This window comes from Sphaerodactylus townsendi, linkage group LG14 (genome assembly GCF_021028975.2).
Source record: "Sphaerodactylus townsendi isolate TG3544 linkage group LG14, MPM_Stown_v2.3, whole genome shotgun sequence".
Taxonomy (NCBI): Eukaryota; Metazoa; Chordata; class Lepidosauria; order Squamata; family Sphaerodactylidae; genus Sphaerodactylus; species Sphaerodactylus townsendi.
Window position 1 is genome coordinate 31,352,754 of NC_059438.1, and position 144,179 is coordinate 31,496,932.

General features: G+C 45.6%; 1 protein-coding gene and 1 pseudogene across 1 annotated transcript; both read right to left on the reverse strand.

Moving 5' to 3' along the window:
* Positions 1-4,924: 4,924 nt before the first annotated feature.
* ETV6 (ETS variant transcription factor 6) lies at positions 4,925-102,993 on the reverse strand. The gene is made up of 7 exons (XM_048515722.1): positions 102,864-102,993; positions 38,208-38,372; positions 36,547-36,681; positions 29,956-30,501; positions 14,771-14,913; positions 12,923-13,023; positions 4,925-9,178 (listed from the first exon to the last, which is right to left on the reverse strand). Exons 1-7 carry the CDS (start codon positions 102,898-102,900, stop codon positions 9,073-9,075), a joined length of 1,233 nt encoding a protein of 410 aa, XP_048371679.1. The 5' UTR covers positions 102,901-102,993; the 3' UTR covers positions 4,925-9,072.
* LOC125443918 lies at positions 54,942-55,039 on the reverse strand (annotated as a pseudogene).
* Positions 102,994-144,179: the final 41,186 nt, after the last annotated feature.

Below are 144,179 nucleotides of genomic sequence, written 5' to 3' on the forward strand. Positions count from 1 at the left end.
TTACCAATGGTGTGGGTTAACACCCTGTCTGTTGCCTTAGGGAGGGGCAAATACAGCATTTGCTTCTACCCACACAGACTGCAGTGCTGACTGGGCTCCCAGGGGTGCAAGCAAAACACATACTCATGAGCCAAACAAACAGCACTAGAAAAGCTCTGGCAAGCAGAAATGACTGCTCCTAAGGAACTTCAGTCCTTTCTAAGTCTGTGATTTCTGTAAGCAACATCTTGGAAAGACCAGCCTATAAGAACAACCCTGCTTAGCGGCAGAATCTGTGCAATGCTGCTACTGCAGCGCCATCCCTGTCAGCTACATCATCTGCCCATTTCTTCAGTTTTCTTTTGACCATCACAGAATAGATATGTCATTATTTTCTAAATTTATTCTTGGCATGGCAAGGTTGTTGGGGATGTGGAACTGTAGAGTACAGCTTGATCTCATCAGAAGCTAAGTTGGGTCGGTTCTTGGAAGGGAGACCTCCAAAGAACACCGCAGAAGAAGGCAGTGGCAAACTACCTCTACTTCTCACTTGCCTTGAGAACCCTACCAGGGGTCGCTATAGTTGTGACTCAGTGGCACTTTACAAACACAAATAATAAGGTTGTAAATGAAAATGACCTACTATTGCTCATATCTTCAAATATGTAAGGGCTAAAAGATGGCTTTTAGGAAAAGACCAGAATGTGGGTTGTTGCACTCAGGTGTGCGCTGGGTAATGCAGAAAACACCTGCATGAGGATTCACATTTTCTATATGCCTACAGCTCTCGATCCAGATGTGGGTAAAAGGTGTCCTTCTGCATGTGTGTCTCCCCTGGATCAGAACATCTATATTCCATATGTTCTCCAGAACTGTGACATACAAGCCTTTTTCAGATGTATTGTCGAAGGCTTTCATGGCCAGAATCACTACGGTGTTGTGAGTTTTCCGGGTTGTATGGCCGTGTTCCAGTAATGTTTTCTCCTGACATTTCGCCTGCATCTGTAGCTGGCATGCAGGCGAAACATCAGGAGAAAATACTACTGGAACACGGCCATACAACCCGGAAAACTCACAACATCCTCTCTCCATCATACTGGGAATACTCTGGAGCATGTGCGGAGAATCCTGCATACAGATAATTGTGTAGGTTCCATGCAGTCCTGCCAATGAGTAGACCTGAATTCAAATCTCCCCAGTAAGACAAAACTCACTGCCTCTCAGTCGCACAAGCCTTATAGCGTTACAGTGAGGATAAAACAAGGGAAGGGCAGGATAAAAATCTGATAGTTGAAATTAGTATGAGCTAGAAGCAGTAGCGTACCGCCCATTGGGCAAAGTGGGCAGTTGTCCAAGGTGCAGAAATTTTTAGTCATGTGAGGCGCCTGATTTCCAAGCACCGCCCACTCTGGCTAAGCTACAGTGGCCCACAAGCCACCAGAAGCAGAGCAGGAGGACGGGGGAGCTCCGTCTCTGGTGAACTTGGGCTGCTGGGGCCTTCCGGGAAGGGGGTGTGCCACAGCTGGGCTGCTCCGCTCATGGGGGGGGCATAAAACTCAGGTTTTGCCCAGGGCTCCACTTTGCCTAGGTACGCCACTGGCTAGAAGTTATTTCATGCTCTTTCCATTAGCAAATAAATTACAAGATATGAAAATTAAAACATATTACAAAGTAAACCATAATATTTATGCTGAGCAGGCTGTTCAAAATGCTTCCAAGTACCAATAGGAGAGAAAATGCCTCTCATGGCCAGAATACATAAAAAATAGAGAATCTCCCCACAGCCCGGTTTCAAGATTCATGACCATCTGCATTTCTTTTTTTCCTGTGCCAAGATCTTTTATTGCACAAGGTAAATCACGCATTTAAATTGTCTGGGTTACAAAGAGACTGAAGTAACACCATGAATACTAACAATTCATAACTGTTTATTGTTGCAGGTTAAACCTTATTAACAATCTAATTTTGCTTTCAAAGTTTGTTTGCATCTAGACAGCTGTGGCAATGTGGTCTGCAGAGGACATTTCCAAAATACCGTAACGGAAGTTGGCGCAACACAGATTCTCACCTTCGCTATGTTGTCAAATTGGTGTCTAGTCCAGTAACCAAAGTATAAGCTAGAATTTAGGCTTCACACCTAGTTGCTGAGTTTAAGGGATCAAGTATCTCCCTTTCCCTGTTACAGTGGAAATAAGAAAGAAAATATGCTGGCTAGCATTAAACAACTCATTGTCAGTAAAACTGACATTCCACAAAGACACATGATTTTTGCCGATTTTCTGTCTAGATCTGTTGAGACACTCTAGTACAGTGATGGCGAACCTTTTCGAGATTGAGTGCCCAAATTGCAACCCAAAACCCACTTATTTATTGCAAAGTGCCAACACGGCAATTTAATACTGAGGTTTTAGTTTAGAAAAAACGGTTGGCTCCGAGGCGTGCGTTACTCAGGAGTAAGCTTGGTGGTAGTCAGTGGCTTTGCTTTGAAGCAACCGTGCAACTCTTCCAATGGGTGAATCACGACCCTAGGAGGGTTTACTCAGAAGCAAGCCCCATTGACAGCAACCAAGCTTACTCCCAGGTAAAGGATCGTGCTTTAGTTCTTCACATGAAAATCAGTGGGGTTTAACAGCGCTTAACAGGGTTACCTACACTGCTTCCCCAAAACTAGGTCTTAGGTTTAATGCTAACAATCAATCCCAACATTGAGCCAACCCTAGATGTGTGGGGGGGGCACTCTGCAGCGTGCCCACGGAGAGGGGCTCTAGAGTGCACCGCTTCTGGCACCAGTGCCATGGAGTTGCATCCACCACTTCCCCACCCCCCCCCCCCCCCCCCCCCCCCCCCCCCCCCCCCCCCACCCCCACTCCCCCCCCCCGCCCCCCCCTCCCCCCCCCCCCCCCCCCCCCCCCCCCTCCCCCCCCTCCCCCCTCCCCCCCCCCCCACCTCCCCCCCCCCCCCCTCGCCCCACCCCCCCCCCCACCCCCCACCCCCCCCACCCCCCCCCCCCCCCCCCCCCCCCCACCCCCACCCCCCCCCCCCCCCCCCCCCCCCCCCCAACCCCCCCCCCCCCCCAGCTCCCCCCCCCCCCAGCCCCCCCTCCCCCTCACCCTCCACCCCCATCCCTCCACCCCCCCACCCGCCCCCCCCCCCCCCCACCCACCCCCCCCCCCCCCCCCCCCCCCCCCCCCCCACCCCCCCCCCCGCCCCCCCCCCCCCCAATGCTGGCAGGGGCTGATGGGAATTGTAGTCCATACCATCTGGAGTGCCAAAGGTTCGCCACCACAGATCTAGATGAACAGGCTTGGATGTGTGTGTTTTTACCATCAAGTCACAGCTGTCCCCAATCCAAGTAATGACCTTGATTAGCTTCCAACATCTGACAAGATCAGGCTACACCATGCCACCTTCCTTCCCATTTGTTGCACAAGATTTCAAATATCAGAAGCGTACCTGATATTTGATGGCTTTGATCCAGCAGCAATCAAAAGTTTTGGTACCAGAATCAATATGCAATGAATTTACCAGTCAGTCAAAACATTTATTGCTTATGGACATCCGGCTTGGTACTGAAACTAACTGCACATCCTCTGCGATAGTTGAGGAACCCAGCAGGGGGTTCCTAGGGTTGGGGGCTACCCCAGACCTGACTTGTCAGCTCCAGATAAAGGAGAGTGACTCAAGATTACTCATTGAGCTCCAGGAAGGTAAGTCCTCGAGGAGATGGCGCCTATTATTTATTTATAATTTTATTCTATTTGTGCTCTATTTGTCCGTTTACTTTGTTGTTCACCGCCCAGAGCCCCTTGGGCAGGGGTAGGGAACCTGCGGCTCTCCAGATGTTCAGGAACTACAATTCCCATCAGCCTCTGTCAGCATGGCCAATTGGCCATGCTGGTAGGGGCTGATGGGAATTGTAGTTCCTTCCCACCCCCCCCCCCCTCCCCCCCCCCCCCCCCCCCCCCCCCCCCCCCCCACTTCCCCCCCCCGCCCCCCCCCACTCTCCCCTGCCCACCCCCCCCCCCCCCCACAATTGGCCATGCTGGCAGAGGCTGATGGGAATTGTAGTCCATACCATCTGGAGTGCCAAAGGTTCGCCACCACTGATCTAGATTAATTAACTCCTGAGTTTAGGAACCACGTCCCTCAACACACACCTGGCCCTGGATGTTGTTTTCAAGCTGATAAATCATTGCTTTCTGCCCCATCTGCTCTTCTACTTAAGAAGAAGAAGAGTTTTGGATTTATACCCCACCTTTCTGTCCTGTAAGAAGACTCAAGGTGACTTACAAGCTCCTTTCCCTCTTCCCACAACAGACACCTTGTGAGGTTGGTGGGGCTGAGAGAGTTCCGAGGAACTGTGCCTAGCCCAAGGTCACCCAGTAGGAATGCAGGAGTGCGGAAACGCATTTGGTTCACCAGATAAGCCTCTGCCACTCAGGTGGAGGAGTGAGGAATCAAACCCGGTTCTCCAGGTTAGAATCCACCTGCTCTTAACCGCTACACCACGCTGGCCCTCTGAGGAAGATTTTTTAAATGGTCAATGTAGTCATCTGTAGAAAGTGTATCCGTATCAGTACGCTATATAACTAGGGTGGGAAGGGGTGGACAATAAAACATACAATGTCTCGCCTAAGGTCACAGCCGATATTCCTGGGAGTAGGATCAGCAGTTTCCCAAGACTTTAACCAAGGCAGTTTTCTTGCTGAAGGTAAGGCCTGAAGGTAGGACCTAGCCCACAACTGTGAATTAAGTGCTGCATGAATTGGTGTGTAGCGTGTATACACATGAGCAAAGACAGGGAAGGGAAGTTGGGTACTTTGGGGCAGAGGGCTGGCTACAAATATGTCTGTGTGTGGGATGTCGAGAAGGCACTTGGTATGCAATGAAAGAAAACACTGGATTGTGATTGCAGACACACATTTTTTTAAAAAACACACGCATCTTTTTATATTAAAAAAAAATTTATTGAGATGATGTAATTACAAGCATTTAAAAATTATTTGCAACTCACTGGCCCTGAGAAAGGCATTCTGGTTTGCTTTGTTACATTCATTCAATTCAATCCCTTAACCCCACACCTCAAAGAAGAAAGAAAGCCGTCATGATCATCAACTAGAATTTACTCAGGAAAATAAAAGGATTAACATTTTTTTTAAAAAAATCATTGCGTTTGTAATTTGCATATGACTGCAGCCATTTGATGAGAAACAATCAAGGACTGTGGTGTGTGTGTGTGCGTTAGGGTTGCCTGTAACACTAAGTGCTTATGGGCGATTCCAAGGTGTGTTCTTATGGTCAGAATGTAGATCTGTAGTTTTTAAGAGCAGGTTTCCTGTTAGTTCTGGAGCTCCTGTTCTGGCTTTCATGTGTGTGGGGGGGTGGGGGGGTGGGGGGGAAGAGTTATTTTAGGACAACACAAACCAACATCCTGGGGATGCTCTAACAAGTTGCTTAGGCTAATTCCGCACGGGCCAAAAACAGCGGTGTGAAAATGGTGTAAAAAGGTTTATACTGTTTTCACACCGTTTTCACACGGCTGTTTTTGGCCCATGCGGAATCAGCCTTAGTTTATCTTGCTCTAAAGGAAAAGCCTTTCTCCAAGAGATCTGATCATCTGCTATATCAGAGCCTTCTTTCGTGGAGAGATATTACAATTTGCATTGACCAAATGAGCATTCAGTGCAATTGAACGTAGAGGGTTCTCGTTGTTACATCTGCTGTGACTGTCACTGTACTTGGAAATGTATGGTGGCTTCTCTGATGCTCACCCTCCACCTTCCATCTGGCCAGTCTGCCTGGTGAGGTTGCTCTCCGAAGGCCGGCCTCCTCCATTAGAAGATTTCTCCTCATTTGGTTCTCCTAACTTTCTCATTATAGCATGAAAATAATACCCAGCCCTTTCGGAAGTGCCCTTTCGTGGTGCGTGAAATGTGATCTTAGTAAAAGACGACTTTGCATGAACTTCGACCAGGAAGAGAACAATTCATGTGTGAATGGCCGCAAATAGCCTGTGTGTTGAGGATGTAACTATTCTATGTGATCACCTCCCAGTTTATCAAATGTATTTATTAAATCATTCAGACCCCCACTTTTCCTCGTGGTTCCAGGTTCCTGTGAAGGCTCAGGAAGTTTCAGTAGTTCAGAATATCTTTGGGGAGCAATATAATTGTTATTATATGAGCAGAATCTTTGTTGTGACTTCCTAGGTTATATGGGATTTGACTTCAGTTTCTACGTACCTGTAACTATAGCTCACCAGCTGTTTGCTTTAGTTTCCTATACTAATATGAATGTTGTTATCGCAATCTATTAAAACAGATTCACTTTTCGGACTTGTGCGAATTAACTGAGCTTGGGCATCCAATCAGGCCTGGCTGAGTATCCTGGATTTCTTAGGCTTGGGAGGCAGTTACAGGATAGTAGTGGGGGCTTCTCAGAAGTCACTCCTTTTCCGTTTAAACAGGAGGCTGACCGATTGAATTCTTCTGGCTTTTAGGAGGATGTCCACACATTTGTAGTCTGCAATACCTCTAGGGAGATAATCACCTCTGAATGTCTCTCGCCTTGAAATCCCTTTGTAGTCGTCATAAGTCAAGTGTGACGTGATGAGCACTTTCCAGCACCTCCATAAATACATCAGTTTATCCACAAACCTGTTGGTCAGGACAGCAGAGATGGTGCTTTGACTAAGCTTCATGAGACCTCTCTCCTAGGGTCAGGAGGAATAAACCAATTCTCTTACATATAACCCTCTCACAAGCCAAGCTAGCCAAGATGCGGAAGTTTCAGATTTGAATGAACTGGAATTTACCCATTACCTCTAGGGCTGAGTCACCTGCAGGTTTCCCTCAGCTATCTGAATTACCTCAAAGTTTCACCTAAGTAGGCACCTAACACTTCAGTTACATAACAGATGACTACGTGGAAATGTCTGCCAATCTAAAATTTCCTGCATGCATCAGATTTCAGAAATGAGGAATCGCTGGCAGTGGGTGATGGCCCCTTCCCTTGAAAAATGCTGGTTTGGTTCTTTGCAGAAAAGGTCAGATGCACCATTATTGCTGTGTCACATCTATTAACAGAACGCAGTGAACATTTCATTCGGTGGCTTTTGATAAATGAGATATAATTCCAGCCGTTCTAGTGTTTTTCACATTCAGGAAATGAACTGGAGTTCTTGCTGTCTTCGGACGTTACAAGAAATGAACAGATGCTGCCGAAAGTGGTGACTATGTGTCTAGTTTGTAACACCTACTAGAACTTCCTCATGTCCTCACATCCGGACATCTTAAAGAACAAGATTTGAATCCAGTAGCACCTTAAAGGTCTACAAGATTCCCAGGGAATAAGCTTTTGAGATTCAAAGCTCCCTCCTTTAGATACCCTTTGAATCCACCTTTTGTTGGGTTTTGACTCTTGAAACTTTGTACGCTAGAAATCTTGCTGCTCTGTAAGGTTCAATGGAACTCAAATCTTATTCTTCTACTACAGACAAACATGGCTACTCATCTGAAACTATTCTGGAAAATATTTTTTCTATCACACCAGCCAATGATTTGAGGAAGAAGAAATGAGCCTCACACAGAAGTAAAACATCACGCACGAACATTCTATGAGGCAGACACACGGCTTCCATTTTGGGCAGTAGACACGTGTTTATCGTAACAGTTTAATGAAAGGAACCAAGAACTCAGGTTTCATTCCTGAATATGATAACTACCCTATTTTGTTATAAGGTTAATGTCATTCTTTGAGATCATTTTTTCCCTAGTTCGCATGATCACAGAAATTATTTCTAGACAGAGCCATGACTACTTGTTCGATATGTTCCATTCATCCACCCAAAGGTATCTGGTATCATGACCATGCATGTGTGCTATTCGACCCTAGAGGAACATACCTCCAATTTCAGTGGAGATAATCCACCTATTAGAAAAAGGCCTTTCCTTATAGAGCCAAGATCAACTGACAACGGAGCATCCAAAACTGATCTCATCCCAATGGCTGCAAAACCAAACTGGAATCTCCAGAAACAAAACCATTTCAACGTTAACAGGGCAAGAACGCAGTTCTGTTGTTATGGATCAAGAAATAGGTCAAGAGGCCAGATAACTGTGATGATGTACTTTGGGAGGGGAGAGGGACCACGAAAAAGATCAGCCCGACAATTGGACTGGTGGCTTTCCCAACACCTGTGATTTTGCTGACAGTCTCTCAAAGATGTGGAGATCCCTTCTAGGGATGCTTCTGGAAGGCTAAGGGGTCTTTTCTTCTCCTTTTGTGAGCAAGCACTTAACTCATAAAGCAGTTGGAACAGAGACTAGCCCCCTCTTGCCACTGCAAATATTCCAAACTTGATGGCTCAACAGTTGGGCCAAAAGTCCATCCTACCAACATGGAGTTAATTTATCCCTTCCTTCAATTAGAAAAGACTGGCCAAAAGCTTGGAAGGGGTCTTTTTATCCCTGTGGTACTCAGGTGTGTGGATACGGCCCATGAGTGTTTGGGATCCGTTGACGCTTCCAGGCTTCAAGGCTCGCTCAAGATACCACAATCAGATGTCTGAGACCTAAAGCAAGAAGTTCTCATGCCCTGAACAGAAGACTGCAGCCTAAGCTACTTTTGGGGCAAGGAAAGTGGAGATACTTTCTGACGCCTGCTGTGATATTTGTCATTGTTCCTATATTGGGATAATGTGAGACTAGTGCAGAAGACACTTGCACTACATTTCCAGAGGGAAGCCTTTGGAATAAGCAAAACACCAACATTTTGCCCTACAAAAGTCACTTTAACAAGGCAAAATGGCATGTTAAATAGAAAAGAAAAGCCCAAACCAACCAACCATAAAACCCCTAACCCAGAGTAGGGGAGACTCTAAAGGACCAATGAAGCAGTGCTCTGTGTTTCTTGCTCTTTCCCCCAAATCTTTGGGGCCAACACTGTCCTTGCCTGGTTTTGCTAAGGTGCTTGGGGGGTCCTACACAGTCACCATGGTCAAGGCAAAGTCCTGGGGTTTCACTTCCTGTCCCAAACGTGCCTCCACGCCGACTGTGCTCCACAGACCAAACTGAAGCAGGGGAGTTGGATCCTTCAGCAATCCTCTTCCTGGTATATTTGCTCATCCAGTTCCTGAGATTCAAGATGTTCCAAGCGATCAGTGCGGCCACTCATGATCTCATCTGGGGTTTTCATGAACCTGCAAAACAACAGCAAAAATGCAATATACATACACAGTGGCACCTCGGTTTTCGTTGATAATTCGTCCGAATAGAATCAACGAAAACCGAAACGGACGAGAACCGAGGCGAACTTTTCCATAGGAATCAATGTAAATCCAATTAGTTCGTCCTGACACTCTAAAAAACATGCAACGTTAAAGCTAATGCTAACACACAATCACAAAACGCGTTGCATCCACCGCTTTTTATGTGCTTAAAAGGTGCATAAACAATAAAGTGCATATGTACAAATCAAACCAAGTGCAACAATGCTATACAGCAGTGATGGCGAACCTTTTCGAGTGCCCAAATTGCAACCCAAAACCCACTTATTTATCGCAAAGTGCCAACATGGCAATTTAACCTGAATACTAAGGATTTAGTTTAGAAAAAAAAGTTGGCTCCAAGGCGCAAGTTACTCAAGAATAAGCTTGGTGAAGCAACCGTGCAACACTTCGAATGAGTGAATCACGACCCTAGGAGGGTTTACTCAGAAGCAAGCCCCATTGCCAGCAACTGGGATTACTCCCGGGTAAAGGATCGTGCCCATGCCAGCCTAGATGTGTGTGTGTGGGAGGGTGATTTTGCACCCCCACATGATGAACTCTGTGTGCGTGCATGCCCACAGAGAGGGCTCTGAGTGCCACCTCTGGCACCCGTGCCATAGGTTCACCACCACTGCTATACAGCAAGGCTCTATACACTCAACAGCTTCCGAGACACAGTTCCCAGCTGCAACAAGTCTCAGCTGAAAAGTATCCGTGTTCATATGCAGTGTTACCAGTTCGTTATCTGTATTGACAATGATAGCATTGTTGCACTTGGTTTGATTTGTATATATGCACTTTATTGTTTATGCACCTTTTAAGCACATAGCAAGCGGTGGATGCAACACGTTTTGTGATTGTGTATTAGCATTAACTCTAAAAAACATGCCATACACTCTTTGGGACCAGAGATAAATGTGCACTCCAACAAACCTTTGTTGTGAAGGTTGCGCCAAAAATGTTAAGAATTCCAAAAGTCAAAATTGTATACGAAAAGTCAGCTTTGGGCTTTCTTTCCTTGCATGTGCCTGGTCTCCGGAGTAGCATCCTCTGGAGTGAAATGGAGCTGTACAGCTCAGAAATCTTATGCAACCAAGTGACAGGACAGGTGCCTTGATTGTGGGTGTAATCGCCAGGAAGTTCAACCACACTGGAAACCCCAAACTAGTTTAGATTGGGTTTTTCCAGAATAAATTTAAACCTAAAGTATGTTAGTTAGAGCCACTAAGCTCCCAAGGCAGGAAACCCTTTCTAAATCAGTGGTTTGATAAGAGATGCAGCAGGCAAAAGAGAGGATACATCCCAAAAATCAGTCGAGGAAGAGAAGGAGGAGAAAATAACAGAGAAGACGACAGGGTTCTGTGGTTAGAAGGTCTTCCATCGCCTTGTCCCAAGCAAAACTGCTTCTCTCAGTTGACAGCCGTGGTTGTCAGATCTGGACCAGGAGAACCTGAATTTGAGGCCTCACTGGTGACCTTGGGCTAGTCACACCCTCTCAGCCACACACACAAGGTTGGTTTTGGGGATAAGATGGAAGTGCGAAGAACGATGTATTCCACTCTGAGAAATTATCAGGGAAGAGGGTGGAGGAGCAAAAAAGCGATGAAAGGGGGTGTGTGTGACAAATTTAATGAAACCTGTGAGGTAATTTGGAATCTCTAAATAATTATATTCTTAATAGAAGTAGTAGTAGCTCCAGTTTCCTGTGTAAGGGGCAGCAGTAAGAGGCTGGAAGAATTGGTTTCAAAGCTGGGAATGAGAAACAGAATGTGAACTGACTGTGGTTGATTCCTGTTAAGTGATATTTTTACTGCAATAACTACCTCAGTTGCCTCTTTCTTATCTGAAGTTTGTAAGACTGGATCTGGTGAACCAGATGTACTCCTACATTCCTCCTGGGTGACCTTGGGCTAATCACAGTTCTTTGGAGCTCTCTCAGCCCCACCTACCTCACAGGGTGTTTGTTAGGGAGGGAGGGAAAAGGAGGGAGGTAAAGGAGATTGTAAGCCCCTTTGAGTCTCCTTACAGGAGAGAAAGGGGGGATATAAATCCAACTCTTCTTCTTCTTGGTCATATTTCACTGGGAATTAAGCTCCACTGAATAGGCCTGACTAGGATTCTGAGTAGACCTGGTTAGGACCAGTCGCGTAGTTCCTGAACAAGATTACCCAGAATGCATCTTGGGTGCATTATCTGCGAGGGACTGTGAAGTGTCTCAGAATTCACATAAAAATGTCCTGTGCTATATTATCCCACCAGTGAAAAGATCCAATCTCTCCCCCCATTAACTTCATCGAAGGCTGCCAGGCTCCAGTTCTTCTTCACGCTTTCTTGAAATTGGTTGAATTTCACTATTTGAGGGCGGCCAGACACCAATAATCCTTCATATTTATAAATTAAGAATCACTGTAGCAAGTCATAAAGAGGGCTCTGCCATTCTTCAGCAAGGGTCCTCTAGCATTTAACTCAGGACCTCTACAAAGGAAGCAACTATCTGATAGATGACCAAAGAGATTGCCAAGGAAACTGGCCTATTTAGAAAACTGGTTCCGTTTTGTATGGGTTTTTAAAAACACGCTACTTTGGTTTCTGATTGAAATCTTTAAAAAATGCTTCCATCAGCGGTTCAGCCACCAGTTTTGAAAGCTCGCGTTTATTTCATGCGTATATAAAGGTTACCAACCCAATTGCTCTGGCCCACCAAACGCCTGAAGCCTCTCTGTACAGTCCCACTCTGGGACATGGACAATATATACCCCAAACATTCCCTTCTCACTGGACACAGTGTGTAACAGACTTCTCTCTGCGATACACCTCTGAAGCTGCCAGCCACAGATGCAGGTGAAACGTTAGGAACAAGATCCACCAGACCATGGCCACACAGCCTGGAAAGCCCACCAGAACCAGTTGAATCTGGCCGTGAAAGCCTTCGACAATAAACTGATTTTGGGTTTGGTAGCTAACAAAGTAAGACTTGGGCATGGTTAGCCATGCTCTGATAACATCCAGGCCCTTTAAACAACAAGAGAAGAAATCCTGAGGCCTGAGAGGCTGGAAAATGGAAACAGAATTATTTGCTGTTGGGAAAGGACAAAAGAGTTTCCCGTGATGCAGCCCGGTTTTGTGGTTTAGTGAACAAATACAGGAGAACAGGTGGACAGGAGACCCTTAATTCCTACAGAGGGATGTTAAAATAAGTGTTAATTTATATTTTAACTTGCTAATCTCTTCGTTTATAAATAATTTGGAATTTGGCTTTTTATGAATTATTGTTTTACTGGTTGTTAACCATAAATAAACAAACTGCAAACTGAGAAGGGGAACTGAAACATGAACTCGACTCCTTCCATTGGCCAGTGTGAAGTAGCTGTGACCTTTTGGGGAAAGGTATTGTTCCTCTCTCTCAGTGCCACCTTGCAATTGCAGGTGAGTAGGTATTTCATGCAGGTAACCACCTCAGCAGCAAACTGTCTGGCTGAACGGCCACGACTAGGGGATCTTGATATTGACCCAACCCTCTCAGATTCCGGAAGGTTCACATTTCAGCCAGGTTCTCTTCACAACTATTGGGCGAGCCATTCCATTTCATAACTTCCTCCAAACCTTTCCCTAAGTAAATTTAGAAAAAAAGAAAAAAAACCCAAAGAACAAGGAAGAACAAGGAGGAAGTCTTACCTGAACAAAAGCCTCTGTCCTGGTTCCTTTCTGATAATATTTAGTTTATAATAGTGGCGCAGGGCTCGAGACATTTTCTCATACGTCATATTTGTTCTGTTCTGTTCATTTCAAAGCAAAAAGGAAAGAAGAAAGAATTGAAAAATAACAATAAAAATAAAATGATACAAAGGACATATTCACTTTTTCCCCTTGGGCCCTTCTTCCTTCCCCACCAGTATCTTGAAAGGCACCTCACCAAAAACTCTTTTTCCTTAAAATAGTTTTTATTATTTTTCAAATTGGACATAAGAAGGAAAGACAAAAGATATCAAACAATAACAAAAGCAAAACAAAACAAAAAAATAGAAAGTTATACATACAATAAACAATTACACATACATAGACACGGTCTACTACTACAATTACTAACAAATAACCTACATGATCCCCTAAGTGGCGATACTTCTAATTCAAAGCAGTTACTTCACTTATAACACTTTCTTAATTTTCCATAGTTTAACTTGTTTTAAAATTAACTAATCTGTAATATATGTTACTTCACATACATTGTATTTTAAACTATAAAGGTTCTTTTACATTACATTTATTCTCTGTGACTATCTATCTGTAACCTGTCCAGTGAATAACATTGTCCTAGTAACCAACTGTGAATTTGATCATTTCAGTTTTTAACATAACTGCTAAATCATAATTATATAGGACTTCCCCTAACAAGCAACGAAGCCTAGAATAATAATTTCATGATTCAAGGTGTACATCTATTCTTGTCGTGTAACTTTTTTGTTAGTTTAACTTATTGTTATGTAAGTTCAAATACGATTTCATATTATGTTATTTTTCAATTGTTTTAGTATCGGAACTCTTGTCCAGAAATAAAATAAATTTGTCCGATGTCTTTCAGAATTCAGATCCAAAGACTCTTTGAAGGGATGTCACGGCGAAGAGGGAGCAAGCTTGTTTTCTGCTGCCTCAGAGACTAGGACACGGAGTGATGGATTCAAGGTGAAGGAAAAGAGATTCCACCTAAACATTAGGAAGAACTTCCTGACCACCAGGGCTGTCCGACAGTGGAATTCACTGCCTCTGAGAGTGGTGGAGCCTCCTTCTTTGGAGGTTTTTAAACAGAGGCTGGATGAGCATATGTCGGGAGTGCTTTGATTGTGTGTTCCTGCATTGCAGAGGGTTGGACTTGATGGCCCTTGGGGTCTCTTCCAACTCTATGATTCTTTGAAATTATCAGGAAAGGGATTCAAAATAAAATGGCCAACACCGCAATGTTTCTGCATTGGTTGTGGTGGGTTTTCTGGGCTGTGTGGCCGTGGTCTGGTAGATATTGTTCCTAATGTTTCGCCTGCATCTGTGGCTGGCAACTTCAGAGGTGTATCACAGAGGGAAGTCTGTTACACATACACATAAGTGTGTTACACACAGTGTGTGTTACACACTTTTCTCTGTGATACACACAGCCACAACAACCAGTTGAATCTGGCCATGAAAGCCTTCGACAATACATTGTTTTCTGCATAGTTTGTATGCTCTCAGGAGTTTTTTATGTCTCCAAACTAGTCCTGCAAAACACTACTGCATTTGGCCAGTCCTGACTTCTTACAGACCATTCCATCGCCATTACTCTGAGAGGGTGAGAGTATTAGGTCATCAAAATGGCTACGGTTATCCATATTATGCGAGGAGGGCTAGTACCTGGAGGAACTCCAAGAGAAAGGAGACTGTTCTTTGTATAAGAAGGTCTTCCCTGAACATGCTTCTCTCTCTTTGCTTCACACAGCTGGCAAACACTGTAACTCAGTTAACACTTGAAAGCACCAAGGCGAGGTTGTTCTTTACCTTGTGGTTCCCCCAGAGCCGGGCCAGCCCATTAGGATCCACTATCCGAAATATCTTGGATTCCCTGTCCTCCCATCGGATGAAGTTTTCGTACCGGCTGTCGGACAGGAGCTGGTAGACATAATCCCAAAGGAGCCTGCAGTCTGCAAAGAGAAGCACAAAAACACTCTTGACCCGGAGCAGTTGGGCAGTTTGTTAGGATTCAGTCGCCCCAAGGGAACGATACCAACAATTTTGGGTTGCACTCGACATCCACAAGAATGATTTGGTGGGATCAGATTAAGATCCATCGAGCCCAACAACCTGTTTCCAACGATTTCCAGATGCCCCAGGGAACATAGGTGTCATGAGGGGGGCCCAGGGGGCTCGAGCTCCTGGCACAACTTGAGGGAATCACATAGAGAGGGACATGTCCAGCCACCCCAACTTCCATTCCCCTGTTCAGGAGAGAGGAGATGGAGTGTTTGCTTTGCCTGCCACCACCTCCTCCTGTGCCTCCTCGCCAGCCGCTGCCTCCCACCTCCTGAGGTTGCACCATTGAGGCTGCCAGCTGCTCACATGCCAGTGCTGCTGCCAGCCACCTGCCTCCACTCAGTCTCCTTTGGGGCAGGTGGAGCAGCTTCACGTGGCAGCCGGGGAGAAGCCAGAGATTCCGTCTCCATGGAGAAAGAAGCTGGAGGCGCATTTGCACTGCCTGCACCGCCTCCTCCCCCTGTGCCTCCCCCCACCCCGCTTCCTCAAGATGCCCACTGAGCAGAGGCACGCCTCCCCTGCTCAGCCTGGGAGGTGAGTGGGCATGTCTTCCTCTGGGGCTTCCTTCTCCATGGAGGAGACCTCCCAGGGATTCCCCTATCTTCAAGGCTAAGGGGGGCCAAGTCAGAGGGGAGAGAGGCTAGGGACTCCCCACCTCCAGAAGCAGGAAGGGTGTTTTGCAAGAGTTCCTTCCTTCCTTCCTTCCTTCCTTCCTTCCTTCCTTCCTTCCTTCCTTCCTTCCTTCCTTCCTTCCTTCCTTCCTTCCTTCCTTCCTTCCTTCCTCCTTCCTTCCTTCCTTCCTTCCTTCCTTCCTTCCTTCCTTCCTTCCTTCCTTCCTTCCTTCCTTCCTTCCTTCCTTCCTTCCTTCCTTCCTTCCTTCCTTCCTGTAAACACAGCTAGGTTGCCTCAGCACCCCCCCCCCCGTGCCCCGCACCCAGACTCCACTGCCCCACTGGGGAGGCTGTGCTGGGGCAGTGGAATCTGGGGGCGGGGCACATTCAGTGCTTGGCCTGGGTGCCATTTTCTCGTAGCTACAACCCTCTCTGGGACGCCCACAAAAAAGCATCAGGTGTCCCCTACTGAATGTCCCCAAGGTTTAGTACTCAGAAGATTTGAACACATGAAGTGGCTTCATATGAAGTCAGACTATCAATCTATCAGGGTATTATTTTCTGCTCTCAGAGGCCACAGTTCTCCAGCGTCTCAAGGGGAGGTCTCTTACATCACCTGCCAGCTGATCCCTTTACCTGCAGTTCCTGGGGATTGAACCTGAAACGTTTCGAATGCCAAGAAGATGCTCCACCACTGAGACATAGAACTATATTCCCTCCAGACCATTATGGCTACGAGCCGTTGAGATCCGCTTTGTATTTTCATGCACGACAGGTGTATTATAGAGGAATTCACCAAAAGGTCAAGAACTCATTTTGTTTATAAATCACCTGACCTTAATGTTGCTAAGTTGATTCTTTTGGGGTCGTCCAAACACAAAATACTGTTAAGCAGTGGATATATATTTTGTTACAGCTTTGTAAAAGGCACAACCAGAAGGCTAAAGGTTCCAATATGCATAAATATATTTGGAAATAAACGGTCTTTGCAATTCATCTATTAATGGATCTCACTTTTGCAGCCAGTGCACAAAAGAGTAAATGAATGGCTGTTGGGAAAAGCCTCTGGTACTGTGTAATAACGGACAAGCTCAAACAGGTTTCCCACAGTGATTCTTCAAAACAAGAGTGTTACAACAGTGTCCTTGCTGCCATCCATAAAACACTGCAGGGCGTGAAGGAATGGACTTGTGAGCCCCTGTTCTGTCAAGTCCCTGGCAGGTTGGAAAGATCTGTGGCTGTCACACGTCTCCACCCAACATCTCTATCACATCCCTTACTCCAAGTAAAGAGCTAAAGGTAAAGTTTCCCCTTCAGTCGTGTTCGACCCTGGGTTACCACTGCAAGCAGTGGTTTCATAGGCAAGCCGTTTTTGTGGGGTAGTTTGCCATTGCTTTCCCCGGCTATACTCTACCCCCTAGCTGTGTGCTAGGTACTCATTTAATGACCAAGGAATGGATGGATGGTTGAGTTGACCATGAGCCAACTGCCAGGATATCTGACCCACAAGGGGATCGAACTCCTGACCGTGTGAGTGGCAGTGCAAGCACTTAACCACTCCTGTGGTAACCAGCACCGCGAGTTAATGTCTAAAGCATCTCCTGCTGATAGATTTGCACATTAGTGCGCTTTCACTCCATTGCTGTTTTAAGACTTTGCCTTTTTATTGCATCTCCCACTAACTACTGTGGGGAGAAAATCATGCACTCACATACTTCAGGGATGAAGCATCTACTACCACCCCCTCCCCTTATTTCTCTTGGGTAAACTTGAACAAACTTAGACATGGTGCAGTGGAAAGCACACAGGCACGGTCTCTAGGCACCGATACTGAGCAAAGACTAAGAGAAGTTGCTGTAAACGCATCCTCTTTCCCTGTTCTAGACATACCCTACCACAGGTGTCAAACTCACAGCCCTCCAGATGTTGTGGACTACAGTTTCCATCATCCCCTGCCAGCATGATGCTGGCAGGGGATGATGGGAACTGTAGTCCATACCATCTGGAGGGCTGTGAGTTTGACACCTATGCATGATAGTTAAATTAGATCTTGAAGTCACAGCATTTCGAAATGATCCATTCCTTTGGAGCACAGGTCCCCAACATGGTGGTTGAGTTGCCATGGCACCCACCAACACCTTTTCTGGCTCCTGCCAAGTGCTTTTAGGAAGCGGGTAAAGGCAGGTAGGGCTTTTGCCCAGCAAGGATTCAGATTGGCTGTTGGAGATATGATTGGCTGCACAATTTTTTAAAATGTTGCTCTGGCAGCAGCCGCGGCCAAAGCACAAGGATCTTCACTATATGACTGAAGTTCAGTTGCGGCCCCGCCCCCTGCAGCAGCCATTTTGTTATGCCCAGCACATCATGTCAGAATCCCAAAGTGGCCCACAAAAAGGTTGGACTCCTGCCTTAGGAGTCTTTATTTGGAGTTGTCTGCTTGTCGTTCAGAAGGTTATGGCAACAGTCACCATCAAGGAAGAACTCAGGTGTAAAATTACAGAAGAGGAGTTTGGATTTATGTACCACCTTTCTCTCCCGCAAGGAGACTCAAGGTGGCTTACAAACTCCTTACTTTCCTCTCCCCACAATTTGTGAAGTAGGTGGGGCTGAGAGGGTTCTGAGAGAACTGTGACTAGCCCAAGGTCACCCAGCAGGCTTCATGTGGAGGAGAAGGGCAGCAAATCCAGTTCGCCAGATCAGAGTCCACCGCTGCTCACGTGGAGAGTGAGGAATCAAACCTGTCTTGATTAGAATTCACTGCTCTTAACCACGACACCAAGCGGGAAAATGTCCAAAATGGGGTCCCTTTCTCCCTGGGGTCTTGAGTTTAAATAACCTCTGTTCTTCTTCCTCTCCCGTTGGGATGACTTTCCTGTCCTTTCCTGCGCCGAAGGAAGAGTTCACTTCCTGTCACTTTAGTTTTCCCAGCTTTGTGTTTCTAGATGTGACACTTAGTTGGTCTTCTAGCTGGGGTCCATCTGCATTTCTATAGGACTGGCTTCCTCTTGTGACTCACTTCCCTCTCCTGCATTTCCTCTGTACCTGTTTCAAACTATGTACCCGTTTCCTCTGTGTACCTGTTTCAAACTGCAGGACACGTTTCCTCTCTGGCCCTGAATTTACAGCAGACCAAAATTAATATAACCTTGCTATGTATTATGATGGGAAAGGCATTTCACCACACTGTCAAAGATATCGTGACGAATCACATATCAAAGATAGCGTGACGAAGCAGCAACATTTAGAATCCATTGCCATGAAGATCTATACATTTCTGGCCAGACTTGATGGCAAACCAAAATCTGTGGCTGCCATAACGACAACTGAGTTATGAGGTGGTGTCGTATCGCTAATGGGGTCTAGAGTTGGTGTGGTATAGCCATCAGAGGGTTGGTCTAGTCCAGGGGTCTGCAACCTGCAGCTCTCCAGATGGCCCTGCTGGCAGGGGCTGATGGGAATTGTAGTCCATGAACATCTGGAGAGCCGCAGGTTGCAGACCCCTGGACTAGGCCTTGAGGAACCCAGGTTCGAATCCCCAGTTGCCTTGAAACTTCCTGGGTGACCATGGGTCTCTCTCTCTCTCAAGCTATCCTACTTTACAAGGCTGTTGGAAGGATAAAACAATGAAGAAGCAGAGTTTGGATTTATATTCCCCCTTTCTCTCCTGTAGGAGACTCAAAGGGGCTTACAATCTCCTTGCCCTTCCCCCCTCACAACAAACACCCTGTGAGGTAGGTGGGGCTGAGAGAGCTCCATAGATCTGTGACTAGCCCAAGGTCACCCAGCTGGCATGTGTGGGAGTGCGCAGGCTAATCTGAATTCCCCAGATAAACCTCCACAGCTCAAGCGGCAGAGTGGGGAATCAAACCTGGTTCCTCCAGATTAGAATGCACCTGCTTTCTAGCAGTGGCATAGGAGGTTAAGAGCTCGTGTATCTAATCTGGAGGAACCGGGTTTGATTCTCCGCTCTGCCACCTGAGCTGTGGAGATTTATCTGGGGAATTCAGATTAGCCTGTACACTCCCACACACGCCAGCTAGGTGACCTTCGGCTAGTCACAGTTCTTCTGAGCTCTCTCAGGCCCACCTACCTCATAGAGTGTTTGTTGTGAGGGGGGAACGGCAAGGAGATTGTAAGCTCCTTTGAGTCTCCTACAGGAGAGAAAGCGGGGATATAAATCCAAACTCTTCTTCTTCTCTTAACCACTACGCCACACGAGTGCTGACCTGATCTCCTTGGAGAATGGGCAGGATAAAAAGACATCAAACAAACGAGTAATGAACATGAGACCCTATTTCTTCCTCAGGTCAGGGGGATTATGGGAGATCGTCCCTACAAGTTCAGTGCCTCCAAGACATGAAGCATCACCCCAGGAAAGGTCCTTCTCATCTCTCTACACTTGCCAGAGCAATAAGGGACACTCGCCATGACAAAAAAGTTTCTGGCACTTCCGGCAGTGTCATGCTTTGGCGTGATCTGAATACAGGGCTTGATCGAACACTGTAACAGAAGGGGAAATGAAATACCTTTGAACCTTACATCTGTTCCCTTCATGGCGCAGTGCTACACACCAGAGAGAGAAAGACAGGCTATAAATTCAGGAGTCCTGAGCCATGTGGAAGGAAACCGTGCTCGGATGCTTACCCGTTTCGGCACTCCTCCAGTTTTGGGGAGGAACCACACAATCGGGCAGACAATTAGGGTGAGATCTTGTGGTTGCCTCATCGCTCTACAGTTAGAAATCTGCCTCAGGGATAGACTGGACCACGGGAGGGGGGCAGGGGCAGAAATGTGAAAACCTCAGTTTCACTCAGCCAGGTATCTGTTTATAACACTAACTGCAAGTAGGTTTGCTGGAATGTACCGGTGTGAATGTGTGCCTCTGAACATATGCAAAATGTTCTTTAATCACTCGTGAATAACCACCAGCAAGACACGGTGGGCACCTCCCCCAGAATCTGGGATGTGGGCTAAAGACCAAAAAGGTCCAGGTCGGGCAGGTATAAATTCCACCCAGAATTTTTCACAACATAAAAAGGAACCCTTCAAAGGGCTGTAGGGGCATCAAATCTATGCAGGCCCACCACTTCTCACGAAAGAAAAATAAGGTCTACAAGGAAATCTAAATAAATGTCAGCCAAGAAACACATCTTTTCTTAATGCTAAGGCTGCATATACTCTGCACATACACAGAGTGCTTTCCCATCACTACATAGCTACCAAACATATTCATCTGCCTAGTCTTAGGGAATAATTTCTAGGTTGGAGGGAGCAATTTGCAGGCAGATAACACTCCAGAATCTCCCCTTTTCTTACAGAAGGCGCTGCTTAATTGCCATCTTTCCTCCACACATACCAGTTTTCCCAATGCAGTTTTGAGTTTTAACCCAAATACTCTCGTGTCTCGTTAACGCCTCTTTAGAATATAGCTACTCTGCACTAATGAAGCCATCAAAAGACTCCCTGCGTATGATAATAAGCAACTCACGTCTCCCTGGATAGCAGAACGTTTGCCGGGCTGCAGATCTAGGGCTTCCCATATGGCCTCCACACATGTCTGCCCAGAGAAAACTACTGCAGTTATACACTGGAGATGAGAGCAATAACTGGCAGCAAAAGCAACATACTGTATTTAGTGCATTGCTGACTTCCAGGTTATCTTTCAGCCCTGTTATTTAACCACTGTTGTTCACTGTGACATCGCCAGGTCCCAACCTAGGGCTGATTCCGCATTGGCCAAAAACAGCAGTGTGAAAACAGTATAAACCCTTTTACACCATTTTAAACCCTTTTACACCATTTCCACACCATTTTCACACTGCTGTTTTTGGCCCATGTGGAATCAGCCTAGGTTAAATCTACGTAAATCTACGTAAGGACTCTCTGGGTTTGAAAGGATGGGGACATGGCAAACCTGGCCCTCCCCTGCCCATTTACACCCCCCCCCCCAAATATCACATAATTCCTTGGTATTCCAGAGGAAGAGTGCATTTCCTCAGCCTCCCAGCCAAGGAAAGAATACAGAAACTTACAATGCAACTGGGTTCCGTTGCAAGATACATGAAACTGGTCTTTTGTATAGCAGCAATCTCTCTATGTTAATTGCCTGCCCACATTGGTGAAGGCAAGTCTCGCAATTTAATTGCATGCCTATCCAAGCCTACATGCAACAGTATTATCCACTGTAGGCTGTCACTCTTGACCTGTGAACACAAAGATGTGTCTGCGTCTACATTCAAGGCCATTAATAGGCCGCTGTGCTTCAATATCGGCATAAAACTGTAGGGACTCCCTCCTCACTAGGCCCCTCCCGTACATTTAGAATAATGCACTTTCAATCCACTTTGCTTGTTACAGTGAAACCAAACAGAAGTCCTATGCAAACCCATCCCCGCTTCTGAGTCAGAACTCAGTTCAGCAGATGCATGGAGCGTGCATCAATAAGAGATGTATTTATACTGAAAGTTACAAGCAACAGAAGAGTGGGCGTGGAGAGATGTTACAAGGAGGCTAAAGGGAAACACACCCATTCTGAGTGGGTGAGGACCATTCCCAAGTGTAGAGCCAAGTAGGGTGAACATATATTGATGGTGTGCCATCAATATGCTGATGACACTCAGCTCGTTCTGTCGATGGAGGGGGGAGCGGTCACCGCCCCTGCAGCTCTACAGCATTGTTTGGAGGCGGTTGCTGGTTGGTTGAAGCAGAGCAGGTTAAAACTGAATCCAACGAAGACGGAGATCCTCTGGCTAGGCTGCGGGGGGGAGGCAGGGGTTTTTCAGCCGCCGGTGTGGGAGGGGGTCTCATTGGCACCGACCCCCTCAGTCCGCAGCCTGGGGGTCCACCTGGATTTGTCTCTTTCAATGGAGACCCAGGTGGCCTATGTAACCCGGGTTGCGTTTTTCCATCTCCGTCAGGCCCGGCGACTGGCCCCCTTCCTCTCCCAGGCGGACCTGGCCACTGTGATCCATGCAACGGTCACCTCCAAATTGGACTATTGCAACTCGCTCTACGCGGGCCTTCCCTTGTGGCTGATCCGGAAATTGAAATTGGTCCAGCATGCAGTGGCTCGTTTGCTCACGGGAGGTGCCATCAGAGATCACATCATGCCCGTGTTGCATCGCTTGCACTGGCTCCCAATTGAGTTCCGAATCGTCTTCAAGGTGCTGGTATTAACCTTTAAGGCCTTACGCGGTCTGGGACCCTAGTACCTATGAGACTGTCTGGCCCCATATGTCCCACGTCGGTCTCTGCGTTCAGCAGAGGCCAATTTGCTGGTGATCCCCGCCCCCTCCATGATGCGGCTGGCCTCCACTAGGGCCAGGGCTTTCACGGCCCTGGCTCCTGCCTGGTGGAATGCTCTCCCTCCAGCTGTCCGGGCCCTGTGGGACCTTAATGAATTCCGCAGGGCCTGTAAGACTGAGCTATTCCACCAGGCCTATGGGGAGGTCAGCTGCTGATATTCGTGCCCTCATGGATTGTTAACATCTATTAAGGCCCGCTGTTCTCCTCTTAGAGGGGTTTAGAAGTCGGACGCCATCTGTGTTTAAACTGGTTGTGATAATTTGAGCGCTGCTTTTTAACTTATTACCTTTTAACTTGTATGATTTTATTTATCCACTTGTTTGTTGTTAATGTTGTGAACCGCCCTGAGCCCGCCGGGGGAGGGCGGTATATAAGTGGAACAATAAATAAATAAATAAATAAAAAATATATGAGACCTAGTCAAGGAAGATGCAGAGGGAGCTGTGATAAGCGGAACTACTTAAGGGTGGGATATGCTTCAGTTCATCCTTTATCTGTACTGCTCATGAGGAGGAACCAGAGCTGACATGAGGTTTCAGAACCCCTGTGCCCCCCCCCCCCCCGCCCTCCCGTTAAAAGGATCTTGAGTAACAGGACAGGGAAAGTCCTTGGCAGAACACTGTGAGTCAGAGCAGACTGAACGACGGGAAATCCTTGGCCTATTTCAGCGTTCAGCAGCTATACTCTGTCTCGGGAAAATATATCAGTACGGTCAGTGGAGGTGCAGCACAAGAACACAGTCCCAAATGGATATGAGAATAATAATTCATTTTTACATGGTGTCTCTGCAAAACTATCATTTTGTGCATTACTGAACGTGGTACTTTGACACATTACATAAAAAAACTCTTGGCCATAAATACCCAAGTCGAAGACAGTACCCAAAATAATTAGATAAAACCAGAAAATCCATAAAATCAGCAATCAATAGATTACAGTGTCAAGACATTGTGGATTTTTATTTTTTTCCCTTGATATTAACGATGTTGTACCCCTGCCCTGAGTCTGCACAAGGAAAGGTGGTCTGTAATACAATTTTTTTTAAATTAAAAAAATAGTTATGCAGTCCTCTACCAACCCTGCAGAGGGAGCAAGGGAGGAGGGGCTGCTATCATTCTCCGTGGATCCTTCAACTTCTGCGGCTTCTGGAACTACAGCTGGTTCCTTATTATGCTCCTTACACTCGGTCTTTTGCTTCTTTACTGGCCACCTAGTTCCCCTGTGGGTGAATTAGCAGAGGTGCTCTCAGACAAAAATCACAAGTCTAATTATTGCTCAGTCTCTAATCTGCCCTTTCTAGGCAAACCGATGAAGAGACCAGAAGCAAACCAACTCTATGTCTTTGATAATTCATTGGCCCTGGTCCCTTTTCAGCCTCGTTTCAGGCTGGACTATGAGAGAGACAGCTTGTTGATGACCTCCACTGGAATGTAGACAAAGACCATGTTTCTTGGACCTATCTGCAGCCTTTGATCCAGTAGATCAAGCTATCCTACCAAAGTATTTGGAGGTAGATGTAAATACCAGAGGACGTGCTTTGGACTGGCTTAAATTGTTCCTCATGGACTGGACTCAATAAGTACTCATTGCACGTCTTCAGTATGAGGTTTGTCTTGTGGGGTTCCAGAAGGTAAAAACCTATCCCTCGTGTTATTCAACCTCTACATAAAACCTCTGGAGAAACCATTTGTAGCTTCGAAACTTGATGTCATCAAAATGCAGATTGTAAAAACAAACTGTTATCATACAAAGTGCAAACAAACCCAGTACACTGTAACCATTTCTGAATGTCCTGATAACAAACAAATCGCAAACAGTCCCAGCAAAGTATAACAATTTCTGAATGTCCTGATACTTTACTGGAATTTGTTATCAGGATATTCAGAAACTTTATTGGGATTGTTGGCACTACATATAATAACAATTCGATTTGACACAGTTAAGAAAATTTGGTCTTTTTCCCCTTTTCTTTCTGTGGCCTCTGGTACTCAGTGCCTTTTGAGGTTTCTAATAGACATCTCTCTTCTTTTTCACTCTTTATCAATGCCCAGGTTTCTGCCTATCCAAATCCCCTGGTGATGCGGTGGAGGTCTTCAGCTGCTACCTGACTGCTGTGGTCAAATGGATGAACGCAAATATGTTGAAGCAGCACCCGGACAAGACAGAAGCGATGCTGTTTCAGAAAGACGATATCTTGATGCACCCACTTGAATCTCAGTGAGAAAAGTGGACCATAAATAGTGTAAATAAACTCAGAAATTTGGTTTCCTGGGTCTTTTTCTTTATTGTTCTAACGTCTTGATTTCTAAATTGCACAAGAAAACCATGGAGAAGGACTCCAGCTCTTGAAACGTCTGATATTCTCTCAATCCTATAGACCACAGGCGTCAAACTCGTGGCCCTCCAGATGTTATGGACTACAGTTCCCATCATCCCCTGCCAGTATGACACCCCCTTTATTCTCCTGTGCTCCCTTTACTCTCCTGTGCTCGGGGTCCCTCTACCATCTAAGGGACCCACCCTTCTTTTCCCCCCTCTTTGGGAGGGTTTTAATAAGGGTTCTATTGCTGGACGCTGTTTTATTATATCGACCGCTGTGTTTTAATTTAATGGGTTTTTAGCTGTATGTGTTGTAAAGTTATGTTATGCACTGCCCAGAGGCCTCCAGGTATACAAAACCCAATAATTAATTAATTAATTAATTACAAACAAACAAACAAACAAACATCTGGAGGGCCGCGAGTTTGACACCTATGCTATAGACTTATGGCTGTTTCCAGAGTATTAGAAGTCCTCAGCAGAATAGCTGGAGATGAAACTGGAGGTGGTGATAGTAGACATGGGCCACAACTGAAAATGGCAGCCTGGTGCCAGTTTTACCCACTTCTCTTGATTGATTGATTGATTGATTGATTGATTGATTGATTGATTGATTGATTGATTGATTGATTGATTGATTCCCTGCCCTATATGGAGGTCTCAGGTCAGCTTACAAAATTAGAAGCAACAGTAAAAACATCATCTTATAAAACAATCCTAAAAGTCATGCAAGGGAGGGGAGTGAGTGAGGGGTGGCATGCAAGGGAGGGGAGGGGAGGAAAGGGGAGGGGGCCCACATTCCCTCTCCCCATCCCAGACTGGCAGCCTTCAGAGGGGGCATCAAGGGAGTCAAAGGCCAAAGGCCTAGGTTAATAGGAAGTACTTTGCCAGATGCCGAAACCCATAAAAGGGGTGGCATCTGGCGAATTTCCATGGGATGTTCCATAGTCTGGGGCTGGTCACAGAGAAACCCCTCCCATGTACTCTCTCCCCCTGCACCTTGGCAGGTGAAGGGACCACCAGGAAAGCCCCCCGCTCCAGCTTGACCTTAGTGGTGATGAATTGTGAAACTTGCCCATGTCTGTCTGTTGTCTGTTGCCGCCCCCTCTGTGCATATGCGTTACAGAGACGCTCGGTACAATGATGCCAGCTTAAATACCCATCCTTTCACCGCAAAGTCTATAATTTTATGTGCTGTGGTACTGAAGGGATAACGGCAGTCTTCAAACTGCCACTCAATCTGGAGGCCCACGCAAGAGCTCTGGGAGGACTTTGGTCCTAGGAAACACACTGCTGCCCGGACTGAACTGGGCAACCTGCAGTGATTGGTTGCAGGATGTGCGCGAACCCCAAACTCGTGCGCAGTTGCAACCATGGCTTGGGATGAGGTCATGGCTCAGCGGAACAGCCTCTGCTTGGCACATGTAAGCCACCAGATTCAATCTCCAGCATTTTTAGTTTAAAAGTTCATGATATAGGACAGTGCTGGGGAACCTTTGGGACTCCAGATGTTATGGACTACAATTCCCATCAGCCCCTGCCAGCATGGCCAATTGGCCATGCTGGGGGGGCTGATGGGAATTGTAGTCCATAACATCTGGAGTGCCAAAGGTTCCCCACCACTGATATAGGTGATGTGAAAGCCCTCTCTGCCGGAGACCCTGGATAGCTGCTGCCAGTCAGAATAGACAATATGGACCTTGACAGACTGAGGGTCTAACTCGGTATGAGGCAGCTTCATGTGACTTCATTTCAGTACAATTCACATGCAATTTTCGAAGCAGCAGCAGCGTCGTTTGGATTTATATCCCCCTTTCCCTCCTGTAAGGAGACTCAAAGGGGCTTGCAATCTCCTTTCCCTTCCCCCACCACAACAAACACCCTGTGAGGTTGGTGGGGCTGAGAGAGCTCTGAAGAAATGTGACTAGCCCAAGGTCACCCAGCTGGCATGTGTTGGAGTGCACAAGCTAATCTGGTTCACCCGATAAGCCTCCACAGCTCAAGTGGTGGAGTAGGGAATCAAACCCGGTTCTCCAGATTAGAGTGCACCTGCTCTTAACCACTACACCACACTGGCTCTCGCCGAACTAAACAAGCAACATGTTCTAGAGCAGTGGTGGCGAACCTATGGCACGGGTGCCAGAGGTGGCACTCAGAACCCTATCTTTGGGCACTCGCTCACAGAGTTCATCATGTGGGAGGAGGATGGAAAATCACACACACCCACACACACACACATATCTAGGCTGGCCTGGGCATGATCCTTTACCTGGGAGTAAGCTCGGTTGCTGGCAATGGGGCTTGCTTCTGAGTAAACCCTCCTAGGATCATGATTCACCCATTTGAAGCGTTGCATGGTTGCTTCACTAAGTTTACTCTTGAGTAACACGTGCCTCGGAGCCAACTGTTTTTTCTAAACTAAAACCTCAGTATTCATGTTGGCACTTTGCGATAAATAAGTGGGTTTTGGGTTGCAATTTGGGCACTCGGTCTCGAAAAGGTTTGCCATCACTGTTCTAGAGTAAGACCCCCCCATCCCTTTTACAAGTACATTTAAAGAGTGGCCCAGAAGTCTGCCCATGTGATTTTTCCAAAGCACGGTGTACCCAGATGTTGTGGAACACAGTGACACTCATGCCAGGATAGTTATGAGCGAGCTGGGAAAAGCATAGCTTTGAATTTCTCCTCAGCCATTATTCACACACAAGGTCACCTAGGAGAGCCATTCGCTATGAGCCTCAGTCCCCTACTATCACAAGGTAACTGCCCATCTTGCAGGGTAGTTGTAAGAACTATTGACATAATGTCCGTGACGCACTGTGCACATTATAATTCATTATGATCATTATTATTATTAAGAGAAAGACAGAACTGGAATGATGGAATGAGATCAGCCTAGAATCAGCTTCAGGGTTACCTGGGAGAAGATAAATAGGCAATTTCACAGTTGCATAAGGACTCTGGAAGCATGGGAACTGAAACTCACAACTCTGAGGCATCAAAGATGAGAGATGCCACAGAGTTGTCAAGGCCTTTTTGTTCTTCACAGCTTGCCTTTGTTTGGCTCCAGCAAAGGTGTTCCTATCTTGCTCTGCACCCTGAAGCCAAAAACAGCAAACAAGGAGCAGCTTCCCACAGCAAACCAGTATTTCCAGTCCAGGATTCCTGGGCCATCCCAGATCCTCCTCCTCTGTGTCCTCTCGTGACTGCACTGAAGCAGACTCCCTTCCACAAACCCAGACAAGCCTGAAATAAAATAACTAAGAACGTAAGAAAGAGCCTGCTGGGTCAGACCATCTAGTCCAGCACTCTGCTACTCGCAGTGGCCCACCAGGTGCCTTTGGGAGCTCACAGGCAGGATGTGAAAGCAATGGCTTCTGCTGCTACTGCTGCTCCTGAGCCCCTGGTCTGCTTAGGCATTTGCAATCTCAGATCAAGGAGGATCAAGATTGGTAGCCATAGATCGACTTCTCCTCCATAAATCTGTCCAAGCCCTTTTTAAAGCTATCCAGGTTATTGGCAATCACCACCTCCTGTGGCAGCATATTCCAAACACCAATAACACGTTGCGTGAATAAGTGTTTCCTTTTATTAGTCCTAATTCTTCCCCCCCAGCATTTTCAATGAATGCCCCCTGGTTTTAGAATTGTGAGAAAGAGAGAAAAAATTTCTCTCTGTCAATATTTTCTACCCCATGCATAATTTTATAGACTTCAATCATATCCTACATGCACAGAATCTGAGTATTAAGCCGTGTCTACATGCACCGGCACATATGGAAGTATTTGTCCAACGTTTTCTCTTTGAGCATTTAGGATTCGGCTCACTACAGACATGATCTGTGCCCTAAAGCGTTTTAAAGCCCGGTTGATTTAAATGAGAAAATAAATGGTACTCTGAAAAGCTGAACTTGATGTAGATGAAATCTTGAGTCCTTAGGTTAAGTGTACTTTCTTACTATTTCTGATCTTTTTCTTTTCTTTTTGTAAGCATTTCAAGCACTAATGAAATTTGACATCATCATCACCATTAAAAAAAAAGCTAAACTGTAAAAGGGCTCCTTCCGCACATGCAGAATAACACACTTTCAATCCACTTTCACAATTGTTTGCAAGCGGATTTTGCTATTTTGTACAATAAAATCTGGCTGCAAAGTGCAATGAAAGTGGATTGAAAGTGCGTTATTAATTAATAGTGAGAGTGAGACAAAGGAAAATAGAATCACACTGAATTCTCACATAGAAGAAGCCATAAAAGAAGCCAATGAATCTTACAGAAGAAGCCACAGACTTCATGATATTACAAAAGACCGTGCTTTTACATATTTTATAAGTATCAAACAAAATGGTCCTTGATGACCTTCCACTGTTTGCTCAGCCGAGTAACTCAGCTGTGGCATAGTGGTTAAGAGCAGGTGTACTCTAATCTGGAGGAACTGGTTTGATTCCCCGCTCTGCCACTTGAGCTGTGGAGGCTTATCTGGGGAATTCAGATTAGCCTGTGCACTCCCACACATGCCAGCTGGGTGACCTTGGGCTAGTCACAGTTCTTCTGAGCTCTCTCAGCCACCTCTCTCAGCTAGGTAATTCTGTATATTCATCCCAAATAACTTTAAAAACAAAACAGTCCTGTTCAGTGTTCACATCTGCTCTGGAAAACATGAGGCAGATCCCAAACAAGCCCACGTATCCCACTAACCTGCTATCCTTCCAATAGGCATCGCGTGCTCTTCGGGAGGGGAGACCGATACCATAATGTGGTTCATGTACGCCAGCTCTTCCCGGTGGGACAGGTTGATGGGCTTCACCTCTCTGTGCAGCCCATCCTCGGACAACCTGGAGGCTTTGAAATCTACAGAGTGCCTGGGGTTGAGTATCAAAGGGTGCATGATCGGGCTGGGCATCAGCTGGATCACCCGGGTGTTCTCCTGGCGGGGGGAGGAAGGCTTCTGGAGTACTTCTGAAGGGGTTGGGCAGTGGTTGTTCTCCACAGGAGACACCGAGAGAGGGTAAGATTCTTGGTGGTTGTTCTCCTGGTGGTGTCTCGTCCCTGAGAGCCGGTCTGCTGGTGAGAGGCGACGGATAGTGTTCTCTAGCGGGGATTTCAATGACCGCTGCTCAGGCTCCGGAGAAGGCCTGTGGTTGGAATTGATGGGCGATCTGGACCGATGCAAGAGTTCAATAGTGGGCAGGTTATGATGGGCTGTGTCTGTTGATTGTCTTGACGATCGATGGATGAAACTGTCTATGGAGGAAAAAGGGGGGGAAAAACTAAATTGTATTTTGTATGATAGGGTCATCAAAATGAACTTCTGGTCTAGAATATTGGGGAAGGCTTTTTCTTTGACTCCTCCTGGTCTAGCCAAGTTTTAAGCAAGGACAGATGAATATTTGCTACTAGCCAAGGCTAGCCTGATCTTGTCAGATCTTGGAAGCTAAGCAGGGTCTGTCCTGGTTAGTATTTGAATGGGAAACCATAAAGAAAGTCCAAAGCTGCTACACAGAGGCAGGCAATGGGAAACCATCCATCCATCCATCCATCCATCCATCCATCCATCCATCCATCCATCCATCCATCCATCCATCTCTTGCCTTGAAAACCATCTCTATAAGTCAGCTGCGACTTCATGGCACCAAAAGAAAAAAAGAAAAAGAAAAGGCTTTGGAAACACTGGCAGAGGAAGAGGTATTTCATATCACAATACAATATTTCTGTTTAAGTTATGCTCCACCTATGTCTGACACTAGGCCCTTCCAGATAGGTTACACTGCCTGTATTATAGAGTTTTAATTCTGAATCTACGCATTTTAAAAATCCCAAAATCTTTGACCTGTAAAGAGTAGTCAACTTGGACAGATATGCAAATTCCCCCTGACTTTGCATTATTTATTCTGCAATCTTTGTTCTTTTGCAAAAAATATATTCACGTTTCGTGGATGCTTAGATGCAGATGTCTCCGCTGAAAATCTTGTTCATCCCACTCTGTAGCTTCCAAAGGGTTAATGTGAATTGCCCTCTTTCAAGGTTTTGTTTTTTAAGTAGGGGATGGAAACATGCAGGAAATTAAAGTCTGCACCAGCTACAACACTCTGAACTGCCTGGCACACACAAAGCCCTGCATTATTATAGATGCATGAGGAAATCATATTGAACTGCAAAATATACAGCGGGCTCTGGAGTATTGAGCAGAGAAAAAAATGGACCCTCAGAATATAGAAGTTGGTCATTTGTGTTTTAGGTTAATAGATGCCTTGCACACTTCTAGAGGGAGGAACTCTGTTCAATACAGTTGGAGACTGGCACTATATACATAGTTAAAAAACTGAAATAACCCTCCCTTGCTTTATTTAACATGCAGCTAATGCTAAACTTGTTTCCTCAAAGAGAAAGATGAATCAGCATATTTTATCTGATCTTGAATTGGCACAGGTTTTTCTTCCTATAGAACACTGAATAGGCTGCATATTAAATGTGGGAACAAAGGTTGTTAAACTTTAAAGTGCCTTTGGCCTTCTGTTATATTTTATTCATTTTATTTATTTTTTTAATTAACATGCCACCCTTAGCAATGGCGGCCTCGGGGCGGCTCACAGAAAACCCAGTGACATTGTTAATGCTTTATAGCACCTAAAATTACACTCTAGTTGGGAAAATTAAGGGAAATAAAAAGACAAAAAAAGAGAAAAGGGAAAGGGAAATGAAAGAGAAATAGGGAGAGGAACAGGGTGGCCATCACTGTCTTTAACTAAAGGCTCAATGCAATAGCTCCATCTTACAGACTGTGTGGAACTCAGACAGGGACATGGTGTCATTTCACAGAACATAGGATCACAGATGAGAACAATATGGCCGCGGTAAATATTATTCTGCTACAATATTAATTTTTTAAAAATTAAAAACATTATTAGGATCATCTAGACCAGGGGTAGGGAACCTGCGGCTCTCCAGATGTTCAGGAACTACAATTCCCATCAGCCCCTTCCTGCATGGCCAATTGGCAGGTTCCCTACCCCTGATCTAGACAAAGACATATGTTCAAGCCCCACTAAAATCAACAGGAAATAATTAGATCCATGCCTGACTCTAATAATGTGGTTGAAAAAATTCTGACATCAGAAAAGAAAAACCAAAACGATGCTCTGCCTATTGATGAAAGGCATCCCTTCTGTTCCAAAACTGGAAGGAAAGTGACGAGAGGGGAGCGCACTTGATATCAGGGCAGGGTTGCTAGGGCTGGATTGGGAAATACCTGGAAATTTTGGAGCTGGAGGAAGGCGGGGTTTTCGGAGTTCAGAGAGCAAAGAATGGTCTCTTTGTTCGATGCACTGATAACAGGCTGCAGACCTGAAGGGGGAAGAAAGCCGCCTTCTCTGGAGGAAATGGGATTCCTCCAGCATTTGCAGCGCGACCTTGGGCTGACTCCAGGCCCACTTGCCGGACTGCCCATGGGCAAAACCATCTTGCCAGCAACCACCAGCTTCCGTGTTCAGACTGAGGAGGAAGCAGCATCTGTGCAGATGGTATGATTCACATGCCCAGAGTCATCAACAAGAAAAGCCTGTCTTTGTTCAACTGTTTTTAGGTCAGTTTTAGCCAAACGGGCAGCAGGCAGTGAAAATCCAGAGCCAGCCCAGCCCCTCCCCTTGCTTGTGGTGGACAAATACCAACATTGCAAACCTGAATTTAGAAAAAGAAAAATTTAGGTGTATTTCAGGCCCATGTGTGGCTGCTGATGTGAAACACAATCCTTCCTACCGGCCTGCTAAAAAAATCCAGAACCGTGAAGATAAACAGTTCATGAGATCTTTTATCTTTTGCCCAAACAGGCAAAAAAAAGAAGAAGGTAGAAATAAAGACATCGGTCTCACTGTGAAGTGAACACCTGTCTGGGACATGCCACTTCAGACTGCAGGGGTGAAGACTCCCGGAGAGCCCTTCTGCACATACAAAATAATGCATTTTGGGAACAAAATAATGCATTTTGGGAACACTTTCAATGCACTCTGCATGGAATAGCAAAATCCACTTGCAAACAACTGTGAAAGTGGATTGAAAGTGCATTATTCTGCATGTGTGGAAGGGGACAGAGACTTTAATCTGGGAATTTATTCAACTCTAAGATCAGTGGTGACCCTGGGCACTTCTTCTCAGTCTAACCTACCTTACAGGGGAGTTGTGAAGGAAAAATGGGATGACTCAAGGTGTGCCACCACAAGATCTTTTGAAGAAAAGTGGAGCTACAAATGTCCCTAATTTAGAAAAAAAAAGTATGCTGAGCTGGGTACAGCACAGATGGCCACGGAAGTCACTAGGGCTCCTTCCGCACATGCAGAATAATGCACTTTGAATCCACTTTCAATGAACTTGAAGAAGAAGAAGAAGAAGGAGGAGGAGGAGGAGGAGGAGGAGGAGGAGGAGGAGGAGGAAGAGGAGGAGGAGGAGGAGGAGGAGGGGGAGGGGGAGGAGGAGGAGAAGGAGAAGGAGAAGGAGAAGGAGAAGGAGAAGGAGAAGGAGAAGGAGAAGGAGAAGGAGGTGGTGAAGGAGAAGGAGAAGGAGAAGGAGAAGGAGAAGGAGAAGGAGAAGGAGAAGGAGAAGGAGAAGAAGAAGAAGAAGAAGAAGAAGAAGAAGAAGAAGAAGAAGAAGAAGAAGAAGAAGAAGAAGAAGAAGAAGAAGAAGAAGAAGAAGAAGAAGAAGAAGAAGAAGAAGAAGAAGAAGCCCAAGGTCATCCAGCTGGCGTGTGTGGGAGTGTACAGGCTAATCTGAATTCCCCAGATAAGCCTCCACAGCTCAGGCGGCAGAGCTGGGAATCAAACCCGGTTCCTCCAGATTAGATACACGAGCTCTTAACCTCCTACGCCACTGGATTTTACAGTGCGGAATAGCAAATCCACTTGCAAACAACAGTGAAAGTGGATTGAAAGTGCATTATTCTGCATGTGTGGAAGGGGCCTAGCTCTTGGTTAAGATTGGTATATTTGAAAAAGCAATGGCATTTGGACCCTGCTGTTGCTTGCGCTTCCTGTTGACAAAGGCTGGGTCAGACAACAATGAGAGACAGCGGGAGGCACCTGACATCAGTCCGTCACTCGCTGAGAAATGTTTCATGCGCTGAAAGGACGTGACCAAAAGTAGAAGGGGAGGGGGCTGTGAAGATGCTTTTTATTTTAGAATACATGAGAGCTGTTTGAATATAGTTTCCAAAAGTTTGACTGTGCTTACCACAACTTGCAAACAGATTGTAAACCCAATCACTGCATGGTTAAGCATTAGTGAACACGGACCCCGCATTTGCAGACAGGCTCCGTAATAACGTGCCTGCTGCTAGATGAAAGCCCTCTCCAGCTATGAGTAAAACAAGGCAAGGCCAGAGCACTGAATCATGCAGAGAGGCAGCTGGAAGCCTCCTTTATGGAGAAACCTTGAATTACTCATCGAATTTATTCCTCACAGCGTACTAACCCTTCTCTTTGGCACAGTAGTGTACACTGACACACCGCTCGGGAGCTATTGCTCAGGGAAAACAGATGATTTTAAGAATCACAGAAAATGTTGGAGAAAAAGAATCCTTTCTGTGAAAGACTCAGGATTATTACATAAAGTCATCTGATAACGAACTTTCAGACCCATTCCTCAGAGCTGCTCTCAGCACCTCAAAAAGCCCCCTGAAGAATTAAGAAAACAAACCCCAAGAGGCAGTGAGGGGGGGACTATTTTTAGCTGTGCAAGTTCCTGCAGCGGGTAGCGGATCAGGAAAGACGCAGCGCCAGTGAGTCAAAGTACACACGGAGGGCTCATTACCTGCCTGTGAATACTTGGCACAATGGGGCTCCCTCACTGCCCAGAGTTTGTGGCTGGACGCCAGCCATAATTAAAACAAAATACTCCTCCTTAGCTTTTAATTTCTAACCAAGAAAGACTTTTTTAAAAAAGCGTAACTAAAAGCTCTAATTGTAGTGGTTGGAAGCAAATCTGAGGGAAATGGATCAAAGGCCCATGTTTATTCGCCCCATGTATGGAGAAGCATAAGAAAGCTGGGTTCAGTCGGACTACAGGAGGCCGGACTCACCATTGCATGTTAGATGTGAAAATACCTCAAGTCAAATGTGAAAAAGACAGCCAGAGAGGGGGAGCTCCCCACTTCCCAGGGCTACCGGTTTCACTGCTGAACAACTTTCCACCAGGCCTTTCCCCGTAATCCACCATGTGCTAAGTTACGACCCATTCTAGCTCCCCCGAAAGAGACACACTGAATCCCCAGAGCTCCCTTGTCAGGGAGAGTCATCTGTCTCCCTCTATCTCTGGCCGATTCCACACAGCAAATGTGTAACGGGTTGTAGTCGTGATGAAGGAGCCATTCTTTTGTTTTCCCGCTCACGTGCGTTCCGTGCAGGCAGCAACTGGAGGCCATGGAAACAATCTGGGCGGCTGTCACGCCTCCGCATGGAGACGCTTCTCTCTCTTCTTTTTAATTACCTGCAACACATGCGTAGCTACGCAGCCATGCTGATGTCCCACAATATGACCAGCTGCAGCTGTGCAGCTACGCAGATGCAGCCCACAAAAAGAGGAAAGGAAAACGGGCCTCCCTGAAACAGCAGGGCAATGGCAGCCAGCTTCTCCCTGACAGCGCAGAAGAGAGGGAAATAAAGCGCCTCCTGTCTGGCAGTTCACTCCAGATCGGCTCCAACCCGAGATTCAAAAAACCCGGCTTGGGAGCTTAAACGCAGCCCTGACTCATTTTGGAGGTAGGACTTGTGCAATGTCCCCTGTCCCCCACAAACGGGTTACACAATGCCCTATACCCATGTTTGTTGGCCCGTGCAGAATTGGCCTGTGTCTCTTGCCAAAAAGATTACTTTTTGTCTGCTTGTTTTACTCAGTGTCCTCTCATTAATCCTCCTCCCTGTCTGTGTCTGTTTTTATAGGTTTTATTTAGTTGTTTGAAATCTCTCTCTCCCTCCCTCCCTCCCTCCCCCTCCTTCTCTCCCAATATTTTAACACAGTTTTGATTATTTGCTGTCCTATGTTGGCCGGAAAGGTGGCATAAAATGTTTTAAACGATAAATAAAGCAGTCCTACCCACTCCCCTGCTTCATGGCCTCAGCCTGCCTCAGCAGATATGAAAGCCCTATCTATACGACAGAGATGCCAACTTCCTGAGCCAGATGTGTCGCGGAGGGTTTCCTTCCCTTCCTTTCATCAACTGTCCTCGTTCCTTCCCTCAGCCTGTCGCCCCCTCTGCTTGTGTGACGCTGTCTCCCATAACAAAGAGCTGTTGTCCCTCATTACCTTCATCGTGGTTCTGATGTAACATGACATCTGCCTGGGCGTGGATTGAATTTCCAGGGTGGAAGAAAGGGGATAACAGGACATGAGAATTCCTCTGCTTCAAGAGATGCTGGAGAAGCTCGTATAACACATCCCCTGAAAGAAAAACAGCAGCTCAAGGGAAGGAAAAGTGTAGCAGAGTTGGATAAATACAAAGGAAGCAAATGGCTACCCGGGCTGGGACTCTTTTAGGCCAGGGGTGGAAGGAGGGGTGGCTCCATGCGCAGAATTCCCCTTGCACAGAAAATTATCAGCTGACTACATTTGTGATCTATCTAACATGACAAGAAATGCTTAAGTGAAGATTTTTTTTTTACATGGGTGAACTGTCAGATCCCTCCTCCCGCTGCAAGAAGCATACCTAGGATGGAGACCTAACTTGGTCTGACCTAGGAAATCTTGATTGGATCTCTGGGGGGTGGTGGTGGTGGTGGTTTTTTACTTGAAAAGACCAGTAAGTTTGATGGGAAAACCAACAGTGGCTGACCAGGTCAATAATTTGTCTTCCCTCCGCTGCTTCTCTGATCGAAGGCGTCTCAAACTAAATTCCCCCTCTCCCCCCAGCTGGCATTAGCCCCTATAAAGAGGGAACTCAGGAACCGCATGGATCACAACTCTCCTGAGTCACCTTCAGTTTAGCTCTGACAACTTGACCCAAATTTCTAATGTAGACATGTGTGACCTCCTAGAATTTACACTGAGTCTCCAAATGCCCGAATGTCGAAAGAGGCAATATGGTGCCTTTGCTGGAGCAGTCCCTGTCATGCAGCAAACTTGGCAAACACAGCCAGATGCAGAGCTACAAGGAGGACGGGGGGGCGTGTTGCACCGGGCGTGTGCCGGGGAAGGGGGGGCAGCAAAAATTTCAGGTTTGTTTTTTGTATTTTTTAGTGTTTTGCAGTTTTTGGCCTGCAGGGGGCACAGTTTTTAGGCTAGCAGCACCAAGATTTCAGGGAGTTTTCGGGGGAGTCTCCTGATGATACCACCCAAGTTAGGTGAGGTTTGGTTCAGGGGGTCCAAAGTTATAAACTCCCAAAGGGGGTGAGTGGGACGTGCAAAAGTTCTGAAGCTTGGCAAAAAAGATCTCCATCCCAAATCTTGCTGTGCCCTCACCTGCAGAAGGAAGGTGAACAAGGACTTCTCGGTAGTGGCTCCCCAGCTATAGAATGCTCTCCTTAATGTTCATCTGCTACCTTCCTTGTGGGAATCAGGTGAAGACGTAGGATTTCAGACACCTTTCAACCAGCTTTTGATATTAAGCTCCTTTGTGCCCTTGAAATACTTTTACTAATTTTGATTATTGTTTCATTGCTCAGAATCTTATTATTAGACTTGTATCAACTGATTTTAAGTGAACTGTTTGATTATGTTAATTTTGTTGTTAGCCACTTCATATAAGGCTTTTGGAGAGGTGGGACAGAAATAGTCTAAAATTAATAAACAGCACAGCACTACATAAACAGATAAGATCGTTGCTCCAACCAGTTGGCATTCTACACAGTACAAATTGTTGCAGAGCCTTCCCAAATCAAATGCCCTCCTTCCTTGCAAGGCTCTGGATCCCTGCCCTACTGGATCCCTGCATCCCCCCCCCCCCCAAGAAAACCCTGCATACTTCTCACCTGAATGGGGAGACCTGTATCTAAAATCTTCTTTGGTCAGGAGCAGGAGTGCTTTCCCATTCATCTCAAAAGTGTTGCTATCAATGGGCCGCAGTGAGAACTCCTTTTCAGCCCACTTCAGCCACTGGGCCACGTCGTCCCTGCTCCAGTAAATGGGCTGTAAGCCTGTAAAGGAAACAGTACATCATTGTCAGGTCAAAGAACTGAAGTTCCTATCCAGATGTTCTGGACAGGACCAGGTAACCTTTGGAGGCAACAGCTGGATCCACCTGGTCAGAGATGCCATGCAAAATTATATTGGGGGGGGGGGGCTGCAATAATCCCCATCTCAAAGAGAGTATCTCTTTCTTACGCTAGAGCACAGGTGTCGAACTCGTGGCCCTCCAGATGTTATGGACTACAGTTTCCATCATCCCCTGCCAGCATGATGGTTACAGGGAATGATGGGAACTGTAGTCCATAACATCTAGAGGGCCGCGAGTTTGACACCTGTGCGCTAGGGGATAGGATGAAATCACTTTGCTCCATCATTTCAGAGGGTACAGAAATGACTTTCAAGGGGAAAAATGGTGGTGGGGGTTTTTTTTTGCCCTTGTGGGGAAAGTTTTTTAAATTTTTAATTAAATATAAATGTTTTCAAGGAATAAAAATACTTTATCTTACAACAAAGAATAAAATAAGTACAGTGATATAACTTCTGTCCATCGGCTTTTAAGATCTCGAGGACCCTTTGCATTTTATAATACATGCAAAGGTAAACTTACAAGTGTAGACTTGTGATATTTTAATTTGAATAGTTTGGTCCTATTTAGTTCTGTACGGCCTCTACTTTTTATGCTACAAATTAAGTAGTTTATTATACTTATATATACCTTGAATTCAGCAAGCATCATTCCTAGGACCACAAGGTCTATAGCGAGAGGTACGCCATGGGGTACCTAACAGAGAGCTGGATTGTAATACTTGGATGTATGTTTTAATGATTAAGTCTTTTTTTAAAAAAAAAAAACACTCTTTATCTGATTAAGAAGAAGAATAGGTTTTTATACCCTCTTTTTCTCTCCCTTAAGGAGTCTCAAAGAGGCTTAAAATTATAATCCTTTCCTCTCTGCACAAAAAACACCTTATAAGGTAGGTGGGGTCGAGAGAACTGTGACTGGCCCAAGATCACCCAGCAGGCTTCATGTGCAGGAGTGACTGGAAACGAGTCTCTTCGGAAGGCATTTGAGCTCGACTGAGGACAGCACACGGTCTGCACATTTAGTTAAAGCAAGCTTGGGTGTTTTATTGACTTTATGGATTATTATTGCTTTTTACGTCAACTTGAGTATTTGGCCGAGAAAGAAAGGTGGTTTCAAATAACAGACTAAGTTTTCGAAAATTAAAAACATTCTAAACATTTGAAAAAAGACCACACAAACTTTTGTGGCTTACGTTACTTCAAAGAAGCGGCTGTATTGAGATATTGGCAATTAGCAAACGTTTAACTTGACGCATTAATCATATCAAAGGCAGGCAACTGCTCAGAAAAATTTCATTGGTTGCCAGCCCTAACCGGGTTTCCTGCCATTCAACACTTTGTGTCTATGCAAGCTTTCATTCAACTCCCAAGCCTGGCACAAACATAATATTCCCAAGCTTCTAGCCATTGTCCAGAGATCAGGAACTCACCACGGACTTGTGTGTGGGCTCCCTTCTCCCTCCTTTCTGGCTAATTCCTGCCTCCTTTTCCTTTTCAGAACCAACCACTATGCAGCGCTGCTTCAATATCAACGTTAGCACCGTTCTGCCCAAGCCAATTTCTGACCCTGCTTGCAAACTACAGGTTGAAGCTAACCAGGGTTAGCGTTGATGTTAGAACGGAAGGCAGGCAGGCAGGTTTGCAACAGAGGGAAAGAAGCACGACGGAGGGCAGGCCTGTTAGGTGATCCTAATTGCCTAAACCAAGGCTGAGAGATTATGCTACACAGGTGGTGTTTGTTACATTCGGAGAGGATGAGGAAAGCAAAGGGAACGGTGTGGCACAGCCTGCTTTTCCAGGTCTCTTTGCCACCCTACTTCTCAACCTAGGCAAGGTTTTCCTCCAAAGCCCAGAAGGCATCAATCGCTTCTGGAAGCTTCTTGGCACTGCGCAAAGGGGGAGTCCGCCTAAAGAATGCCAGTCCTGCTCAGCAGACCTAAACCAATGATATCGCTATGCTTTGAAGCCAAGTCTAAAACAGCAGCTCAGGCCTGAATAGGCTGGGATTGGGGCCTGCGCAAACTTAAATACTGACTGTTCAGTGACAGCCGATATGGAGTAGGCATTGTTCTGTTATTCTACGGGTTCAAATACCCACTCTGCCATAAAGGTTCCCGGGGGATCTTGGGGTAGCTACTCTCTCCCACCCAAGTCTAGCCTACTTCACAGGGTTGTTGTGAGGATAAACTGACAAGAGGCAATAGTCATGTTGACAGATCTCAGCTCTGGAGGAAGGACGGGATGAAACTGCACTCATCAAACAAATTACAAATTACAAGTCCCCACAGCAGAAGTAAAAAAAAAAAGTGGGAACTCTCCGGTACAGGGTACGGCCTAAACTTTGAAAGTGGGATTGTGAACACTGCTGAGGAAGGGAGCAAGAGGCTCGGCCCTGTATGGCTGCTGAGTCATTTGCCTTGGGAAAAGGCTGTGTTGCCTCAGTGGGAAGGGAAAGGCATTTTGCACATGCTCAGAGGTACTGTCGTCGTATCTTTGAAAAGGGGGGCATGGTTACTAGTGGGGGGGAGAGGGGATCTAAACATCCAGGTCCTGTGGAGTTTATCTCAGTTCCGCAGGGCCCAGAAGACAGAGTTGTTTCGCCGGATTTTTTCTATCAGGCTGGCGGGGCATCCCTTTTCTTAAAATCATCTTCTGGCCTCCAGCTGGGTGCGACACACATGCTTTTTCACGCCTTTTGCCATCTTGTTTAAACTGGTTTTGATATTTCTATATTTTTGTACTGTTTTTAAACGATTGTATTAAGTTTTAATCGTTTTGAAAGCCACCTCAAGTTCTTTTGGGGGACTGGCGGGATAAAAATGGAATAAGTAAATATGGCTCGAGGAGGACAAAGAGGGACTATGAGGCCACAGACCAGGAGTCCCCAAGTTTTTTTGATCCCACAGGCACAGCCGGAATTCCGACACGGCGTGGTGGCCGTGGTCACAAAATGGCTGCCACAAAATGGTTGCCAAAGGAGGCGGAGTCAGCTACAAAATATCTGCAACAGCCTAGCTCAGTGGTGGCGAACCTATGGCACGGGTGCCAGAGGTGGCACTCAGAGCCCTTTCTGTGGGCACACGTGAACAGAGTTCGTCACGTGGGGGGGGGGGGGAAATCACACACACACCACACACATATCTAGGCTGGCCTGGGCATATCTAGGCTGTCCTGGGCCTAGGAGTAAGCTCGGTTGCTGGCAATGGGGCTTGCTTCTGAGTAAACCCTCCTAGGGTCGTGATTCACCCATTCGAAGTGTTGCACGGTTGCTTCACCAAGCTTACTCCCGAGTAACACACACCTCAAAGCCAAGTTAAATTGCCGTGTTGGCACTTTGCGATAAATAAGTGGTTTTTGGGTTGCAATTTGGCCACTCAGTCTCGAAAAGGTTTGCCATCACTGGCCTAGCTTAAGTAACACAGTGCAGATCCTCATGCTGTGGTGGTAGCTGTTGCCGAAGCAACATTTTAAAAAACTTGCACAGTCAATCAAAAGTCAATCAAAAGTCCTGCTGGGGAAAAGCCCAATCTTGCCCCCCTCCTTCCTAAAAATACTTGGCAGGCACCATAGTTGGGGATTCCTTCCATAATAGACCACTGGTTCTTGCAAGAGTTCCCCACCACTACGAATAAACATATGAACTACTGCTCTTCCATCCCGTACGACTTTTTAAAATGTAATAGACATGGAGCAAAGGAAGGAAATTAACTGATGGCTTGAAGTTCAGAGAGCGGGAAACAAACAAAACTTTGCTTGGAATATTTCCCTGTGCGCGGAGGGCGGGTGTGTGTGTGTGGAATCTGTTTGTAGTGGGCAAGAGAAGGAAGAGCTAGTTGGGAACCCAGAACACCCCCCAAGGCAAGTCCTGCACATCGTAAAGAGAAGGAGAAAAAAAAAGCACCCTTCTCTAATTACACCATCAGAACTCTGCCCGGCCACGCAGTCCTGGCAAAAACACAGCAGCTTTGAAATCCAAGCCAAGAAGGAAGGGCAGAGGGCATTTCGGAACAGAAGATCAGATCAGAAGGAAGGAAGGAGAGTGGGCCGTCAACCACAGACCTTCAAAAGGACAAATCCAAACCCTCCAAGCCTCAAAAACCATGGATCACGACCCAAAAATTGAGCACAAACAGGCATGTGCGTATGTGCGTGTTTCATTGCGCTTCAGAACCTTCAGGCCAAACAAATCACAGATGCATTTTAAAGATTTTAAAGGTCATCATGAGGACTAGAAACGTCTCTACAATAACGTTTCACCAAAACTGATATTCCAGTTTGGGAGATGCAAGGTCACAGACCATTTCAGGTTTTTTCATTTGAGGACGTCAAGGTGAGTTGAATAATGACATTTCATATTTTTTTTTACACATAAACTCAATCCATGTTGTGCCATTAGGTTCTCCCCGAGTTGCCCATCCATCCAGCACAGAATTCTTCTTATGGTCATAAGAACAAGCCAGTTGGATCAGACCATCTAGCCCAGCACTCTGCTACTTGCAGCAGCCCACCAGGTGCCTTTGGGAGCTCACATGCAGGATGCGAAAGCAATGGCCTTCTGCTGCTGATGCTCCCTTGCTATTTCCTCCAGAATCCAGATTCTACGTGTAGACCTACACACCTCCCAGCAGATTCCATTTGGCATCACCCCAAACTCAGCCAATGCTGCCCTGCCATCACCCCTCATTCACCGAGTTGCCTTTGCCTCGAAGAAGAAGAAGAAGAAGAAGAAGAAGAAGAAGAAGAAGAAGAAGAAGAAGAAGAAGAAGAAGAAGAAGAAGAAGAAGGAGGAGGAGGAGGAGGAGGAGGAGGAGGAGGAGGAGGAGGAGTTTGGATTTATACCTCTCCTTTCTCTCCTGTAAGGAGACTCAAGGTGGCCTACAAACTCCTTTCCCTTCCCCCCTCACAACAAACACTCTGTGAGGTAGGTGGGGCTGAGAGAGCTCCAAAGAACTGTGACTAGCCCAAGGTCACCCAGCTGGCATGTAGGAGTGTGGAAATGAATGGGCTTAGATCGGAGTAACTCTCTTTAAGATTGCACTGTTAATCTTGCAGCCTTTTCCCTTTCTTTATTCGCAACTTCTCCCCTATTTGGCCACACCCCTTTCCCAAAGGAACAGATACCAAATATTTTACCATGAGTAAAACAAACCTCTGAGCTCTGACCACGTACAAAGCCATTTCCCCCCCCCCCCCCCCGCTGTGGTTTTCCCTTCACGGAAAGGCCTGAGTCCCTGCACCTCTTGAAAGTTAGGCAATGCCATCACCTTCTTTGGCAGGACTCTGAGATACAGCCTCTGGGATTTGCACAGCGCTCCGCTTACCCTCCTGGGTATGCAGTTCTTACTTGCTCTGGTTTCTATGAGCAAAGGACATAACACCCTTCTTATAACCAATTTCTTTTTTCCCCACCAGACGTGCTGCTCATTTTGACGCCTTACAAATTCCAGTCATGTTGCTTCCCAGGACGGTGAGATAATAAATAAAAACAGCAATAAATAAGTACAATTTTCTCTCTCTCTCTCTCTCTCTCTTTTAAAAAACAGGCTCCTTTGGAAAACCTGAGAAAAGCTTATTGATTGAAAGACTCTCGCTCAGGCTCCCAGAGCCGTCCTTACAAGGAAATAAATCTTCTAAATCCCCAGCAGCGGAGCCAAGACTGTTTCCTGGAAGCCTGACGGCCCCTTTCTGGAACTGAGCATCCCATGTTCCAGCCGCCCTCCCGACCTGCTGACATCAGACCCGGCTTTGCATTTTGCAGATCAAGTGTTCGAGCGAGATGCCAAATTAGCTTGTTAGGCAGGGATCGCCTGCTGATTAATGGGGGCAGGCCACAGCGCCCGTCCGAATTGGGAGAAAAAAAAGAGTTGGATGGCGAAAAAAATCCCCAAATCTCTCTTGCTTTTAACCCACGCTCCCTGAAACTCATAAAACAATGGCAACGTTTGTGCTTTGTTCTGCAGATAAACGTTCCTTTACGAGGTCACGCCTGACAGTGGAGAGAACCCATCTTTTCCCCAAATTACTGCAATAATATGTAATCCCATGGGAAAACTGCCACCAAAAGTGAGCAAAAACAGTGATACGTTGCAGACATGGAATGGGGGCAGAAGGGACGGACCGAACAGCCAACTGAAGATCTCTCCGCTGTTTTTAATGTTACAAAGCAGCCATCCTGCAACACAAAAGGAAGAGGGTTGAATGAGGGTTGACATTTTTGGGTGGAGTGATTTTAACCCCCTTCCGTAGTGGTTAAGAGCAGGTGCACTCTAATCTGGAGGAACCAGGTTTGATTCCCCGCTCTGCCGCCTGAGCTGTGGAGGCTTATCTGGGGAATTCGGATTAGCCTGTGCACTCCCACACGCGACAGCTGGGTGACCTTGGACTAGTCACAGTTCTTCTGAGCTCTCTCAGCCCTGCCCACCTCACAGGGTGTTTGTTGTGAGGGGGGGAGGGAAAGGAGATTGCAAGCCCCTTTGAGTCTCCTTACAGGAGAGAAAGGGGAAAATTAAATCAAAACTCCTACTCCTCCTTCTTCCTCTTCTTCTTCCCTATACCTCCAGACCAGAGGTGGGATCCAGCAGGTTCTCACAGGTTCCCGAGAGTAGGTTACTAATTTTTTGTGTGTGCCGAGAGGGGGTTACTAATTGGTGATTTTGCCACGTGATTTTTGCCTTAGTTACGCCCCTCCTCTCAGCAGAAGCGCGCAGAACTTGAAGCAGTCTAGCAGGAGGTGCACCGGCATGCGTGGCAGCCTGCGCCTGTGTGCATTCGTTTCCCGCCCAAGGAGCGGCACAGCAGCTGCGTCCTTGCCACAGCCCTGCACAGGAATGTCCCACCCCTGGAATGCTTGGCCACGCCCCCATCGTGCCCCGCTCAGCCCCATTGGCGCTACGCCACAGTTTGAATCCCACCACCATGGGAACCTGTTGCTAAAATTTTTGGATCCCACCACTGCTCCAGACATTATGAGTCTCTGCACTGGTGGTGGGGAGACAGATATAACATGTGTATTTTCCTTGCTGGAGTTGACAGCTTTGCAGGGAACGTTTCTACCAGTCAAACAGGACGAGGCAAAACTGCCTGCTTCTCTCATATTAGAAAGTCTCATCATTAGCTCTCCCACACAACGTATCCTATCATATCGTTGGACCCTTTTATACAGCGCAGCAAAAACATCATAGTTCCGAGGCATTGTGAAGACAGTCAAATTAATTGTGACACCAGTTTCATACACAAGAACCCGTTTCACCAGCTGCATGAAGTGTCATTTCCAGGCCAAAACAGACAGACTGCAGCGTAATCCCTGCCCAACAGCCATCTGCTGTCATTTTCTAAGACCAAACCAAAGCACCACAACAAAGTGTGCAAGTTTAGGAGTTCCGCAGAACTCTTTGTTAGGCATATTGAAAAACCAAACACAGAAGGGAGAGAAAACAGTGCTTTTGGCCCAGACCCTGTCCTTTGCATTTTGTGTAGGATGCAGACCTGATTGGCACAGACCAGAGTCCTTCAACATGGCACCCATATTCCTCCTCACCCTTCTTGGCTATTTTGTTTTCTTCAATATCAAACCTGAAAAAAAAGTTCTGGAGATTTCAAAAGTGTGGGTGCTATTTTGGATGTTCCTAATAAAAGGCATTCTCAGACCAAAATAGGCCAAGAAAAGTCCAGAGATGGAATCTGTGGCAGCTTCTGTTCCATGAGCAGAGGCGTACCAGGGGTAAACAGGGCCCGGAGACAAATTGTCTCCAGGATGCCCCCAGGCTCCACCCCCCACCCCAGCTCCACCCCTGATGCCCCAGGCTCCACCCCCCACTGCCCTCAACCCTGCCCATGTCACCATGGACATGGGCAAGGTCTAGGGTGCCTACCTCCCCCTCCAGACTTCCTCTGCCGGCTGGGCTCCCAGGGTGGGAATGAGGGCACTTGGAGGCAACAGGAAGTCCTGCTGCCTCGTTTTTGCACGCCTTGACTGGCAGGGAAAGGGTCGAAGCACGTGAAAATGATGAGGCAACAGGACTTCCTGGTCATGTGGGGGGCCGATTCTGCACCCCCCAGGTGACCAGAAGAGTGGCGCCCGGGGACAAGGGGTACCCCTTGTCCCTAGGTAGATACACCACTGTCCATGAGGTACAGTAAGGCAGTCAGACTCATAGGGCCGACTCTGAGGGCAGGAAATTGTCCATTAGAATTTTGATTATTATATTCTACCACCCTGGAGGATTGTAATTCTCTGTATGGATTTTCTGCCTCAGGCACCAAAAACTCTTTCTGGCTAAGATTTAAAGTTCTGGGTGTCTGCAGGGTCTTCAAATTGAATTGTGGTGTTGAACACTGGACCCCTATTCAGGCTACCAAGCAAATGGCGCTTGAAGCTGGGCTAAGGGTTTAAAAACAGCTTGCCATATCACAGCTGCGAAAGAAAAAAAAAGTGTTTTGAGAATCTCATTAAAATAGCACAAGACCTCAGACCTAAAGAAGCTCTCTGGATTGCAGTCTAGGTCAGGAGCTTTCGAGCTGGTTCAGACATGCCGTCAGCTCCTGCAAATAACCGTGCACCTCAGTTGTCTACTTGGGTGAGCCATGTAATCACTGGGAAAGACCGGTCATAAGTGGTTGCTTCCATGAACGAAGAATGGCTGAGACGTAGTGGTTTCTGCTCACAAAAGAAGTAATTTGCAGGAACTAACTAGATAACAGAACACACTACCCAAGTAACAACAATGGCACTGTTCAGTTGTAATTGCAAACTAAGGTTTGTGACCACATGAATTCACCCATAGCAAACTACGGTTTGCGACCACATGAATTCACCTGTGGCTTCCTTGCACGTTCCCTCGGGCTTTTCTATGGAAGCAGCTAATTTAATTATTGCTGCTTCTGAGGTAAAACACTGTTTGCCATTATGTCAGAACCGCATGATATCCTTGGTACTTTGGCCTGCAAACTAGGACTCCAAACAGTGGTTTAATTCAAGGGTTAGCATACTCCAACATGTTCCTACTGCGGCCTGACAGGACCTTCTCTGTGGTGGTGATCTGCTTGTGGAACTCTCCTCTAGAAGAGGTGTGCCTGGTGCAGAAGCCTAAAACATTCATTCATTCATTCATTTATTTAATTTGGGTATAAAACTGTTGATTTTTATGAGTGTTCTTATTGATGTGATTTTAAATATACATTTTTTAGTCTTTATTTCATTTTCCCTTTACATAACTGTGAGCCCTCTACTCAGTTGACAGTAAGGGTTGAAGTATGGGACATAAATGTTTAGAACAAATAAAAAACTTTTTAGAACAAATGAATGAATGGAGATACCCTTCTAAATACAGAGGCAATGGTTTTTATTCACTTTTAAAAACCTTACTGATCAGAGATTTTATGACAACCAGAAATTGAATGAATCACATACAGTCTTATACCCCATAATTATTTATCTGATTTCGACAGTTCCTCAGTGTTTGAACAGCACAAGAGAAAACCAATCGGCAGAACAGAGAGGTAACTAACTCTCAAACAGCACACAGTCGGCCCCACAAGAAAGATTCTCATTAATGCATATGGGGTGGAGGGAAATTTCAGTGAGTGTGCCAGGGAGAACTGGGGGGGGGGGGGGGAAATGACTACCCAATTGACCTCATTTAATTCCTCCATGTCCCCCTGACTTCAACTTATTCTGCGGCTTCTACTCTCCCCTAGACACTGATGACAACCGGCTAATTTGGGCAATTTTTACATGGTCAATATAGTCCGAGGTGAGCACGGAAAATATCCCTGTGCAGCTGAGAATTCTGCACAGCTTCCAAAGCTGCACAGGGTCTGCCCCGGTGTCCCCTCGCAATATTTACCTTAGCCCGGGATTTTCAAAAATTGCCAGTCTGGAGGTTCTTTTTTTAAATCCTGGTGTGACGTTGCGTATGCCTGTGCCATGCAAAAGACAGTCAGGAACAGGACCTGCTCAGCCGGCTGATCTCCTCGCCTGACATCCATTCAAGCTGCCACTCAAAAGCAACAGCCAATCAGAACACGGGACACTGGGTATGCTCAGAAATGCTTCTGAAGCAAATACAGAAGTCCGGGTTGTGCGGAGCAAACTGGAGCGTTACTAACTCTGCTCCTGGGCAGAAGCGGGGAACCGTCCATACACAGAAACCGGGATAAAACAGCCCAGAAATATATGATCCCAGCTCAACCCCGGTGTAACTGTGCAGTGCAAAAATGGTCTTGGTCTCTTTTAATGCTTCCTTCTCTTTTGCCTTCCGTTACTTGGTCTGTTAACTCTTCATCTGTACATTCTTTGAGGAAGGGGCCTGTCACACACCCCATGCAACCTGTATTTGACAACCCCATACGAGATGGGTCACTGAGGCTGAGGAACGAGGAGCTTCCCCCGGGGCACGGCGTGAGATGACATTTAGACCGAGGGCTTCCCAGCTCACACTTTGAGCCAGAAACCAAGCATAAGAATGGGGAAATGAAAGAGAGAGCCCAGCAAATAAGGAAGGAGGAAATGGCAAAGACGTTTACTACTTGGAAGAGTGACGAAAACAGACTCATATTACTCTTTGATCTTTTTGGCCCTCAGGAGCCATGAATTAACCACAATGGAAGCTTGCAAGGTTCATTTTCCCGCAGTAGCTAAGAAGGATTGATAACTTCTTTAGGTCTAGGCCAGGGGTAGGGAACCTGCGGCTCTCCAGATGTTCAGGAACTACAATTCCCATCAGCCCCTACCAGCATGGCCAATTGGCCATGCTGACAGAGGCTGATGGGAATTGTAGTTCCTGAACATCTGGAGAGCCGCAGGTTCCCTACCCCTGGTCTAGGCGATGTTTTGTTCTCCTGGTAGGAATCTGGGGGCTGGAAATAAAGTCACACAAACTGCCCTCCCCAACAGTCAGAGCAGCAGTGGCGTAGTGGTTAAAGAGCAAGTGTACTCTAATCTGGAGGAACCGGGTTTGATTCCCTGCTCTGCCACTTGAGCTGTGGAGCCTTATCTGGGGAATTCAGATTAACCTGTGCACTCCCACACATGCCAGTTGGGTGACCTTGGGCTAGTCACAGTTCTTCTGAACTCTCTCAGCCCCACCTACCTCACAGGGTGTTTGTTGTGAGGGAGGAAGGGAAAGTTTGTAAGCCCCGTTGAGTCTCCTACAGGAGAGAAAGGGGGGATATAAATCCAAACTCCTCCTCCTCCTCCTCCTTTAATAAAACAGATGCCAGAAAGGGCTTAAGGCCGTGGGGTACATACCCCCATGCATTAACAAATCACACACCTTACAAACAAAATACAAAGAGTGAGAAAGTCAGATATCATGAAAGCAGAAGGTATCCATATTTAACAGAGGTTACCACACCTCTGTTAAAATTTGGTAGGCCACCAGGGGACAGATATAGTCTACAGCAGCCATTCTCAACCAGGGTTCCCTGGTACCCTGGGGTGCCGTGAGCATGTCCCAGGGGTACCGCGGCAACACTACCACCACCACCCCTCATTTTTGTGGTGTCTCCCACCGGCGCCAGCAAGGACATGGAGCTGGCCCATGGGGCAGGGCCTGCCGCAAGGTCAGCAGCCACCCCCCCCCCCGAGTGCTACCCTTCACCCTGGGAGGGGAAGGTGGGGGGTGTGGCAAGCAGGGGCAATGGGAGGGGAAGGTGGAGGGTGGCGGCAGGGGTACCGTGAGATATGAAGAGTGAGGTCAAGGGTACCCTGACCTCGAAAAGGTTGGGAAACACTGGTCTACAGGCTCAGCAAGCTGTGTGACACAGAAAAAGCTGGATTGCTGCAGAAAGTTCACCTATTGAATTGATCTAATAGCAACGAAATGCAAAGGAGCACCAGTATTTATATGGGCATCATACGTCACATATGATTTACTCCAAATCTCAAGTTCACGGTCAATTTGACAGTACATGACAGAACATTTTTAATATCAGATTTTGATTTTTCTTTCTTTCAGAAGCTGATAATAAAAGCACACTCTAATCAGATCATTATCGTAAAACATCTGTTATGATATCCTTTCTGTAAGCATGCAAAAAGCCCATAGTATATAAATAAAAAATAGCATATTTATTTAATTTATACCCTGCCTTCCTCCCCAATGAGGACCTACAGCGGATTTCATCATTCTCCTCTATTTATCTTCACAACAACCCTGTGAAGTAGGTCGGGCTGAGACAGTATGACCAGCCAAACATCACCCAGAGAGCTTCCGTGACACAAGTGGGGATTCAAAACCAGGTCTCCCAGATACTGGTCCAATACTCTTAATCACTAAACCACACTGGGTGTCAGGAAAATGGTATCTGGTGATTGAGATGCATTCGTAACCCAATGTAACTGCTACAAGATATAGGTAGCCAGCCTGCTATATGTTATCGCTCCTATTTGGGGGCATTCTTTCCTTGATCTTCGCTTTATGGCTTCACATGCCAGGTAGATAACTAGGCTTTCCCCTGACACTTTAGTCTCATGGGAAACAGGGTTGTTTCCACTGTCCCATGGGGGTAGGAGGCCAGGTGGCTTTATCTCTATCTATCACCGATCTTGGGGCACCTCAGTTCCAAACTAACTCTTTCTCACATTCCTTGGGGAAAAAGGAGGGGAAATTAACATCAGGATAAAATGGGTAGCCAAAGCCACATTCTCCAGAATGGGCTTTGTCCAGCTGGGTACTTCGATGCCTATCAATAAAAGTTGCTGATGAACGCTACAGCATCTGTTTCAAGGTTCAAGTCCTAACACTGGGTCTCCCAGATATCCCGATGTTGGAGTGAGCCAGTGAACCCGGCAGAGCTTCAGACAGAGCACAGGAATGCCTGCGCCATCTGTTGCCCTCTGGGGAAGCACCCTCACCGGTCACAAGACCCCCGTGACTCACGGGTCACAAGATGTCCTGGACAAAGGGACAAAAGGTGCATACCCCCAGGTATGGATTAGGCCCAGACAGGAACGTTTCCTCTCGCACGTACGCAGCCCCTATGATTCATGTATTGTGCAACATTCTCCCGCTCTCCCGCCTTCCCAAAAACCCTAATAAAAGGTGCCAGGGACCGCCAGCTTGGCAGAGTAGCCAGATCCACGGATCACGCTATATCGCCACTGGCTTCTCTCCACCGGATGATATCGCTGCGTCTCGCCTATTCCTTGCGTCGCTCGTAACGACTTCATCCCATAGCACATACTTAAAATTCTTCTTTTTCCCTCCGTGTGGAATGTTATGGGTAATGGTCAAAGACCAAACGCTTTCCTGCTGCTGTTCACATTAGACCACAGGTGTCAAATTCGCGGCCCTCCAGATGTTAATGAACTACAATTCCCATCAGCCCTAGCCAATATAGCCAATGCTCATATTGGGAGGGACTGATGGGAATTGTAGTTCATGAACATCTGGAGGGCCGTGAATTTGACACCCCTGCATTAGACCAATGCTAAATGCATCTCTTTGCATAATAGTTTCCTAATTTTCCGACAGCTGAGGCTATCTTCAGAATTTGTTGGAGTCATGCTTCACATACAAAGCAGAAGAGCTTTAGATTGTGAAGGAACAAGCGTTACCTGCTCTCAGAGAGGCCAACCCCCAGTGTTTCTGCATGAGTCACTGTTCTGACCGTGCCCGTTGATCATTCAAAGCCCTCTGAGCGAGGTGAACTCAGATGAGACAATCACACCCCATGAAGAGAAATGAAAGTATCCTCTGCTCCAAAAAAAGACAAAGCACAGCCAGAACGGTAAATCATCCAGAAATGCAGCGGTCTCCCTCATTTGTGAGGGAGGGGGCGTCAACCATACTGCAGATTTCTTGCAGTGCACCAGCAGCGGAGGCATACTAGCCAGGGAATCGCTTATTGCCAAAGATGAATAAATGTTTCATGAGGTGTTAATACAAGGAAACTAGCAAGTAACCTTTAAACTTTGCCCAGTGAGAAATTAACATTTAAAAACCTTTCCAGGTGAATCTACAAGAAAAGATGAACCTAACTAACGTAAATGGAGCTGTGATGAACAGTTGACTAGCACCGAGTACGGCATCAGCCCTGCAGTTTGGCTGCGCACAGCGAAGAGAGCCCGTGGTTCTCTGGAGTCTGCCTGCTCAAACTTCTTGCTTGACAGATGGTCAGTTTATGCTTGTAGGTCTGATATTCCTGGCAAGAAGCATTTAAGGGAGGTGGGCAAGCAGGCAGGCTGTCAAGGTTGTGGGAAATTGGCACTGTTTACAGACCAGCACTCCCTTGACAAGTGTCTAGTTACTCTCGTCTTCTGGATCTTCATTCTTGCAAACAAACCCAGATATCATAGAATCATAGAGTTGGAAGAGACCCCAAGGGCCATCAAGTCCAACCCCCAGCAATGCAGGGACATGCAATCAAAGCACTCCTGACAGATGGCCATCCAGCCTCTCTTGAAAAACCTCCAAAGGAGAAGACTCCACCACACTTCAAGGTAGTGCATTCCACTGTCGAACAGCCCTTACTGTCAGGAAGTTTTTCCTGATGTTTAGGTGGAATCTCTTTTCCTTCACCTTGAACCCATTACTCCTGGTCCTAGTCTCTGAAGCAGCAGAAAACAAGCTTGCTCCCTCACCAACATGACATCCCTTCAAATATCTAAACATGGCTATCATGTCACCTCTTCACTTTCTCTTCACCAAACTAAACATACCCAGCTCCCTAAGTCTCTCCTCGTAGGGCATGGATTCCAGACCTTTTCCCATTTTGGTTGCCCTCCTCTGGACCCGTTCCAGCTTGTCAATATCCTTCTTGAACTGTGGTGCTCAGAACTGTACACGATATTCCAGGTGAGGTCTAACCAATGCAGAATAGAGAGGTACAATCACATCCTAGACACTATACTCCTACTGAAACAGCCCAGAATCGCATTGGCTTTCTTGGCCGCCGCATCACACTGCTGACATCTACAAGTCATCTGTGCTCTCCAAGTCCCGAAGCCCTGGGAAGTAAGCAGGACTTAACAACATGTTCTCCAAGGCATCCATTTTTTTATTTAGGACATTTTCACACTACCTCTCTCGAGATCTGCTCCATGTGGCTTCCAGACGAAAGCGTCATAAAATCATGGATATAAAAACAGCATAAAGATATTCATAAAGCAGATTATAAAACAGCTAAAAAGAGAGAAAACCCCACAGTTAAAGTCTGGGTAAAAAGAAATGTTTGGGTCTGGTGCCTAAAAGATATGATAGGCCCCAGGCGAACCACGAGGGGGGAAGGAACTCCAAAGATGAGGTGCCTCCATGGAAAATTACTTCTCTCTCTCTAATTGTTGCCTGCTCCACCTCTTCAGACAGTGGAAGAGAGACCAAGGCTCGGGAGGCAGGTCTCAACAGACCTATGAACTAAAAACAGCGACGGTCTCAGAACTCTTCAAAAGAAACGTAGCCTTATAAAAAATACTGGCAGCACTTTGAAGATCTATGTTTGATTTGGGATTCAGGGAACATCTCTACTGGTGCTTAAAAGAAAAGAGAGATTTTCAATTGTTTTCACAGCGGGGCTGGAAAAACCACAGGAAAAAAAGAGTCCAGTTGGACTATCTCTAACCATCCCATGGAGCAAAAAGATGAGTGTTGGTAGTTTATTTTAGCTGTTAAAATTAGGAGTTCGAGCGCCTCGTCTAAAACCGAGGATTGAATTTTTTTTCGTTCGATATTTAATAATTTGGGATCTGCCTTTTGAATCGCCTTTTGACTCAAACGCCGGGCACACCGGCGCTCGAATCGCTAAACAGGAATACGCAGCTCATGTTTGCAAAGGGTTAGCAAATATTAAAATATTTTGGTTGCAATGCATAACTTTGCCTAACTGACAAGCCCTTCGCCTATCTACATTTTTATCTTCTTTTGCTGGGATTTTCTTTATGTTTGGAGAAGGCAGGAATTGAGAAAATCTCCTTGTTACAAAAAGCATCAGTAATCTAGGCCTGACATTTGTCCCCTCTCTTTCTCACTCACACACACACTTGGGTCAGCCGATGGACCAAATACTGTTCACTGCGGTCACGTATTTCAGATGCAAAAACAACAAAATCTGGGGAACTCCAAGCTAAATCTAGTTTGCCTTCCCCTGTCGAGTCTCTACAATTTTAATCAGGGAATGGTTATTATGGGTTTTCGGGGCTGTGTTGGCCGTGGTCTGGTAGATCTTGTTCCTAACGTTTTGCCTGCATCTGTGGCTGACATCTTCAGAGGTGTATCACAGAGAGAAGTCTGTTACACAGTGCCCAGTGTGTGTATACCCACAAGTCATCTGTTCCGATGACCAAGAAGGAGAAGGAGACAGACCTTGTGGTTCCTCCTTAATCTTCTATCCCTGCTAAGGGATTCCCACAGTATCAAAAAATGCAGCTGGACTGAGAGGAAGGCTGGCCCTGGGAAAGGGTCCAGCCCCCTGAACCTCTCATAAGGAGGGGAAAGAGGGAGGAACAGTAGAAGAGGAGGAGGAGGAGGAGGAGGAAGAGTTTGGATTTATACCCCACCTTTCTCTCTTGAAAGGAGACTCAAAGTGACTTACAAGCTCCTTTCCCTTCCTCCCCACAACAGACACCTTGTGAGGTAGGTGGAGCTGAAAGAGTTCCTAATAACTGTGACTAGCCCAAGGTCACCCAGCAGGAATGTAGGAGCACAGAAACAAAACTGGTTTACAAGAAAAGCCTCTGCCACTCAGGTGGAGGAGTGGGGAATCAAACCCAGTTCTCCAGATTACAATCCACCTGCTCTTAACCACTGCACCATGCTGGCTCTCTTTATACAACTATAGGCTCCTGGGATGCAGCAGCAGCAGCTCACACCTGGCTTGCACAGAGCAGGGGCTACTGGCTCACAGCACTTTGCACATGTCTCAAGGCATGCAGGGCTGGGGCCAGCGGTTCATGCCTACCTTGCACGGGGTAAGAGTCACCAACATGTAGCAGCAGCCCTGCCTGCTGCCCGCGTTTCAGGGGACCGCCCTGCACGAGGCAAGTGACCCCAGTGAAGCCAAACGAAAAAATCAGGCTGCCTTTTGCACAGGATATTGGATACTTGACAAGTATCCCAAGACCTATAATCTGCCTGAGAAAGGCAGAGTGCGGATGAAGTTAAACAAACAAACACGTTTAATGTGAACTCAACAGCACAGTACTGGGAATTTTTTAATGTGAAAAAAAAATCACCATAATCACTTCTTGGTTAATTAAAGGCAATGAATTAATTAGAGCATGAACTCAGGAGGAAACTGGGGGTCCCACAAGAGAGGGAGGGGGAGGGGGAGGGGGGAGAGAGGGGGGGAGGGGGAGGGGAGAGAGGGGGAGGGGGAGAGAGAGAGGGAGAGGGGGAGAGAGAGAGGGAGGGAGGGGAGGGAGAGAGAGGGAGAGGGAGAGAGAGGGAGAGGGAGGGGGAGGGGGAGAGAGAGAGAGAGAGAGAGACAGACAGACAGACAGACAGACAGACTCTTATGGGGATGGACTCCCTGCACAAGAAACCACAGGCAATACCCACGGAGGCCAAAACATGGGGGGATGCAGCCCATACAATTTAGCCCTTGTCAGCACCATGATCAGAGGCCACTGTTCCCCGATAAATGTTATATCTGGAAAGTTAAAAAAAACAATTAACTCTGCAATACTGCAAGTTAAATGCACAGCGATAGCAATTTTCCGCCAAGGCAAATGTTTTAAGAATTCCAAGTAACCAAAAAAATGTGTGGGAAAGGTGGATATTTCCTGAGCAAAAACGGTGCTTAAACCTTGCTGCGCTGAGCGTTTAATTGGCTGGTGCCTCTATTCCAAACTGGCTCTCAGCAGTCCTGGCTCTTATTCCTGTCTGCTCGATTATATTAAAGGCGGCTAAAAATACAAGCCGTTCCTAATACTGTTTTTCCACGTAAACAATTGCTGCGGTTTAATCTGCAGAACTGCAGCAGGACCGAGACCCGGCATTTCTCCAGAGAAGTATGGATTAAAAAGTAGAAAGTTGGGGATCTTTTAGCCCAGTGCCCAAACCCAGAGTCGGTGGGTGTCAGGTCTCTGTGCACCAAAGCAGAAGCCTCAGATAGTGAGTCTGCACAAGGCAAGTGACCCCAGTGAAGCCAAACGAAAAAGGTTGTGGCTGAGCCATCAGGGACCCATAGCATGGCAGAATCCTCAGATATGGAGTCTAGAGTAGAGGAGGCTATGGCTGGGCCATCAGAGGTCCAGTCAACTCAGGCGGTGGCGGTGGCGGAGGAAGAAGAAGAAGAAGAAGAAGAAGAAGAAGAAGAAGAAGAAGAAGAAGAAGAAGAAGAAGAAGAAGAAGAAGAAGAAGAAGAAGAAGAAGAAGAAGAAGAAGAAGAAGAAGAAGAAGAAGAAGAAGAAGAAGAAGAAGAGGAAGAGGAAGAGGAAGAAGAAGAGGAAGAAGAAGAAGAGGAAGAGGAGGAGGAGGAGGAGGAGGAGTTTGGATTTATATCCCCCCTTTCTCTCCTATAGGAGACTCAAAGGGGCTTACAATCTCCTTGCCCTTTCCCCCTCACAACAAACACCCTGTGAGGTGGGTGGGGCTGAGAGAGCTCCGAAAAACTGTGACTAGCCCAACTTCACCCAGCTGGCATGTGTTGGAGTGCACAGGCTAATCTGAATTCCCCAGATAAGCCTCCACAACTCAAGCGGCACAGCGGAGAATCAAACCCGGTTCCTCCAGATCAGAGTGCACCTGCTCTTAGCCACTACGCCACTTAAAGCCTGAGCCTGCAGTAGTGGGCACAGGATCAGGGCCAGGGGCTCAAGCAACCCCAAAGCTACTGCCAGATCTAAGCTCTGTCCTTTCCCAGTATTCAATTGTTCAATCAGGGGACAGCCTATCAGCTGCTGAATCCCCAGGGCAGTGGTGGGATTCTAATGATATAGATGCCGGTTTGCTTTTGGTGCCACAGAGCAGCCAGCTGCTCCGGGGCTCTGAACCCCTCCTCGTTCCCCTCCAAAGCATCCTTGTTCCCCCTCCCCTGGGAGAGGGAAGGACAGGGCTTTTGGCGCCTCAGAGCAGCCGGCCCCTTTTAGCAACCAGTTCACCTGAACTGGTGCGAACTGGCTGAATCCCACCACTGCCCCGGGGTCACCTGAACCCCGGGAACAATGACGAAGGCAGCTGCAAAGCCACCTACAGGAGCGGAGGCGCAACAGCAGGCTGGCAGCTTTAGAGCAAGCAAAGAGAAACAGGAAGTCCCTTCAAGGAGCCAGGCTAAGGGAGCTCAGTTGGGAGAGGTTGGAAATTACTGGGAAGGCCATTCTGTATATAAGGCTGTAGGAACAGGGCTGCAGTGTGGCAGCAACGTTGTTTTGGGACGAGCGAGCCTTTGCTTGTGTGGATCCTTGCCTTGGACTAAATAAACAGTAAAGTACCGGACTGCTGTCTTGACTTCTGCTGGGGGGGGGGTCTGGGCTACGACAGTGGGGGGCTGTAGCATCTCTCAAAATTACAGAAGCTGCAGAACATGAGAATTCTGAGCACAGGGAGTCGTCTGTTTTACCCAGACTGTAGCAGTCCTCAGAGGGCAGCCCATGACTGGCATCAATACTGAAACAGAGTCAAAGTGAGCTGTTAACATCTGGTATCCTACACTATTCTCCTCTACTAGGAGCCCACAGCAAATGATTTACTGCATCAGCCAGTCTGTAATGCTGGGATATCCGAAAACACTCAAAGTCTACAAAAGCCAACATTTTCAAAAAGGAGACAGCGTGTCTTCAAAAAGAGCTCTCCCCAGCCCTAATCTGTCCTGTTGGCTTTACACCCATCCAGACTGCAGGGTTTCTGCTCTTTCCTCCCACAATCCCGGAAAGGAGTAAAGAATGCTGGCCTCTTCCGTAGCTGCTGCGGTTTGGGGTTTAGAAAGCCGGTATTATCTGTCCCCGCCAGCATTCTGACTGACAGGAAGTTTCCCCAGAATTTTCTGTCGTAGGAAATTTCCTGTACGGAAGTGCTTATCAGGCAAACTAGGAGTTCCGTAGCGTAACCAAAACTGCGAGCAGAAAGCAAAAACAGTGTTTAAATTATTTTGATGGGGCATCTAAAAAGCATGATTGCTTTAACTCATTAGATCAGAGGATGGCCAGCCAAACCTTGCCACACATTCTAGGGTGGGTGGGGGGCAGATGAAGGCCTTCTGCACATGCAGAATAATGCACTTTCAATCCATTTTCACAACTGTTTCCAAGTGGATTTCGCTACTCGCACAGCTACAAAGTGCATTGAAAGTGGACTGAAAGTGGATTATTCTGCTGTTCGTGTGGAGGAGCAGGAACTCAAACCCGGTTCTCCAGATTAAAATTCATTGCTCTAAACTACACCGGCTCTCATTCTTCTTTGCAGTCTTTTATAAAAACGGTTCTTGTTTCAGCAGCCTCTCTCTTATAGGACAATATAGAACCTTAAAAGGCAACACATTTCTAATGAATCAGAAGTGGCCTGAAAGTCCAAATCTTCTTTATGGTAGTAACAAAGTTCTGAGCTTTTCCACAGCGAGAATGATCCAGTTATGGCTTGGAACCAGGTTTCTCACTTCCTGCAATATCTAGCACAAGCCTGTGACTTTGATTGAACACTTGGCCCTTAGCACTGAGGGGGGAAAAAAAAGAGAATTGTGTAGCTCGTGTTGTGTTTGGGAGATGGCAGACAGCTGATAACCACCTTTCCTTCCCTCTCCTTCGTTCCCTGCCCTCCACCCAGTTAACTGCAGCTGTGGTCGTGCATCTCTACACAGGAAGTTCCAAAGATCTCTTCCTGCACAGGAAATTTCCTGTGGGCCAACAGACATTCCTCTTAGCTTTCATCACCAGTTTACATTTGCTTGGGAACATAGCTGCTCTTGAGAAAGAAAGGAAAAAAATTATTTTGAGCTTTTTCAAAGGGCAGCAGCATGATACAATGCCAGCATTCGGGAAGTCCCTGGAGGTGGAACTGAGCACAGGTTAAGGGATCTTGCTCCAGGGAGCAGAACGAAGGCAAAAAGTTTTCTTCTTCCTCCTATGGGTGCTTGCTTCATGCATGCCTGTGGGGTGAAGGAATTGCTGCCCAAAGACATCTCAATTGCTGCCTAGCCCTGTTATTTTGCCTAAAGGGGACGACAGCAAAGAAAGCACATGGATCTGCCAAGGCCAATGAGATAATTCTCGGTTCACTGTTTCATACCTGGAAGCATAAGAGACTGCGACTAAGAGGGTAGGAAATGGTCATCGGGGAACTCTCTTGGTGTCATACAAGCCCCTTCCTCTACCTAGGAGGGACTGTAGTTCAGTGGTAAAACATCTGTTTGGCATACAGAAAGGCCCAGGTTGAATCCCCAGGCATCTCCAATTAAAAGGACAAGTCAGTAGGAGATGAGAAAGGCCTCAGCCTAAAATCCTGGGAAGTCACTGCCAGACTGAACGGACAACACTAACTCCAAGGGACCAAAGGTCTGACAAAGTATAAGGCCACTTCCTGTCCTTACAGGATATGAGGTATGCTGCAACCCAGCAACATGCAGTTCAGTGACAATAACGGGGGGCTAACGTTTATTTTTTTTAAAACTCCAACTTTACGATGGGGGGGGGGATCTGTTTTTTATGATCACAAAATGATGTAGGACATTGATTGTCCTGATCTGTTCGCGGCCCTATTTAATTCACATGTGAATGAGCTCTTAGGCTACAATTTATACGTTATGAAGTAAACGTAAGGTTGCAGCAGGGCCGGGTGTATTTTGGAACTCACCCCATGGAAAATCACTGCGCTAAACTAACGTGTGGGTCCACGAACCTGGTACGTGCAATAACTACGTTCATACATGCAAGTGGATCACTTCATGTTGGTGTCATCGAGCCAGATTATCTGGTGAACCAGATTAGCTTGTGCACTCCAACGCATGGCAGCTGGGTGACCTTGGGCTAGTACCAGTTCTTCGGCGCTCTCTCAGCCCCACGGTGTTTGTTGTGGGGAGGGAAAGAAGATTGTCAGCCCCTTTGAGTCTCCTTACAGGAGAGAAAGGGGGGATATAAATCCAAACTACTACTACTACTACTACTACTACTACTACTACTACTACTACTACTCCTCTTCCTCCTCTGGAAACATGAATGTCTGAATCAGACCAAAATCACTGGAATTATACCAGGTATGAGTATACCTAAATTTCTGAGATGGGGATGCATCCTGGCTGTTTTGCGTCCCCTGTAATTCTGACTGAAGCTTCCCTGGTCTCTTTAAATACCTCTTGTCCTCTACCCCACCCCCCCACCCCCCCCCGCATGCAACAGACCACTTGGCCTTAAAATCCTGCATTCTAATAATGATTAATGATATTCCAGTTGCATGCAAAATACCAGCGCCACTCAGAGTACTGTCAGCAAGTTTGGCCCAGGCTCAGGGGACTCATTTGTATACATGGAAGTACCGGGGGTGACTTTCCAAACTTCCTTCCAAAATCCTTTGGGCTGTCTTGGTGTCCAATCAGACTTTGTTTACCCCAGTGGCCTCTCTTGGCTCTGTACACTTTCCACTCTTTTGAGCTTTCAGACACCATTTCCTTATTGGCAGCTCTCTCTCTTCCTCCCTCTTTCTCGAAGAGCAAAGCAGAAAAGGCACTTCAAGTTAAATATGCATCCGCACAGGTTCCACTCACAAGAACACACAACTGGAATTTGTGTTGCGCTTACACAGTGGACATATTTATTAGTGCCACGCTAATAACACTTTGCTAATAATTAGTGCCACGCTAATAACAGGGAGGGGTGGCATGCAAGGGAAGGGAGAGAATGAGGGGTGGCATGCAAGGGAGGGGATAGAAGGGGGGCCTGGCATCTGGACCTGGCCCACCCACCCTAGGGAAGGGGGAGGGGTGGCATGCAAGGGGGGGCAGCATCTGGACCTGGCCCACCCAGCCTAGTGGAGGGAGGGGAGGGGGTGGCATGCAAGAGAGGGGATGGAGTGAGGGGTGGCATGCAGGGAATAGGAGGGAAGGGGGCCTGGCATCTGGACCTGGCCCACCCAGCCTAGTGGAGGGAGGGGAGGGGGAGGAGTGCTGGGAGCAAGTTCCACTGAATAGATTTGGAGCAGACCTGCTTAGTCTTTCAAGTGGACCTCAATGTGAAAACAATATCATATTTGGTGTCTTGTCTATATCTACTTTGTTTTCTTGGGTCTGCTGGTTCTGTAACTTTCTCGTCAGCCCCTTTGAGTCTCAAGAGATTGTCAGCCCCTTCGAGCCAACTGATAGGAGAGAAAGGGGGGGATATACATCCAACTCTTCTTCTTGTTCTTCTTGTTCTCCTTCTCCTTCTTGTGTACCCTTTTTTCTACTACATTTCTACACGTGATGATGTGCTTCCATAAGAGCAAGCTGAATAGATGTGTGAAGGCCATCAGCACTTTGCAATGCAAAGTGCCAGACTCTTTCCTCCAGTTGAAGCCCTTGCTGTGCCTGGGGTACAACATGCCAGTTGCAGGAAGGGGCACGCGCAACAGAATTCTCTCCCCAAAATTCTCTCCACATAGACAAGAACAGTTCTAGTCTGCTATTCTCATTGATACTCCAGTTTTCAATGCACACAGTCTTTTCTTTCGTCAATCACGTGGGCACGCAACCTTACCACGACCACCTACGTGATCGCTACCTGACACAAGGCTCTCGGCAGTGGCTACTTCAAAGCAAAGGCACGCCCTGGGGCTATCTGGCACGAGCAGCACCCAACTGAAGGTAGTCCACAATGTTCCCCACCCACCCAAAATTTTCCGCCTGTACAAAGAAAGAGGCTGTAAAACACCTGGCAGATCACATCATCACAATATATGGCTGGTTGGGTGAATTTATCTGTAAGCAAAGACCTGGAGGGTTGAAGTGTTTCTTCTGATGACAGGGAAGAAGAAACACAGAATCGATGTTGTGGCCACATTCCCTGTCTTCTGGCACCCATCCTCAGTAAAATACTGTCTCCATTATTGCTTTTGCATAGTGGCATAGTGGTTAAGAGCAGGTGCATTCTAATCTGGAGGAACCGGCTTTGATTCCCTGCTCTGCCACTTGCAGGCTTCGTGGAGAGCTCTTTGATTAGCTTCTCCGTGCACCCTCCCACAACAACACCAACCTGGGGAACCTTTTGGGCATTTAGTTCAGCCATCTTTGGAGCTCTCTCAGCCCCACCTACCTCACAGGGTGTTTGTTGTGAGGGGGGAAGGGCAAGGAGATTGTAAGCCCCTTTGAGTCTCCTTACAGGAGAGAAAGGGGGGATATAAATCCAAACTCTTCTTCTCTTCTTCTTCTTAACAATATTTTCTAGCTCCTTCATGGATGCCCTCTGCAGCCTCTTTAATGCTTTATCTGCTAACAGCTATTTGCTGAAGCATCTCTTGCTGTGCTGGAGATACACGCATACTCAGCAGCTGCCCCTTTCAATTTTACACCTTCCTTCTTCCCAGATTCTTCGCATCGCTGACTTAAAGGTCAGCTGCTGTTTTCCTTCAACAATATGTGTGCAGAGTGCCATCAAGTCATAGCTGACTCATGGTGACCTCTTAGGATTTCCAAGGCAAGAGACTAACAGAAGTGGTTCTGCCACTGCTTACCTCTGCATAGTGACCCTGAAATTCACTATGCTTAGCTTCTGATTTCCCTCCTAACCCTGCTTAGCTTCTGAGATCTAATGAGATCAGGCTAGGCTGGGCCATCCAGGTCTGGTCCTTCAACAATACATGGTGTGACATGCTTCCAAGAAACAGAGCAGTGAGTTTGTATTATTGGGTTATGGGTTACCTTGAAAGTTTGCAAAGAAAAGTCTGGACTCACTGAGAGAAGTCGGGACACAGTGTGTAACAGACTTCTCTCTGTGATATACCTCTGAAGATGCCAGCCACAGATGCAGGCGAAATGTTAGGAACAAGATCTACCAGACCAGGGCCATATAGCCTGGAAAACCCACAACAACCAACATTGGAAGTGATGCTGTTGGGGCGGGAAGGGGGGGACTACCCTGAAACAGCATCACTATCAATGTTGTTTAAACTAGGGAGCCCAGATTCCCCCTTTAAGGTGGATTTAAAAGGATAATCTGGGCTCTCTAAACAACATCATAAGTGATGCTGTTTCAGGGTGGACCCCCCCTTCAAAAAATAGCATCACTTTCAATGTTGTTTAAACTAGGGAGCCCTGGGTGTGTTCAGATTTGTGTGTTGGGGCATGTTCTATAACATGATGGTGACTTTGAGATGACCTGATACATAAAAAGTTGTTTGGTCGTGGTGGGGGAGGGTGGACGCCCATATTGGGGGTGTGTGCAAAACTCAAATTTTGCCCTGGGCTCCATTTTTCCTAGCTACGCCTCTGGTTGCACCAGCACCTTTTGGGGGGAGGGGCACTCCCAAGTACTGAGGGGAAATTGGTATAGCCTTATATATAAGTACAAGCACTTTTAAAAAATCAACAAAAAGAACTGAGGTGAATAACATCAGGAGCCCTTCGGGGATCGGGCGGTATACAAATTAAATAAATAATAATAATAAAATAAATAACATCACCAAGCAAATGGCATTCATTAAGCATCTATTAAAAGAGATAGGACATTTTTCTCCAGACCAGTTGGCAACCCAGAACTGGCATAGAAATCTAGAAAGGAGGGAAATCAGTAGCGAGCATGTTAGGAATACCTCCACGTCCTTCTGGGAGGTAGTGGTTATGTGTGAAAAAGGATAGTAACGATGAATGGGCTACTCATGCGTAAGGAAAGAGAAACAAGAAGTGGATTTATCCTGGGAGCTGTTGATAAAAGGAGCAGATGAAATTTTCAGAACCAGACTTGGCATCAATTGCTTCATCTGAAGTCACAGAGAATAAAGGAGAAACGAGTCCCCAAACCTTGCAGGTGAAAGAAATCCCACCCCCATTCCCCATTTTATCCGACCAACCTCACAGCTTTCAGGACTACAAGAGGCACCAAACACAGACTTTCCACCCTCTGGGAAAATGAATTCTGCACCTAATGCTACATTTCACAGATTCGGTAAAAACTGAACATATGTAAAAACCTGTTTGATTCTGTTTGCAATACTCAAAAGAATTTGATGCGCTTGTCAACCAAGCTCCACACAAAGGAAGAAAATACACTAAATACTATGTTGTATATTTTCTACGATATCCTTACGGGAGGATATTTCATCCAGTTCGCACTGCAATAAATAGGGCTTTCTTTATTTTTAATGAGCACTTTGGGGAAAACAAAGCAGCTTGGACGTTTTTGCTTCGAACAAACAAAACACACACACAAATTACACATCGACACATCCCACACAGGAAACCTGGTGTCAGAACTTCTCCTGCAAGAGTTTCAAACACCCTCGCCGAGCTGTCATCAACCAGAAAGTCCTACATTTATAGTAACTGAATACAAACATTTACAAGTGTTCTTTTTAAAAGCTACTGTCAGTTGGCTGCCTGGATCAACTTTCAACCAGATTGCTGCAGAAAGGCTGTGTCAAGGATGCCAACAAATGAAGACAAGCAGAAATAAGAATATGAGGTGGGTGGGGGATGAAATCTTTGATATGGGTGAGGTAAGAATGGGCGCCAGGCTGGGAGGTCAACAGGCTGGCCGGAGGTCAACAGGCTGGCAGAGTGACCCGGAGATTTTTACAGTCTCTCTCATGAAAGAATTGCCTGAAGTTCTAGTAGTAGTAGTAGTAGTAGTAGTAGTAGTAGTAGTAGTAGTAGTAGTTGTCCTCCTTCCCTCCTCCTCCTCCTCCTTCCCCCCCCCCCTCTCTGGATATAATGCTTAGACAGAAAGAAAAAGAGAAAGAGTGAAGGACTGGTTCTTCTGCGTCAACTTGCTCCTAAGACCAGGAGCGTTCTGGTCTATGAAGTTAATAAGTACCCCGGACAGTATTATTCCTACTAGAGGCCCTGTTGACTCCTGGGGTAAACCCAGCATCACAGTGGTGGAAACTGCGGTGCGTACTCCTTCCAAATGAATGCTCAGTGCAGTCTCTGTACACCAACCCCCGTAAGAAGAGTAGTAGAAGAAGAAGAGTTTGGATTTATATCCCCCTTTCTCTCCTGAAACGAGATTCAAAGGGGCTTAAAATCTCCTTTCCCTTCCCCCCCCCCCCCCACAACAAACACCCTGTAAGGTGGGTGGGGCTGAGAGAGCTCCGAAGAACTGTAACTAGCCCAAGGTCACACAGCTGGCATGTGTTGGAATGCACAAGCTAATCTGGTTCACCAGACAAGCCTCCACAGCTCAAGTGGCAGAACAGGGAATCAAACCCGGTTCTCCAGATTAGAGTGCACCTGCTCTTAACCACTACACCACGCTGGCTGTCCAACACAAATGAGAGATTGAGGTATCCTCCTGTAAGGGTCATTGTAGATAAAACATGCCGCTCCATTCTTTGTAAAGGCCCATGTAGCATGCAAGCACCGTAGCTTGCAGTTTTCGACCAAACCCCATAGAAGAGAAAGAGCTACATTGGAAGTAAATATGGTTGTGAACCCTACGATGGCCGCTTGCAGTCAGACACTAACCTGTGAAGCGTTTTGGAGGAAGGCAAAAAACTGTTGATTTCCTACTCAGTTTGCTTTAATTCCCCTAGCAATTCCCAGAAGGGATTCTTAGCGTGTTAAACCACTGATCCTGATTGACCCGTCTTCTTTCCCTCCCTAGATGCTATTGCTGCTCACGTTACAAATTATGCAGTACATCATAAGTGGATTTGAAAGTGCTTTACAAGCATTAAAGAACATGCCCTTGTATTTGCTATGGTGCCGTTCTCTCCTTTTACAGATGGAAAAATTGAACACTTTGGAATCCGGAAAGAAAGGCCCAAGTTGTTGGAACTGGCCAGTTCTAGAAGCAGCTGTTTCTCAATTAAGAAGGGATCACCATCAGAATCTCCACCAGGATCTACCTTGGCCCCTAGTCGCTGCCTCGGAGAGTGGCGGAGTCTCCTTCTTTGGAGGTTTTCAAACAGAGGCTGGATGAACATATGTCGGGAGTGCTTTGATTGTGTCTTCCTGCATGGCTGGGGGTTGGACTTGATGGCCGTTGTGGTCTCTTCCAACCCTACGATTCGGTGGTTCTGAGGTGGGATGAATGGCTGGTTTGAAGGATGTCTGGCTGGCCTATTGCCCATCCCAGTTCCCGCCATCAGAAGAAGAGAGGCAGGCATGAAGTAGGGCAGGGCAGGAAAAAAAGATGGATTTGAACATTGGATGGTGACCAGGCAGAAGGAACTACAGCTGTATCTTTCCATCTGTATCAAGGGGGGATATGATTGAAGTCTATAAAATTATGCATGGGGTAGAAAATGTTGACAGAGAGAAATTTTTCTCTCTTTCTCACAATACTAGAACCAGGGGGCATTCATTGAAAATGCCTGGGGGAAGAATTAGGACTAATAAAAGGAAACACTTCTTCACGCAACTTGTGATTGGTGTTTGGAATATGCTGCCACAGGAGGTGGTGATGGCCACTAACCTGGATAGCTTTAAAAGGGGCTTGGACAGATTTATGGAGGAGAAGTCAATCTATGGCTACCAATCTTGATCCTCTTTGATCTGAGATTGCAAATGCCTTAACAGACCAGGTACTCAGGAGCAGCAACAGCAGCAGCAGGCCCTTGCTTTCACCTCCTGCATATGAGCTCCCAAAGGCACCTGGTGGGCCACTGCAAGTAGCAGAGAGCTGGACTAGTGGACTCTGGTCTGATCCAGCTGGCTTGTTCTTATGTTCTTATGTTCTTAAGAGATGTAAAGGTCCATGTCCATGAAGAAATAGGCATTCAAGTACCCCAGCATGCTGAAACTTGCCTTCATCAGCAGGAAAATCATGTGTGGATTATGAAACTTTCAGGGTAAACAAGAGGGAAGTGATCCACACACTCCACCCATTGCATTGATCAAGGAAGAAGAGAGGTATCGGTTAGGCCTTCTCAGTAACTGCGGAAATATGCAGCCAACAAGAGCCAAAGGCTCATTTCCTCACATGTTTAGTTGCCCAGATCACTGCTTGGGGTTGTGCAACTCAAACCAGGGAAAGTTCCCTGTTTGCACAACTCTAGCTGATTTCTATTGTTGAATTTTAAAAATACACGGACGAATGCTTGCAACGGAAAACCAAGACTCATTTGGCTGGTATGGGAAGATAACTGGTTATTTCCTTTTTTGCTGAGTTCCAGCTAAAAGGTCATCCTAAATTAAAGGTCCAAGTATGTTTAAACCCTCAAAAATAAAAACTGATACAACAGATGAACACACTTGAAGCTATCTTCGACGACATCTGACCATCTGGCATCTGGTTTATCAAGGTCAGACTTGTCTGCTCTGACCAGCAGCGGCTCTCTTAGAAGCAGCAGGGGCGTAGCGGTTAAGAGCAGGTTCACTCTAATCTGGAGAACCAGGTTTGATTCCCCGCTCTGCTACTCGAGCTGTGGAGGCTTATCTGGGGAACTAGATTAGCCTGTGCCCTCTAACAAACGCCAGCTGGGTGACTTTGGGCTAGTCATAGCTCTACACACCTCAGTCTCAGGTGAGGGTCTCTAACAACACTTCCAACTTCTTCTTTTTACTTGGAGATATCAAAGACTGAACCTGTTACTTTCTGAATGCATTGCAGGTGTTCATCCACTGATCCACAGCCCTTCCCCAATTCAGAGAGCCAGTGTGGTGCAGTCATTAGGAGCGACGGACTCTAATCTGGAGAACCGAGTTGATTCCCCACTCCTCCACAAGAGCGGCAGAGTCTCATCTGGTGAACTGGATTTGTTTACCTGCTCCTATAAACGAAGGCTGCTGGGTGACCTTTAACTAGTCACAGTTTTCTCCGAACTCTCCCAGTCCCACCTATCTTCACAAGGTGTCTGTTGTGGGGAGAGGAAGGGGGAAAAGTTTGTAAGTTGCCTTGAGTCTCCTTATGGGAGAGAAAGGTGGGATATAAATCCAAACTCTTCTTCTTCTTAGAAGTGACTGCCCCCTTACCTTATTACACCGGATGTCAACAAGTTCAGAAGAGCTTTCGCTCTAGCCAGATGCAACACCTGGCCATCAGAAGTTTGAAGGTAGATACGATAAGACTCTGTATGCAGAGAGAATTTGCCCATGAGGCTTAAAAGAAATAGAGTCTCTGGTGCACTTTTTTCTCGATTGTCCTTTTTACAGTGAATTAAGATTGGAGATTATTTATCCGTTATAAGTTAATTTCCAAGATCCTTCAGATAAAGTATGCCTCAAAAAATTACTTGCGGGTGATAATTCTATGACTTTGATGCAGGTAGCCATGTTTAGCGCATTGTTGAAGGCTTTCACGGCCAAATTCAACTGGTTGTGGTGGGTTTTCCGGGCTGTGTGGCCGTGGTCTGGTAGATCTTGTTCCTAACATTTTGCCTGCATCTGTTTCGTCTGCATCTGAAGATGCCAGCCCCAGATGCAGGTGAAACGTTAGGAACAAGATCTACCATAGCATGGCCACATAGCCCGGAAAATCCACCATAACCATGTTTAGTGCCTTTGTATACAAAGCACAAAGAGAGTTAAATGTTAAAAGTGGTAAAGATGTGGTTTAAAATCTCATTTTAAGTTTTTTGTATACAACATGTTGGAAATTGTTTTTAAACTTGTCTTTTGATGCATTTCCTGAGAAGTCTTGGGTTATTTTATACAGGACTACGGCCCCTTCCACACATGCATAAAAGTACACTTTCAATCCACTTTCAATGCACTTTGAAACTGGAGTTTACTGTGCAGAAAAGCAAAATCCACTTTTAAACAATTGTGAAAGCGAATTGAAAGTGCATTATTCTGCATGTGCGGAACAGGCATATGACCGCAATAAACTGACTGACTGATTGACTGATTGAGAAGTGACTGTGAACATATGGATTTACACCTTCATGAGAGGAGATTAATCACAAAATTCCAGATTTCCAAAACTGGGAAACAAGTAAGCCAAATCTTTGCACCCACCCAGGATCGTCTGTCCTCTTAACGCTTCTCCTTAGCCATCTGCCTCATCTTGGTCACAGCAAGCCACAAGCACCACGCCTGGGAGAAACACACGTGGCTGAATTAAAAGGACACTTATGAATGACTGTGGCTGAATTCCAGGCTGCAGTTATGACAGGTCACAGACATTATATCTTTGTTTACACAATCAGAAAGACGACTTACCCACTGGAAAACCAAAACACTGTGCATGTTCTCTCAGAAAAGATAAGCCAATCTTGATAAGCAACCACCTGGCAGTCTTTCCAAGCTAGCGCATCACCACTCCAGATCTTCAAAACAAGGTAGGAGAACGACAGCTTCTTCCTACCTTGTTTGGATAAATTCTTTCTTTTATTGCTTGGATAAATTCTTCCTTTTATTGCTTGGATAAATTCTTCCTCCCCTCCTGGTGCAGCATTATAAATTTACTGGGGTTTAGCAGAAAAAATAAGAAAACCCCCACGAATAAGACCAAAGTTTCATCTAGTTCAACTTCTGTTTCTCAGGGTCAGCCAGGTACCTCCGTGAAATGTACAAAGCAAGGCAAAAAGGTGACGGTCCTCCCTCACTGCCACCTCTAACAACAGGTGTGCAAAAACACACAGACTGAGTTTCCATTTAACAATCGTAGCTGGCGGCCACTGACTGACCCTCTTTGAAACGCATTAAGAATTATCCAGAGAACAATCAACGTTAGAGTGAGAACACACTCAGCAGCAGACTATTAGCAAGGAAGAACAGATGAAGCCATGGACAATGGAATCGGGAGGGCATGCAGTACCAACAACTGGTCAGCCAACTCAGAATCAAAAAAATGTGGCCTGAAATGGAGCTTTTTTCCACGAAGTATTTTAACAAGCGTTGACAAAACGAGAACAAAATGTGGAAGAGCGCTTTCCAGCCACAAGTATCCCATTCAACATATAATCTCCCTCCGTCTTAGGAAACAAACTGCAGTTACAAATATCTGTATCTTCATTTTCAACTCTCCCTTCTGCATATAACAGCATGAAGGAAATCGCTTGTGCAGCTGAGAGGGACCGAGGGAGATAGGCACCCGTGTGAGAAAAGAAGAGAGGAGTCCAATCGCAGGGCAGGTACATCGGCAAGAAACCATGTTTAATCAAACCATTCCAAAAATGGATTCCAGTTTTTTCCCCCAGATATTTTTAAAATGTGTCCATTTGGGGGGGGGGGGGGGGCGCAATTCTTTAAAGCCAATTTATTTATTTATTTATTTATTGTATCATTTGAATATTCCATTTTGTATTAATATTGTTCATTCGTTTTCAAACAATACATTTCCCCCTTTTTCCCCTCCCCCCTGGATTTTCTTCATAATTTTATCAAACAGCAGTAAGTTCATTCTTTGTAATCTCTTCTCCCATATCTCCTCATTGACTCCAGCTTCTTTCATCCAGTCCGCATATATTGACCATATCATCAAAATTTCGCTGTTTATCTTGCCACAGTTTATTTTTTGTTATTATATCGAAAATGTCCAGTGTCACTTGTTCCCAGATATATTCCAACCATTTCTGGATTGTCCATTTTTTCTTTTCTTTCCAGCCTAAAGCTATTGTTGTGTGTGCTGCTTTGATCATTATTTTACACATATAGCTATATTTTTTATCTACCCTTCTATCCTCCATTACACCCATGAACATTAAATCATTATTTATCCCAATATTAATCTTCACCAGTTTCTCGATATATAACATTATTCAAAGCCAAATTTACAGTCTCCTCTATTTGGGTCTGAATTTCAGAAGTGCAGGGATGGGCGGAGTTTTCCATGTTTGTAATGCAAGGAAATTAAAAACAAAACAAAGCCCTGCTGTAATCAAATGCACACAAATCTCCACACTTTGGAACACAGCCAATGACTAAAACAACATTAGTGCTATGGCACCTGAAAGGCAAACACATTTATTATTTGTTGGTCTTTGAAGGGCTACAAGACTCTCTCGTTGTTTCCGTTGCAAAAGAATAACACAGAGACTCCTGTGGGATTAGCCTATTACTGCACCGAGCTTGTGATTTCCAAGGAGCAAGAGTTTCTCATAAGATTAAATAACTTGCTCAGCTACTTCCGACTGAAATTTTCCCAGGACCTTGGAGGACCAAGACATGTAAGGGAGATGAGTTCTGCCTTCACCACATCACCAGCATCCAACATTAGCAGAAACATCTAGTTTGACCATTCAAATCCCATTCTATTGTTTATTGCAGGTGCTCAACATGATAGCTATAGGTGCCAAGGCGCCCCCGGGCATCTTTTCTGACGCCCAAGTATTTTTAGGAAGTGGCTGGGGCCAAGTAGAGCTTTTGCCCAGCAGGACTTCTGATTAACTACTGGAGATTTGATTGGCTGTGCAGATTTTTAGAAATGTTTTGGCAGCAACTGCCAGCTCAGCAAAAAAGATCTAAATTGTATTACTGAGGTTAAGCTGTGGCAATTTTTTGCGGCTTTTTGCCCTGGCAGTGACTCCCCAAAGTCACTTTTGAACCTTTGAACTGGAGGGGCAGGAGCCAGCGTGGTGTAGTGGTTAAGAGCAGGTGGATTCTAATCTGGTGAACTGGGTTTGATGCCCCACTCCTCCACCTGAGTGGCAGAGGCTTATCTGGTGAACCAGGTGTGTTTCCGCACTCCTACATTCCTGCTTGGTGACTTTGGGCTAGTCACAGTTCTTCAGAACTCTCTCAGCCCCACCTACCTCACAAGGTGTCTGTTGTGGGGAGAGGAAGGGAAAGGGGTTTGTAAGCTACCTTGAGTCTCCTGACAGGAGAGAAAGGTGGGGTATAAATCCAAACTCTTCTTCTTCTTCTTTCGTAGCCGTTTTGTCGCTGTGCCCACCATACCATGTCAGAATTCCAAAGTGGCCTGAAGTCTCAAAAAGTCTGCAGTTACTGGGGCTCATTCCGCACATGCAGAATAATGCACTTTCAAACTGCTTTCAGTGCTCTTTGAAGCTGTGCGGAATAGCAAAATCCACTTGCAAATAGTTGTGAAAGTGGTTTGAAAACGCATTATTTTGCGTGTGCGGAAGGGGCCTGGATGACCCATTCTGTCGAGTATATTGATTTACACTGCATAACCAGTCTTGAGTCTCAGTACGAAAGAGGGATTGTTAACTATGAAATTGAGTTAATAAACAAGAGTCAAGGGGTGGAGGGTTGCATCTTTCTTTACCTCTGTATCACAAAACTGGGGTGGGAAGAATTCTCTGGAAACGGTGATGCCTCAATGCACCTTAAAATTGTAATATTTGCGAATGCTAGCTCAAATTCTAAAAAGGGTGTGTGTGTGTGTGTGTGTGTGTGTGTGTGTGTGTGTGTGTGTGTGTAAGATACAGCTGTAGAAAGTAATGTGAAAACCAGGAGACACAAACCCACACAAAAAGGCTTAGAAAGCGAGGCAAGCTAACAAGAAGCCGAACTCTCTGAAGCTTGTCAACACTCACATTTCCACTGTCGAGTCGACTTTAAAAGTCTTTTCAAGCTCTGACTCACATTTTCCACATTGGTAGGAATAATGCTGGCAGGCAGGTGGATCTTACAGGCAGGGCCAGACTGCAAACTATGACTGGCCCCCAAAGAACCAAGCACAAATCCAAGTGCAGTCTGGGTCACTGAAAGCCCATACCAAACTGGGCTCGATTTATGTGTCCCTTGATAAGCTCCCAAGGAAACAGTGCATTCCTAAGCACACAGCTTCAAAACCACAATCATAAGTCATCAATTGCCCAAGGAACGTGGACAACTTCTCTTGTTAAAAGCTATTATTTGTCTCGTGGTGGGATTGGAAGGAGAAATACAGACGCACTCACAGACACACACCATTGCCTATGCATTTTTAAAGCATTCTGCATTTTGAAACATGGTGCTACACCTGGGATTTAAAAGTGAATTACTGGACAAATACTGTTAATATTAATTCCTAACAGACCACAAGCAATCACATGCCTAGTGGGTGGGAACTGAAATAGCATTCACTTTCTGAAAGGTTACAAAAGGCACCTGTTAACTGCCATTCACAGTGTTATAACTAATCACGTTCCATTTTTTCACACACGCAGAACCATTTTTAATGCTGAAGCGTCTGCAACTTCTCTTGAGTTCCCCATCTTTCCCTCCCTCTTTAGGCAGCTAGCATAGAATAGAGGCTTAAGAGGTGAACAGCATAACCCTAAACAGTTATACCCTTCTAAGTATATTGAAGTTAATGGGCTTAGAAGGACATGACTTTGTTCAAGACTGTGAATTGTGGATCAAGATGTCACAGGTTCAGATTTTACCTCCAAACGTGTGGATTATAGAACACAAAACACCTAACACACAAGACCCTCTATAACCTGGCTATAATTAAAGCAACACCGAATAGTACTTCGCGTTAGGAATTTTCTGATGTCGCTCCATGTCAGGACATTGTAACGTGCCTTTTGATTTTATTCCAGCGAGAATTCTGAATGTATAGAGACTGCTATGCTAGACATCAGTATATGAACAGAACTGTAAAAATTGACTTTCTTATTGTATGTAGTATAAAAAAAGGTTTGTCTATACGAAGTGGATTTTGTTCGTCTGTATGAAGTGGTTTTTGTATCATATTACATTGAACATTTGCATGCATTTTTTAATCTTTCTTGGTTTTTCCATAAATTGTACACTGTTGCTTTAATTGTAGCTGGGTTAGGGGGGGGGGGGTTGTATCAGAATTTAACCCCACCATGATTTCCTTATATTGTCTTAGGAAAGTCACTTTTCAGCAAGATTTCCCATCTCCCATTTGCCAAAATGGCAATAATCAGATTAACTTCCATACATGATAGTTTCTGGATGGCTTCCAAGCACAGATTCAAGTACAGTCTGGGTCACTGAAAGCTCATACCAAACTGGGCCCAATATTGGGTGGTAAGGTGACAGAAATCACATGAAGCTGTCTTCTACACAGTCAGTCCACTGGACTATTAGGATTAGTTCTGTCTACTCTGACTGGCAGTGGCTCTACTTTGAACTGGAGGGGGCAGGAATTGAAGCTGGGACCTTCCGCATACAAAGCAGAGCGACACTAAGCTGTCGCTCCAAGGCTGGAAGCTTTAGCACAACGTAAACACTAAGAACATAAGAACGAGCCTGCTGGATAAGACCAGAGTCCATCCAGTCCAGCACTCTGCTCCTCGCAGTGGCCCACCAGGTGCCTTTGGGAGCTCACATGCAGGAGGTGAAAGCAATGGCCTTCTGCAGCTGCTGCTGCTCCTGAGTACCTGGTCTGCTGAGGCATTTGCAATCTCAGATCAAGGAGGATCAAGATTGGTAGCCATAGATCGACTTCTCCTCAATAAATCTGTCCAAGCCCCTTTTAAAGCTATCCAGGTTAGTGGCCATCACCATCTCCTGTGGCAGCATATTCCAAAACTGGCAGCACCCTGTGGCTACCTCTCCCTGGACAATGAACAAACTTCCAGCCTCTCACACAACGAGACATCCCAAAAGGAACACGTGAAAATGTGAAAATGAAGAGAAAGTAGAAGTCAATGCTACTGAAGGACAGCTGTACTGAATGAAAGAAACATTACAAATGGAAAACCCCAACCAGTGAATTGACTTGTGCTTGGGATGAAGGTCTCAGGTTGTCCAAATGCTCCACAGGGCAGTTTGGAGGATCATAAGAATGTATGGTGCTGGTTTGAACTGAGTTGGGACTCTGGCCTGTGAAGTTCAGACCTCTCCATTCTGATGGCTCTCCATTCTGATGGCCATTCTGATGGCTCTCCATTCTGATAGCCTCCATTCTGATGGCCATTCTGATGGCTCTCTTCAGGGTCCCTCGGCTGTTACCTGAGCTCTTTTTAACCGAGGAGTGCTGGGAACTGACCCTGGGACTTTGTACCCACAACACTGTGCTTCACCCAGCTTTGGAATGAGTATAGAAAGGAACTGCCTTTCGACAGGCAGACTTTACATTAGTCAGTCAAATGCCAACAGCTGCCTTTTCCAGGAAATGTGAACCAGGACACACCCTCTACCCATGGAGAGATTCTTCTTTCACATTTCTGCATGGCTAACTTCCTCAGAAAGGAAATTTCCCTCAAGTAAAACACCAAATGCTTCTTTAAACAGTTCATCTGGTCAAAAACAAGGCAATGTGTTATTTTTTTAAAGGAGGGGGGGGGGAAAGACCCTGGTTCTCACCATATTTTTCAAGAATAACTGCAGGATACATGGCTAGAAACCTGTAATCCCAAAAAATCAGAACACAACCTCTAGAATGTTAAGACTGTCCAAATGACATCTAACAGTGCATGAGTAGGGGGTTGCGCCAGATGCCCCCTTCCAACTCTATGGTTCTACAGATGTGTTTTTGATTGGCTTGGGAAAGTTTTCCAAAGCACAAGGTTGCCATGAAATAAGCATGCACTGACTCTATGGTACGGGATGCAATTTTAAGCAAATAAACATCTTCCTATATAGCAGTGATGGCGAACCTTTTCGAAACCGAGTGCCCACATTGCAACCCAAAACCCACTTATTTATCGCAAAGTGCCAACACTTTGCGATTTTAGTTTTTAGTTTAGAAAAAACAATTGGCTCCGAGGTGCATGTTACTCGGGAGTAAGCTTGGTGAAGCAATTGTGCAATGCTTCGAATGGGTGAATCATGACCCTAGGAGGGTTTACTCAGAAGCAAGCCCCATTGCCAGCAACCGAGCTTACTCCTGGGTAAAGGAGCATGCCCAGGCCAGCTTAGGTGTGTGTATGGGGGTGATTTTCTGGGGGGGGGGCCCCCACATGATGAACTCTGTGCACGCGTGCCCACAGAAAGGGCCCTGAGTGCCACCTCTGGCACCCGTGCCATAGGTTCGCCATCGCTGCTATATAGCATGTACCTTGAGGAACAAGTATACTCCCTTTAGGGTGTTGTGGGTTTTCCGGGTTGTATGGCCATGTTCCAGTAGCAAAACGTCAGGAGAAAATGCTACTGGAACTCAGCCATACAACCGGCTCTAACACCAAATGATCGCCGTGAAAGCCTTCAACAATATACTCCCTTTGTTTCTTTGTTATTGTAAAAAGTAGTGTAGGAAGCTATCCAAATTAGATTCAAATTCAGAAAAGAATGCATGACGGTTGATACCGGCACACTGAGAAAGAAAAGGCTGATAAAAAACACAAGGCAGCTTACAGTTGGTAGACTTCTTTATAAAAAGTTTTAATGTCCATAAACCATTCTTCTTTAGCTGGTGAATGCTACCCCGATCTAAATATCACTGCTTTAGTTTTGCTGTTTTTAAACATTCTTTCACAAGAAAGGAGAAAAACTGAAGAGATAGAAGGAGAGGGAAACCAGACAGATGTAAAAAACTAACAAACCCCAAGGTAACAATTAAAAGTCGCAGTTTGTGGTTAAAGGTCTGCAAAGGCTGTTATGGTTTTGTGTCGGTAACACTATGAAATGGAAAATGAGAGACCTCAGTTGCCGAGACCAAACTCCTGTTGTGCCATAAAACTCAATGGATAGCTTTGGGCAACTCAGCATGTCATAGAAGAGGGGTGTTAAAGTGAAGTGAAGTCTTTATTTATGGTCAACGATCAAATACAGAGGGGTGTTGGTTGGTTTTTTGTTTTTGCCAACAAGTCACAGTTGAGTAATGGCAACCCTGTAGGAAGTATCATCAGGACCCCGGTATTCCTTGGAAGTTTTCCATCTGAACACTAGGCAGGGTCAGGGCTGGTAGAGGGTGTGACTGGCCCAAGGCAGAGGCGGAGCTACTAGGGGACCAGGGTGCGCGTTGCACCAGGCGTGCACCTGGGGGGTGGAAATCGCCCCCCCCATGGTGCCCCCCTCCCGCCCACACACACCCATACACCCATACACCCATACACCCATACACCCATACACACACACACACACACCTTCATGTAAGAGTGCAGGCTGGCGAAGTGGCCTGTTCCCTTCAGGCTGAAAACGGCCTGGTGAGAACTACACTTCCTAGGAGATCTTGCGAGCCCCAGGGTCTCATGGGAAGTGTAGTATAGTTCCCACCAGGCTGTTTTCAGCCTGAAGGGGAACAGGCCGCTTCTTCAGCCTGCACTAAGGTAAGGGCAGGGGGGGGTGCAGGGTGGAGGGGGGCAGTGGGAAACACAGTGTGTGCACCGGGCGCACTCTGGCCCAGCTATGCCTCTGGCCCAAGGTCATTCAGCAACCTTCCATCGTGCAAATGGGGATTTGAACTTGGGTTTCCCAGATCCTAGTCTGGCATCTTAACCTCTATAGGACACTGTCTCTTGGAGGGTTGTTACAAGGATGAAAAGGAATAGCATAATACTGTATCCTCTGCCCTCCCCACAGCTCTCCTGAGAAATGTTTGGGATGCAGAGGTGCTAAACACTGAGCAGTCTGCATGACTCCTGCACAAAGAGCCAGCATGGTGTAGTGGTTCAGAGCAGGTGGATTCTGATCTGGAGAACCGGGTTTGATTCCCCACTCCTCCACCTGTGTGACAGGCTTATCTGGTGAACCAGATGTGTTTCTGCATGTTTGTAACTCCCTTGAGTCTCCTTACAGGAGAGAAAGGTGGGATATAAATCCAAACTCCTCCTCTTCTCCTCCCCAAGGACTGTTTCCTCACTGTCCATCACCCTCCACGTTCTCACTTGGGCCACAAAGCCACGCTGCCACTGTGGTAGCTTCTCAGTAATTACTCTGGGGAGGTACGGAGAACCATAACCAAAAGTGAAAACTGCACCCGCAGCTTCCCAGCCTTGCTAGCAATGCAACAGTTAGTAACACGTGCTATAATCTTTTGGTTTGGTTCCCTCTCCCTCCTCAGTACTCAAACAGCAGCCATAGGGGCTAGTAGGGAACAAACTTTGCAAAGTATTTCTGAACCGCTGTCATGGGGTCTTAAGAAGGTGCTAGCACAGTGGTTCTCAACCTGGCGGTCGGGACCCCTTTGGGGGTCAAACGACCCTTTTGCAGGGGTCGCCTAAGACTCTCTGCATCAGTGTTCTCCATCTGTAAAATGGATAAACGTTAGGGTTGGGGGTCACCACAACATGAGGAACTGTATTAAAGGGTCGCGGCATTAGGAAGGTTGAGAACCACTGTGCTAGCAAGTCCACTGAAATACAGCGGGTTAAAGGCAATGCTGAGTGATGTCACAATGCTGCACGTATTTTGAGTGAATCTGTCCCTCACAGCCTCTGCATAAGAATTAGCAACATTTAGGCAACAGGGCAGTTAAGCTCTCTGTGAAGAAAGTTGAAATTATTCCCTTGGGTTACCCGGGTTTCTCTCTTCCACTAGCATAACACATAAACACTTGCACGGCAAAACTGTAGTCCTGATCAAACTTTGCTATCATTTATCTCTAGAGACGAACTGCGCCCCGGGGCATGAACTGCCCGTGTGCGCCCTCCCCTCCCCACCCCTGCCCCAACACCCCCTTCCCCGCCCCCGAAACTCCCCCAGCCAAGCCTCCCATTGTGACTGCAATGGCGACACCCGGGGCAAGCCGCCCCAGATGTTCCCATTGCATCTACGCGCCTGTTTATCTCAACACAGAATAGGGCTGTGGTGGTGAACCTTTGGCACTCCAGATGTTATGGACTACAATTCCCATCAGCCCCTGCCAGCATGGCCAATTGGCCATGCTGGCAGGGGCTGATGGGAATTGTAGTCCATAACATCTGGAGTGCCAAAGGTTCACCACCACTGGAATAGGGTCATATTCCTTGCGGCTGAAACATGTAACACGACGGGAGCTGCATGAATCAGTGTTTTCAATCAATAATAGTAATAACTGAACATCCATACAGCATTGCTAAGAGTTCAAATTATTTTTTGTTAGTCCAACTTGGTATATTATGCTGCCCGTATTGCAGACGCAGGGGACCGGAGCTCAGAGAAGAGGGATTCACGTCAGGCTGCCAAGTGAATTCATGGCAGAAATAAAAATGGAAGCAAGAGATTTCCTGAGTCCTGGTACAACCTTTTAGCCACTACATTAAACTACTTCTGGTCATGAATGAAATATTAAATTTTTTAGCTCTCATCTGCATCAGAACAGGTCACAGGTTTCCTTTGCAGCCAGCAAAGATACCCAAGACCCTTCTTCCTTTCTCTCTTCCCTTTACCCTCCACTCTTCGGCAGCTGGAGCAGTTTCCTGTGGCAGGCCCATTCTTCTGCTCCTTCCCCTCCACAGAGTTAAAATCTCTATCCTGGAGGCATGAAGAATTGGGGGGTGGGGGGGAATGCATGGAAATCCCCTCCCACTCGCCTGCAGGAGAAAGCCATCCTGTTAGCTGCTCAATGTTGCACTCTGTTATGGAATCTGGCTACTTTCCACCAGTGGACTGCAAAGTTATTAGAGATCACGTATGACATCCTGCCCATACTGCCTTGGGATGAACCCTGAGCCTTTCTTAACAGGAAAGGGATGCCTATAAATATAATAAATAAGAATAGCAAGTTTGAAACAGTCATAACGAACATATGTCATAAAACCAAAAACACATCAATCAAACAATTAAAACCAACATCATAAAACAATGCAATTGTCAGGGATGCATCTGGTTGATTGAGATGAATTCTTGTCTCAACGTAATTGTTACAAAATATACTGCCAGTGATTGTATCTCGTTGATTGAGATGCATTGCTACCTCAATGTAATCGCTACAAAATATATGTAACCAGCCTGCTGTATGCTACCACTGCTGTAATGGGACATTCTTTCCTTGATCTTTACTTTATGGCTTCACATGCTGAGTAGATAACTAGGCTTACCCCTGACACTTCTGGCCCCATGGGAAACCGGATGTTTCCGTTTGCCTTTGGGGGTAAAAGGCAGGTGGCTTTATCTCTAGCGCCAATCTTGGGGCGCCTTAGCTCTGAAATAACTCTCACATTCTTTGGGGAAACGGGGGGGGGGGGATCAACTTCTGGATAAAGGGGATAGCAAAAGCCAGATTCAACAGAACTGGCTTTGACAAGCTGGTTGCTTTAATGCCTTCTAATAAATACTGCTGATCAACAATACAGAGTTCGTCTATTGATTCAAGTTTCAAGACCTAACAACGATAGACTACACATTCATAAAAAAACAGCAATGAAAACATAGGGCAGAAAGGAGGGAACACTGAGGGAATGCTAGAGGGAACAAGAAAGTTTTCATTAGCTGGTGGAAGACTAGAACAGAAGGGCACCATTAGCACAACATTTTTAGTTTAAAAGGAAATGCATAATAAGGGGATGGTACTAAATGAAGCATGGGACGGACACTGAGATTAAAAGAGGGTTCCAGGATCTGCAAAAGAACCTAAGAGGCAAGAAGCCCAAAACATTTTTTGCAGGGAGAGGATAGTCATCTGACTTGCATGGAGTAGGAGATACTCAAGGAAAGAGACTTTTTTGAACACCAGTTTGCGCATATGTGAGCCCAGGACCAAGAAGCCATATTTAACCACAACAGCTGGCAACTGATTGCCAACGAAGGAGAAATGGAGAGCAGGGTCCAGGACAGTCCGTGGGAAGGGTATGTTTTCTTGCCGCAGAGCGAATCCTGTCAGGAAGCCGTTTATTTTCATCCTGCGCGGGAGTGAAATGGTACGGGACCTCAGCACATTCGATAGCTGTTCTGAAGGGAACCGGGTTGGTATGTCTTTAATTTGTCATTCCATTATGAACACTTTTCCCATCCAGCAAGCCCTCAAGTCAGGAAGCCGCGTCTGCCCACACAGGAAATTCCTTTGCAGCAATTTCCCCAAAAAGGAAATTTCCCTCAGAAGTGTGGTCTTTGAGCAGAAGGCTGTTTGAAGAGTGTTTTTCTTTCTTTTTTTGTTTTCTGGCAATCTCAACTTTAATGGTTGCTGCTACAGCTGGGAGCTTAGGAATCAACAGGTTCTCTTTCAGACCGGACAAAAACTTTCCCCCTCCTCTCCCCAATTTGCCCTAGATTTTAAACCCACAAACCACTCCTTTTGTCCAAGACAATTTCTGACCCAATTTTAGCTCAAATTCCCCCCCTCTCTGGAAAAGTAAACAGCATTGGATGAGGGTGCAATAAATGGAAGTGAAGGGAAAGGGGGGAAAGTCTACACCAACCCCTTTCTTTGAAATCAAGAACAGTCCTTCACACGCTTACAAATGGATTTCAACAGAATTTACACATGAGCAAATGTGTTCAGCATTAGGGACAAAGTTTTCCGTTACTTTCCTTAGATCCTGCTGGGGAACACACGGAAAGCAGCGTTCTGCTTTTTTTTCATGCCTGTCTATTGTGGTTTTTATTTTAAATAAACTTTCACGCTAAGGCACTCCATATAAAAAGTTCAGTGCACAGGGAACCAGAGGAGGAGAATGGGGCCATAAAATTAATCTTGTAGACATCTTGTGAATCACGAAAGTGGATAAAAGCCAAGCTTGAGTGAATAACCAATAGTATTTTATGAAGCACCACAGCAGAGAGGATATAAGCCGTTGGGCTGACAGCAGTGGCGTAAGTTTGCAATTTCCTCCTTTTTAAATCAGATAACGTAATTTAAGAGCAGCCATCGCTGGAGATGGGAGAGAAGTCAACCAAACAAAAATCACAGCACGCTGGTCAGTAAAGGCTGATTATACATATAATAGATGGGCAGCCCAATCCGGGTTGGCGAAGGCGACACCGCACTGCCTACAATGGAGATCTGGGCAGAATAGCAACCACCAGAGAGAGAAAAACCCTGCTGCCACCCAGAAAAGCTCCAATGACTTACGTCACTTGTTTCTGTGGTGTAAGTCAAAGGGCTGCATTGGGGTGTTCCTGGGCTAAAAGTAATCAAAGTTGGCTCCACCCCCAGGAACACCCCTGGCTCGTCTCCTGCTATGGTTGTATGCTCCTGGACCCCCAGAGCAGCCTCCGAGTGGCGAGCCCTTCTGGGTTTGTGTGCTGCACAGCTCCGCAGCGCCCACACACTGACACATTTGCTCTCCTGGCTGCCCCTATGTCATTGGGGTGGGCAAATACATCAGCACAGCCCCACGTCGCTCCCACAGCCCGTTCCGCCCCTCTCCCATCTTGACTGAGCCATAAAACAGGTTCTTCGCTTCTTCCTATTCCTTTGAGCATTACAACTGCTATGAAGTCACTGAATATTCTGCGAGTCAAGGGGATAGATATTTATTATTACGGCCTTTTGGCCAGCCAATAGTTTAAAATCAGAGTACATGTGAATACATAGCACTCCACTTATACAAAAATATACTATAAATTAAAATCCATTATAAAATCTATTAATAAATAACATTAGCTTCAGGCATTGTTACAGTCCTCATCACACAGTGCGGCTCTTTGTTTTAATAAGGAACTACGCTTGTTGTGTACCAATATATACAAAATTTAGCTACCTTCTGTGAAATAGCAGAAACCACGATCTTCTAATAATATTCTTACAGAATTGCATTATCTGAGTTATCTATGAATGGATATACATGACAAGTTAACAATGGTTGGATCAACAGCTTCCTTTCACCTTCATGTAACTTGCAATGCAGTAAGATATGTGACATTAGGAGTCTACTTCCCTAGGCCTTTTACAGGTTCTCCTGTACCTTGGAATATTTAGTCGATCCCATCAGATTGCAGCTATTGAGAGAAGCATGAAGCGAGAGCCTAGAAAAAAGCCCTTGACTTCTTGCTGATGTTATTACAGATAGATAAGGTGCAGCTGAATTACGATCCATGATTTTGAGTGGTTTATATGGGACGGGTAGCGGGGAAAATCTGTTTGCAACTCAATGTCATTGTAAGGCGGTTAGTGGACCATACCCATTGCTGCTACTTCCAATCTCCAAAAGTTGCATTGGATCAAGACCACACTGTCTAAGTTTTGATGTAATCTTTTCTAGCCATCAGGGTGAGGTGTTGCACCAATAATGAGAGCGTAAATCACAGGGACAGGAAACACTTTAAGCCAGTATTTGATGGATTTAATTTCAAAGATGGTCTCAACTTTGGCCATCCCTGCTTCTTGCCTTAATACCACATTGGCTGTACATTTGATTGTATTAGCAGAATTATCTCAGAAAAATCGATAGGACTCTCTCCAATGGCACAAAATCTGAAATCATTGCCAACGGAGCACCATAGGTCAATTGGGCTAAGGCTTTGGCCTCAAACAGCCTCAAACAGTCTAACTGCACTTGGGATGAATCCATTCCCCTGTGAGCGAAAAAACCTCAAGATTGCCTGTGAACTTCTTTGAGCCGATTGAATAACTGATTGTACATGGGCTGTGGGCTTCCCATTGTATTGGTACACCACTCCTAGATATTTGAAACATTTTGTTTGCTCTATCTGTTGCCCTTTCAGCTGCCATTTAAATCTCTTGAGTTTAGTGTTGAAGTGCACTATCTTAGTCTTGGTATAATTGATGTTTAACAGTTCTTCTGTGCACTTTTGGTCGAGTCAAGGTATTTCTGTGTGCAAAGTGCTATCAAGTCTCAGTTGAGTTACGTTGATCCCTTATGGCCGTGGTGGCGAACCTTTTGGCACTCCAGATGTTATGGACTACCATTCCCAACAACCCCGGCCAGCATGGCCAATTGGCCATGCTGGCAGGGGCTGATGGGAATTGTAGTCTATAACATCTGGAGTGCCAAAGGTTCGCCACCACTGCAGGTTTTCAAGGCAAGAGACTGACAGATGGGGAGACTAACAGACCTTCCTCTGCACAAGAACCCTGGTATTTCTTGGTGGTCTTCCATCCCAGAACTAACCAGGGCTGACCATGCTTAGCTTCCAAGATCTGAAAAGATCAGGCTAGCTGCACCTTGCTGGTGCTAAGGGGAAAAAAATTAAAAACTATTGAAAAGAAACTCCAATACGACAGTAAAATGGCTGTATTCTATATGATTTATGCAAATTAAGCCAACCTGTGTGACCTTTTCCTATTCTGCATAATTTATTCCATTCCTGCTAGTCAGTGGGAAAAACCAGAAACTGTGCAAGACACCAAAGACTTTCCCTCTCCCAAACCTTATTCAGGCTCAAGTCAAAAATATTTGAGCACTCCTAAGGACTAGAGAGTCACTTTTTAACACACTGAAAGCTGAAATTTCCACAATGCCCTTTCACATTTGCAGAAATAACTTACAGGAGAGAGGTTCCTGTAATACCACTAAAGAGGAGGAGATAACCAACACTCTATGGAAAGCATGCAGAGGCCGTTGGTTATCTCCTCTTCTTTAATGGAATTATAGGAACCTCTCTCCTAACATTACAAAACTCAAATGCTCCACTTCAGGGCACAGTGAAGCTTCTGAAGGAGCTACCGATAAAGCCCAAGATCATACAAAGCAAAACGGAGAAACAAGAACCACTCACCTAAGTGGGGAATTTTGAAAAAATGCCGCTGATGAGTCTCTGCGAGAAAACCGAAACCAGTGAAAAGTAAATGCTGAAAGGGGTACTTGATTTCAAGGAAATTTAAAGGAAATGAAAGGGAGAAAAGAACTTGTTATCCTTTGAATTCAAGAAGTAAAGTTTAATCATCAGAGTACACAATGGGACTCACTAAACGTGCATTCACTCACACACGTTGGTATGGCATTTTTTAAAAACTATCTTGCCTTGTTATGTAACTATCATTCATTCATTCATTCATTCATTCATTCATTCAGTCAGTCAGTCAGTCAGTCAGTCAGTCAGTCAGTCAGTCAGTCAGTCAGTCAGTCAGTCAGTCAGTCAGTCAGTCAGTCAGTCAGTCGGCATTGTTTGGGGACATGTATTGAAAAGAGCCAGTGTGGTGCAGTAATGTGGGTGATTGTAATCTGAAGAACCAGGTTCGATTCCCCACTCTTCCACATAAAGCTTGTTGGGTGATCTTGGGCCAGTGAGTTCTCTCAGAACTCTCTCAGCCAAGGTGGAGGTGGGCAATGGCAAACCACCTCCAAACATCTCTTGCCTTGAAAACCCTACGGGATCGCCAGAAGTCAACGATGACTTGATGGAACACCCACGTATTCCATCACATGTATCTCTAATTTCTTCTACATTTACAATTTAGAAATAGTTGTATACTCAGTCTCAGATAAAAATGTTAGTACAGTCAGTTGAGATGCAGTGGTTGAGAAAATTGTATGCTTCTGCATGAGAATATAGTCATAAGAACATAAGAAAGAGCCTGTGGATCAGACCAGAGTCCATCCAGGCCAGCACTCTGCTACTCACAGTGGCCCACCAGGTGCCTTTGGGAGCTCACCTGCAGGATGTGAAATCAATGGCCCTCTGCTGCTGCTGCTGCTGCTCCCGAGCACCTGGTCTGCTAAGGCATTTGCAATCTCAGACCAAGGAGGATCAAGATTGGTAGTCCTGAACGAATATGAGAAATATCATCCATTTCTATGTGCTGCCTTTGTCAAAACCAGGGGCATATTAGATGCCCCAAATGCCACTTTTGAAAATCACGTGGGGGTGAATTTGGGGCTTTCTTCCCTCGCAGGAGCAGGAGGCAGGGCCCGGCAGCATGCAGCCCTGCCAGTCTCCCTGTGCGCCCCCCAACAAACAGGACCTGACGGGGGCCGAGCAGTGCTCCTGCCAGAAGTCGCCAGGCCACAGCAACAAAGGAGCCTTCCCAGTGTCCTGGCTGCCTCACAGCCTGACCACTTATATAGGTTCATATTTATAATTGCTATCTAGTATGCCAGTCCTAATCATTATAGTGCTAACTGTACCTCACGGGCCCCGTGGAAGATGAGAGCTGGAGGGAAAAAAAGAAAAGAAAAATCTCCCAAGTGCTGAATCCTCGGATGGCAGCAAATCATGATGATACCCAGAAAAGAAAGACCAGCAGCTGCGCTTTTGTGAAATGCGCGTTGGGCTCTAGGCCAGCACAGAGCACAGCCCACGGGCCAAGAGGACAGCATTTGCTTGCCTTCTTAGGAAGACTGACCCAAGGACTTTGCAAAGTTGGCTGTGGGAGGGAAAGGGCAATTATCTGACCGTGTGCATGTCTGTCTCTCTCCGGTGAACCTGACCTTGCTCAAATGGCTATGCTAACTCCCACTCAAAACAGCCAGAGAGCTTTCACGCTGATTTGATGGAAGATTCCTGCCACACTTATTTAAATGGAAACAGTATACCAGATGCCAGTGCTCCCTGCTGTGTTCCAGAAAATCTGGAGATCCCTCAGAAATTTATCAGCAATGGTAAACATCTCCCTAGAAGGACGGCTTGCACACCGAAGAGCTGCTTCTGCAATTTCCACATGCAGGAGAGACGATAGGTGTATTCGAGGTGACATTCCCAGTTTAAGCAGGCCTACCAGTGAAGCTGTTGCAAAATAATTTTCTGCAAGACAGTGTTGTGTTATGGAAGAAACTTGGTAAGTGAGACAACATGGAAGGAACTTTCTAACAGAAGAAAGTGGGAAATTCACAAAGGCAGGGGATCCAGCAAAGGCTGTGGATCTAGCAGATAAGTGTCAAACTCGCGCCCCTCCAGATGTTATAGACTACAGTTCCCATCATCCCCTGCCAGCATCATGCTGGCAGGGGATGATGGTAAATGTAGTCTATAACATCTGGAGGGGCGCAAGTTTGACACCTATGATCTAGCAGGTCACCAGGCAAAGGAGAAGTTAGATATTAAAAAATGTTGCTCTTGTTCTGGCTTCATGATAAGAACCCTTGCAAGTGCTGTGCATTTTGTAGTACAGAAGAGGAATTTGGATGTATATCCCACTTTTCTCAACCCTATGGAGTCTCAAAGGGGCTTACAAACTCCTTTCCCTTCTTCCCTTCTTCTGTGAGTCAATATTCATCCTATTCATCCTATTCATCAATATTCATCCTATTCAGATGCCCTCACCTATTGACCTTTACTCACAGGTATATATACTCCACTTGCTTTCCTTTCCTATCAGATCCTCTGAAGATGCCAGCCACAGATGCAGGCGAAACGTCAGGAGAGAATGCTGCTAGAACACAGCCATACTGTCCAGAAACCACACAGCACCCCATGTTTATTATTGTTTGTGGAGTTTAATAAAGATTATTTATTAAAAGAAAAAGAGAGAGAACTTGGATTCAAACAAAGCAGCTGCCTCTTCACGATTCATACCATTTCAGAAATGGGGGGGAAATGTAAAATAAATAAATAAAATAGCTGTTGTGCTGCAGACCAACATGGATACCCTCTATGACCGTGGTGGCGAACCTTTTTTTACTGTAACATGTTATGGACTATCTGTCTCCCATCAGCCCTGCTGGCCAATTAATGATGAGGGAGTAATGAATCCAGCATCTGTTCCTAGGTCACTCTATGAGGTCAGCTTTCCTGTTTCTCTGCTCTGGTGCCACTACACATATTCCCTGAACATATGAAAGAATACTGGCCATCAAACTCCTAGGTGTACTTTTCCCTCCGTTACCTGCTCAATTCAGAACACTTATGGAGACTTTTTAAAAACTAATGTTTAGCTGAGGTACAGCACAACAGTTGGTCCCTTTGGATCTGGGGCTATTTGAGAAGGCTGCTGGGACAAACCCAGCAGGTATAGATTGAGTCCATTCACCAGACTACAGTTGCGTCTCTTCCTACTCTAAACCTTACAGTGCAAAACGAGATAGGAGGCTCTTGGCAATACAGTCTGGCACACATACAGTCTGAATCCAAAACACATCAAAAGCCTTGTTACTCAACTGATCCAACTTGGCAGGTGAAAAGAACTCAGTCAAATTGGGATGGGGAGCAGTCTGGCATCTCTGATCCAAAGTCATCCTTTCTTACCGCTAATTGAGCAAACAAATCTCTATGTTTTTAAATGTTTATAGCTATTTATAGCTGCCTTTACTGAAACTACTTCCTTATCAGGAAGCATGAAGTGGGGAATTGCTGTCTGCCTTCCTTGGAAATTCTTTCCACAGAAGCAGAAACCCAAAAAGGAAAATTCCCCTTAAAAAAAAAAGTACACACACACACACAGTAGGGTTTTGTTACTCTTGGCTTTGAAACATTAAGCAAGAAGGAAGAGGAGAGAGAGATGAAGAGATCTATCTTGGTTTCCCGTCTTCCAACTTGAACATGAATTAGGAAGACGAAATCAGAGAAAGAGATTAATTTATCTTTTTAAAAGAAACAAATGCAGCGTAATCCAATGCAGTCACTTGATTTCCCTGAAATGTTTTGATCTAAGTTTTATTCCAGAAGATGGTGATGGAGATATTAAGAAAGGGATGGGGAAATGAGCAAGCAGAATCATGAAAGCAGGAAGGAATGAAGATACATTCAAAGGAGGGACAGTCAGGCGAGCAGGAAGGAGAAATGGTGGAATCCCCATTTGGTATACAATAGACAGCTTATTAGAAAGAGTCCACCATTCCAAGAACCCACAAACTGTGCAATGTACTGCACCCAAGAGAGGGAGGCAAGAACCCAAAAAGGAAGAGCAAGAGAGAAAAGCAAGCCAAGGCCGTTTTTTGTTTTTTTTCCCCCTTAAGTCTGGAGGGAATTAAGAAATCAAGCAGAAAATCTGCTGGGAAGGAAGACGAAGGGGAAAAGTCAAGTCCCTCTGCTGGATGGTGCCTAAGAAAATCCACAAGTACAATGTTATGTGAAATATTACACACAACTATTCCAGTTCCACTTGTCACTTAATGTGGAAAAAGAATCATTCGGCAATACAAAAAGGTCATAGTGCCAAAGTCTACCCAGGAACATAAACTAAGGAATGGCTCTAAAGCAGTGGTTCTCCACCTTCCTAATGCCGCGACCCTTTAATACAGTTCCTCATGTTGGGGTGACCCCCAACCCTAACATTTATCCATTTTACAGATGGAGAACCCTGATGCAGAGAGTCTTAGGCCACCCCTGCGAAAGGGTCATTCGACCCCCAGGTTGAGAACCACCGCTCTAAAGAATCACAGTTTGCCTACGAAGCGCTACTAATGGCCCTATTGCAAAATGGAAGCAGGTCTCTGACCATGGATTGCAACCCAGATCACCAGGGATATGTCCTCCCTTGTCTGAGAAACCAAAACATCAGACATGAATCTTGGACAACTCATTTAATTTGGTTATACCTTGCCTATTCCCCCAATGGAAACCCAAAGTGGTTTTCATCCTTCTCCTCTCCTCAGTTTTATCCTCACAACAGCCCTATAAAGCTAACAGTGTACGACCGGCCCAAGGCCACCCAGTGAACCGGCCCAAGGCCACCCAGTGAACTTCCACAGCAGAGCTGAGAATCAAACCCGGGGCCTCCCAAGTTCCCGATCTGACACTCTAACCACTTTATCACACAGCCCACCTGCAGCACAAGAACCATGACCAGTCAAGTCCAGTTCATAGCCAGTTTTCACAGGGCTTAGCTTTTGGGGTCTGTCCAGGCTTGTACACAGCCACTCAGCTATACATCTGTGGCAAATCATATCTAGGCAACAAGACAATGAAAGAATTTGCTATTTTTTTTTCCTTATGGCTCCTCAGAGCAACACAAACGGCTGAACACAGACACTGTGGGAGGACAGACAGGCTAGTAACATAGCGTGTTGACTGGAAACATCTGTACACATCTATACTAAACTGAGTAGCTTTTGCAGAAAAGGACACAGTTTGAGCGTGTGTAAACACATGAAAATGTCACTGATGGATACAGAGAGTTAAAAACTGTGCTTGTCAGGGCAAGAAAATAGTCTACTGTTCTGTTTCTGCTAACAAGGGTTGCTTTGATGAATGAATAATCTGACTGGTCTAGTGCCCGGCTTTTGTTTGAATGCACTAGACCAGTGATGGCGAACCTTTTCGAGACCGAGTGCCCAAACTGCAACCCCCAACCCACTTATTTATCGCAAAGTGCCAACGCAGCAATTTAACCTGAATACTGAGGTATTAGTATAGAAAAAACGGTTGCCTCCAAAGTGCGTGTTACTCGGGAGTAAGCTTGGTAGTAGTTGGTGGCTTTGCTTTGAAGCAACCCTGCAACGCTTTGAACAGGTGAATCACGACCCTAGGAGGGTTTACTCAGAAGCAAGCCCCTCCCGACAAACTCTGTGCGTGCGTGCCCACAGAGAGGGCTCTGAGTGCCACCTCTGGCACCCATGCCATAGGTTCGCCACCACTGCACTAGACCTCATCACCAAATAGGAGGGAACCCTTCCCCCATCAAGACCAGGTTCTTAGTACCAATCTGCTCTACTCTGCACAAGGGGAAGGCTACCAAGCAGATTCCCCTGGTCTAGCATGATTTTCACTCAGGCCCCAGTCTAGAGTGGACAATCTCCTAGCTAAGTAACATCCCCCACCCCCTCCCAGTATTCTTTTCCAGGGGCGGAGGCAATATTCTGGGAGAACAAATCACGAAGCGGGCTACACTTGAAATACAATAAATACACTCTTCATCATGCTGGGAAATGCTAGATTTTTAATACCTTGGAATTCTGACCAGATGATCTTCCTGTACGATTTATTTACTTTATTTCCTTTTTCAGACTCAAGGTGGATTACTATACTTACACTCACACAGGACAAGCACTGAAACAGACTATAGTCCTATTCTCTTAGGAAAGTATCCTCCTGAGGTTTGCTAGGAGACCCTGGACAAGCTTGGATTTGTCTATAGCCATGGTGGCGAACCTTTGGTACTCCAGATGTTATAGACTACAATTCCCATCAATGTTATGGACTACAATTCCAATTGGTCATGCTGGCAGGGGCTGATGGAATTGTAGTCCATAACATCTGGAGTTCCAAAGGTTTGCCACCACTGGTCTATAGCCTTTTTAGGTCCCTTGGGGCAAACCCTATGTTAGGATACAGCACACTAACACCTGGGTTAAATCTGGGCGCATGACAATGACTCAATCCTTGGCCAGAAGTGACAAATTTACAGCCCCCGTCCAACGGTGGGGGGGAAGCCGTTCCACGGGAGCAGCACATGCCTGCACAGGCGGATTCGCTCTCCCTGGGGTACTTACCCCGGTGGAGGAGCGAAAACGCTGGCAGGCAGCCATCACTGTGCCCTGCAGTGCTGGCCACGGTGCCCAGCACCATGGCAGCATTCCCACACTGTTGCAAGCCGCATTGACACAGTAAAGGTGTGGCATGGTGATCCCGGGTGGGTGGAGCCAACATTAGTCAGCTTCCACCCTGGGTTTGCAGCAGTTATGTCATGACCCCGGCTCTCACACTTATGCCATCCAAGTTCATAGAGCTCAATGGAGGACTCTCTAGCAGTGCGAGGAGGCGGCAGGGTGGTGGTGGTGGTGTTCTTTGTTGTTTGCCTCCTCACGCCACTGGAAAACCCTCCTGGAGGGCTTTGGATGCGGTTACCCTACTCTTTGAGAGCATGTGGGCAGATTTTCACCTGCCTCTTCCAATATTTTGCCAATAACTAAATTGACGACACTATCTGCAAAATATGACCTTGGTCTCATCAAGGCCCCCAGAGACTTTGGCTTGGAACCTAAACCTCCTTTCCTCTTTGTTTGTTACAGTTGCTGCAGAATGTGAATCCTCCAACCATAGTCAGTTCTACTCACACAAGACCAACAACGTCTTTCAAAGAACTGGAAAGTACCTAGCATGACAGCAACACACTCTGCCACAGAGGAAGAAAAGGCATTTATTTTTTGTGAATTTTTTATGTTTCTCCTCCTGTTCAGAACTTTTTAACCTATGAGCTGACGCTAAAAGCCAGAAGCAGGCTGCCCTCCCTCCCCTCCCTTGCATGCCACCCCTCCCTCCCTCCCTCCCTCCCCTTGCATGCCACCCCTCCCCCTCCCCTCCCCTCCCTTGCATGCCACCCCTCACTCACTCCCGCTCCTTGCTTAACAATTGCAGGGAAGTATATTGATGGCACCCTTGTTATCTGCCTTATATGGAAGTAGATGACCAACATATGGTCATGCTGATACACCTGCCTGTCACCATGAAGGCAGCTGAGGTTAGGAAGTGATAGGCATAGATCCTTGTGTACAGGAGAAGAGAGCTGCACCAAGGACAGAGCAAAATAACAAAAGATAAGTGGTGTTTGAGCAGCGATGTGAAGCTCTATTCTCCGAGTTAGCAAACAGCCATCTTTAGACCTAAGATGGAAACTAGTGCAATAAATAAATCTAATGAGTTTATAGGAATCCCAGACAGGTTCTAGTAACTGCTTGGGGAAGTTTCACCTTTGTCCCCTCTTCCTTTTCTTTTCTATTTTTGTTTCTGTGTTTTCACTGACTGGTTTTCTATCTTTTATTTTCATTTTTCCTTCCCCTTTCATTAAGTGCTCAGAATGAGGAAAGTCTCTCAGAATCTTCTTGAGTTTAAAGCGCAAAGAAGGTTGGATTAAATGGATGTGGACAAAAATATTCTGAAGATGAGACAAAACAAGGAAACTCCTTGCAGCAACCTTAAGAAGCGGATCACTGATATATACAGGGAAATATACAGAGAAAATTCATTTATAGTAACACAAAGTAATGGAACTTTGCAGAAGTTTGCAAACTATTCTAAATTATTATATAGATAACAGACACATGAAAAAGAAAGTATTCTAATGTACTTGACAAAAGTAGAGATCCCTAAATTAACCGATAAAGATACGTAATGAGTTGTTATGAGTAGCAGCAGATACGATTAATTTTTTTCCAAAGGAATAAAGATCCTGACCTCTTATTATCAGACTTCTAATGAAATAATAAGTGAGACTTCATTACAAAAAATAAACAATATTCACGTGACAAGAAATCTTCAGATACAGAAAGCAAATTACTCGTATTTCCTAAGCCATGAATTAATAAACACCCAATTAGTTTCCTTAACTCTAGCAAAAGATATGAGCCCTTTGGGGGAGGGCGGTATATAAATTAAAAGTCAAATCAAATCAAATCAAATAATAAGGGCTGCCCCTAGGATAAAAAACATAACCTCTAATTTCATAGAACCAAACCAATCTGAATTTATTCCAGAACAGCAGGTGACACCAAATATACAAAATATTTTCAACTTGACTGAACAGGTTAGGAAAGGGTCCATTGAATACTTACTGTGAAGGGCCTTTCTACTGGACGGCTAGGGGGGTATCTTGATTGGGTGTCTTCTTCATTACTTGCAAGGAGGCAGGAACCACTTAATAGAGTTGAAACTCCCCTTCCTCTGTGATCGTGTCAATTCGGGTTATTCCCCTCAGTATTCTCGAACTGACAAAGTAGTGCCTCACAAACAAACTAGGTACACAGGGAAGGATAACACGCCTTAACAAGAAACTATCTACTCCCCGGGAACTAACTGAACTATGAAACTGGCTAGAGAACTGACATTGGGATTTGATAACAACCAGGGAGGGCCAAGATACTCCCCAGTCCGCCCAGTAGAAAGGCCCTTCAGCAGTAAGTATTCAATGGACCCTTCTACTGGCGGGCGGCGGGTATCTTGGATTGGGGCCTCCCCAGAGCCGGGTCCTGCACAAAAAAAAATGGTGGGTGGGTTGTATCAGTCCCCAAATGATATTTTCCTAGGACTCTTCTTTTTTCTTCCAAACGCCTTTCGCCTCTGAGGCAGCGAGAGAGTTTAGCCTTGTAGTGTCTTGCGGTATAACGTGAAAGAGGGCCGATAGCTCCACGCCGCAGCCTTTGCATTATGTCCTCCTACTGAGGCGCAGTTCCTAAAGGCTGCGCTGGTCGCTGCACTTCTGATGGAGTGGAGCTCAGTCAACTCCAGTGGGTATCGGCAAAGCTTGAGCCTTCCCGTAGGCCTTCTAATATGGTAGCCTTTGATGCCGCCGTGACTACATGGCTGGCTTTTGACATGGGCAACCCCACATACTGGGTGGGGATTGACGCTTGATAAAGATTGACTCCGATCTTCTTATGGGTTCATAGATCTTATTAAGAACGCCTTTGAGCTCCCTGCGCGATCGCCGAGAAGTTGTGCCAGAGCCTCTCTTTGGTGTGCAGGGTTAGGCATGAAGCTTTGGAATCACTATTTCTTGCTTCATGTGGGAACGCTGGAGTGGGATCTTGGGGCTGGAAGGTGGGGTCCAGCCGCAGGGTCACTCTTGTCTGGATGGAAGGTACAGAATTTGCTTCGTCTTCGGCTCGATGAGGGCCTAGGTTCCGAAACTCCTCACCTTTGCCTTCATGTTAAGGCTTAATTAAGAACAGGGTTTTCATGCGCTAATCCAATCCGTGAATGGGATTGATTGGAATAGGCTCAAACGGGTGGCAGGCTGGTCAGAGCCGGGCCAGGGACCGCTGCGAAGAGCATGCTGCTAAGAACATCGGAACCTGTGGATCCTCGGTGGTTGGGACAGCCTGACCCCTCGGAGAAACCCTTTACTACGCCGGGTGTCTTCGAGAGTGGTCTGCCCTTTGAATGGCAGGGCAAACAGTGATCAATGCCGAAGAGCTGTCTTTTAAGCTGTGTAGAGACGCCAGAGGGCCCATCTCGAACCCTCTCTCGAAGGGAAGCTCTAGGATCGCCTCTGACTTTTGGCTTCTTGGGTCGATGATGCTTAATATTTTGGGCTCCAGCGCACGGCTGTCCCTCCTCCATGACGATTGTAAATATTAATTGTGGACTTCTTTATGGCTATGACAGAATAGTGTTGGTGCGGGACTGCGTGGTTTCGAATAACTCCTTTGGCTGCTAGTCTCCTCCTTTCACAACGCCACGCGGTCAAGTTTAACCAGCTGGGGTCCGGGTGGTGTATGGGGCCCTCTGTAGGAGGAGGTCCTCCGGGATGGGGTTAGGGCTCACTGGTTCTCTGGTGGTCATTTCCTGTGGCTGGCTGAGAACCATGGCCTCCTCGGCCACTTCGGGGGCCACTAGTATTACTTCCGCCCTGTCTGATTGATCCTTCCTCAGGAGTCGCTGGAATCCATCGGGAAACGGTGGGAAGGCTGAGTAGGGTCTTTGGCCATTCCTGCCGCCAGGGCTCTGCTTGTTAGGGGTCACTCTGTGAAAATGTCTTGTCATGAATTCCCTTTGGCACTTTTGGGCATTGTCCTGGCGTTGCAAATAGGGTCTAACTTCCAGGAGGCGCGGCCCTGCAGGATTTTGCAGGATTCCTGTGGAACTCTCTTGGGTTGAGCTGCCATTCGCTTCCATTCATTTGCTTCCATGCTGAGCCAGTCTGCCCATGGCTGTTTAGCTTTGCCCCTCGATATGTTGGGCTCTTGGCAGAGACTGTAGTGTTTTTTCTGCCCATGCCGGTGCATCTTGGCCGGTGCACTTTGGTGAAGGTTCGGGGATCTTGATCCCCCCCTGATTGTCTTATATAGATCTTTGCTGCCACCGCTGTCCGTGCGCACTAGTATGTGTGCTGCTGCCGCTTGTAATTCTGAGGGCGAAAATGCTTCCAGTGCTAGGAGTATGGCCCTTGTCTCTAAAGTTAACATTGATTTGTAGGAGGGACCTCCTCCTGACCATTGTCCCTGGGTAAATTGTTGGTTGAGGGAGTTGCTCCCCAGCTCCTGCAGGCTGGAATCTGTAAAGATTCAAGTGCGGTCTGGCTGCATGGAGTGGTGAAGCATTTGCTCTTGTGCTAGGGTTGTGCTTGGCTTTAGCCACCAACTGGAGGCTGGACTCTACCGATGCGGGAAATGGAGATGGGCTTTGTCCCTCTTCCTGATGATATCCCATTGAAATCTGCGTAGCATCTAGTTGCAGAGGCCTCGCGTGGAACCGCTTCACTGGGTTTAGGGTCCATGACTGAGATAAAGAGTCCCAGCAAGCTGGCTGCCTTGAGCAGCGATGGGCGCGGAGCCGACAGTAGTGCCTTGGTAGCGAGCTGGATTTTGAGTACCTTTTCTGGAGGGATGAATAAAGCGTTTTTTGTCGTGTCCACTATTGCTCCGAGGTGTTCCAGTCTTTGTTTGGGGACCAGCGAGCTTTTTTCTAGGTTGACTAAGAATCCGTGGGCCTGCAGCACCTCCTGGACCTTGGCCACATCCTCCCGTGCCTGGAGTTTGCTCCGGGACCTGATGAGGAGGTCGTCTAAGTAGGGATGGATGTGGATCCCCTGTTCCCTCAGTTGGATGATGGGTCCCAGGAGGATCTTTGAGAATGTTCTTGGAGCGGTGGCCAGGCCGAAGGGTAACGCCCTGTACTGGAAGTGCTGCTGCCCCACTGCGAACCTTAGGAACTTTCTGTGGGCCGGGTGGATCATGATGTGGAGGTAGGCCTCCTTTAGGTCTAATGAGGTGAGGAAATCGTTGTGCCTCAGGGCTACCGATATGGTTCTTAGAGTTTCCATGCGAAACTTTGGCAGGCGGAGCGACTTGTTGACCGTCCGGAGATTCAGCACTGCTCTGCAGTCCCCGTTGCGCTTGGGGACTGTAAAAAAGTGTGAATACGTGCTGGAGAACCTCTCCTGCGTCGGGACCCGCTCTATGGCTTGCATTTCCAGCAGGTGGGCCACTGCCTGAAGGGTTCGTCTTGTTTTGGGAGAGTTTTCCGCGATTGGGGATGGAACGAATTGCCGCCTTGGAAACTGTAGGAATTCTATTACGTAGCCCTCCTGGATGACCTCTCTGGACCATCTGTCCACGTGGGTTCCCTGCCAAGCCGCGGCAAACTTGGTCAGGCGTCCCCCCACCGGTGCGTCCGCGTAGTCACTGCTTCTTAAAGTCCGGCTTGAAGGGCTTCCCCTGCTTGTTGCCCGCTTTGTTGAAGTGTTTGTCACGAAAGGAATTCCGCTGTTGCCAGCCCTGCTTGTTCCCTTCATTGGGGAATCTGGGGAGTGCCCTGTTGGATCTAAACGTAGGTCTGCTAGTGGAGGTGTTGCTCTTTTCATGCTTGATAACTTTTGGCATTGTTTTCTTTTTGTCCTTAGTTTCGACTAGGACCCTGTCTAGATCGGCACCAAATAGGGCTGACCCGTGATAGGAATATGCGGCAACTACGTTTTTAGAGCGAGCGTCAGCCGGCCAAGGTCGCAGCCAGGCATTACGCCTGGCAATCATGCTGGTCGCCATGGCTCTAGCAACCAGGGCAATGGCGTCTAGGGTGGCATCTGCCATGAAGGCGCTAGCCATGAGGACGCGCTCCACCCCCTCTCTGGTGGCGGTGTCCAGCTCTGGAATGCGTTCCAGTACCCTTTTCAGCCACACCATACTAGCCCTGGCGACCGTGGAGGCCGGGGTGAGGGTCTTGGCTGCAGCCGCCAGCCATTCATGCGTCTTTCTCAGGGCTGCTTCGGACCTCCTATCTAGGGGGTCCCTGATGTTGCCCTCCCCCTCTTTGACTACCAGGTCTGCAGAGTGCAGAGCGGCTACTGGGGCGTCTACCGGGGGGGCCTGAAGCAAGGTGTGAAATTGTGGAGGCATGAGGTAAGTTTTCTTGAAGGATGGAGGCAGGGTCTTGTGAGCGGCCGGCTTAATCCACTCCTTCCTAATCCTAGTGACAAAATACTCCGGGACGGGGAAGAACTTCTCTCCCTCCTGATCCTTGGGAAAATAGTCCATATTGCCCTTGGGGTAGCCCTTCACGGGCTTGCCGGGGGTGGGAGGGAGGTCTGGGTCTGGTGGGGGGTCTTCTGCCCCCTCCTGGTCCTGTAGGTCCAGGGCTGAGATTGCCTTCGTGATCAGCAGTTGCAAGTTCTCTAATTTGAAGAACCTTGGGGCTTGTTCTGTTATCTCTACCGGGTTTTCCTCTGTGTCTGAAAACCTGGCCCCCTCTACCCCCTCCTCTTCTGGGGAGGAGTCCTCCTCCTCGTCTGGAAATTCGATGGGGTTCCTGTAGGCCAGGTCAACCCTTTCTCTGTGTGGAGCTCCAGCCGCGTTGGTGGCTGCTCTGAGCACTGAAGCCTGGCGGGCTTCTCTGGCATCTAGGGCTTTTTCGATTTGGTCCGACAAGAAGCGGGCGAAGTCTGCTGGTGGGGCTGCTTGCCAGGCCGCGACAGAGGCTGCCGCGGGGTCTGGCTGGAGATTGGCGCCTTCGCGCGTCTCCTCCCCCTCCCCCTGGGTTCCTAGTGCCCGCTGTGGCTCATTGCTGGGGGAGGCCGGGGACTCCGAATCCCGCGAGGGGTAGGAGGACCCGGCTGTGGAGCCGCCTGTACTGGCAGCGCCCTCAGAAGGCGCCGAGCTCCGAGCCTCTTCGTTTTGGCGCGCGCGCTTCTGCGCGGGAGCGCCGGCTAATTGCCCGCCGGCCGTTTTAGTCCCCTTCTTTTTGGACGTCACTTTTTGGCCGGTGGGTAGGGACTCCGTCACTTTATTTCTGGCGGCTCTCGTTCCCTCGGCCGCAGAACGGGCGAAGTCCTCCCTGGGGGCGGGGTAAAGGATCCGGTCGCCATCTTGAGGCGGGATCCGCGGAAAATGGCGGGAAGCTGTTTTCGTCGCGACGGACTTCTACACTAGCTTCCCCTTCGGTTTGATCAAGCCTCCCCCTTCCCACTTACTAGCAGAGGCAGGGGGGAGACAAACAGGGGGCACAAATACACGAAAACACACTGACTTTAGAAGATCCCTGGGGAGCTGCGCGAAACGCCTTGCACTCCTTGCAGGCAGGAAAGAATACTGAGGGGAATAACCCCGGAGCACGTCACAGGAAGGGGAGTTTCAACTCTATTAAGTGGTTCCTGCCTCCTTGCAAGTAATGAAGAAGACACCCAATCAAGATACCCCCCGCCGCCAGTAGAATGAGGTCCACTGTATTTATTTTTCTAGAGCTGAAAAGCATTTAGATGGTAGAAGCAAACTTTTGGTAACACATTTAAAAACTTTTGGTGTCTGTGACTATCCTGTTAAATGTGAGAAACTAATTTATTCTCAATTCCCAGCAAAAGTTTGCATTCATGGTAAACAATTGGAAAATTGGAAAGTAAATTGGGGGAGTTCACTGGCAGCCATCTTGCATACTATTTCCTGAGCTCCTCTTGCTTTGTTAACTGAACAAGTCGGACAAATGTTGAAAAATGAAGCTTGTTACAGACCCAAGTCCTTCTTGAGACAAGTCAAAGAAGTTAAAATACCTAGGGGTGTTTATATTTAAGACAACAGAGCTTCAGAACATTGATTTCAGTCCAGTGATTATTGATAAGAAAACTAAGTTAGCTCTTTATCTTTTCTTGGCAATGAACACGTCAATTCTGCCAAGGTTTAATTTCTTATTTGGGAATATCCGGGAACCAACACATGATAAGCCACTGAACGAGCCAGAAAAGATAATAAATGAACGTATAAGCGATAAGACGCCCAGAATAATTTATCTATTTATTTATATTTTAGGTTAGATGTATATCCCATCCCTCTCTATTAGATTTGTGGCTCTGCAGGATTGAAAAATGGTGTCTGATGTTATTACAAATTACAATGCAATTATAATGTGCTATCTGATATAACTATAAATCTTTAATGAACCAGCACAGCTTGTACTGCTATTATGTTAAGCAGTGTACCAACATTACTTGAAGATTTGTGTTAAATTCTACCACTACCACCTCTATAGTTAATGCACGGTACTGGAAAAAGATATTTCAGTCCCATGTAAGAGGGAAAGGACAGAATGATTTAAAGATTTGTTTAATATGATTAGATCAACATTTTCATTGCAACCTAAAGATGAAAAGTCTAACTGTATGGGAATCTATGGTCTAATGTACAAGGGATTTTGCTATTTTCAGTAAGCTTTTTATTTGTTCTCAACTGTAATTGGGTTTTTTGGTAAAAGTTATTTATTTATTTACTGTGCTTTGTCACGCTTTGTCATCAAGGCCAACATCAGGTTGTTTTCCTCTTCCTTTTGGTTTTTTTTAAGGGGGGAGGGGTTTGGGGGCTTAACACCCACCCCGATAAAGATTCTGGAGGACTTGAACGGGTTGCCCACTAATTTGTGGTATCTGTAGTTGATCCCAATAAAAGTATTTTCACTACTGGGCTTTGGGGTTTCAATCAAAGAGCACAGCTGCCTCCAATCTAGGGCACGAGAAAAAAAAACTCTTAAGATTGAGTTACAGCAGTTGCTGATAAGGGCGAGAAAAGATAGCAGACCAGGATTCCGCTCCACCCTTTCCCCCAACTTGTATGCTAAGAATCAATTCTTGAGACAGGCTTGCTTGTGATTTGGCGCAGCATCCTGAGCTTCCCGGGGAAGGTTTCTGCTTACCTGTTCCTGGCAAAGAGTAAAAGTGCCTTCATATATATATATTTTGGCCGTTTCCCAGAAGCATTTGCCCCCCAGGGCATCACGCACTCCACATGAGAAAGCACTTAATGATATATGGTAAGGTCATTTAATACAATACTGCAGAGAAATGAAACTCTGGCACTGGCTTTCCTCATGCAGATGGGAATTTGGGAACCGTTTCTGGGCATCGTTAGAGATAATGAACTTAGGTGGTGGGGGTAGAGTTAAAAGGGGGATTTGAGGGGGAATCTAGAAATCAAATAGCCTAGCCGATTGAACACTCCATACAAAGGTACTACATTCAAGACAAATTGTTCAGGACCATCTTCTATTCCCAGCCTTTCCCAGAACCCATAACAATCCCCAGATGAAACCAGGGACATTCTCCTAACATTCATAGTCTAAATTGAGGAATCCCTGTCTAAGCTTCCACTCCCTGGGTTGGATCCAGCCAGGTTTTTTTGCTCAATGAACCCCGTTCTCCTTCTTACAACCCCTGTCCCAGACGGTTTCTGTCCATACAGGTCCCATGATGCCCCGGATAACCTTTCTGGAGATCACAGAGATCCATCAGCTGAGAAGCTGGTCAGATCCAGCTGTCTTCTCTGTCTGATATACAATACGGGCCCAAATTCCCACACCACAAATTAATATTTAAAAAGCAACATGAACAGTGCATGTTCTTTTGGTTAAAAACATACTAGAAAAACATCACTGACCTATAACATATGCCTTGACACATTTTCTCTGGACCAAGGGATCAGCTTAATATTCACCTGCCCAGGTGACACCCAAACAGTCAAGATTTTTTTTAAAAAAAAAATGGCTCTCTTTTCTTGTTTTGATTTTTGTATTCCCAAATACGCATTTCAAAATGAGAACTGGGGGTTGTGCCTATACATCCCAATGAAGACTAGTTCTGGCCTTGTAAAATCTAAAACCCACACTCAATTTGAAAGTTAAATCAGCCTTAAAATGAAATTTGGGGTACTCAAATATCAGAAATCGGCCAGATTTAATTCATTTAACTGAGCCTTGACCTGCCAAAAATATGTTGATGTACTCCATGGAGACAAGGAAGAGGGTGTGAAACGCTGGTGAGACTTTGGCCAAATAGCCACCTCCTGAGATGACAAGAATCGTTGCCAGTGGAAGGTTCATGCCCAAGAAGAACATGGACATGGCTTGGCTGCCATGGCCCAGAGCAAATATCTGCTGAAGACTATCAGACACCAGGACTCCAAAGTTCCATTATGGCACTAGGACTCCATGTTCCATCATGGCAGAAAAAAACAAGACCAACATGCACTGCTAAATCGCTGGTGGGTGAATCTTACAGCCTTCTCCCTGGCTCCTCGTATCCGCACATCTGGAAGCCTTTCCCACCCATTCCCTCTTGCTGATCCCTGCTGCATCTTGCATGTGAACAAATCTCAAAGCTGACTGCAGGGGGTGCCCGAGGTTCCTTGCTCCAGGCTCCTAAAGCCTCCCAAAGCACTGGTAACCCTCCAAAAGAAGCCCCCACCAACACATACACTCACTCCAACCAGTAGCATCCAGCACAAAGCATCTGTGGATCTAGCTGCCCTAGGTCTCCCCAGACAGTATCTGCAATCTTCTTTGCCGAAGACCGAGAAGCTGTGAATCAAGGAGAAACCAGTCTCCCAATGAAGGCGGAAGGGTTTCAGTTGCCACAGCAACCACAACTTCAGAGGGATTCTTGCAGGATGGTCCTCCTGGGAGGGGCCAACTTCTGTCAAGTCAAAGCACTCCCCTCCCCAGCCTCACAGAAGAGTAAAGACATAGATGTTGAGGGAACGTGATGATTTGACTGGTTTGAACTTGAGAAAGTTCTCTACTGCACTTTACTGAAAGAGGTGCTTGGGTGCCACAAAGATATTTCTAAACACCAAGGCAACCTATCAGCTAGGACTTTTCAGGTTCCGCTGTGTCATATCCACTGATCAAAATGAGACATACCAGGCATTACATGTAAATTAAGTTGCATCCACAAGGTACACACCCTCGGAGTTTTCTCTGGGGAGTGGGCTAAAACCTGATGAATAACAACACTAGCAACTCATAACGATCATTACAAAAAGGCTCGCCCAAAATGCAGAATAGGGATGACACAGAAAATATGGAACTGTCCTTGGTAAACAGTAAACTTTACTTTTCCCCTTAGAAGTATCCTTAACATGACAGAGAAGAGTCGATCAGGGCAATGCTCATGGAATACTTTTCCACCACACTGTGTGAGCAATTTTACATTGTTTACACATGAAAGCCTCCAACACAGTTTTACTCCTCCCGATTCCCTCCCTCTTGACCATCAGAGAAACACTCACGCAGGTGGGCGGGAAGCCTGATGCCTTCTTCCTCCATCCTGATGGCTCGAGGCACTGGGACATGTAGTGGCGACGAGGAAGCGTAATTTGGCACTGGGCTCACTGGAGGGGTGTAGGAAATTCTTTCTTGCTGTCAGAAAGTAGGATAGGGGTAGCAAGAGAGAGACAGAAAGAAAAGAGAAAGGACAACGTGAACTTTTGGGAAAAGGAATGAACCTCAAGTAACTTTTTTTAAAAAAACAGTCTTGGGAAAGCATTTCCTATGAATCCAAATACACAGAACACACACACACGACTCTTTTGTTGGCATAAAATGTATCGACTAAATAAATGCATCCTGTCAGAGAATCAACAAGTGAGTGAGAGAATATGAAATAAGAGCCAATAATAATGCCATTAATGGGTTCCGCTTAAATCTTTTTGTGGCGTAATTTAGTGCACAGTTCAGGAATTTTGCCACAATCTCAACTGTATCAGGCGTACGACGGTTCAATTAAAAAAAAATCGAGAGTGTCAAATGTATTTATTTTATTTATCAGAGTGGGATTTAAATGTTTAACACCAATATCTACATAGAACAAGCAGCAGAATAACAGAATGCTTTTAACTGGCCAGTTAAACTGTTTATTTGGGCGTCTTAGTTGATAGTTCCATGGGAATGTCAACTCAATGCATGGCAGCTGTGAAAAAGGCAAACTCTATGCTGGGGATAATTAGGAAAGGAATTGAGAATAAAACTGCAAAGATTGTCATGCCCTTATATAAAGCAGTGGTGCGACCGCACTTGGAGTACTGTGTCCAGTTCTGGTCGCCACATCTCAAAAAGGATATCGAAGAGATAGAAAAAGTGCAGAGAAGGGCAACGAGGATGATTGAAGGATTGGAGCACCTTCCTTATGAGGAGAGGCTGCAGCGTTTGGGACTCTTTAGTTTGGAGAGGAGACGTCTGAGGGGTTATATGATTGAAGTCTATAAAATTATGCATGGGGTAGAAAATGTTGACAGAGAGAAATTTTTCTCGCTTTCTCACAATACTAGAACCAGGGGGCATTCATTGAAAATGCTGGGGGGAAGAATTAGGACTAATAAAAGGAAACACTTCTTCACGCAACGTGTGATTGGTGTTTGGAATGTGCTGCCACAGGAGGTGGTGATGGCCACTAACGTGGATAGCTTTAAAAAGGGCTTGGACAGATTTATGGAGGAGAAGTCAATCTATGGCTACCAATCTTGATCCTCCTTGATCTCAGATTGCTAATGCCTTAGCAGACCAGGTGCTCAGGAGCAGCAGCAGCAGAAGGCCATTGCTTTCACATCCTGCATGTGAGCTCCCAAAGGCACCTGGTGGGCCACTGCGAGTAGCAGAATGCTGGACTAGATGGACTCTGGTCTGATCCAGCAGGCTAGTTCTTATGTTCTTATGTTCTTATGTTCTTATTCAATCAAAATATAAAATAAATTCGCGATACAGAAATCCACACAAAAAATATCATCAGCTTGTAGCATTCTTACGGTCACCCTCATGTGGTCTGGCTCTTGGTCCCAACAAGATTCTTCTCTTACTATATGCCAGCATACAAAATTTAGCTACCTGCTGAGATATAAGAGAAACTAGGTCTTCCAGCAAAATTCTCACAAGAACTGAATTGGAATTAACTCTAGTTAAATTTATGTACTGGATAAACAATGGATGAATTAAAGCCTCCCTTTCCCCTTTATGGAGTTCACAATGCAATAAAATATGTAATACAGAGTCCACTTCCCCTGAGTTACAAACACATAGTCTCCTATGTCGTGGGATTTTTTGAAATCTGCCCATTAGATTGGCTGATGGAAAAGCGTTTATTCAATCAATAGTTTAGATACTTAACTAATAGGGATTAATGGTTTGGTGATGCTGGAATTTCAGGGCAAAAGCAAAAAAACTAATTTAGATTTCAAAATGGCGGTACAACACATATACCATCAACTCTCTGGCAATGTTCTCTATCTCTCCAATCATAACTGAGCCATGTAGAAGTCTCTGTCTGATCTCAGGGACTCTTTTTCTGTCCTACTAGATCCACACAAATGGCACCATTGTGGGAGACTTGGATGTTTATTTCCAGTATCTCCAATGGAAGCAATGCTTCTAACACACCATCAAAAAGTTCACTAATACACAGAAACCAGCTCAGCCCATCAGATGGAAAGATTCTTCGTGGACTTTCCCCTACTTGGATGAAACCCTAGGCTGGACACTGAGTCCTCCTGTTATTGTGCTCAAGCTGAAATCGTGGACAAGCTACGTCATTTGTCCTGGAATCTCAGCCTTGGAGAATATGCTGCCATTCAGTTAGACAACGGGACTTTCCGCACTACAGAAGGGAGTTAAGGTCGACTCGGTTCCCTTCAGTGGGGGGCGATTCCAGGCTGTCCACACAGCAACTTACTTGGCCCCCTGGAACCGAGCTAAGTGGGCGGGATCATCTTGGTGCCTGTTTCACTCCTCGATCGTGATTGGAGCTTGTGTTACCATGGGAAACGGAAGCGTTCTTTTAAAAAAGTTTTTACAGTTTACAGTTACATGCCCGCCACAACTCTCCCATTCTGTGTATGCCACAAAAGCGGTGCCTGATTGGTTGAACGGATGAGGTGCCGTTTCGATGCGTCCGCACTTCGAAGCGGTATCGACCTTGTTCCAGCAGAAAGGTGCAGTTCATAACTGCGACATGGATGTCGCAGTTCTGGGGGGAAGGGGGCTGAGACAAAACAATGTTGAGCTCAGTTGCAGTGCGGATACACTGAGGTGAACCTAGATAGAAACCAGTACAACTCTGTCAGTGCGGAAAGCCCCAACCTCAACCAAATGAAGAGAAGAAGTGTGGTGACAGGCACGAACAAATCTGATTATGTTCTGGAGGCAAAAGAGGCAGTTCTCTGACACCATTTTCTACAGGTTTCCATCTTCATACCCTCTGCTCCTCCAAACTCAGTAACTTTGCAACCTGCTGAGAAACTTTCCTATAGGACCAAACCTTCACAGACATGCTCAAGAAGCTTCGTCAAGGAGTCTTCTGTGTGATGCCCAAGAACCACAAAACAAGGAATCCTGCATGCTCCCACAATCTCTAGATCTGACACCTTCACTGCAGGATTATCTGGCTACGTTGTCAAATGTTATGCTACTACATCCTTAGCTATTTGAGGGATTCCACAAAACTCATGAGAAAACTTTACTCCAGTTGTGACCTTTCTGAAAACACCATCTGGACCACCACAGATGGGGGATCCAACAGCAACACTCTTGAAGTTCAGCCATCACTCAGAAGGGATCAGGAATGTCTTCTCTGATGGTGCCACAACAAAATGGCCATTCAATCATAAGCCACTATCCTCAAACACAACTATTTCACATTCAATGAAGGAGCAGCAGTGGCTTAGGAGGTTAAGAGCTTGTGTATCTAATCTGAAGGAACCAGGTTTGATTCCCAGCTCTGCCGCCTGAGCTGTGGAGGCTTATCTGGGGAATTCAGATTAGCCTGTACACTCCCACACATGCCAGCTGGGTGACCTTGGGCTAGTCACAGCTTCTCAGCCCCACCTACCTCACAGGGTGTTTGTTGTGAGGGGGGAAGGGCAAGGAGATTGTAAGCCCCTTTGAGTCTCCTGCAGGAGAGAAAGGGGGGATATAAATCCAAACTCCTCCTCCTCCACCACCATGTGCCTTCCAGATAACCTGCCATGCGTACCCCAATTTTATTTATTTTATTTATTATTAGATTTAGGAACCGCCCACCTCCGAAGGGCTCTGGCCAGTGTACAACAGGGCACAACATACAATAATACATATAAATTAAAACTCAAACATAAACTATATAACATAGCAGCAGTCCACTCCAAATAAAACATAATATAAAATAGTACAAGATGGTGGCGCCCGGTCCTAAGGCCGGGAGGGGACAGGCGGTGCTGAAAAGATGGTATACTGAGTGTGCCAAAACATCATGACACACAGCACAGGGCATCCGGGGGAGGGCCCAGTGGTGCCTATATATTTATGGCTGAATTAGATCAACCCTGCCTTGGAGCCTGCCTCATCTAATTGGGATTCACTGGTTACATTTTTTGTCATTATTTTGGGTCACAGGAGAATCTTCAAAAATCCTACCTAGATCATAACTTCCACAACACCATCCATCTGAGTCTGAACCAGCCATGGGCAAGAAGATCCCTTTCTGGACTCCACTGTCCAACTACGAAGTGAACAAACAAATAATACTGGAAAATCTATTGATGTCAAGACTCATTTACATACCTGAAGAGGCCACCTAGAAGATTGCCAGATTGTAATATTAGTCTCCTGCCCTCTTAAGCCCTGAGGCTGGTCAGAAGAAAAGCATAAGGAAAGTGCTTAGGCATTTTTACTTTCATCTTCATAATTGTATTGTTTTTGCTGTGGTTTGTCTATGCTCCCTTTTGTGCGTCCTAATTGTACAGTTATCCCTTCCACACCGTGACTTTCCCCAGCGCGGTTTTGACATATTGCAGGTTGGCATAAGAAATTAAATTTGCAGGTTGGCATAAGAAATTAAATTTGGAATTTGGGGGAGTTTTGAAGAAGCCGCAGACAGCCCACAAAGGCCAACAGATGACACAGGAAAAGTTTAGAAATGCATAAAATATATGTATCCTATTGTATATTATCCACACATTTTATCTTTTAATACCATAAAGATACACAATTTTTAAAATGTCAAAATAAACCCCAAAAAAGTTAGACTTATTCTTTGGTACAAAGGGAAGGTAAATTTTTTTGCATGGATTTCCAGATCCTGGGGGCTGTCCCACCCCTAACCCCAGTGATGTGTAAGGGATAAGTGTAATGGCTTTTGGTCCCATACAGTAAATGCAACCTTGCCTTGAAGAGAAAGATAGGCATATAAATATTTTAAATCTCCAAGGAGGTAAATCCAGTCCAATGAGGCATCCAAGAGCAGGCAGCATCCCTCTGCACTTACAGTAATTAAGTTTTTATTAACTGCATCTATGAATTATTTTTATAGTGGAGTTACACTGGACAATTGCTACTGACTCGCACGGGACAAAGCTGCATTCATGGAGCAGAGCTAAATTCCAACAGGAGAGAGGTAGTATTAAAAAATGGAATAAAATAAAATTTCCCAAATGAAACAATCATGTATATTGTAGCATGATGTTATCTGTGCTAATTGTCGAAGTATAAAATATCTCTGAATGCTTCTGGCCGGTTCACTCTGGCGATGATGATCTTGAAGACCGTTTTCAGAAGGTTCAGTTAAGCGACTCTGCACCTGACTGTCTTTAAGAACATAAGAAAGTTGAAGATAATGAGATGGAAACAGTATTTGTCCCATTCCTTTGAAAAACAATTTAATTCTGTCATGGTGCAATTCTGCTTTTCACTGCTCGCTCAGTTCCTTCCAAATTTCAACATCACTGCAATAAAACAGCTACTTTTCTGTATTTTGTTTAAGCTTCAGAAATGGGTTTCAGGATTCTCAGCATGTCTTCAACATGTCCCTAAAACCCAATGTTGAGGATTCTGGCCATAACAGTGCCATCTATTTTCTCTCGATTGTGTTCACAAACTCATCAGAATAGAGCAGAGGCAAGTTCTTGATCTAGCACTCAAAACAGTCCACTACAAAATTCCATCTAACATCTTGCGGGATTCCACCCATTCCTTTCAGAGATGCTGCTGCAGCAAAATGGTTGTTACAGAAGTATTCAGTAATTTCAACAATGTTCATTTTTATTTCTGGGACGCTGAAGTCTTCAGCTAAGAGGTGCAGCAAAAACGCACAGCAACCAGACGTTATTAGCTTTGTATTCTTTTCAGACTCTTCTAAAACTCTTCTCATCTGGACACATTTGCAACATGACTAAACAGCAAGACTAAACAGCATACTGACATTTGAATTTTTGTTCACATTTGATTATAGCTTTTGCAGCTGCTTCTTGTAAGTGTTCTGCTACATGTGCATTTCGTGACGTAACAATTATTTCAGCAAGAACGACGTGCCCTTCTTGTTATCCAAGCACATATAATAGGATCATTGTGGACATTACTCACCCATCAAGACTCAGGTTAACAATTTTACCCTCTAGACCACAGGTGTCAAACTTGCAGCCCTCCAGATATTATGGACTAGAGTTCCCATCATCCCCTGCCAGCATGAACAGGGGATGACAGGAACTGTAGTCCATAACATCTGGAGGGCTGTGAGTTCGACACCCCTGCTCTAGACCTGTTGCATGTTGCTCCATTGCTCTGTGATATACTTTATCCAGCAATTTCTCTGCAACATCTGCTCTGCTGGGTGGACAGTATCTAGTCTCAGTGCCTGAACCATATTAATGAAGTGTGGGTTTTCAATCAGCTGGAAAGAAAAGTTTGTTGCATGAACCATCTGGGCAGCTTCTTCATCAATTAGTTCTTTTTCAAACCTGATGGTTTTTATCACAAACTTATCTATGGTGGTTCTTGGATGGTCAGATTTTTTTTTCTTTCTTTAGGTGATATACTGCGTATACGTGATGGATTTCATGTGACAGAAACTCTACCCTGGACAGATAACTGAATAGAACCCCAGGATGGTGATCTCGAAAGTGGATAGTTTCCAGAATCTTTTAGGTTGATGATGAATTCCTCTAAACAAAAAAAGTCAATGCTTTCTTTTATTGATACCATTTTAGCTTATTTACAGCCCCATCCAAAGGGGAGGGGATCCACCAGTAGGAGTGGTGCGGAGCTGTGCCGGTGGATTTGCCCTCCCCGGGGTACTTGCCCCAGTGAAGAGGCAAATCTGGCAGCAGGTAGCTGCTGCGGCCCTCCCCAATGGTGGGACGCTGCCCTGGATGCAGTGCCAGTGTCCCTGTGCCCCCAGTGTAGTGGGGGAGGTTGGTGTATGTGGCAAGGAAAGGAGTCAACATTAGTTGGCTTCCTCCCGGCTATTGCCCTGCTATGCCAGTGGCCAAGGCTTTGGACTTATGCCACCAAAAAGGTGGCATGAGTCCATGAAACTCAGTGGGGGCTTCCCAGCAACGGGTAGACTTTTTGCATTTTCAGCCTCCCCACTTCCAAGAAGCCCTTCATGGGTGGCGCAGCTGTGACGTTGCAGCCGGGTGCCCAGCCCGTTGGTTGGGGCTGCCGCGTATTATTTATTGTATTCATTGCCACTTAGTACTGTCAAAAAAGGAATATTTGATTGTTTCAGTTCTTTATTTCTTCATAACAACTGCATCAAAATGACAGCAGCATGCAGTAATAATAACAAATATATTTTTGCTCAAATATGACAGTTCCTCAAGGCAGTCTTTCAGAAATGTGATGAAATCAAAACATTGAACAACCTACAGATCCTGCCTCTTCAAACATCTTCCTTTGGTCATCTTCATCAACGCAATTCTCGTGATGTTGTTTGATTCGAGCCACCAGGCCTTGCATTTCTTCGCTGCAGTGTTTGCTTTTTACCTGCATGCCTGCCTTACGCATAGCTAGAGGAACTTCATTGAAATATTCCCAAAACAGCATTCCAAGAATCTGTGCTTTGCCTACAAAACTCAGCCATCACATTTCTGGGAAACTAGAGAGATGAATTTGAACATACGTTGTCTTGGCCTTGGGCTTCATTGTCCTCTGCTAGTTTATATCTTTCAGCTGTAGCACACAGATATACTACTTAGCAGGAATCACACAGGAAGAAGAACCAATTTTTATGATGTTTCTCTACCTGGTTGCCCACAGAGAGTTCTATTTATCCTTAGTGATGAAGCGAACCTATTTCAATGCCTGCTGTTACAAAAGATGATCACATAGGAGGGAGCCAGATAACGTCTAGTACGCATTATGCTGCTTCCATTTCTGTTTACATTGAATTATGTGGGGTAGGAGAATAGTATTTTCTTTGTTAAATGCTGTCTGGAAAAAAAAGCACTTAATTTTAACTTTGAACTAATCTTATGGGAGGATTTCTCCACATTCTAAACATAGATGGTGGTTACAAAGTGAAATTACGCCTCTATTAGGGAGAAGTTTAACTAAACATAGCCAGAGTATTTTCAGAAGGAAGAAAATTAGATTACTACTGTAAGTTCCACTATTTTGAAATACTTTCCCTAAGACTAGCAACAGCTTTGTGATACTGGAATTCACTAACGTATTTAATTTTTTTCAATCTGGCGTCTGCTTTATAAGTTTTAAGGGAATGCTTACAAACTACTGCTTGGAAAAAGATGAGGAAAACATAGTTTTCCTGAAAGATTTCCCCCCTGGGTCTTCATATCATCAGCTCTTTCTCTAGTTACTCCACACACCACGAACTTGCACATTTTCCAGAAGTAGTGTAACACATTTTTGTTCAGGCTGGCTGTTGGTGGTCAAAGATCAGGAGGCGAAGAGTCTATATTGCCAGCCCTCCCTTACCTGTCCCATAATCTCAGACTGCCATGTACTACGAGTTCCGTTAAACAGCTAAAATGTTATAAAACTTGAAAACCTGGCACAAATTCACCACACGCTGCTTAGCTGGAAAAGAAAAAAAGAAGAAGAGAAGCCAGACATACAATGCACAAGTAAGAACTAAAATTAGCCGCTAGCTGGCTGTTATTGCTCCTGAGGGAATACGCAAATGTAAGAGCCCAGCTTTCGCTCAGACGCACCAGTCCTACAGTTGGCTCTCCGTGTCAAAACAAATGAGTACTTGTGCAGACCAAAATATTAGACAAGTTCAAAACCAGACCTTGTGATACGAGCATCAGGAGGACAAAGGAGCAGCTCAGCCTTCGGCTAAATACTTTGTTTTGACAAGAAAAGATGCAAGGCTGCCCTAGCAGCGACTGAGAACAAGCAGCCCTCAAAAATGGTTAAAAATGGACCCATGCACATCTGAGACTGGCTATATCAGTGATGGCGAACCTTTTCGAGACTGAGTGCCCAAATTGCAACCCAAAACCCACTTGTTTATCGCAAAGTGCCAACACGGCAATTTAACCTGAATGCTGAGGTTTTAGTTTAGAAAAAAAACAGCTGGCTCCGAGGTGTGCGTTACACGGGAGTAAGCTTCGTGGTTCTGCTTTGAAGCAACTGTGCAACTTTTCCAATGGGTGAATCACGACCCTAGGAGGGTTTACTCAGAAGCAAGCCCCATTGCCCGCAACCGAGCTTGCTCCCAGGCAAAGGATCGTGCTTTGGTTCTTTGCATGAAAATCTGTAGGGTTTAACAGCGTCTATCAGGGTCACCTATACTGCTTTCCCAAAACTAGGACTTAGGTTTATTGCAAATAATCGAGCCCAGCAGCCCAAGCCAGCCTAGATGGGGGGGTGGGGGTGTGTGTTGGGGGTGACTCTGTTTGCATGTGCCCACAGAGAGGGCTCTGAGTGCCACCTCTGGCACCCGTGCCATAGGTTCGCCACCACTGGGCTATATGATTACATTTTTTCAAAAAATCAAATCCTTCTACTTGTAACACCACAAGAAAGTTGCACTAACCACCTATTCCTGTACAAACCTACTTGACCACTAAGGTCATCTTTTGAGGCCCAGATTTGGATGCCCCCACCTTCTGAGGTGAGGCAGAGAGCAACCCAAGACAGGGCTATCTTGGCTGTGGTGTAAAAGCTCTGGAACTTTCTCCCCAGCGAGATTCATCTGTCCTCTTCTGTTACCATCTTTTCTGTTTCCTCTGGTATTATTTCTGTTTCCTCTGGTATTTATTCCTCCGGTTCGGAGTTCCCATGATCATCTATGGGACCCACTTTTTGTTTTTGCTTCCCCCCTCTGGGAGGGTTTTAATTGGGGTATTGCGGGACATCATCTTTGTTAATTTTATCGCTGTGTTTTGATCTAATTTTAATGGGGTTGTTTATATGGGTTATTGTACACTGTGTAGAGGAAGTTATGTTGTACAGCACTCAGAGCCCTCTGGGGGTAGAGCGGTATGTATGTATGTATGTATGTATGTATGTATGTATGTATGTATGTATGTATGTATGTATGTATGTATGTATGTATAAATAAATAGATAGATAGATAGATAGATAGATAAATAAATAAATAAATAAATAAATAAATATTACTCCTTCCTGCTCTGTGTTTTAATTACTCTTTTTATGTGATTTTAATATGCATTTTAGTTTGGGTTTCAGTTGTTTTGTGTGACCTAGAGATAGCAGCCTTCACAGTAAGCATAAGCAGGAAGCAAGGGTCTTGCAGCCCCTTAAAATATTATTTTTTATTCTAGCAGAAGCATTCATAGACTGGGACCCAATCCATCTGAGCAAGTCAGCTCCAGTCCATGAAAACCTTAAAATAAACATTTGCTACATCTTGATGGTGCCAAAAGACTACTGTTCTTTTGAAAATGTTTTCTGTGCTGTTTGTGCAACAATTTACTGCAGATGTACAGCAGATCCACTTAGCACACCAGCAGCAAGCAAAGAAAACAAACAAAAAAAATCACAGTGTTTTGCAATGGAACCCAATGCAAAATAACATTCGGGAAAAAGATTAACATCTCATTTCCTGAACACAGAGAGCCAAGATTGTTTTATCGACCTGAGTGATTTCATGGAGTTCATTTCCTCCCCTGCCTCCACTTGGGCTGGATCTCAATCACAAAAACACTAAGCCAGGAGAAGCTCTCTTGTGCCTTTCCTCTGCGCCAAAATTTCTCCAGGCAAGGAACGAACGACTCAAGGCAAAGGGCAGACGGGGGAAGAGACGCCAAGTCCAGAGCTGTTACTTAAAAACCAGGTTGAAATCCTACTAAGAACTGTGTCCGTTAAAGGTCTAACAAATCAATTAAAATGTTCTGATCAACTGATAAAAAAGGTGCCCAAGAGTAACTGGACAGCAGACTTCCAAATAACAAATTATAAGCACTTATAGAAACTGCAGGTAGGAAGTGATGGCCGGGAAGAAGAAGAAGAAGAAGAAGAAGAAGAAGAAGAAGAAGAAGAAGAAGAAGAAGAAGAAGAGGAGGAGGAGGAGGAGGAGGAGGAGGAGGAGGAGGAGGAGGAGGAAGACGAGGACGAAGACGAGGAGAAAGACGAGGAAGAAGAGGAGGAAGAAGAGGAGGAAGAAGAGGAGGAAGAGGGAAGAAGGAAGAGGGAAGAAGGAAGAGGGAAGAAGGAAGAAGAAAAAGAGTTTGGATTTATATCCCCCCTTTCTCTCCTGTAGGAGACTCAAAGGGGTTTACAATCTCCTTGCACTTCCCCCCTCACAACAAACACCCTGTGAGGTGGGTGGGGCTGAGAGAGCTCCGAAAAGCTGTGACTAGCCCAAGGTCACCCAGCTGGCATGTGTGGGAGTGCACAAGCTAATCTGGTTCACCAGATAAGCCTCCACAGCTCAGGCAGCAGAGCTGGGAATCAAACCCGGTTCCTCCAGATTAGAATGCACCTGCTCTTAACCACTGCTGCTCCTTATGCATTATCCTGTTTCCTCTCACACATGGGAATGCATGACTCTCCCAAGTTGGTGACAACCACATGTGCAAGCAACAGGGGGAGGGGGGGTTGCCATCAAGTCACATCTGACTTATGGTGATCTGTAGGGGTTTCAAGGCACCAGGTGTCCAGAGGTGGTTTGCTATTGCCTCGGAGGTATTCCTTGGAGGTCTCCCATTCAAATACTAGACAGGGCTGACATTGTGACTCACCCAGCAAGTTTCCATGGCAGACTGGGAATCCCCAGATTTTAACCACTACACCATGTAGCGGAGTGGATAAAAATCAACCATTTTGTTTTAAATCGTATTTTTAAATTTAAATTGGAATTTTAAAAAAATAAAATACTTTTTGAGCAAAAATCTATCTAAAGATCATTTAAGTAATGTTCTGTTTAAGATATCTTAAAGTTCAAAGGTTACTCATCATGAAATAAGAATTGCTTTTAATTATGCAGCATTATGTCCCGAACCAATCTGCTGGTGATCCCTGGCCCCTCAATGATGCGGCTAGCCTCCACCCAGGCCAGAGCCTTTACAGCTCTGGCCCCTGCCTGGTGGAACGCTCTCCCTCCAGCTGTGCGGGCCCTGCGGGATCTCAATGAGTTCCGCAGGGCCTGCAAGACCGAGCTGTTCCACAGGGCCTTTGGGGAGGCCGGCCGCTGATGGGTTTCTCCCCCCCTCCCTTTTTAACATCTGTGGATCCTGCCGTCCCTCCCCTCTTTTAGGGGAATAGTTAGTAGGTCGCCATCTGTTGTACTTTGGGTATTACCACGCTGCTTTTAATGGGGTTTGCTTTTAATGTGTATAGAGCCAATTCTTTAATGATTTATTTAATTATTTCTGAGATTTATTGATTTTATTGTGCTCTATCTATACGTCCCGTTGTTCACAGCCCTGAGCCCTCCGGGGGAGGGCAGTATATAAATATAATAAATAAAAAAATAAAAAATAAAGTAGACTGTATATTCATGCAACATTTAAGTTTTTGATAAATGATTTCCATTAATCCAGTCACAATGTCATGCTCTTCCACAGGTTTCTCTAAGATTTATTTTGAGCAATTTTTTTCCATTGGGTTTTATTTGCTGGGTTTTATTTGCAGTTCTGTGTTTTATTTGCAGTTCTCAAAATTGTGAATGTGTGTCTGCAGAGATAACATGCCTCTTCTTCATAGTAAAAATGTTATAAAATAAACATTCAGAGTTGAGAAGATCTTAATCCCATTGTTCTTTTGCAAATCTATGGACATGGAATCAACCCCTTACCTTTTAAGTGCTCTTAAGTTCAATGAATAGAAGTTTGTTTGGAATGGAATAGATCTGCACAAGGATCTAAGTGTGAGCAGGGAAGGGCAAGCAGCAAAAATGAAAGTGAAACCTTTTGAACAGACCACTCTTGTGACTGGATTAATGGAAATCATTTATCAAAAACTTAAATGTTGCATGAATATACAGTCTAATTTATTTTTTATTTTTTTATTTATTATATTTATATACTGCCCTCCCCCGGAGGGCTCAGGGCTGTGAACAACGGGACGTATAGATAGAGCACAATAAATAAATCATTAAAGAATTGGCTCTATAACAAGCAAATACTGGCGATGTAATAAGTCTCTAATCCTGTATAGCCTGAGGTTTATCACATTATTCATAAAATTTATAATGGCAGCAGGTCATAAAATAGACCCAGTTTGGGAATATTTAACAAAGTTCCTCTACCTATGGATAAGGCAGGCATGTGTGCAAAATGCTAACATGGCAGCAAAGAAATGCAAGGCCTGGTAGCCCAAATGAAATAGTTCACCTTGCAATTATTTCATAGTTATCTGTCTATATATTTCTAATAGTGTAACCAAATCAGTAATTTTATACAACTGTAAAACTAATCTGAAAAGTTATTATCCTAAAAATGAAATCTTCACCTGGTTGTAAATATTATACTTACACCAACCAGAATTAGTCTTGATGCACAAAACCATAATTTAAAATAAACCAAGTCTTTCTGACAAGTTATTTCAACTGTGACTTCAACTGTGATTTAGAACAACCTGATTTAAATCAAACCCGCCCTGTCACGCTGGCAGACAATACACAAAGATTAAGCTTACAGATCCAGAATGATCAATTAAAACTTAAAAACTCACATGATAGTACTTGATGATTTCATAAATCAGATGACAGAACGAGAACAGAAGGGCAGCAGAGGTCAACAGCTCTGCAGAAAATGGGGCTTTCCTGCTCTTCAAACACTCGCATTTATTCCCCTTTTTAATTCATTCCCCACCAAACTTCTTAAAAAGTAGAACTGAACTGTAACTGAAGACTGATATAAGATGGAAGCCAGTGTGATATAGTGGATAAAGGTGGCAGACTCTAATCAGGAGAACTGGGTTTGATCCCCCCACCCCCCTCCCAGCACGCTTCCACATAAGGGATGGATTCTAATCAGCTGAACTGGGTTTTTCTCCTCACTCCTCCACGTGAAGCCTGCTGGGTGGCCTGGGGCCAGTCACAGTTCTCTCAAAACTCTCTCAACCCCGCCACCTCACAAGGTGCCTGTTGTGAGGGAGGAATGAAAGGTGATTGTAAACCACTTTGAGACTCCTTACGGTGGAAAAAAGTAGTATAAAAACCAACTGTTCTTCATATACCAACTGTTCCTTCATATACAATATAGCTTTCACATCCTGCATGTGAGCTCCCAATGGCAACTGGTGGGCCACTGCGAGTAGGAGAGAGCTGGACTAGATGGACTAGATCAGTGATGGCGAACCTTTTCGAGACCGAGTGCCCAAATTGCAACCCAAACCCCAGTTATTTATCGCAAAGTACCAACCCGGCAATTTAACCTGTATGCTAAGGTTTTAGTTTAGAAAAAACTGGTTGGCTCCCTCTTCCTCCACCCCACCCGCTCGAGCAGGGGCCAGCCTGTTCTAGCCTCCAGTAAGTCCTGCATGCACTGCTCTGTGCCTCTCTAGCATCTCTGCCTCCTCTGCGCTCCCTCCCCCCTCGGGTAGCAGCCACCCGGAGCACAGGCACCAGGCCCGCCAGCTGTGTCCTCCCTGCTCACCGTGGTGTGTGCATGTCGTGCTCAGTGGCCCAGGCCAGCCTAGGTGTGTGTGTGGGGTGTGTGTGTGTGTGATTTTCCGCCTTCCACATGTCGAACTCTGTGTATGCGTGCCCACAGAGAGGGCTCCGAGTGCCACCTCTGGCACCAGTGCCATAGGTTCGCCATCACTGGACTAGATGGTCTGATCCAGCTGGTTTGTTCTTATGTTCTTATTACACATATTTGCATGTCCTTAAATACCCGACCACGTTCTTCTCCATCAATGCTGGCATAGGTAAGAAAGGAATTATGACTTCAGAAACCATGCAGTCTTTGCAGGGTGGGAGTCTTTCAAACACACATGTGTGCACAGGAATGCATGTACACACCTCCAGCAAAAAAGACCATCATGATCTCTCAGTGCTCTACAGAACCATTCGTGTCTTTGGGTCCTCAGCATCCATTAGGGCAATCTCAGCCCATATAGTAACACTGAAGAAAGGAGCAGCAGTGGCATAGTGGTTAACAGCAGGTGTACTCTAATCTGGAGGAACCGGGTTTGATTCCCTGCACTGCCTCCTGAGCTGTGGAGGCTTATCTGGGGAATTCAGATTAGCCTGTGCACTCCCACAAACACTAGCTGGGTGACTTTGGGCTAGTCACAGTTCTTCTGAGCTCTCCCATCCCCACCCACCTCACAGGGTGTTTGTTGTGACGCGAGGAAGGGAAAGGAGTTTGTAAGCCCCTTTGAATCTCTTAACAGCAGAGAAAGGGGGGGATATAAATCCAAACTCTTCTTCTTCCTTCTTCCTCTCTTCCCGCGTGGGAACAGTCTGGAACCAGACGGTCGAGCACAAATGCATATGCTCCATGATAAGCAACAACAGAGTTTATCTTCATCCCATGCTCCAAGGACTGGGAGAGCAATGCATCAATACAAACAACCAGATTAACAAAATAGTAGCCACTGGCTCCACTCTGCCCATCACTGTTTATGAAAAAGTCCAAACACATTTTTTATCAGCCAAAGTTGAAAACGGAGCATTGTGTAATTTCACAGGGAAAAGACGGAACTGGCATTTAAAGACATCAGACGATAATTGCAATACAGTCTCTGGCGAGTCGCCCCGGCCAAATCCTAGTCCAAAGACTGTTGCCTCTTATAACCGTTTCACCATGTGCCACATCAGGAATGAAGCATATGATGCTGACCCTTGGCAGAATTAAGCAATCTTTAACTCCAATCTGCTGTTTTCCAAAGAGCTATTTCTCCCCACGGGGAGTCCCCACAACTCAGTGTTAGAACACACAAGGAAAAAATTGCATTTTTCCACCACTTAATCCTTGGCATTTCCACCCCCCAAAATTGCATTTTTCCACCATTTAATCCTTGGCATTTCCACCAAAAAAAGGTACCAAAGTGTGGAAGATCTCCACCCGAGGCTCTGGAATGCCACGGCCAATCAGAATAGACCATACTAGGCTAGGCATACCGGTCTCTTGGGAGAAGGCAGCATTATGTACTCCCAAAGAATGAATTATGGCGCAAAGAATTAATTAGGCACAACAAAACACACAGCTGAGGTAAAAATTCTCAGCAATGCGGAATACCTTCCCGGAACAATTATGTTCACACTGTGTCCCAAACAGCCCTAGATCATTGGATGCTTATTGGCTGTCCTCAACAAAAAATATCACTACTGATAGCAAAGTGTCTTTCAACGATGCTTGCACAACAACGACTTTCCCTGTGATTTGCAACACAGGTGAGGGATGGGCATATTTCAGTGCACACAAAGTGTGTCCTCCATGAGAATAGAATGTGCACCTAAGAATACTCCACAGAGTCATCCGCTGCATATATTTGCTCCTCGGTAGACAACCGGCAGGGTGTAGCGATTAAGAATGATGGACTCTAATCTAGAGAATCAGGTTTGATTCTCCATTCCTCCACATGAACAGCAGACCCTAATGGTTTGTTTCCCCACTCCTCCAAGTGAAGCCTGCTGGGTGACCTTGGGCTAGTCACAGTTCTCTCAGAGCTCTCAGCTCCAACTACTTCACAAGGTGTCTGTTGGGGGAGGGGGGTGGGAAGGGAAGGCAATTGCAAGTTGCTAAGAAACTCCTTATGGTAGAGGGGAAAAGATAAAGGTGGTCCCCCTGTGCAATCACTGGGTCATTACTGATCCATGGGGTGATATCACATCATGGTGTTTACTAGGCAGACTAAGAAGAGCCGCGTGGTGTAGTGGTTAAGTGCTTGCACTGCCACTCACACGGTCAGGAGTTCGAGCCCCCTGTGGGTCAGATATCCTGGCAGCTGGCTCATGGTCAACTCAGCCATCCATCCATTTCTTGAGCGGTAAATGAGTACCTAACTCATCTCTAGGGGGTAAAGAATAGCCAGGGAAAGCAATGGCAATACCCCACAAAAGAGGCTTACCTATAAAATCACTGCTCGTAGTGGTACCCCAGGGTCGGACACGACTGAAGGGGAAACATTACCCTTCTAGGCAGACTATGTTTACAGGGTGGTTTGCCATTGCCTTCTGCAATGGTACAAAAAAGCAGGGTATGAAAACCAATTCTTCTTCTTCACTTAAGAGATTAATCACCACTATCCTTGAAGGAACTCAAATACAACTCAACCAGCCTTGCTTTCAGCCAACCTTTCATCCGCCTCCCATCCTGCAAGAAGGACACAGCTTCAATGACTAGGATCATTCATTATTTCTTTCCAACTGCTCCGTGTGCCCATCATAAGGCAAATTCCCAATGAGACTCAGCAAACGGGACTTTAAAGGTGGAACGGCTGTCATTGTTCTTCTGCATTAAGACTCTGGAACCTTTTTCTCCAAGCTCATCTGTTACCTCTTGAGAAGTACAAATCAGCCTGTTTGGTTTTTCACTCCAGGGTTTGGGAATGCATTAAGGTCTCTTACAACACACTCTGCTCAAAAAGCCAGGAGGGCAACACTTTTAGGCTACTTACGGTCTGGATATGGTACCTGAATTGATTAAATGGTTGTCTCCATCTTTAGGATTTGTATTATTTTGATGCTGTCGTTTTATGTTTTGAGTATTTATGCTTGCTACTTTTTACATGGAATTTTTTTATTTGGTATTATTAGGTGGTTTAGCTGCCCTGAGCCTGGCTCTGGATGGAAAAGGGCAGGATAGCAAGCTGAATAAAATAAAATAAAATTTTATCACAATTGCACAACCCCCTTAATTCCAGCAAGAGCTGCGATGAGCTAGACCAGGAAGTGGAAATGCCGGGCTTCAAATTGCCCCATGCCCTGGCCCTCATACTCGTCCAGCCTTTCCAATACCCAAGTCTGAACATTCTGCACCACGCAAGCATGTTATTTCCCAATTTATAGTTGATGAGCTCGTTCCTGTCTCGCTGATCTGGCCATCTTGGAGGGCTCCGGCACCAAGGGAACAAATGAAACTCAAGGAGGCATTCTGCATAATTGCCTTGTCCAGGACACTGCTTAATTTGCTCCACGTCGTTTGCAAGAAGCTGGACAAATCCTGCCAGGAGGATGACTGTCTTCTGGAAAATAATGACTTCTGCTGGTAAGCGTAAACCTCACACTGAGCAGCAATGATGCCCGGGGCCAAACGAGACAACACCCAACTCTGCATGCGATGTGTGCTTCCCTGAAGTGCTTTTTCATCTCCTTCCTTGAAGTTTTCAGCTGGCCATCATGTCCTGATCTTTCAGTTTCCTTTCAGTCCGACTGCTTCCAACTTTGGCAGAACATTCATTTTGGAGCCGCTGAAACATTTGTTTTCTTTGCCCATGAATGCTCAGCTGGCTTAGTCTTTACATGATGATATACTGCTTGGAACCTTGAGCTGGATAGCTCGGGCTAGCCGTCCGATCTGGGAAGCTAAGCAGGATTGACCCTGGTTAGTACTTGGATGGGAGACCATCAAGGAATTCCAGAATTGCTATGCAGAGGAAGACAATGGAAAACCCTTCTGTTAGCCTCTTGCCTTGAAAACCCTATAGCAGTGGTGGTGAACCTATGGCACTCCAGATGTTCATGGACTACAATCCCCATCAGCCCCTGCCACCACGGCCCTATAGGTTTGTTGTAAGTCAGTGTCAGACCTCGGGTCTGGAAACAACATAGATTTGTTCTAAAGCCTTTATTTCAGAGCGTAGGTAACACTGTCAAAGAGGAACCTGGCGATTCCCGCTCAAACCCACCACCTATGTCCCGTTGCCCCCTCCCATTGAGCCAAAAAGCTCCTACTATCCGCCTACAAACTACAAAGCATTTACTACAAAGCATTGTGAGCCTGGGAACAGTTCACACTTTCCTGGGATAAGATCTGTGTCCAGGATGTCCTGGGGTGGCGAGGGGAAGACACCGGACTTTTGCCCAGTATCAAGGAAGGGTAAACCGCCTCCGCCTGCTCTGCCTGCCATCCGTCACTGACAGGCTCAGTCCTGACAGTCAGCTGCAACGTGACAGAACTCTAGACATGCAGACATTCTACAGCTCCACACCTGAAGCTCCTGGAGCCTTTGTTGTCCTTTTATCAGAGGTGTAGCAAAGGGGAACAGCACCTGGTGCACCAGTGCATCCGCCCCAGAACGCCCTGGCCACGCCCTCTTGGAGCTACGCCTCTGCCTTTTACTGCTCAGCTGGGCCTCAGTCACATGGGGGAAAATGGAGAGCATGTCTGGGCCTCACCTGGGTAACAGACTGACAACCAACACTACCATATGCCAATGTTTTGCTGCCTATACACACAAATACAAAGAGGACTCAGCAAACACTGGAGTCATGACTTGACCCCAAGGCTTACTTCTCACTGTGAAAGGACTGTACCACTTCAGGACTGTTCTTACTGGATGTGTCAGATCCATGGGGGGGGGGGGGAAACAGGGAGAGGGCTAGACCAGTTCTCTGAAATGCTAATTTTGGTCTGGGGGAGCCGCCAATTATGCCAGCTCCCACCAACAGTGTTTAAGTCACAGGTGTCAAACTGGTGGCCCTCCAGATGTTATGGACTACAGTTCCCAGCATCATGCTGGCAGGGGATGATGGCAACTGTAGTCCATAACATCTGGAGGGCCACGAGTTTTGACACCTATGGTTTAAGTGGTACAGCTCAGATACAGATCCCCCCCCACACACACACACACACACTCAATGAGACCCAGACCAATGGGTAGAAATGGGTTGACTGTTTCTGCTTTCCCCCAAAATAGAGAAAAATAGCAACGTGGTCCTTCACTGGGCAATGGTGGGATCATTCCAACCTCCCTGGAAATGCCTGACTGATGTGCCCAGTGATGGTGAGAACTACGGTGTTTGGAGTTCTCTGTACAATGTGAAAGTGAGGGCTGACTCTAGCAAGTACACCAGAGACTTGAAAGAGGAATCTGTGGTCTGAAACGCGCCTGGGGAGCTATCCAGGCCAATGGGAGAGGGCAGATGCACAATCCGCACCTGCGACTGGCAGGCAGCAGAAAACAGGGGATTCTCGAAGCTTGGCCAACCACGGGAGAGTATCCTGCTCCAAATACCCCTCGCTCTCTTGCATTAGCTCTTCCAAGAACAAAGGGAGGACGAGGAAGAAGAACCAAGCTGCTTCATGGGGGCTTGCATCCCAGCAGGATCGATTCTGCAGGCAGCCCAGAGCTTCAACCTCTGGGCCACACTGCCTGAAAGGTAAGCTATGAGTCTATAGGGATCAGGATAACCCCAGCTGAAGGGAAGCGAGGAGCTCAGGGTCGCAGCGTGGAGAGAGAAGGGGTCGTGTTTTTCTTCCATTTCCCCAAGCAAACCTCCAATGCCCCTTCCAACAGGAGACATGCCTGGTTCCAGGCCGGGTCTTACCCACTCCCTCCCTTGGGCCATCAGCGGGACTCCAGGATGGCTCTCATTGGTCCCCCATTTCTTCCTGCCATTTTGTCTTCTCCCCTGTAAGTCTGCTAGTTCAAGAGAAGATGTTGGGAAGGGGCATAGCGTGGCAATGCAAAAGACTTCCACAGGAAGCCAGATTAACATGGGAGCAAGACTACCTACAAAAACTCTCAAGCTGAGAAAAGAACGTTTAGAAGAAGAGAAGAATAGTTTGAATTTATATCCCCCCCCTTTCTCTCCTGTAAGGAGACTCAAAGGGGCTTACAAACTCCTTTCCCTCCACACACCCCACCACAAACAAACACCCTGTGAGGTGGGTGGGGCTGAGAGAGCGCCAAAGAACTGTGACTAGCCCAAGGTCACCCGCCCAAGGTTGGAGTACACAAGCTAATCTGGTTCACCAGATAAGCCTCCATAGCTCAAGTGGCAGACTGGGGAATCAAAACCGGTTCTCCGGCTTAGAGTGCACCTGCTCTTAACTTCTACGCCACACTGGCTCTCACTTTACTAATCCAATGCTCCCGTAGATGTGACTGCTTCCTCTGGTGGCCCCCAAGGAGAAAGGGCAGGGTAAGCTCCCCCCCGCCCCTCCCATGCCTGCAGGCATTCAAGTTCTAGCCTCAGCTCAAACCTTAGGGTCAATGGTCCTAATCCTGCCCAGGACTGGCAATCTAGCTCCTCACACACTTGTCCGCCGCTGGCTGGACTGGATGATTGGAAAGTCTTGGAGGAAGTATAATCAGACCATAGATCAGGAGTCTTCAAACTATGGCCCTCCAGATGTTCATAGACTATAATTTCCATGAGCCCTACCATTTGGCCATGCTGGCAGAGGCCGATGGGAATTGTAGTCCATGAACATCTGGAAGGCCATAGTTTGAAGACCCCTGCCATAGATTAACATGTGGCGTGCATTTCTGCTTCAGGCAGCGGGCCCAGTAACACCAAGACTGACCACCAGCACCAAGCCTTAAAGCGTTTCCCTTCACACGCATGCAGCTCAAGGATCTTCCCCCCCCCCCCCTTGATGTTGACGTTGCAGTTGCAAGCAAGCAAAAGCTCACCAAGCCTTGCGGCGCAACTCCAGCTTGAGAAAGACTTGCCAAACTGGTTGCATTGGCTCTCGTCAGCCCTCTCCCCTCAGATTCCTGTCAAGAGCCAGGATAACAGAAAAAAACAAAGAGGGAGTCATTTCTGAGGGCAGGTTGCAAAAGCTGATGGGAAGCTACGGTCTCAAGCAAGACGCCAGCTGGAAAGCTCGAATCCGAGGACTCCGGGGGACAGGCTACCGAACGAGAATCCGGGATCCAGGCTCAGCTCGCAAGCTGACTCGGACCTCTTTGCTGCCAGCCCATGAAGTCCAAGGGCGGGCTGACTTCACAGGGTCGCCAAGGGGTGAAAAGAGAAAAGGGAAGCGTCGAGGATTCTCCTCCCACTTAAACAAAAGTGGCACACCACGAAGATGCACTGGAGGATACAGAAGTGAAAGCAGCTGCCAGAAGAGGGCCAAGAAAGATAATGAAATCAGCCAGTTTTGCCAGCTTCGTCATTTGAATTCTGCCTGTTCGACCCATTTGCCCCAAGTTAAATACAGCGTGTTTGCATGCTCATCTGCTACTGTCTGTCGCAGATATTTTTACTTCTCTGTAAACTCCCAGGTGGATCCAAAGCATCTCGCGTCCTTCTCCTCTCCTCCATTTTATCATCACAACAACTCTGTGAGGTTGACTAGACTAAAGGTGGGTGTAACTGGCTCAAGGTAATCCAGGAAGCTTCCATAATGGTGTGGGGATTCGAACCTGGGCTCCTAGTTCCCAGACTGATACCCTGACCTTTCTACTGCAGTGTCTTTCAGATAAGCTTTGCAGCACTGCTGTTCGAAACTGATCACGCTGACAGGCATTTCTAGCTTGTCGGTTTCTCCAGTATCCCCGGCTGTTACTGTAAAGTTTGTTTGCTCTGACTAAACGTCAACAAAACACTCACCAAATTTTCGCACAAAAGAGGGGGAAAGTCAAATTGTTAGTTCTCTAAACTAACCACAGCAAAGGAGAGAAGGCAGCATACTCCAATCCCTTTCAATTTCAGAACAGAAGGAGGAGGAGGAGGAGGAGGAGGAAGGCGAAGGAGAGGAAGAAGAAGAGGAAAAAGAAGAAGAGGAAGAAGAGGAAGAGGAAGAAGAGGAAGGGGAAGAGGAAGGAGAAGGGGAAGGAGAGGAAGAGGAAGAAGAAGAAGAGGAAGGGGAAGAGGGGGAAGGGGAAGAGGAAGAGGAAGAAGAAGAAGAGAAGGAGGAAGAGGAAGAAGGAGGAGGAGAAGGAGAAGAAGAGGAGGAGGAAGAAGAACAAGGAGAAGGAGAAGAAGAAGGGGGGAAGGGGAAGGGGAAGAGGAAGGAAGGAGTTTGGATTCATACTCCACTTTTCTCTCCTGTAAGGAGACTCAGGGTGGCTTACAAGCTCCTTTCCCCACAACAGACACCTTGTAGGTGGGGCTGAGAGATCCAAAGAACTGTGACTAGCCCAAGGTCAACCAGCAGGAATGTAGGAAACACATCTGGTTCACCAAATAAGCTTCTGCCACTCACGCAGAGGAGTGGGGAATCAAACCCGGTTCTCCAGATTAGAATCCACCTGCTCTTAACTACTACACCATGCTGGCAGGGTTGGGACTTGGAAAGGAGACCACCAAAGAAGATTTTGTAGGGGAAGGCAATGGCAAACCCTTCCACTATTCACTGGCCTTGAAAGTCGCCTTCAGGGGTCACCGTAAGTCAGCTACAATTTGACAGCACTTTATACCCATGCACACAATCACAGCACATTCAGTGGACATCTGAAAATGCCACAAAAAGTCCATCTCAACACCATGAGGCAGATGGGGACCATTTCAGAAGGGGCTTGAGGCACAGTGCGACATTCATTGGATTAACAAAGAAGGTGTTTGCTAGACTCCAGGAGCACAATTTTGTCCATAACTTTGCCCTTAAGAAATCAGCACACCAAGAACACTCCAAACAAACAGTGGTGCAAAGTGTCAACAGTAGTGGCATCTGACCCAGGTGCCATGGCTCCGAGCAGGTGGACACACTGGACACAGTGCGTAACAGGCTTCGCTCCGTGAATCACCTCTGAAGATGCCAGCCACAGATGCAGGCAAAGCATTAGGAACAAGATCCACCAGACCATGGCCACACAGTCCGGAAAACCCACAACAACCAGTTGAATCTGGCCATGAAAGCCTTTGGCAATACAAAGAAGCAGAAAGATCATACATCAACTCTGCCTCATTTTCTTGCAAATATTCCGAACCCAAGATACAAGGGTAGATGAAGATGCAGCTGCTAAGACACAGGGATTCCACAGCCATGTTAGTGTGATGTGGAGTGTGATGTGGAGGTTAAGAGCAGGTGGTCTCTAATCTGGAGAACCGGGTTTGATCCCCCACACCTCCACATGAGCAGTGGACTCTTACCTAGTGAACTGGATTTGTTTCCCACACTCCTACACATGAAGGCTGTGGGAGATCTTGGGTTACTCGCGGTTCTTCAGAACTCTCTCAACCCCACCTACCTCACAAGGTGTCTGTTGTGGGGACAAGAAGGGAAAGGAGTTCGCAAGTCACCTTGAGTCTCTTTACAGAAGAGAAGGGGCTTTTTAATCCAAACTCTTCTTCTTCTTCTTCCAGCCATATAACATTCCTGGGGGAGAACTGGGTCAGCAGAAAGCACCTTCTGATGACACTCTGAAGAACAGGTGTCAAACTCGCGGTCCTCCAGATGTTATGGACTACAGTTCCCATCATCCCCTGCCAGATGGAAACTGTAGTCCATAACATCTGGAGGGCCACGAATTTGACACCTATGCGAAGAAACTAACTTCTTGAGCTGGTGGAATCTGTAAGGCAAGAGCCTTGAGCCAATATTCCTACAGGTGAAAGCCAGCTTTACACAATACAAGCTTTCTCTGCAGGTACTAAATTTTCTCATTGTTTGGTGATATTCATTCCAAGCTCAGAAATCAAGCAAGAGTGGAGAAAGCAGTAAAAAACCTTTCAAGCTCAGTATGGCAGTAGGAATGGGAAGTGATGAAATCTTGTTTGCCAGTCTTTAGTACTTGGACGCCTTGCCTGTTAAAGTTAATAAAATGTGAAAATAAACAGTCTAGTCCAGGGAACTCAGAAGACTCTTGCACATTTGAACCGCTGATTTATGGAACATTTAAGATTAGTTAGTTAAATAAACTAGGTGTCATTTTGCATGCAATCTACTTCTAGTTAACATTCCTAAAGCAGTGCTACTTGACACAGATAATAAGCAAAATTATCCTTTCAATAAACTATTATGTACTATTTTCTAAAATTAGGAATCATCACGTTATCCAAAAATTATGCAAAGTACACTCTCCCAAAGAGTACAAATGCTTGATTTGGTTCTAAATTAACACATTTGGAGGGTCACATTTGCATATTATGTGACAATTTATTAATGGGCATCTCAATTTAAATCAGACCCCTTTTCTTGGCAAATTAAAATCAATCTGCCTCAGGCAGAGACGGGTCTGCTGATGTTTCCACCGTCTCACCTGTTTCCACCATCTCACCTGTTGGATTGCAGTTCACAGACTTGGAGGAAGAACCAGTGGTTTGGACAGACATCATTCCCACTGGCACTTGGAAATCTAGTTGTGTGCTCCTGAAGGAACATATTTAAGGTACTAGAAATCATGTTTCAGTATGGTTGTATTCTCAGCATTCCACACCCAGGGCCCACAAGTCAGGCAGAGACCCAGTTTCTCAATGGGCGGATGAGACAGTCGAGCTGGGAGGAAAAGTTTAGCTTCAATAGGGACTGAAGAACATGATAGGACAAGCCAAGGGACCTAGCACTAAAAAAGACAGGCTCTACTTCAGACAAAAAGGAACCCGTTTTCTGGCACTTCGTATCCAACTGCTCCCAGTGTTCTTAAGTCAAGTATTTATATAAATGGAAGGCTGCCCAGAAATCGCTTGTAACCATATTTGATCTCAGAAGGGAAAGCTTCTCACAAATTAGAGGATTAGCCAAAGCAAACCTGGAAAAATAGGGTCAGGTCATTTCAGAAGGATTGGAAACTATTCAATTTCACAAAAAAAGCTCAGATAGAAATCCCCTGAATCTCAGAAGATGTCAGAATGGGTGATGAGCAAAGTTGAAGAAGATCCCAAAGGTTCCTTTCCCACCCCCAACAACAAGAAGATCCCAAAGGTTCCTTTCCCCCCTCCCCCAACAAAGGGGGGGAGTGGGGCTTGTTTATATGTACCAACAAGGAAGAACACAAACTCTGGTGAAATATTATGGAAGGTGACAATAAAGCAAGCAGAAAGGAATATGTTGCTGTAACCAGTAAGATAATCAATTAAGAGATCTTTAATAGAAGTCAGAAAATTGTCCCTTGGGCAACAAAGGGGTGAAAGGATTGCTAAAGGAAGACAGACAGACTGCAGAGAGAAATTGGATGAACTCTTAGCCTCAATTTTTACTGGGAAAAATGTGGGACAATTTCCTGTGCCAAAGCTGCTCTTAAGAAGAGAGTCAAACAGAGTTGATAAGAAGTGAGGGTGTGTGGCTAATGGCCAAATTATAAACCTTACAAATCACTGGGTTCAGATGACCTACGGCAGAAAACTCTCCAATGATTCAAGTGCTAAAATGCTGATCTCCTAACAAAAATATGCAACTTGTTAAAATCGGATTTTTATTGAAATCAGATTTTTTTAAAAAAAACATATATTTTGGAGGAATATATTGACACTTCATAGTTCAAAGGTGAAATATGAAATATGGATGTTATTAATTAAGTAGCACAGGGCTGTATATCCATGCAACGTTTAATTTGTTTGGTAAATGAATTTCATTAATCCATTCACAAGGTCATGCTTTGCCAGAGATTTTTTTTAAGATTAATTTGGGAAATTTTTCTATCTAGAAGATGTTAACACAGAGATTTGTTTTTGCAGTTCTCAAAACTGTGAATTAGTATCTGCAATGATAACACACCTCATCTTCACAATAAAAATGTTATTACTGTTTCAAAAAGTTCAATGAATAGAAGATTGTTTGGCGTGGAATAGATTTGCACAGGGAGCTAAGTGTGAGATGGGCGAGTGAGCAGTAAAAATCAAAATAAAACCTTTTGAGCAAAATACTGCAGAAGTCTTGGGATCTTTGGTTCCTTCCACACATACAGAATAATGCACTTTCAATCCACTTTCACCATTTGCAAGTGAATTTTGCTATTCCGCCCAGTAAAATCCAGCTGCAAAGTGCATTGAAAGTGGATTGAAAGTGCATTATTCTGCATGTGCGGAAGGGGGCCCTGTGAGTATTATTCTTTCCCTGGAGGAGAAAACCTATAATGGCAGCAGTCTATAAAAGAGACCCAGTTTGGGAATATTTTAATGAAGTTTTTCTATCTATGGGTAAGGCAGGCATATGTGCAAAATGCTAGCACTGCAACAAAGAAATGCAAGGTCTGGTGACCCGTATGAAATTGGAAATTGTTCACCTTGCAATGATTTCCTAATTATTTATGTACTTCTAATAGTATAATCAAATCAGTAATTTTTTATAACTGTAAAACAAATCTAAAAATGAAACTTTCTGGTTGTACATATTAAGATTATACCAGCAAGAATGAGTCTTTATGTAGAAAACCATTATTTAAATATAGTCTTATTGTCCGGTGATTTAAATTGTGATTAAATCATGATTTAAACTGAGGTGATTTAAATCAAATCTGCCCTGTTCCAGAGTCTAGAGCAGGGGTAGGGAACCTTTAACACTCAAAGAGCCATTTGGACCCGTTTTCCATGGGAAAAGAAAACACTCGGAGCCGCAAATAATTTTTGACATTTAAAATAAAGATAACACTATATATATTGGGGGTTTTTTTACCTTTTACTCCGCTCATTCTGAGAAGCGCATGGATGCGTCCACCCTGCTGCCTGCAGGGCGGACAAGGATAAAGCCAGCGGCTCGGCCTTGCCAGCCGCCGGGAAAGCGCCCGCCCCGCTCCAACGGGGTGGGCGAGAGGGGAAGCCCGCGGCGTGGCCCAGCCGACCGTGGGCAGTTGGTGCGCCCGCCCTGCTGCCTGCAGGGCAGGCAAGGATCGTGGAGCCACAGTGCAAGGGCAAAAGAGCCACATGCGGCTCTTGAGCCGCAGGTTCCCTACCCCTGGTCTAGAGAGACAGCAAATGTAACTCCAGAGGAGATTACTGGACCTTTCTGACCATTTAGACTAACGTATCTTCTAGGTAAACCATAGAAAATGGTGATCAAAAGTGAAATTATTAAACACAGGAAGAAAAAAGTCCAGTTATGGAGGAATCAACATGAGGTATTTTGTTTTTAAATGATCAGGTTGGATTGGTATGAAACATAAGGACTTCATTTCTCCACAAATTCATCTTTTGGACACTGATTCACAAGATTAGTTAGTTTGGCCATGATGGCATATTCTCTGATTTTATCCTCCCAGCATTCTATTGTGATGCCTTTATCAGATTTCCAGTTTGTTGTGATTATGACTCTTGTAGCAATTATTAAGTACCAACACAGTTCATTCAGTTTCTTAGGAAGCTTTTCTGGTAGTATACCCGACAGCATTGTTTTTGCAGTGAGAGGAAATTTAAATTTGATTATCTGCTGTGTCCTCTTACATATTTCTATCCAGAACTTCTTGGGTTTTTTACAAGTCTACCACATATGAAAAAAAAAGTCCCAACCCCTTCATTACGTCTCCAGCAGATACCATCATGTTGTTTAGTCATCTTCTTAATCATTTCAGATGACATATACCATCTAAAAAACCTTTTATACCTATTTTCCTTCAGTATCTGACTTGTAGTGAGCTTAATGTTTTTAGTTCATGATTCCCACTTTTCAAAAGTTATCTCTTCCTTGAAGTTTTGCATCCATTTTATCATGCATGCTTTTACTTGTTCCATTTCTGTCTCCATTTTCAGTAGAATCTTATATATTCTTCCCATCAAATGCTGTTTGTGTGTTATGATCTCTTTTTCAAAATCTGTTAAGTCCCATAGTTCTCCATTCTGTGAACCTAATTCTCTTTTAAGTATAGATGAAATCTGAAAATAAGTCCACCATTGTATTTGGCTTCCCTCTCTCGTTATTGTTTGATTTAATTTCCTCTTGATTGTTAATACTTTCTTTGTATATTATATTACCATTCTTCTTCAAAGTTTCAACATTGTAGTGTACTTCTATCAGACATTTTAGAGGTGAAGTTGCTGGACTGAGTCTTGAATGGGGTTTTTTTCCCCATATTTCAAATAATCATTTTCTTATTACATGTGAATCTTTTTTAATCAGCTCTTTCTTTCAGTCTGTTCTTTCTTGCCATAAATAGCTATGTATACCTGATGTAAGACCCATAGTTTTAAATTTCACCAGATTGTGAGCTGGGTTTAGTATCCAATCAGCGATCCACGTTAGTCCCAGCTGCATACAGGTTCCAGAAAGCCTTTGACAAAGTAAAAAGACTCCTGAGTAAACATAACAGTCAAGACATAAGTGGATGGGTTTTCTCATGGATCAGAAAAGTAGAAGGTATGGACAGTTCCTACAGTGGGGGACAGCAGTACATTCCAGGGGAATCGGAACTGGGACTTGTGCTGTTTAACTTTTCATAGATGGGGCAAGCAGCAAAGTGATTAAATTTGCAGATGATGCCAAATTAGGTGGGAAGAGAACTAATTAGGAGGACGAGAACTAAATTGGAGCATGAAGTATTCCAAAAAGCAAACAAACCCTGAACTGGAACAGTGGGTTCCAATGTGGCAAATGAAGTTCAAAGTGTCAAGTGACAAGATTTTTTAAAAATTGCCTCTCTAAACATACAATGATGGGATCTGAAACGCCAACAACTGTTGACTCCGTCTTTGGCAGAAAAAGAAAAGAGTTTGGACTTATACCCTGCTTTTCTCAACTGTAAGGAGCCTCAAAGCGGATTACAAACTCCTCTCCCCACAACAAACGCCTGTGAAGTAAGTGGGGCTGAGAGAGTTCCAAAGAACTGTGACTAGCCCAAGGTCACCCAGCAGGCGTCATGTAGAGGAGATTGGAAACAAATCCAGTTGACCAGATAAGAGTCCATTGGTCATGGGGACTCAGGGGGAGGCGTGGGGAATCAAACCCAAGTCACCAGATTAGAGTCCACCTACTCTTAACCACTACACTACGCTGGCAGCACAGAGAACAGGAAATTGTATGCAAGGGATTCTTAGAAAAGGATTAGGCATGGTAGTAAACAGTCCGAATGTGTGTGGTGGTAAGTTCTGGCTCCTGTCGAGAAAGATTGGGAGAGAGAGAGCCCTTAGCTTGGGTCTCTGCTCAGTAAGGAGTCCATGGGCTATGCCAGCATTGCAGGCTCAGATCAAAATATGACTCTGTTCAAATGTATTTTTTGATCGAGGCCACAAGGCATAGGAAGAACGAGTTCAGCGTTTCAAGGAGGAAACCGTATATTAAGTAATACAAGAAACAAGAACAGTCAATCCTCCTCCCTCCCTGCAAACTGGAGTGTTGTTCTAATAGAAGTGTAGATAAAATCATCCACATGAACAGCTGTTCTTCAGGGGGTCACTTTGAACCGACATACCCCCTCTTTCTCCGGAGAGGGCTTTCCTTCCACAAAGTTTTGCGTTTTCTCTTCTGCAGGAAAGAAATCTTCACAAAGCCCTCAAGTTCTTTCTTAGTATTTTTTTAAATGAAGAAAAGCCAGGCACAAAACAGAATCTGGTGAAAAGTAGAAGTTGCAAATCGAGGCAACCCGTCTCTTTTTATCACAGAAGAAGAAGAAGAAAAAGAAGAAGAAGAAGAAGAAGAAGAAGAAGAAGAAGAAGAAGAAGAAGAAGAAGAAGAAGAAGAAGAAGAAGAAGAGGAAGAGGAGGAGGAGGAGGAGGAGGAGGAGGAGGAGGAGGAGTTTGGATTTATATCCCCCCTTTCTCTCCTGTAGGAGATTCAAAGGGGCTGACAATCTCCTTGCCCTTCCCCCCTCACAACAAACACCCTGTGAGGTAGGTGGGGCTGAGAGAGTTCCGAGAAGCTGTGACTAGCCCAAGGTCACCCGGCTGGCGTGTGTGGGAACGTACAGGCTAATCTGAATTCCCCAGAGAAGCCTCCACAGCTCAGGCGGCAGCTGGGAATCAAACCCAGTTCCTCCAGATTAGATACACGAGCTCTCAACCTCCTACGCCACTGCTGCTCCCTAAGGTGGGACATACAGCAGACCTTTAAGGTGAGTGGGGATGAGCATGTGACCCTCTTCAAACCACATCATACTGTTCATTTACACCCCACCAACCAGGTTTGTTTCCGCACTCCTCCAGATGGGTGGCGGAGTCTTATCTGGTGAACCAGATTTGCTTCCAAACTCCTACGTTCCTGCTAGGTAACCTTGGGCTAGTCATAGTTCTTCAGAACTCTCTCAGCCCCACATACCTCACAAGGTGTCTGTTGTGGGGAGAGGAGGGAAAAGTGGTTTGTAAGCCCCCTTTGAGTCTCCTTACAAGACCAAAAGGAGCAGCAGTGGTGTAGGAGGTTAAGAGCTCTTGTATCTAATCTGGAGGAACCGGGTTTGATTCTCCGTTCTGCCGCCTGAACTGTGGAGGCTTATCTGGGGAATTCAGATTAGCCTGTACACTCCAACAGCTGGGTGACCTTGGGCTAGTCACAGTTCTTCTGAGCTCTCTCAGCCCCACCTACCTCACAGGGTGTTTGTTGTGAGGGGGGAAGGGCAAGGAGATTGTAAGCCCCTTTGAGTCTCCTGCAGGACAGAAAGGGGGGATATAAATCCAAACTACTACTACTACTACTACTACTACTACTACTACTACTACTACTACTACTACTACTACTCTTCCTCTTCTTCTTCAAAAAGGGGAGTTATAAATCTAAACTCTTCATCTTCTCTTCTTCTATCACCTAATAATTGCAGCTGAAATTGTTGTTAAGAGGCACAGGAGCAGAGGCCACCAAAATATTGGCAGTCCCACCCCATGTCAGAAGGCTTGCGAAAGGAATATCTCTATCCTACGTGTGCTTGCTCAGGGTCAGCAGCCTAAGAGGGGCTGTAGAGTTTCCCCAAACGAAAACTTAAAATATTCAAACACTTGAAGTTCCTGTTGGGTTGACGTTCTTGTTGGTTGAGGACTGCCCTGCGTAAGGACCCTTCCCCGTAGTTCCAGGGTCCTTCTAGGCTGCCTGTTCTACTGCTCTTCCCTCAGGCTCTTGAGTCACACATCCTTGCTGCAAAAAAGCAAAAGAGCAGGAGGGTTCCGCCCCAACAATTCTTCATAATCACTCTCAACAATGCTTAGAAACTTAAGAGGTCTAGATGAGCAGGTCAATGTCAAAGTAATGGCAAGTTATGGAGTTAACTCTTTGCAGTGCCTGCAATTCCTTGTCCTTCATCAGCATGGTTCCACTAAGAAGAGGAAGAAGAGTTTGGATTGATACCCCACCTTTCTCTCCTGTAAGGAGCCTCAAGGTGGCTTATAAGTTCCTTTCCCTCCCTCTCCCCACAACAGACACCTTGTGAGGTAGGTGGGGCTGAGAGAGTTCTGAATGAACTGTGACTAGCCCAAGGTCACCCAGCAGGAATGTAGGAGTGCAGAAACACATCTGGTTCACCAGATCAGCCTCTGCCACTCAGGTGGAGGAGTGGGGAATCAAACCTGGTTCTCCAGATTAGAATCCACCTACTCTTAACCACCACACAATGCTGCCTCTCTAAGACCTAACGGCCACCTTTTCAGGGGCTCTTTCAACAAGAGCCAAACAAAGATAGGCTTTCAGCATTAACTTTGTTTTGCTCTAGCTTCACAGCTTATGAAAGTTCCAGATGGGTGGCAGTGTCAATTTGGAGCAACAAAATAAAATAGAAATCTATTGGCATGCCTCAAAAAAACTAACATTTATGCCAACATAAACTTCCAGGAGACTTTGCTCACTTCGTCAAATGCATTGGGGTGTATACCCGTTAGGCTGATGTTTTTCTATTCATAACAGGAAGGCGGGTTCAAAATAAGAGCAAATAAAAAGAATAATCCCCTCAGAATAATAATAATAGAAATAATAGAATAGAAGAAGAATAAAAGAATAACTCCACAAGGTTACTGGCAAGATTAACATAAAACCTACAGTCATGATAAGCAGATACAATAAGAAGGTACACTGGTATAGCAGAACTAATTAACATCCCTAAGACTTGGGATATATAAGATAATAGAACCTCTCCTGAGAGAGGAACCCCAGGTCCCTATTACCACTTGCAGGTAATCAGTCTTCAACTGTCTAATGAATTATAATTGCACAATTTCACACTGGATTCTCCCTTTGGAGACTGGCTTTTCAAAAATTTGCTTTTAACTAGCCACTGCATCTCAGTTTGCCGTGTTGCCTGGCCAAGAGTTTTGAGGAACTCAAAATATGCACACACGAACTCAACCGTACATATCACTTACAGGAAACTCACCCCAGCAAAATTAAACAGAAGGTTTTGAACAAATCATATTCAGTGATGGGAGTTTCCTGCTTCTCACACAGGTAATTTAAGCCTTTGATGGGGCTGCCTTTGGATCCATGAATACTGGTGTTTTTATAAGGCATCACTTTTATAAGGCATCTACCCACACTTGTACAAATTGACTATCAACTATCCATACAAGCAGAATATGCATGCATGCTTTCCAGAGAAACAAGCAATGCTGTCATTCTCCAGGATTGTTTGGAAGTCAGGAAACAAGGAGGGAAACAGAAACACCTTATCTACATGTGCTATAGTCCCAGGATTAATTTACAGATATGCTTTGTTTCAGAATGCGTTTCAGGCCACCAACGTGGATAGCTTTAAAACGGGCTTGGACAGATTGATGGAGGAGAAGTCGATCTATGGATACCAATCTTGACCCTCCTTGATCTGAGATTGCAAATGCCTTAGCAGACCAGTGCTCAGGAGCAGCAGCAGCAGAAGGCCATTGCTTTCACATCCTGCATGTGAGCTCCCAAAGGCACCTGGTGGGCCACTGCGAGTAGCAGAGTGCTGGACTAGATGGACTCTGGTCTGATCCAGCAAGCTAGTTCTTATGTTCTTAATGCGTTGGGATCGTTCAGCCTAATTTGGACAATTCTTCTACCCCACAGCAAAGATTATTCCAGGGGAACATCAACACTGCTGACTGTCTCAGCCAGCATTGTGTAGTGGTTGAGAGTTGTAGTCTTTAATTTGGCGAACGGGGTTTGATTCCTCACTACCCCACATGAGCAGTGGTGAAGTGGGTTTGTTTCCCCACTCCTATATACCTGCTGGGTGACCTTGGGTTAGTCACAGTTCTTCAGAGCTCTCTCAGCTCCATCTACCTCACGAGTTGTGTGTTGTGGGGTGAAGAAGGGAAAGGAGTTCGAAAACTCCCTTGAGTCTCCTTATAGGAGACAAAGGCGAGGTATAAATCCAAACTCTTCTACTCATTCTTTTTTTCAATACCAGCTTGATTCAGTTGCAGCATCAAACATGTTCTGGGGGAGGAACTCTGAAGCAGATTTGGGAAACTGTGTTTGACACAATCCAGTGAGGGAAGGAAGGAAAATCACAGCATGCCAAGGGAAGAGTTTTATTTTCTGTTACTGCTTTTGAGTCTATTTTATGGACAGCTTGGTGCTGTTTTTATGTTTCTGTGCTTGTTTTAATGGCTTGTTTGTTTTTATATTGATAAATAACAACTTTAATTGTACGCCTTGAGTAGAACTCCAGAGAGGCGGAATAAAAATCTCCTGAATAAACCTAAAATAAATTAAATCGGAGGGAAAACACCAGCCAGGATCTGTTCCTATAGCAATAAATCGTGACTTGGCATAATGCACAAAACAACTGAGTGACTGTTCTTTATAAGTAGCTACTTGAACGGTGAGATTCATATTAGGTGAGCATCCCTAAAGGATAAAACCTTTTGCTTTGAAAGGCAAACAGTGTATGGGAGTATGAGACAGCACACAAAGACGAAATTCAAACTGGACCTGTATGCCTCATAGTGTTAAAGATATTATGAATGTGCCATCTCAACAAATACTTTTTCTTTCTTTCTTGTTGTTTGCTCTCAAACATACATAAGTTAAGCCTCTGAACTCTGCCACCGCCCCTCAGCACTGACACCCTTTTAGCCTAAAGCTAATTAAACCAGTTTGCCAAGCCCACCCATGAATGTGACGTAATAGTAGGTATGATGCACTGTAACTGAAAGAAGAGCGCCTCCAGACAGAAGTCGCTGATATGTTGACTCTGCAAGATCAAGGCTCAACCCAACAGAGGTTGCAACCTCTTGATCTTCTGCCGGTGAACTTGGGATAGTTCACCAGGGTCGATTCCGCACTTGCGTTATCGACCTAAGTTCGAGCTGCGTTCAACCTAAGTGCTCTGCTCAACCACTGGGATCGACGTGATTTTGTACCAGCTTCGCCCCGTGTAACGGTCAAATTTACAACTCCAGTTGGGAACTACTACTTTTTCAGGGAACCATGCTCAAACTCCAGCCTTTCGATTCCAGTAAAGTCGCGGAGTCTCTGGTGCCAGGAGTCCCCATTCCAGCCAATCACAGCTGAGTGTTTGGGCATGTGTACAGCAGGCCAATCAAGAAAGCACGCCACCTTCGTCCCTCCATCATCCCTCCTGTGGCGAAGTTTTTTTTTATTAACCTGTGTGAGGATGGAAGACGGAACATGGGTCGGTAGAAACCAGTAGCCAAATCCCGGAACAAGAGCAGCGAAGAGGCACAGGATGATTCCGCCCTCCGAAGGCTGGGATCAAGCTGGTTGCAGTGGGGAACAACAATGGCTTCGACCTAGGTTAGGTACCCAACTTCTCAGGAGGAACTGGGTCGAACCACTCTATTTTACTGCGATGATCGCGGAATCGCCCCAGAAGACCTTTAAAAACCAAGTTTTTCATTTTTACTTGCACGTAAAGTACTTCACCACACATGTCTTCAAAAATCAAACAATCTTGCCTCTGTTGCTGCAGTCTAGGAAATGGACACATAATGTCTTAAAATATAATAATTGCAATCAGACACAATGTGTCTTGGATGTTGCGCCGTCGACTGCATTGATGTCTCCAACTGACAGCACGCAAGTTGACTATAACGATCCATGGCAGGAAGGGGAAATTCTGGAAAGTAATCTCAAAGATTCTTACCTAGGCTTAACAAAACGTGAACAACAGATCATCAAAACGTTGGACCAGCAGTCAAGGGTCTGCAACCTGAGGCTCTCCAGATGTTCATGGACTACAATTCCCATCAGCCCCTGCCTGAACATCTGGAGAGCCGCAGGTTGCAGACCCCTGGACCGGCTTAAAGATAGCCTCCTCTCAATCAATAGTGTTAAGACATCAGGACACAGTTAATAATACTTCATGTATACTCAACGTTTCTCCACAAAGGAGACCCAAAGCAGGTTACCTCATTCGCTTGTGCAGGTGATGCTGGGAATGTGTGACTGACCCGAGGTTGCCCAGTCAGCTTTTGTGGCAGATTTGAAGTTTGGGATTTGAAGTTGGGTCTCCCAGATCTTAGTCTGACCCTCCAACTGCCACACCAGCCTTTTAACAATTCTCTACTATGTTGTACATTAATCAAAAATAAAAAGTTTTCACTGTTTCAGCTCCCCACTCCAACTTTATTATTTTTTAAGGGAAAACAGCAGAACCCTATGGGAACACAATTAGCCAATGGGTGAATAAAAGTGCTATACATCAAAACTGATGAGGTTATAGTGACCCTAAATATATTGTAGATTTTTGTATTATCCTGATATTGGGGGGGGGGGGGGTTTACATGTCCAGAAATTTTCACCAGATGTTCACTGGAGTTAATTATGCCCCAGGTAGAAAACTGTGGTTATCAACGAACAAAGTTAAATTACCTTTGCACGCAAAGCAGTTCACCTTTTTATAACGTGAAGCTTCAAATGCTTTTTATTTCTTGAATGGTTCTGGGGAGGAAAAATCATATTTTGGCCTCACGGGGGCCATTTTCCCCAATGCCATGGTTACATTCTGTGACAGTCAGCTATGCAACGGCAGGTAAGGTCCCTGCTGTTTGCAAACCGAAATAGGTCTTCCCTGGATATCCCTGAAAGTTATCTGCTTGTTAACACCCAAAGTTGGATCTGCAATCCATCCGATTCTATCATTTTGCAAGGTCTGCAGCAGAAAGAATGAAAATAGGAGCCAGTGCAGCATAGTGGTCAAGAGCGGCGGACTCTAATCTGGAGAACCAGATTTGATTCCCCACTCTTCCACATGAAGCCTGCTGAAAGGATTTGGTTAGTCTAGGAATTCCGGTAGCCCAGATACCAGGGACCATACCCACTAGCATGGCCAATTGGCTATGCTGACAGAGGCTGATGGGAATTGTAGTTCCTGAACATCTGGAGTCAAAGAGGTTCCTGACCTTGGGCTAGCCCAGGGGTAGGGAACCTGCGGCTCTCCAGATGTTCAGGAACTACAATTCCCATCAGCCCCTACTAGCATGGCCAATTGGCCATGCGGCCCAGGCTGATAGGAATTATGGTTCCATTTATCTGGAGAAACACAGATTCTAGACTATCAATCCCTCCAAAACTCTCTCAAACCACAGGGAAACAGGCAATGCCAAACTACCTCTGAACATATCTTATTTATTTATTTATTTATTTATTTATTTATTTATTTATTTATTTATTCCACTTACATACCGCCCTCCCCCAAGGGGCTCTTGCCTATGGGGTCACTGTAAGTCAGCTGTGACTTGATGGCGTGTGTGCGCGCGGACACACACACACACGAAAGAATAGCATCAGCCAGTCAAGTCATACCATATATACTCACATATAAGTCGAATTTTCAGCACATGTTTTGTGCTGAAAAAGCCCCCCTCGACTTATACACGAGTCAGGTGTATTTTAAAAAATATTTTAGAGTTTTTACTTTGTCGGCCTCCAGGGGGGGTGCAGCGCTCTTTAGGCTAGTGCAGGGGTAGGGAATATAGGCTCTCAGATGTTCAGGAACTACACAATTCCCTTCGGCCCTACCAGCGTAGCCAATTGGCCATGCTGACGAAACGATGGGAATTATGTCCCTGGAAACACGGAGTTCTATTAATGCACCAAAATTTCAGGGATTTTTTCGAAGAGACTCACCCGATGATACCACCCAAGTTTGGTAAAGAAGTTTGGTTCAGGGGATCCAAAGTTATGGACTCCCCAAAGGAAGTTGCCCTATCCTTCATTGTTTCCAATGGGGGAGCTATTAATAGTAGATGGGGCTAATTTCTTTTTGAGAGGGGTCCATAACTTTGGACCCTTTGAACCAAACTTCACCAAACCTGATGGTCATTATCTATCAGAGATAATCGTTGACCAGTATTACCAGCCAGGTTTGGTGATGTTTTGATTTAGAGGGGTCCCAAAGTTATGGACTCCCTATAATGGGGTGCCCATCCCCATTTGTTTCCAATTAAGAGACTAATGAGTAGATAGGGGCTACATTTTGAGGGTCCATAACTTTGGGCCCCCTGAACCATAACTTCACCTGAACCCTGGGTGAGTATCATCCAGGACGGGTCTGAAATGTTGGTACTGCTAACATAAACATTCATCCCCTGGCCAAAAATCCAGTTTTGAAGGATTTTAACTCTTGTGTTTTACCTTGGTTGCTGGTTGAGCTAAGGTTTCTGTACTTTTAAGAAGTTATTGTTTGAATACATATTGTTTTTTTGTTGACCAGCTCTTTTCCACTTACACAGCTAAACACTGACAACTTTGAAATAAATATTCAAAACTTGTTTAACCTACTGATACCTCAATTAATGTAATTTTATTGGTATCTATTTTTTATTTTAGGGGTACCAGTGGCTGAATTGCATTTCCCCACCCTCAACTATGTCTGTGAGGAGTCAATAAGTTTTCCCAGTTTTTTGTGGTAAAATTAGGTGCCTTGCCTTATATGTGGGTCGACTTATACACGAGTATATACGGGTATTTATTTTTTCTGGCCATAGGCCATTACAATTACCCCAAAAGTATAAAATTAAAACTTATAATTTGAGTAATTAAAATAATACATCTTGGATAATACAGCAATCTTACAATCTACAAAATCAAATAAAGATCTAAATCATGCTACACTCTTTGCAACTACTTTAGCCCTTATCTTTTTAGCAGTCAGAGCAAAAAGTGAGACATTATAGTAATAAAAGGTTCATTGCTGAATAAGGGCATAGCCAATATATTAGAAAGGCTACCACAGCCTAGAACAGGGGTAGGGAACCTGCGGCTCTCCAGATGTTCAGGAACTACAATTCCCATCAGCCTCTGTCAGCATGGCCAATTGGCCATGCTGGTAGAAACTGATAGAGTAGTTCAGGCCCTGAAGCATGATTCTAACTAGAAGCAATCTATCCTAACTTCTATATACAGGGGACAATAAACTCAGAATGAAATTACATCCTCAATGGCAATAACTCCACAGACACAGTAATGCAAATATACTGGTGATTGAAGGACTGAAGTCATAGTCTGAAAACAGAGTGACGTAAACTCTTGTTCTGAGACTGGCTTGAGTCGTGTTTGTAAGGTAGGAGGCTTTAGTATGGTCTTTTTAACAAATCATGGAGAGAAATTTGTCTGAGTAAGGGTTGATCTATCTTTTGTCACATCGTGTTGAAACAAAGGCAAACTCTATGCTGGGGATAATTAGGAAAGGAATTGATAATAAAACTGCAAAGATTGTCGCTGACCTTATACTCTCTAAAACAATAGATGCGACTGCACTTGGAGTACTTTAATGTTCAGTTCTGGTCAAGCTATATCTCAAAAGGATATAGAAGAGAGATAGAAAAAAAAGTGCAGAGAGAACCTTGCAAGGATGAAGTTGAAGGATTGAGCACCTTCCTTATAAGGAAAAGGCTGCAGCGTTTGGGACCCTTTAGTTTGGAGAGAGGAAGGCGGATCTGATTGGAAGTGTATAAAAAAAAATTATGCATGGGGTAGAAAATGTTTACAGAGAGAAATTTTTCTCTCTTTCTCACAATACTAGAACCAGGGGACATACATTGAAAATGCTGGGGAAGAATTAGGACTAATAAAAGGAAACATTTCTTCCATAACATGTGATTGGTGTTTGGAATATGCTGCCACAGGAGGTGGTGATGGCCACTAACCTGGATAGCTTTAAAAGGGGCTTGGACAGATTTATGGAGGAGAAGTCAATCTATTGCTACCAATCTTGATCCTCCTTGATCTGAGATTGCAAATGCCTTAGCAGAACAGGTGCTCGGGAGCAGCAGCAGCAGCAGCCCATTGCGTTCACATCCTGCATGTGAGCTCCCAAAGGCACCTGGTGAGCCACTGTGAGTAGCAGAGTGCTGGACTAGATGGACTCTGGTCTGATCCAGCAGGCTCTTTCTTATGTTCTTAACAGCCACTCTCGGATTGTAACTCCTGGTAGAGGAGGATCCTGTGAGCCATGTGTGAGGGTCTACCAAGTTAAGGATGTCTTTAACATGGGCTGACCAGCTTCAACTTTCTTTTGTCATCATCCTGAAACATTGGTTGGGCTACAAATATGGTGGCTGTGTTTCTTCACTTTTTTCCAATATTGCAGCAAAGCACCATGGGTATGACATGTTACAGAGGGTAGACCTAGTTTGGCCCACTGGGAGCATCTTTGGTAAAGACAAGGTCCTTAAAAGAAAAAAGATTTTTTAATTACTTCCAAGCTCCCTACCAAGGTCTCATTCCACCCCAGACTGCTGCTGCATTTAAAATCTAGGGAACTACCTTACTCAAATATATCTTTATTGTTGGTTTTTTTAAAAGACCACTTCTAACATAATAAAATTTTAAGATGGCTCCAACTGTTCTTAATGTTGTGGTTCTTATTACTGTTGTATGTGATTTCCAACTAGCAGCAGCAGCAGAAGAAGAAGAAGAAGACGACGAAGACGAAGGAGAAGACGGAGAAGACAGCAAAGACGAAGAAGACGAAGAAGGAGGAGGAGGAGGAGCTGGATTTATACCCCTTTCTCTCCTGTAAGAAGACTCAAAGGAACTTACAAACTCTTTTTCCTTCTTTTCCCCACAACACCATGTGAGGTAGGTGGGGCTGACAGAGTTCTGAAAGAACTGTGACTAGACCAAGGTCACCCAGCAGGCTTCACGTGGAGGAGTTGGGGGTTAAACACAGCTCACCAGATAGGAGTCCACCACTCGTGTGAAGTACTGGGGAATCAAACCTGGTTCTCCAGATTAGAATCCACCTACTATTAACCACTACACCATGCTGGCTCTCTTGAGCCACTGGGCAAGTGCTAAGGATGAAGGAGTGCCAGTCTAGGGAAGAGTGCTAGACTTGCACTATCTCTTTTTCGGGTGGAGGGTCTGGACGTCCAAACTTTCACGAAGTTATCATGCCCCAACCTACCCACCACCACCTACGAAAACCCAACCGGAACGGAACTTCTCCTCTTCTTCATCATCTTCTTCTGGCTTTTGCTGGTCAATTGGATTGCTAAGCATCAGACATGGCTCAGCTGGGCTCAGGGGTCACAAGTTGTACAAGGTAGATCTAAGCCATGTTGCAGTTTAGCACCCTGGAGGAAATAGCATATGTATTAGATTGGGAGGAGGGGTTTCTATCATTCTCCGGGCTGAGCAAAAATCTGAAAAGAAGCCTCTGCAGTCCAGTGGCATTTCAGACAGATATCACATCTCACATGTACACATTACACCGGTCTTCATTGCACTGTTCTTATAACACTGTCATCCGCCTGGAGTCTTTACTAGAGAGTGTCTTAACTTATTGCATCTGTGCATGGT

Coding starts and splice junctions, on each gene's coding strand:
- ETV6 (XM_048515722.1), bottom strand. CDS start 102,900: ATGGAGGAAGAAGGCATCAGGCTTCCCGCCCACCTGC. Junction 36,682..38,207: donor ATACAGGTCTCCCCATTCAG/GTGAGAAGTATG, acceptor TTTTTCTTTCAG/GGGATGTGTTATACGAGCTT. Junction 14,914..29,955: donor GCCTATTGGAAGGATAGCAG/GTTAGTGGGATA, acceptor TTCTCTTTGCAG/ACTGCAGGCTCCTTTGGGAT.